Source organism: Podarcis liolepis, assembly GCF_965112155.1.
Source record: "Podarcis liolepis genome assembly, chromosome: 7".
Lineage (NCBI taxonomy): Eukaryota > Metazoa > Chordata > Lepidosauria > Squamata > Lacertidae > Podarcis > Podarcis liolepis.
Genome location: NC_139561.1, coordinates 4,693,739 through 4,837,917, shown reverse-complemented (window position 1 = coordinate 4,837,917; position 144,179 = coordinate 4,693,739). Strand labels below are relative to the sequence as shown.

General features: G+C 45.3%; 1 protein-coding gene across 1 annotated transcript; it reads left to right on the top strand.

The window, feature by feature from the left end:
• Positions 1-55,221: 55,221 nt before the first annotated feature.
• Positions 55,222-121,271, top strand: TACR1 (tachykinin receptor 1). Its single transcript, XM_083514329.1, has 6 exons — positions 55,222-55,988; positions 79,835-80,029; positions 108,901-109,051; positions 111,314-111,510; positions 112,980-115,791; positions 119,510-121,271. Exons 1-5 carry the CDS (start codon positions 55,609-55,611, stop codon positions 113,272-113,274), a joined length of 1,218 nt encoding a protein of 405 aa, XP_083370455.1. The 5' UTR covers positions 55,222-55,608; the 3' UTR covers positions 113,275-115,791; positions 119,510-121,271.
• The last annotated feature ends 22,908 nt before the right edge of the window (positions 121,272-144,179 follow it).

The window sequence follows — 144,179 nt, the reverse complement described above, 5'->3', positions numbered from 1 at the left end:
CCCATCCTCCCCAAATCTTTGAGGTTGGCTTCTATTAAGATCTGTAGCTTTTTGAAGCCAGTGCAAATATTAGCAGAAAAAGCAATCTTCTCCTCTGTGTTGTTCAGCTTGCTTTCCCACTTGCTCTGGATATTTAATAATCTTGATTGCTTCCTTCTAAATAGATTTGGTGCATTTAAACCTTGCCTCTTTAACCATTGCCAAGCTAAAACGATTAAGCAAAGTTAGTTAACAATCTCATTACTGGATACAAAGTTGATGATCTACCGGTAATTAATGTGGGCAAATTAATGAGAAGAGGAAATGGCAAAGGTCAGAGAGAAGGATTTATTATTATTGTTGTTGTTTAAAGACCAGGCAGTGTCATATTGACAGTCCAGTGTGGTCAAATTAGGAATGGGGAGAAATTAGCTTCAGTTCAATTTAGACGTGATTCTAACTCCCTTACACAATACATGAACCCAAATGCAGCTGTCTTTCAAAACACACATTTGTTCAAATTTTGAAGTGCAGTTCTCCCACTAAATAACACATTCAAAAATGCATACTTTAGGAGAAAGTAAGCTAATGCTTCAGAAGGCAATATGAGACTAGGACATGAACCACACCCTCCCCGTCTGGATTTGGGCCTGAGAGGCCAAGGAAAAATGTGGGTGCAAAGAGGGTAAGTCCTAAGCAAGTACAATTAGTGACATTGCGCAAGATCAGCAATGGTTCTTGCTTACAATCAGCCTTAACCTCCAGTTGCCAAATTTGTGGAATGCAAGTCAGTGTGAGATAGCCTTAACTCTTATCTTGAACTAGGTTATTGAATAATAGTGAGGAGCGCCTAGGGCTGTCCAGGACTTTGTGGAAACCAAGAACTATTGCGATTTTTAAATGGATGCATGTTGTGAGTTTGCACCTGTCACACTAAAAATCAGGTGAAGTCAAACCAAGTCAGGTTTCAGCCTGCTATTTTGATTCAGAAGGATGCCCTGCATCCCACTGTTGCCAAAGACTGCTTTCCCCACCTTGGGAACCTCCATGCTGAGTTTGAAATTGATGCAGTTTGGAGTTGTCATGCCCAAAATCGGGTGACGTTATACCAAAGTCACATTGGGGTCTGCCATATTCAAAATGGGAGCCAGCCTCCCAACATTAACCAAAACAGCCAATCCCAGCTCAGGAACCCTCGTGCCAAGCTTGGTGTTCCTAGTTTGAGAGGCAGTCAAGCTTTTCAAGTCCGAAGGGAGAGACTAACCACTTTCCAAAATGTACTGTAATAGATATGTGGGTTTTAAATGTCTGGGTTCAGTAAACATTAGAATTTAATTGGACCTTGTGCATTAAATACACCTGAGTCTAGTTCTTTCCCAGTTCTAAGAGACATCCAGGTGTGTATTTAAGTTGTTGGAGCATAATTCTCATGTGTGAAGGCTTAGTCAGACCCGTGTGCTGGACTGCGTGCCAGATGTCCTTAATCCTGTGAAATCAACACGGGTTCAAAGGTAATGGAGTCAGCCTAATTTCCTTTGAGATGAAAGCCTGGGGGCAATGAGCCATTAGCACAACAAAACATCAAAGAACTAGATGTGAGGATGCAGTTGAATGAGGTCTCTCTCTGTGTTAGAAAAGGGCTTAGGTTAGCAAGGCTAGAACAGGTGGCATGTGACTGTGCTTGGGGAAAGGCAAGCTACAGGGGAAGGATGCTACTGCCTTTGAAAGAAGCTGGCATTGCTTTGGATGTAATACTCGGAAGCCCCTCCACAGCAGGCTCAGGCTGTAAATGTGTGTAAATAAACCATATATCATTTATCATAGATCATAGAAATAAACCACATATCATAACCAGCCCTGAGTGCTCACTGGAAGGACAGATCCTGAAGGCTCCAAGACTTTGGCCACCTCATGAGAAGAGAAGACTCCCTGGAAAAGACCCTGATGTTGGGAAATATGGAGGGCACAAGGAGAAGGGGACGACAGAGGACGAGATGGTTGGATAGTGTTCTTGAAGCTACCAGCATGAGTTTGACTAAACTGCGGGAGGCAGTGGAAGACAGGAGTGCCTGGCGTGCTCTGGTCCAGGGGGTCACGAAGAGTCAGACATGACTCAACGACTAAACAACAATCATAGAGACACCACAGTCTTTGCTGTGCCTCATTTGTTCAAAAGGCATGCCGGCAACTGCTGGAATCTCACACCACTCATGGAGACTGGAGAGGTGTGGAAGGGCTTTGTGTGCAACAAGATAGCAGGCTAATACTGATTTGAGACTTACCACCTGCCCAGTTCCATGGGAACTTGAAACTCATAGGGGAACAGGGTTGTGTGCAAGTCTAGGACCTTGGACAGTTCCAAGAGGGCCCTGTGGACTGAGGCCTTCTCCTCCTAAGGCAGCTGCAGAATATGCTGTCTCCAGAGGGAACCAGAGTCAAGTGAAGCCTTAGTTAGGTGGACAAGACCTGGAGCAGGGTAGGCTCCACCATCCTGGGAGGCCGGCTCACAGGCTAGTTAAAGGTCCTCACCTTCTTTTCTAGTCTTTTTGTTCTGCAATGCTAGGGAAATCATTATTTCAGGGACACATCCTCTGGTGGCAAAGCTGTATCTTCTGGCTGGGAGGAGCTCAAATAAAATACAAATGGTTATCCCCCCAAGGAAGCATTAGAGTCCTCATGATACCACCTATGCCAACAAGAGAGGGGTACACTCAAGTGCAGAAATGTGCAAAGGAAAAGCCTATGGAGTGGAACTCTAAAATGGCCCCATAATATTTCAATAGCATGGAGTGTTAAACAAGTAAATGTGGAGCGTTTGTGACCCTGACAACTGGGTTGTGGAGGGGAATAGGATTGAGTGGTTGGAACTGGAGGACACGTGAATACATTTCAAAAGCAGAAAGAGCCATATGATTGTCTGGATACATCAATTTATGATTCACACCAAGACACTATTTTTTAATGTTCCCACAGATGGAAGAGAGTGTTGTTCATAGACATATGTGTCAAATTAAAGAATTTTAAGCTAGCTAGGAATGGGCACAGGGAGATCCACCCCATCCTCACCCCCACAAAAAACCCAACAACCCCAAAATGAGAGAGGGAAAGCACTACAGCCAACGAAGGACTGAGCATGCTCAGTGCATGCCACATGGTACTGCTTGTAATTCTTTATTTTCATGTTATTCCCCTATACTGAGGTTGAAATGATGATAAAATGTGGGAGGTGTGTGAGCAATCTTCTGATTATTTCCCCCCCACCCTGAAAAACAGAACACAGAGAGCTGTGAATAGGGCTGAATAAGTGGCAATGCTGTGTGTGTGTGCTTAACCCTTACAAGCTTTACACATCAATCTTCTGGCCGCTTATCCCCCTGCAGGGTTTAAATTCAAGAGTATCTCATTTATTTCCACCTCTGTGAAAGCTTGGGAAGTGGCTTTGATCCAAGAAAAACTGCAGGAAAAGGTCAAGCATCCGCTCCCTGCTGCTGCTGCTGTTACTGTGTCAATGAAATTTTCATCTTCTCCCTCCTGCGTCTTCACTCCAATTAAAAGGGGGGGGACTCCCCAGTGGAGATGGATTGTGGTACTCCTGTGCTTAGCTTGGCCCTGTGTCACTTGCTTTCCCTGTTGGAGGTGGAGGCAAGCGGATCCCCATTTTTGACGATTATTCACAAGAGACTCTAAGATTTCTGGCTCCCATCTTACCTTTGCATTCAGTCTAATGAACTGAGGCACCAAGACGAACCATTTCCCGACTCTGAAAAGGAGCTGCAGGTGCTGCGCTCGTTTTGTGCCTTTTGAAGAAGTGACTACCCAGGTGTGTGTTACAATGTCACTTGATTGAAGTATGGCAGCTGAATGGCCAGAAATCAATGTCTTGATTGGGATATAACTGCTTTTCAAGAGCAAAAACTTCCAAGCAACGGTAGAGGCAAAGTGTTCAAAATATATTGCGGGAGATGCCCTGCTCTGTGTGAGGCCCAGGTAGTTTTGTGGACCTTTGCATGAATAAAGATGATTGCTGCTCCATATGCTTGTGAGATGGGGGTGGCGGCTCATTCAGGTCTCATTGCCTGTGTAGCAAAGGCAGAGCCGAGGCAAAGGAAAGGACAGGAAAGGTGGAAGCATCCTAGACATTGTGACCTGCCATGTGATCTTCGGATGAAGGGTGGTATACAAATTTTAATCATCATCATCATCAACAACCCAGGCACATGTCTTTATGTAGGAGATGGATTGAGGATTAAATCTGTAGATTAAAATTCAAGCCTCCTATCCCATGTATCGGGACACGGGTGGCGCTGTGGGTTAAACCACAGAGCCTAGGGCTTGCCAATCAGAAGGTCGGTGGTTCGAATCCCCGTGACAGGGCGAGCTCCCGTTGCTCGGTCCCTGCTCCTGCCAACCTAGCAGTTCGAAAGCACGTCAAAGTGCAGGAAGATAAATAGGTACCGCTCCGGCGGGAAGGTAAACGGTGTTTCCGTGCGCTGCTCTGGCTCGCCAGAAGTGGCTTAGTCATGCTGGCCACATGACCCAGAAGCTGTACGCCGGCTCCCTCGACCAGTAAAGCGAGATGAGCGCCACAACCCCAGAGTCGGTCATGACTGGACCTAATGTCAGGGGTCCCTTTACCTTTATCCCATGTATGTGGAATAAATACAAAAAGTAGTGCCGGAGCTACGGCAGTGGGGGGTGGGTGGGGTGGGGAGGACAGACTAGCCAGACCCAGATGAAGCCTACAGAGGGGCACCATTGAGGCTCCCAGCCTCTCTCTCTCTCTCTCTCTCTCTCTCTCTCTCTCTCTCTCTCTCTCTCTCTCTCTGTGTGTGTGTGTGTGTATGCAAATGTGTGGGGGTCTTTATGTGCCAAACTAAGACTTTGACCCGGGTGAAATAAAGCCTAGTTTCACCCCTGCGAAAAGGAAGTGGGCCGTGAAGCCTTTTTAGAAGAATAAAACACTTATATGTTTTGCAGCTTACTAAAGCTTAGGAATATGGCAATTATACCTTTTTATCCTTTTTATTTGTGGTCTGCTGACTTCTCCTCTTCACACCCATTGCAGAGAATAAACCACAATTTTTAGTAAGCTAAAAAAATAATATAGGTCTATTTACACTTCAATGTAGGCAGCAAATATAATACAGCTGAGAAAACTTCTGAGATACAAAATACGAAAGGTGGCTTCAGAGCAGGCTGCATGTGCCTGGAGAGGCAAGGTTCTGAGGGAGCTGGATTTCATGCCCCTGTCCTGTGCTTGCCTGCTTTTTCTTTAGGGGGATTGCCGTGGGATTGTAGAATCCACCAGTGGCGTAGCGTGGGTTGTCAGCACCCGGGGCAAGGCAAGTAATTTGCGCCCCCTAACCCGTGGATTTGCGCCCCCCAACCCGTGGATTTGCGCCCCCTAACCCTAACCCCCAGATGTTGCGCCTGGTGCGGCCGGTCCCCCCTGCACCCCCTACGCTACGCCACTGGAATCCACACAGACCATGCCCAGCCTAGCATTTGAACAGTCCTACTTCCTATACAGGCCAGGTCTGAGCCTGTAAAATAGCATGATGCAGTGCATTACTAAAGAAAAAACTCATTCTAGCCTTTGATTCATTTGCCATCAGTTATTAAAATGTAATCTCCTATGGGTGTAACCTGGGTGGTCCTCAAACTTGAAAATTGCTCTCTTACCCACTGGCACTTTTAATCCTGCTCATAGCTTCCCAAAGCCCACCCTCCACCAATTGCTGGTCTCCTACTGCAAAGTCTTCTCCCATCCATACTCTGTGGCCTTTGCAGCTACTGCATTTGCAAGCTGGTTGGTAACAGCTGTTCCATCGTTTGCACTATTGCAGGCAAACATTCAGAACTTTAATCAGTGCTTGCCTCTAAAGCTCCAGGCAGCCATCTCAGAACACCAGTATAATTGCCTCTCCAAAGTCTCTTTCATTCAGCTGTGTACTAAATGCCCTAATTCATTCATTAAACTTGCATGGCAAAGAATGTCAGGTTTGGAAAACACTGTGGAAGGGTCTGTGTTGGGGACCTACTTTAAAACACACAGAGTCATGATTTGCAGTATAAGAACCAGTTCATTCATTTGCTTCCATTCCAGTTTGGAATGACTTGGGCAACAAATGGAAGAACATGGTGCTTGGTCAAAAGGAAGATTAGGGGGTGTTAGGTACCAATGAGAAGAATGGCTTAAGGGAGAAAGTACCGTACTTTTCCATGCACAAGACTATGTTTTTTTACTCTAAAATAATGTTCAAAATCTGGGCTCGTCTTATACACGGATAGCATCTCCTCCCATTTTCTTAAATTGGAGTCCCCCAAAACAGGGGGCGTCTTATACATGCAGCCGTCTTATAGACGGAAAAATACGGTACTTCTTCACACAATACATAGTAAAACTGTGGAAATTGCTCCTACAGGACACAGTGGTGGCCACCAACTTGGATGGCGTTAAAAGAGGATTAGAGAAATTCATGGAGGAGAGGCAAAGTTTCCTTTTGTACACAAACATTCCAGGCACAGGGTAGAAGCGAATCCTTATTTGCATCTGATCCCTAAGAACACAGAAGAAGAGCCTACTGGACCAAGATAATAGCCCCTCTTGTCCAACATCCTATTCTCACAGCAGACAACCATCTCTTGCGGGGGCTCAGTTAGTGCCAGCGCCTTCTGTCAAGAGCTTGGGTGTAACCTTCGACACTTCCCTTTCCATGGAGGTGCAGGTTGCAGTCACAGCAAAGGTAGCATTTTTCCATCTCCGCCGTATCAAGCAGTTGGTCCCTTACCTTTCTCGCCCTGATCAGGCCACAGTGATCCACGTGACGGTCACCTCCAGGCTTGATTATTGTAACTCGCTCTACGTGGGGCTGCCCTTGAAGATGACTCAGAAACTCCAACGGGTGCAGAATGCCGCAGCAAGACTTCTTACGGGGTCCTCGCTGTGGGATCACATTCATCCAGTGCTATACCAAGCTGCACTGACTCCTGGTGGAGTACAGCGTCAGGTTTAAGGTGCTGGTTTTGACCTTTAAAGCCCTATGCAGCCTAGGACCCACGTACCTACAGGACCGCCTCTCCTGGTATGCCCCGCGGAGGACCTTAAGGTCCACAAATAACAACACTTTGGAGGTCCCAAGCTGCAAGATGGTTAGATTGGTCTCAACTAGGGCCAGGGCTTTTTCGGCCGTGGCTCCAACTTGGTGGAATGCTCTGTCCCAAGCAACCAGGGCCCTGAGGGACTTGACATCTTTCCGCAGGGCCTGCAAGACAGAGCTGTTCTGCCTGGCCTTTGGTTTGGACTCAGTCTGATCCTTTTGTTTCCCTCCCCTTATGGTCTTGATTTATCAGCTACTTTAAAATGAGGCTGCATTTTAAATTGCATTTTACCCTGTATTTTAAATTGGGTTTTTTTCCTATTATATTTTTACTGTAATTTTATGGTGTTAGCTGCCCTGAGCCCAGCTCTGGCCGGGGAGGGCAGGGTATAATTATTATTATTATTATTATTATTATTATTATTATTATTATGCATGTAGGAAACCTGCAAGCAGAACCAGAACACAAGATCGCTCTTACCTCCTGTGGTTCAACTGGTATTCAACAATATTCCTGCCTCCAATTGCAGAGGCACCAAATACCGTATTTTTTGCACCATAACACTCACTTTTTTCCTCCTAGAAAGTAAGGGGAAATGTCTGTGCGTGTTATGGAGCGAATGCCTGCGGGTGGCGGGGGAGATCTGCTGCAGTCGTGAGCAGAGGATCCATGGTTCCCCTTCCTTCCCTCCTCCGTGGTTACAAAGCATGGATCCACATGGATCCTCAGGATTTTTGCATTGGGCTACTCCAAACTCACTGTCAGATCACATGTCTGTAGCCACAGCATGAACCACAAAAATCATATATCCACTATTTCGTTTAGAATATTTTTTTCTTGTTTTCCTCCTCTAAAAACTATGAGCGTGTTATGGTCTGGTGCGTGTTATAGAGCGAAAAATACGGTAGCTAGTAGCCATCAAGAGCTCACTCCTCTATGAATTCGTCTAATCATCTTTTAAAGCAATTCATGCTGCTGACCCCAGTGCCTTCTGTGGGAGTCCACATTTTAACTATGCACCATGTGAAGAAGCACTTTCTTTTATTTGTCCTAAAGCAGTGATCCATCTTTACAAAAAGACCACTTGCTGTAGTTTATTTTAAACATGATGAATTCATGTATATTTTAAACATGATAAGATTAACAAACAACAACATGCAAGCCTTTTCTCTGTGTGTCTTCCTTCACTTTGCCAGACTAGCTAAGCCTGAATTGCATCGTAAGCCAGGGAGACTATCTCAGAGTCAGGGATCTGATAGCTAAACCACATTTGACACATAGCCAATCTACAACGCAAGAGATAATCAGTTTTGCTCAGATGGCATGTCAAGAGTTGGGAGCTGTAACTGATTTAAAAAATCTTTAGAGAAATAAGGTAATGACTGCTAAATACATGAAGGACTTGATGTTGCTCTTTTGCCATTAGAATTATTGGAGTGTTGAAATAAGCCAGGGCTTCAAATCTGTATCTTAGACACACAGGCATCGCCTCCAGCCAAGCCAACATATTTGATGCCAACGCAGCCTTGATGTTTGAAGTTTACAGACAGATTTAATGCCGCTTTGGATGGGCAAAAGCAAGGGAGAAGTGGCTTGATCTCTATCTATACCATCTTTCCCCTATCGTAGCCAGCAAAAAAACATTTTGTCAGTGCTAGTGGATTAACAAAAGGGTTGCCAAAACTGTGCAAGATAAGGCATGAGTGATGAAGGGGGAAATGCAGATTGGGCAGACTTTGATAATATGGTGCCCTGAGTGAGGACAACATTTGGCACCCTCTCCTAAATATTTCTTATTTTCACAATAATTCATTTTGGTAAAGTTGCTTTTTATGGATCTTATCAGGAGGAACCCATATAAATACAGATATTATTATTATTATTATTATTATTATTATTATTATTATTAGTCTCCTTGGCTCGGCACCCTGTGCAGAGGAATCTAGCACTGATTAGATTGATTCCAAAACTTGGAAATAAACCCAAGCAAGAGCCAGTATGCACATGTGGGTGACAGAAGGCAGATTCTAAGGTAGTGTATGCATTAGGTACATGCTTAGAACACAGCTAGGTCATTCCTTTTTCTCAATTCAGTTCAAATCTGATGGAGGGGGACGCCCCAAACCCAATATTTCATAGGAAATGACAGGGTGGCTATGGATTGTGTGTCACATCATATGCACACTGCTTCCTGAATCTGTGGTGGGAATGCACTGGATGAAGAGAAAGAGTGTGTGTGCAAAGCCCTTCCTGAACTTTTCTCTGTGTTCATTCGTTCTTTCTCTCTCTCTCTCTCTCTCTCTCTCAGTGTACAGGCAATATCTGCTCTCCTGTTAGGACTGAACCACAACGAACCAAAAACAAACCCCTGTGTTGCAATAAGAACCAATCACAACAATACAAACACAACACGTAGGCTAATAGTTAATAGAGAATATATAATAGAATAATAAGGTAAAGGTAAAGGGACCCCTCCCCTTCATGGATCACTGCCTTGCCGTGGCGAAGGGGCTTGAATAACTCAGAGAAGCTATGAGCTATGCCGTGCAGGGCCACCCAAGATGGACAGGTCATAGTGGAGAGTTTGACCAAACGTGATCCACCTGGAGCAGGAACCGGCAAGCCATTCCAGTATCCCTGCCAAGAAAACTCCATGGGCAAAGACAACAGGCATATAAAAGTTATGACACTGGAAGATGAGCCCCTCAGGTCGGAAGGCATCCAACATGCTACTGAGGAAGAGCGGAGGACAAGTACAAGTAGATTCAGAGCTGATGAAGCGGCTGGGCCAAAGCCGAAAGGACGCTCAGTTGCGGATATGCCTGGAAGCGAAAGGAAAGTCCAATGCTGTAAAGGAAAATATTGCATAGGAACCTGGAATGTAAGAACCATGAACCTGGGTAAGTTGGAAATGGTCAAAAATGAGATGGCAAGAATAAATACTGACATCCTGGGCATCAGTGAACTAAAATGGACGGGAATGGGAGAATTCAGTTCGGATGACCATCATATCTACTACTGTAGGCAAGAAACCTGTAAAGGAAATGGAGTGACCCTCATAGTCAACAAAAGAGTGGCGAAAGCTGTACTGGGATGCAATCTCAAAAATGATAGAATGATCTCGATACGAATCCAAGGCAGACCTTTTAACATCACAGTAATCCAAGTTTATGCACCAACCACTGGTGCTGAAGAAACTGAAATTGACCAATTCTATGAAGACTTACAACACCTTCCAGAAATGGCACCAAAGAAGGATGTTCTTCTCATTATAGGGGATTGGAATGCTAAAGTAGGGAATCAAGACATAAAAGGAACAACTGGCAAGTTTGGCCTGGAATTCAAAATGAAGCAGGGCAAAGGCTAATAGAGTTCTGCCAAGAGAACAAGCTGGTCATCACAAACACTCTTTTCTTTTCTTTTCTTTCTTTCTTTTTTTTAATGATATTTATTACTTTTTCAACATTTTCAACACAACACTACAAACAAAAAAGAAAAGAGAAAAAACAATACAAATACAATACAAAAACGCTACATGGACTAACAAAACAAAGCAAAAACCAACAAAGAATTTAAAAACACCTCAAACATTTTCAATATCTTATATTTCATTCACTTATTTCCAGCGACCTCCTCACACCTCCCTTTTTGTATTCTACTTCTATTAATTGTTTCAGCAATTCCTTTCCATCTTACTCTGTTTTCTATCCTATAATTATCTTAACACATTCTTGCCTTATTTTTCCTTTAATTTTCTATTAATCTATTTATACTTAATTCCTTATGCCATTTCTACTAAAGCCATATAACTTCATTCCAACATTTTTCTAACATTCCTTAATTTTACAATATTTCTATAAATAGTATTTAAACTTTTTCCAATCTTCTTCCACCGACTCTTCTCCCTGGTCTCGGATCTTGCCAGTCATTTCTGCCAATTCCATATAGTCCATCAACTTCGTCTGCCATTGTCCAACACTTCAGTGTTTTCAAGAAGCAGCCATTCTCTCAACCAGCAAAAAGCAGATGGTTCACAACGAAATTTAAAGGTCTGGCAGGGCAGGTCCACCTCCTTCTTTGGCATCCATCAGTATCTTAAGTTTTACTCGAGGCTTCCTGCCCTGCCAAACAACTCTAAAAACATCCCTCTGCCACCTCCTGAAACAATCCATCCCATCCAAAGCTTGCAATGTTTGAAACAAAAGCAACATTCCCAGCAACACAGCAGCCCTCATCCCCACCACAGTAACTCGGCCCAACAGTAACAACTTCTGATTTGTCCATATTTCCAAATCCCCCTTCTCTTCAATCTAACATTCTTCACAGTTATCCTTAAACAGATTCACATTTTTGGCGGTCATACTAACCCCCAAATGCCTCTCTTTCTCAACCGATGTTAGTCCTGTCGCCTCCTAAAACTCTGTCAAGCTTTCCTTTTCCAGTTCAGATAGGGCTCTGGTCCTCAAATTCATCTGTTCTTCTTTAAGTTCAATCATAACGAATGTCAGCTTATGTTCATCAGGTTGTCTTTGTATGGATGGGACTCTCCTCTCCAGTTGTATTGCTTTAGATTCAGCAGCAAGGGTTTTTTCCCTGACTTCATCTGCAGTTTGCTGTATCAGAGTAGATTCCTGTGTCAGTTTCTGGGTGGTTTCTGAGTTGGCATTCACCTTTTGTCCCAAGTTATTTAAACTTTCTACGATTAAGCCAATTTCAATATTTGCAGCATCCATTTTCACATTTATCACGTCTGTTTTCTTGTGAAGTTGTTCCAGCGAATTGTTTATTTTCAATAATGCAGCCACTAAGGCCTCTTCTGTCGACATCCCGTCTGTTTTTTCCTTTCCGTTTACCATAACACTTAAGAGATTCAAGGTCAATTCCAAAGTCTCACACTTTTTTATCTTGCAGCTGGAAATTCCCCTAGCCCAGCTCCTGTAAAGTAACCAATTTCAAAAGCTTCCACTAGGGGAAAACAGTTTCTATTTGTATCGGTCAGTATGTCCTCTTTTAAACACAGTTTCAATAATCCAAAGTTAGTTTCAATTTTCAGGTACTTTCCTCCTTTTTTTTTTTGAAAACAACCGGAGACAGTAGAAACAATGTATTCTCTTGTTTAGCTACCTGTCAATGAACGTTCTAAACCCTGTCAATGGACATTCCAAAAAACATAAATCCTGCTAGTAGCCCATTTCCAGGGTCAGAGCGGTGGTATTTTAACTCTCTTAACTCTCTCCTACAGGCATATTCAGTCCACCACTCCCCCCCCCTTCTCCTGTCTCCAAAAGGGGAGGGGGGTTAGTTCTTTACTGATGGAAATTTAGTCTTTTACAAAAGGCTTTCCAAGACTTTAGCTTTCAGCCTCCTTGCTTCAGTTTATCTACAAAAGGGGGAGGCGGACTTCCTGTATTGTACCTCCCCGTTTCGGTGCCAGATTAAACGTTTAAAAATCCAATTCTTCCCAGTTCAGCTCTACTCACGGGTAATTACTTTAGAGTCAAATTGTCCACAGGAAAAAGTCAGTGCTCTCCGACAACAGCTATGTGGCTTCGCTCCGTGGAAGCAGACAATTTGAAGCACCGTGCCACTCACCCCACATCGCTCCGGATCCCCGAAACTGGGTTTCCCCGTGAGTAGGAGAGGCGCAAAAGGTGCCGCCGAATCCCACGTTCACAGGCTTCTCCCACCTGTGATTTTTACAGGTCTCCGCCTTCACCATGGCGGTACAGACCCAAATTCCCACGGGGCAAATTCCTCCCGATCAGAGGAATTCCGCCATTGCCGGAGGCACCAACCCGGAAGTCTCCACAAGCACTCTTTTCCAACAACACAAGAGACACATGGACATCACCAGATGGGCAGCATCAAAGTCAGATTGATTATATTCTCTGCAGCCAAAGATGGAGAAGCTCTATACAATCAGCAAAAACAAGACCTGGAGCTGACTGGCTCAGATCATCAGCTTCTTATAGCAAAAATCAAGCTTGAACTGAAGAAAGTAGGAAAAACCACTGGGCTGGTAAGATACAATCTAAATCAAATCCCTTATGAATACACAGTGGAAGTGAGGAACAGATTTAAGGATTTAGATTTGGTGGACAGAGTACCTGAAAAACTATGGATGGAGGCTCGCAACATTATACAGGAGGCAGCAACTAAAACCATCCCAGTGAAAAGGAAATGCAAGAAAGCAAAGTGGCTGTCCAACGAGGCCTTACAAATAGCGGGGGAGAGAAGGCAAGCAAAGTGCGAGGGAGACAGTGAAAGATACAGGAAATTGAATGATGATTTCCAAAAAATAGCAAGGAGAGACAAGAAGGCCTTCTTAAACGAGCAATGCAAAGAAATAGAGGGAAACAATAGAATGGGAAAAACCAGAGATCTGTTCAAGAAGCCAGACATCCTGGAGAGTGAAGTCAAATGGGCCTTAGAAAGCACTGCTAATAACAAGGCCAGTAGAAGTGATGATATTCCAGCTGAACTATTTAAAATTTTAAAAGATGATGCTGTTAAGGTGCTACACTCAATATGCCAGCAAATTTGGAAAACTCATCAGTGGCCAGAGGATTGGAGAAGATCAGTCTACATCCCAATCCCAAAGAAGGGCAGTGCCAAAGAATGCTCCAACTACCGCACAGTTGCACTCATTTCACACGCTAGGAAGGTTATGCTTAAAATTCTACAAGGCAGTATGTGGACCGAGAACTCCCAGAAGTGCAAGCTGTATTTCGAAGGGGCAGAGGAACCAGAGACCAAATTGCAAACATGCGCTGGATTATGGAGAAAGCTAGAGAGTTCCAGAAAGATATCTACTTCTGCTTCATTGACTATGGGCAGTGACAAGATGACACTGACTTTGCTTCCATCTCCACAGACATGGCATTTGTTGCCAGAGGCTGCCCAACCATCCCCCAGAGGTGCTGCAGTTGCATCCTGCAGAGAAGACCACCAAAGTCTATTTCCAGTTATACAATTTTATGCTTGTATATGTGAAGTTGATGCTTTTAAGTGGTTTATTTGCCATTTTAAAGCCCATTTGCCCGGTTTGAAGAGATCACTTTGGAGCACCTTGCAATCCCTTAAATGATGTGGTGTCTTATCCCCAGGTGCAGATCATTTATGAACAAGCTCCAATGGATTTCGGAAAGGATCCCCATGCAGAACTTCCATGTTCAGAGGCAAACAGGAGGAATGGAAAAGGAGGCTCGACTGGCATTTAAGAATCCAATTGTGGCTTTGTTTGTTCTTTGCTTACACAAGTGATAAAACTGACCCACCTGCTTCTCCATGTTCTTTAAATTTTATTGTGACTGTAGAACAGGGAATTTGAGGGCAGCCTCCAAATTATGAGTTGTTAACTTCTGGATAAATATCCACTCTGTACCTTCAGCCCTAAAGACATTTATGGCATGTTCATTCACATCTCCATCTGCCATTGACCTGCAATCTCCTGCTCTGGGTCCAAGCCAGCTCAGCTCAATTAAATCCTCTTCTATTCATCCTAATGCGTTAATTACATTACTGCAGTAACTTGGGACACAAACGAACATTACTGCGGATATGTGGGATATGGGCCTCCCACCATTTCCTTTCAACACATTAATTGTAGCAGGGAATTGTTGCATACAGCAGAATAAATTTTCAGATTAATTATCTTGCTCATTGTCGAAGAGTAATGAGCTGTGTGTACATCTGTCTTGCTGTTCCTCTGTCATTTACCAAGCCACTGTTATAGCAAAAGGCCGCCTGCCTCTTGCAGAACAGCTCTTCTTAGCTTCCCAGTTTGGGATTGCTGTTGTACAAATCTATGGTACAATAACTGCATTCCAAATAATGTGTACAGTTCTGGTTGCCTCACCTCAAAAAGGATATTGTAGAGTTGGAAAAAGTTCAAAAATGGGCAACCAAAGTGATTAAGGCTGAGGGCCTTCTGGCAGTTCCCTCGCTGTGAGAAGCCAAGTTACAGGGAACCAGGCAGAGGGCCTTCTCGGTAGTGGCACCCGCCCTGTGGAACGCCCTCCCACCAGATGTCAAAGAGAAAAACAACTACCAGACTTTTAGAAGACATCTGAAGGCAGCCCTCTTTAGGGAAGCTTTTAATGTTTAATAGGTTTTTGTATTTTAATATTCTGTTGGAAGCCGCCCAGAGTGGCTGGGGAAACCCAGCCAGATGGGCGGGGTATAAATAATAAATTATTATTATTATTATTATTATTATTATTATTATTATTATTATTATGGTGTGGAGTAAGGGTGCAGAGCTCAGACTTTATAGTTTGGAGAGAAAGGGAGAGGTGACATGATATAAGTTTATAAGATTATGCATGGCATGGATAAAGTGGATAAAGGTTTCTCTCTCTCTCTCTCTCTCTCTCTCTCTCTCATAACCTGAGAAGTCATGGACATGCAAGGAAGCTGAATGTTGTAAGATTCAGAGCAGATAAAGGAAAGGACTTCTTCACACAGAGCCTAGTTAAACTATGGATCTCCATCTCACAGAGGCTGTGGTGGCAACCAGCCTGGATGGGTTTAAAAGAGGACTGGACAAATTCATGGCGGAGGAGGAGGCTCTCACCCAGTCTCTGTTTTGCCCTCACAATTTTCAAAAGTGAGAATTAAGTGTATCTCTAATGTTCCAAATTATCTGTATCTCTCTGTGATTAGATCAAATATTTCAGATTTCAGAGAATGCATGACGGTTTCAGAAGGGAGGCAGTCACACGTTGGCCAAAGTGCAGAAAATATGGTGAGGAGAATCATTAGGCAAGCGTTCCAGCTCCTCCCATAGGCATGATTTAGTTTGCATCCACTTACCACGTACAGGATGTATACGTAACTTGTTTTCCAAGAGAACCCGAAGAAGTGAGAATTGGGCTCTCTGTTTGTAGAGCATTTCAAATAGGCAGTTCACCTACTCAGTCAAGGCAAAACATAATCTTTTTTAGTTCCTTCACAAAAGAATATACTGGTATTTTTACTGAAGTGTTTGTTATTTTGAAAAGAGTTAACAAAAATGAACTTCCTCTTACAAAGAAATACATCTACAGCTGCAGATCAATGCAGTAGACAAGGCGAGTCTCTTTTCTGGAGTGCTACTTAGGATTTCAAAATATCTTAAGGTTGCTAAATAATTAAACTATCAAGTGCTCAAGAGGCTGAGGAGTTTTCAAAAGCCTCATATGACAACTCAAGGAAAAATCAGCCTGTCACGATGCCTTAGACAGAAGAGTGCAAAGAGCTCTCCCTGTGCGGTGGTAACAAAAGCTCAGGTTGGGCGTAATGCTGAACCATTATTTGACACTAATTGGCTGCGCCTGCTCAAGCCTTGGACTTGGGCACTCCTTGTTCTGCTCTCCTCTGTAGCAGCTGCAAGGAAAATATCAGAAATGCCAGGTTCTGTTTTCCAGTGAACCTTGAGCTAATATTATTATTATTATTATTATTATTATTATTATTATTATTATTATTATTATTATTATTATTATTACCTTGAGCTTGTGATTTCATCTACACTGGAAACTGTACTGTACTGGAAACACAGGTTAGTGTTAAAGGGTTAAAAGAAGCCAGGATCAGAAACTAACTATAGTTTGGCTCTGGGTTATTTCATCAAACTATAGCTTACCCCAGAAGTGGGCAACCTGTGGGTCATGGACAGCCTACAGCCCAATTTCAGGCATCACTTAGCTTGATTTCAATAGCTCTCTGCAAGCAAGCAATCCAGCCCTCTCTGTTGGTGGAGAGGGGTGAGAAAGAGAGAGAAGGGCTGTCCTAAAAAGAGAGAAGATTTGGTAACTTAGTGGGGTGGAACAATGGTGTGACTTTACATCATGCATCTTCAGATGTTTGCATAATTCATACCACATTATTAATGGATCTATGAAAGGAAACACCGTATTTGGAACAATGGAATGTGCTGGGAAATGTGGATATTCCCCTATTCAGTTATGCAGTCTTATTTAACATTCTGGTTAAGCAAACAGCAAATAAAATGACCACCTCGCCAGGGCTCTAATGTGCCGTGAAGATGGAGGTTGTTTTGTTTGATCAATGTTTTCTATGCAAGGTTGTTACAGAGACAGAACAAGCCGGGACTCTTCTCCCTGTCTCTGCTGCTTTTATTAAAGCTTCAAGAAGCGAGTTCATTTCCACCCGTGTCTCTGGGGTGAGCACATCCTTTGAGCTTGGATTGCTTTCTTCCTCGGCTGCTAAGGAAGGATTCCTTTTTTCATGTGTGCTTTTTGTATATGTTTCTCTTTCCACATGCATTTCTCTATATTAAATTTTCATTATGTCTTTTATCAGAGGCATCAGTCTCCCAGCTGCTGCTATCAGGATGGCTTTTCATTTCTGAACTAATGGTGGAATGAGCCTTTTTTGTTCTCCTCCTCCTTAGATTTCTCCCCAATTCATTTCTCACTTAGATCAGAGCAAAATATGGCTGAAAGAGGGATGGAGAAAGAGGGTGGCTGCAAGAAGGCATAGAAAGCTTAGGAGTAGAAATTAATGTTACATGCCACTCCGATATCTGGGTGGTGAGACATTACAGGGTTCCAAGAACTCACTCAAGGCTCAGTTTCCTTGGAATGAAGGTCAGCAGAGACTATGGTGTCTTTAAGATATATGGTTTTATTTACACAATATATACAACCTGAGCCTAAGATGGAGGGGCTCGCAGCGTTAACGCCCCAAGAGATCTTGCTTCTCCATTAGTCACAGCTTGGATCTGCACAAATGAAGCATGGATTTCTCTCTCCAGCTTCTCAGCCTGAAGCCTGCTTTTAGCTCAGCTCTTACCCAACTATCAAGCCTATCAGGCAGGATGGTGCTTTCTAAGCCCTAAGGACCACTTCCCTTAAGCTCAGATCTATACATGATCCTTTATAGAAATAAGGGAGCTTTAGATTTACTTTCTCAAAGCACAATGGAGACAGAGTTTAACAAAACCTTGTGGGATATCCTAGAGCACAAGGGTAGCTTAATAAGCATGTAGTATGGCACGTGGAAAACACTTTAGTGACAATTTCTAGAGAAATAACATTTTTAAACTGATTAAACCACCAGTGTATAAATGGGTTTATTTGAGAAAAGAAGGGGAAAGGGAGAACAACAGATCATATACAGATGTTCCAATAAACAATAAAGAGCCAATTAACTTAGGTAGCTATATTTTACCTACTTGAGTTGACTCTAGGGTTTCAGAGCATGTGCAGTGTTCCTTGTAGAAAAGATGTTCAAACAGAGCATCGCAAGGCACCTTGATCACCTGATTTGAATGGTTCCAAGGAGATAAGGGAATGTACATGAGTTTGAAACCAATAAAAGCTGGCCTCATTTCTTAGATGGAATCAAAGGAGAAAGAAGCTCCATCTCTGCTGTCACTGGTCTAAGTAGCCAGTCAGATATTTACTTTTGGAGGCTGATTCAACCTTCTGAACTTCTAGTATGAAGGATAGCCAGTTCCGACCAGCCAAGCTCTTTTTTATTATTATTAAGAATTAAACTGGGGAAATGGATTGGGAATAAAAACTCAGGATGTTTATCAATTCAGGAATGGGGTGCCAAGTCCCAGATGCTCTATATGGCACTGTTGGTCTACAGAGGAATTTTGGGGTGGGGTGATGTCAGGGGTGCGGTCGGCATACCAGCCTAAGCTGGTAAAGGCACTGCACCTAAGCACTACTGCCAACTGTTCTTCCACAGATAGCACCAAATGACCAGAGTTGTTTCTGTCCCATATCCAGATTGAAACGATACAAATACTCAGTTTCCTCCAAGATAACCTGCAGTTGAAGGGCTCCATAACCACATGATCAGATAGTGTTCTAGCTACACCCATCTCTAACTAACAAAACTATACTATCCAAATCAGCATGAATGCAAGCCATTTTACCCACACAGTGCCATGCAAGCGGCTCACACCCAGCCTTTGAGGATGCAAGCGCATCCACATTAAGGAGTCCAGAAGAAGCCTCTGGGCTGCTGAGGAACAACAGAAGCAATGAAAAACAATCATCATCATCCAGTAAATATAAATTAATTTCAGTTTATGATTTCAGCAGCAACACCAAAAAATCCAGCAGTTAAGGGGTAATTATCATAGAGGAAAGGGAAGCATCTTTAAAAGTATACATACAAAGGAATAAAAATTAAGGGGATTCAGACATTCACCGGGCAAATAAAAAAGGGGTTTTGGCTGGCACCAGAGAAGGTGCCGGGCAGCCTTTTTTGGAAGGGCATTGCACCCTCGGAGCAAAGGGTTTCAAGGGCTTTGAGGTGTCGCTCTCCATGGTGCTGCTTTTGGAGGAGTTCATAGTGTGCCCGTTGTTCCCTCAAGAGGTGCAGAGGATTGGTGGGCTTCTGGGGAAATGAAGCAGAGCTTCCAGTCTCCTTTAATGTGATATTGAAAGCCCCAGTCCCAGATATAGCAGTGGACCACTTGTCGTCTTCGTCCTCCTTCAGTAGGATTCATCCTCAGAGTCTGTTTCAGGTGGGCTCCGATCTGTGATCTGGCTCAGTGTCTTTATTAAAGAGATCCAGGCACTGGCGTACGGAGGGGGGGGGGCGGGGGGAGTGCATCGCACCAGGCACCATTTGGGGAAAGGGTGCCATTGTGGCATCCACGCCCCCGCCTGTTCTCCGCTCCGGGGGCTACAGCATGTTGCTCCGCCTCTGGGTCCAGGGACTGAGCCACAAACTTTGCCTTGCTTGGAAGAGGATTGCTGAATGGCTGTGTCTGCCTTCCAGTGAGCGTGAGGCAGAATCATTTCTGGGCCCTGTTTTTCAGCCTAAAACAGGCCCCTCAGGAGCAACATCACTTCGGAGAAATGTGTTGAAAGCATGCAGAGCCAAGAGGGTGCATGAACACCATACGCATTAGCTTATTTGGGAGATAGCTCAGGTCAGCTCTTTACCCAAAGTGTCAAGGCTCCTTTCCAGTCAAGGAGATTTGATTGCACATAGGCTGCATCACACCAAGTGTCTCATTATACTTAACTGCAGTGTGATTTTGTAGCTTGATTTCTTCCTGTTGGTATGTTAAACATTGTTCCAATCTTGGCTCAGAGCCATATGTTCTAAATTATCAAGTGATCTGTGATGCTAAGATAATTTCCTCTGACACTCAGGTAATACGTTTGTTGTTGCCGCCAATGTGTTTGGTGGGTTTCCCACCTAGTAGGCAGCACAAGTTATTTGATTAGACCTTCCTCCCCTCCATCCAGGTGCACTTATCACAATGTTATGTTTCATTTCACTTTTAATCAAAGGGCAGGTGAAGCCAAGAGAGTGAGGTTGCATATTCCTGGGTTTGTAAATACTATTTCTAGAATTCTCTGTATGCACATTCCCATTTACATCCAATGCGTTCCAAGCGCTGGTTTGGAAAGCAGTGAGCACAAGATGTTAGCCACAATCCATATCTATTCTGCATCTACCTATCATATTTCTTAGGAAATATTGTGTTTTGATACATTTCCTCCCAAAGCAGTTTCAATCCAAATGGAGGAAAAGATTGACTAGGCTGTGTTTTAAGTTGGCAATATGTACACAGCTGTTGTTTCCATAACTCAGGGGTGGGGAACAGGATCTAGTGGGAAGGCTGGATCTCTAACCCCCCTCCAAAAAACCCATGGAGCAATTTTCACAGAGGATAGGGCTAACTCCTGCCAATCAATGGACATCATAACAATGTCAGCTGATCAATTGTGTCAGCTGATAATTCACTGTGGATAAGGCAAGTGTCAGGAGCGAGGCAGCAGTAAATCACACCATGCAAGTTGGAGTTAACTTTTTATTAGCAAAAACATGATCCGTGCAGGAGTGTCAGGCCTGATGAGCCCAGCAGCTCATCTCTGCTAGGTCTTGCCCCCATGAAGCAGTTGCTGAGACTGAAGTCCCTGCCTCCCGACAACTGCTGAAGTCCCCTCCTCTCCAGGATTTCCCCCAAGCAATCAGAGGCTGCATCTGCCTAACACTAATCTCTCCTCCGCCCTTTTCATGCTGCTCCTGGTTCTGGTGGGCAGGGGAGCTGGTTGCAGCAAGTAGTCATTGAGAGCCTTCTCCTCAATGAATTTGTCTGGTCCAAGTTGGTGGCCTCCTGTGAGCGAAAGTTCCATCATTTAACTTTGCCCTGCATGAAGAAGGACTTCCTTTTATAGGTCCTGAATTTTCCAGCCTTCATCTTCATTGAATATCCATAAGTTCTGGTGTTATGAGGGTGGGAGAAAAACTTTGCAGATTACCAGTTGCTGGAAACTACAGGAGGGAACAGAGCTCCTGAGCTCAGATTCTGCTTGCAAGCTTCCCAGAGGCACCTGGTTGTCCACTGTGAGAACAGGATGCTGGACTATAAGGGCCATTGGCCTGATCCAGCAGGCTTTAATGTTCTTAATGATGTCAGCTGATTGGTGGTTGCAGTAACCTCCTTTGAAAATGTGCTGGAAGGACACCTTCAAAGTGGCTGAGTATAATTTAAATCTGACTGCCAACCCAGTGCTACCCAGATATTTTGGGCTACAAATTCCATCAGTTCTCACTGGGGCTGATTGAAGCTTTGGCCCAAAATACTGTATCTGGAGAGCACCAAGTTGGTGGAGGCTGATTTAAGTTATATAATACATCTAATTTACCTATTTTTCCCAGTTGGGGATAATTTTTTATTCTGCCCAGAAGATAGATGGGAACTGTAAGCAGGTTGGTAAGCAAATTACAGAACAGAGCTTGGAAGCAATTGTTCCTGCTGTGGCAGAATTATCTACAACTTTTGCACTGTGGAAAGGAAGAGAGTCACCTCCTTACACAAACCCCTGTAGTACAGAAGATGGTGGCTGTTTCCACAGTAAAAGTGTGGAAGAAGAAATGTAATTCCTTCCAGATGCCCCATTTCGCCATAGGATCGGTCTTGTTTCAGCATTCAGAGGCTTTCACTGTGTTCTCAAAATGTTTATTGGCACCAAAATACCAGGCTGTGCTCCCCCCCATTAATCTGGAGTTATCCTTTCTGCAGAAAATTTGATAAGTTATACAAACAAAGCCTGTTGCCAACAATTCATTTGTGATATCTGAATGACTCACTTGCAGTCTTAAGCCTCCCTCTGGAAGCATCCCAAAAGCCAAACTCCAAATCCTCAAGCCTAGTTCTGCTCTCTCACAACTGATTGGTCAATTGGCCAAAATCCTCTGAAGTGTTGACCCAAAGTTGAGCAGGTTCTGTCTGCCTCTGTGACTGTTCGTACAATCATTTATCCTGCGATAACAATTTGAGATATAGATATATATATGTAGAAGGAGATTGGAAAGTGGTGAAAAGGAGTTGCACAACACCCAGAAAGGCTGGAGGAAATCAAGGAAACGAGTTTTTGCTGCCAAACTTGTTTTTATTATCTAAATGCCCAACAACATAGCCAAAAAAAGCACTTGCAAAATCAGAAATGGGCGTCTTTTTAATGAATTGGTCCCCATTGTGTGGTTGTATAAATAGGGAAAGTCATATAAACAGTGCTGGATTTATGTATAAACCAAACAAGCTATAGCTTAGGGCCCCACTCTCTTGGGGCCCTTCCAAAAAATTAAAGGGGAAAAAACCTGGATATACATTTCCAAAGTATAAGAAAAATATAAATAAAATAAAACCCACATACTGTTAGAGCTTAATAATTATTTCACTATTAATATACTTCTTCTTAATTTTATTTCACTATTAATATACTTCTTCTTAATTGTACTTCAATTCAATAATTACTTTGATAAAATACATATTTTGTTATGTGCAAATGGCTTTAGATACCTATTAGGTAAATAAATTACCATATAGCATATATTCAACACAAAAAACAGTGACAATTTGTTTTTGACAAAGGACAGCTGGACATATAAAGGGCCTCATTACCTTCAGTAGCTTAGGGCCTCGTCAAACCTAAATCTGGCCCTGCATATAAGCACTTCTCCCATGACTCTTGTTAGAGGTTGGTTCTATAGACTCCTCTTAAGAATTTTGCTACATGTAACTTCATCTCTGTAATTTGTTTTTTGTGCTGAATATGTTCCATGTATGGTTCTGTTATTGTTTGTATGGTTATGTGTTAGTGTGTTCATAGGAATGGGCATCATTTGAATGACATCTGTGTGCCTTTTGTGAAGCCTTCATTGCTGAGTCCATTGCTTCCTCTGCTGCAGGATATTTGCAGAGCCGTCTTTCCCATAGGGCTTAGTGGTGCGTTGCGCCAGGGCGCCGACCTCTCAGGGGTGCCCCAGTGAGTGGGGGAGCTGCGCGGCTTTGCCGGCGGCCTCCTCTTTTCCTGCACGCCTGCCAGCTGCGCCCCATCAACCATATGGCTGGCAGGTGTGCAGCTTCCTTCCCAAGCCTCTGCCGGGATTGCTCTCCCGCAGCGGCCAAGGGGAGAGTTGCGCCCCCCCCGATGGCTGGCAGTGTGCAGCTTTGCCCCCCCCCCCATCCATGGTAGTTTGGGGGCACAGAGAGGATATTTGCACCCCGGCACCGCATCTGCTAAAGACGTCCCTGGGTATTTGTTACATCTGAGGCATAGTAGCAAACGCCCTGCAGTATCAGCAGGATGCTGGGTTATGGGCCAGTGGCGTGTTCTAGCTGACTCTTATTATGTTCATATCAGTCTGCTGAGATGTACAGAGGAGCCCTCAGCTGCAGGATTCTACCTAAGTGGGAGAACAGAGTCCCCAAAATATAGAGAAATAGGAAGTTAGCCCCGGAAGGGCGGGTTGGGAGCCCTGTAAGCAGGCTGCTCTGAGCTGGGAGCAGGGAGGGTCTGAACCTTGCTGCTATTCCTTCTCCCCACCTGCCAACTTTGGCAGCAGGCATTTATTTCCCTAGCAAGGCATGAATTAAGAATACATTATTGTATCAATCGGAAGGCTTCCCATGACACCAAAAGTATCACTAGAAAATACTTTGGCTGAAATATGTTAGATGGCTATAAAAATGGCACATGGACAGGAACACTGAGCACTTAGCTGAAAATACCTAGAAATATATTGATTAAACAACTGGTAATTACAACACCAGAGACATTTACAGTCTTATCTGAACAGTTTGTCCAGGTTAGTCATGTATGGATAGGGCCCATCTTTTCACCATCATTTACCAGTCTTGTTTCTGGTAATTGTTTCTTTGATGGTCCTTGAACCTTCCTGCCACACCAGACTGGTGCACCCTCGGCTTAGGAAGGGACTTGGAAGCTGAATTTGATATGTTAGTGCTTGTTTGGTTTGTTGCCATGTATTGTTATTTCATTGTTTTTACTACTTTATTTTATATATATATTATAATCTGATGGATTTGATTGCATTTATAGCCCACCTTTTTCTCCAAGGAACTGAAGGTGGTGCACATAGTTTTCCCTATTCTGAGGCAAAGCAGTGTACAATAAGTGAATAATGTTGCTTAGCTTGACACATACCTTCCACATCTTATCTGCCTGGGCTTATTTGTTTTACCAGTGTGTGGTGTGGGAGGGGGTGAGGGTGCAAAGGCAGAACTTCTTAAATTCACTTTTAAAAAATCTAAATATACTCCAGACCAGTACGTTTCACCCAGGTGCCAAAGTGGAGGACCTCTTATTCTCCCATAGTTCAAGTATGAGGTTGTCCAACAGTGTCCTTCTAGTGTAAATGAGGTGAAAGCAGCCCACTGAATATAAAACAACCTGATTACCAAAGGGCTATTAAACTGGAGAAGCTCCAGGAGATTAGGCGATAAATCAAACAGCAAGGCCTACATGAAGGACAAACATGGAGACAAACACTTGAGGCGTGGAAACCGGAAGACAAAGGGGAAATATTTTGCACCACAGCTTAAGAGAACATTTCCGTGCAGACTGTTCAAAAAGAAAAATGGGAGGATGTCACAACTTGGGTGCCAACTTTTAAATTAAAAATCCTGGTGCCATTTGGAGGTGGAGGCAGGGTTGTTGTTGTTTAGTCGTGTCCGACTCTTCGTGACCCCATGGACTAGAGCACGCCAGGCACTCCTGTCTTCCACTGCCTCCCGCAGTTTGGTCAAACTCATGCTGGTAGCTTCGAGAACACTGTCCCACCATCTCGTCCTCTGTCGTGTCCTTCTCCTTGTGCCCTCATCAAGCAAATTCCAGCTGAAGTTGGGGCATAATCCCAACCAATGCCTGGCAGAATCTGGATTTCACAGGCTTCCTGCCACTTGTTTCCTGGTACTTGTTACCCCAGCATTTCCTATTCCTACCAGGGAAACAGAAACAAAGCAATAGGGTTGAGTGGCTTCAGGAACTGGGCAACCTTTAAAGTTGAAGTAAGAAGATGCATTCTACAAGGGAGCAAAACTCAAGCATGCATTGGGGGTTCAGCTTGGTGTTACAATCTGTAACCTATCCCCTTTGAGTATTTATTATCTTGTAGGTCAACAACAGCTAAGGACCTAAGCAACCCAGAATATGGCAGCCTTCACCTTATCTCAAGACAGCAGACTCTCTGGCAAGAGTGTAATCCTATGAAGCTGTCTTATTCAGAGTCAGCTTGACAGAACATATATTCCACTACTGTCTGTGCCAGACTCCCTCAACCTGGTGCCCTCCAGATGTTTTGGACTAATCAGCTCCAGTCAGCTAGGACTCATGGGAGCACAGCCAGGTAGTCCAAAACATCTGGAGAGCACCAGGTTGGAGAAGATTGAGGTGCCAGACAAGAATCTACATTAAAGGAGCAGGCAGAAGTCTGTTGGCTCCTGACCCCTGCTAAGTCAGTATCTGCACCCCAATCTGCAATACCCCCTCTGGCCGCCTTCTGTGGTGGCAATGCAAGCAGCATCCTTCTTCTAGCAAGCTGCCATGTTGAGTCTAATTCAAGTCTGCTGGTGCTTTGTAGCAGGAATAATTGGAGGCAGTAAGAATGCCTAGAAGCAAGAATTTCCCATTCTCTTTCTCCAAGTATTGTAAGCATGATAATTCCAAAAGCAAGGTCCCCCGAGAGGAAGCTCTCGTGTCAGCTGTGTGCCATCTCCCTAATACTTCTCTTATTGCGTCAATTCTTTTCTTCCCCTCCTCTTTGATGAACATGACCTCAATTTCCTCTTCTCACCTCTCCGAGAAATCATTTTTCAAGTGCTCATTTTCATCTTCAGTAGCAAAATTCCACTTGATGTAGTTTTCTTCCTTTCATTTTTTTCCAGAGACAAGGGGGGGGGAGGGTATCTTTATTGTTTTGCCCTGCAGGTGCTCTTTAGCTTTCACATTGCAAATTCAAATATTATTTTGTCTCTCACCTTGCTCTCCATCAGTTGTTGCTTGAATTAATCCATGCCTTGAGTTCTCTCCCCTACAGTCAGGGAGCCAATGGGGGCAGGTTGCTTAAAAATGTGATTGGAATGCATTTCAGAAAGGAGGCTCTGGGGTTGACATGCAAATCTGAAAATTAATTTCACTGGTTGCAACTGGGCAGAGATGCAGCACATTTGTTTATTTGTCAGTTTGGCTTTAGGTGAAGTTAGATACCCCCAAAGGTATCTTTCCATCCCACTTGCCACAGTTGTTCAATTGGATTTTTTTCTGAACTTCACGTTAAAATTAGTGATGGGCAAATTCCCTTCAGAGCAGGATTTTGAAGCGCGTCCACAAATCATGGGTGTCTTTGGAGAACTGCTGGGGGGGGGGAGGAGTTCGGTTCTTTATCATTATGATCACAGATCAGCTTCTAAACTATAGTCAAACAGATACAATTTGAAGGCAACAGAAGACTATTAGAAGCTGATTGACCATTGCTGCAAATACTAGGATACTACAGCCCTGTGCTCACAGTCCTGCTTAGGAGAGATTGCTGAGTGCTGGTATAGTTCCTATTCCCTAGCTAGCAAGGCCAGAGCTCAGGGGTGATGGGAGTTGTAGTCCAACAGCATCTGGGGACCCACAGGTTGAGAACCGCTGGACGTTATTGGGAAGAGCAAAGATTTTCAAGGCATTAAGGAAGGGTTGTTATCTTTTTAAAGAAACTAATAAAAGGAAGTGAAAGGAAAGATCCCTCTGGTAAAATGTACTTGATTTCGTACAGTTGAACAGGGATGCAGGAGAGGATATATTGTCTGATTATATCCTTTTCCAACTTGTGTTAACAAGTTCACAATTTAGCAGAGCAACAGTCCCCTTTTTAAACTTGCAGCGGATGCGTTTGCTCAGGCTCGCTAAAGCCTCTAAAATAACTGTTCTGGTATTTTCCCCTTATTCCCTCATAAAAGATAAGACATGACACAGTCTTCTATAAAAGTATAAAAAAAGGTTTACTCACACATTGTGTTCACAATCGGATCCCAGAAGGCAGACCTAGCTTAGAAAAGTAACATATACTTGGAAACTATTCCATAAGAATACAGTCCCATTATCCTCTCTTGGCTGGAAGCCAAGAGGGCATCTTTGGCTAAGCAGATGTTGCTTCTTCGATGCATATGAAGAAAGAGAGAGAGGTGGCTGCCCTGCCCTGTGCTTTTGTGCTTACCTGCACAGGTGAGGCCACACCCACCTCTAGTCACATGCAGAGGAAGTCTGTCCCAGCCCAGAAGGAAACAGGAAGTTTACCTGCTGGCTGGACAAACATTCCTCCCCATGTGTAAACATGTTCACTCTAGGAATGTTGTACAGTGGTACCTTGGGTTACATACGCTTCAGGTTACACACTCCACTAAGCCAGAAATAGTGCTTCAGGTTAAGAACTTTGCTTCAGGATGAGAACATAAATCGTGCAGCGGTGGCACAGAGGCAGCAGGAGGCCCCATTAGCTAAAGTGGTGCTTCAAGTTAAAAACAGTTTCAGGTTAAGTATGGACCTCCGGAACGAATTAAGTACTTAACCCAAGGTACCACTGTACTTGACTGCTCTTGTGTTTCACATCCCACATGAACATGAACACCAGCTCCACATACCGGTACTTGAGTTCCATCATGCCAGACTGTCAATTAAAATGAAAGGAATTGAAAGCGTTCCTTTCTCTGGGGTGAGTTTTCCTCGGCACGCCCCCCCCCGGCTCCTGCACTGAAAGTGGAAATGACTGATAACCAGAAGAGGGTGGGGGGCTGAGCAGCAGTAGATTTCTTGGGAACAAAGAGCGCTTTGCCTTCCTGAGGCAACTGGAACTCCGAAGCATTACTTCTTCCAGCAATGAGGGCAGAGCACAGCCGCTGTGGCTCCTAGTCTTGCTAGGCCTCTCCTCCATGAATCTGAAGCCATCTTTTGAAGCCATCCACATGGGTGGCCATGACTGCCTCCTGTGGGAGCGAGTTCTGTGGTTTAACTCTGCACTGCGTGAAGATGTCCTTTATTTTATCTGTCCTCAATTGTCTAACATTCTGCTTCTTTGGATGTCCAAAATGATTTGGACTACATCAGCAGGGCTCTGTGTTACTGAGACTGATGGAAGAATGGTCCTGCTGGCTGGCCTTGATGATGATAATAATAATAATAATAATAATAATAATAATAATAATAATAATAATATTTATACCCCGCCCATCTGGCCGGGTTTCTCCAGTCACTCTGGGCGGCTTCCAACAGAATATTAAAATACAATAACCTATTAAACATTAAAAGATTCCCTAAATAGGGCTGCCTTCAGATGTTGTCTAAAAATCTGGTAGTTGTTTTTCTCTTTGACACCTGGTGGGAGGGCGTTCCACAGGGCGGGCGCTACTTGATGGAAGTCCAAACATCTAGGGTCACTAGGTTGGCAAAGACTGTCTTGCTGCATTAGATGTACCAATCCTATATAATAAAAAAGTGAAATAGGCATGCCAGCCCGAATGTTGGAAGATTCCGAACTGATAAAAGGAAGGACTTCTTCACGCTGTGCAGAATTAAACTATCACAGGAGGAAGTGATGACCACCAACATGGATGGCTTTAAAAGAAGACTGGTCAGATTCATGGGGGAGAATCATAGAATTGTAGAGTCGGAAAGGATCCTGGGTGTCATCTAGTCCAACCCCCCCAGAATGGCTTAGGCAGCAATGCTTCTGAATACCTGTTGCTGGAAGCTATAGGAGGGGAGAGTGCTATTGTGCCTGGGTCTTGTGTTTCCCAAAAGAAGGACCTTTGAGAACAGGGTGCTAGACTAGATGCTCCACTGGCCTGATCCAGCAAGCCTGCTCCTATGTCCTTACACTCTACTTTCCAGTGAATTTGTTGCACTCTGAGGGGACTTCAGTGCCCAGAGGTGGTCATTGTGAGTAAATCTGTGAGTCACACAGGACGCAAAAAGCAGCCAGACTAAAGAGTTAATGTTAATTGGCCAGGAACACTGGAGATGTTCTCTTGAAGCCAGAAAATGCTATGCTGCCGCCCACTCACTGTTTTCCAAGGTGTTTATTGCCTTTTAGAGAAAAATCCCTCTGTTCTAATGAACTTGCTCTGTCCCAAGAAGAATTTCCCTTTGCTTACAAAATCAGTGCTCATTCTAAAGAACCAGTCAGAGCTTGATGCTGTATGGGGCAAGGGGAAACAGCAGTGGGCAATTTAGACACTGGTGAACTCACTCAGCAAGGCTCCACCTAACACCAGGCAGCGGCATCAGAGCAGCAAGGTCTTCCCCATTCCGGAGGAGGAAGGTGCTGGAGTTTGGCTGCAAAAGCTGCTGATCATTGAATCATAGAATTGTAAAACTGGAAGGGATTCCAAGAGTCATCTAGTCCAACCCACTGTAGTGCAGGAATCACAGCTGAAGACTTTGGCAGGTGGCCGTCCAACCTTCTGTTAAAAAACCTCCAATAGAGGAGAGTCGGCAAACTTCGAGGATACTCAGTTCCACAGTCAAACACCTCCTGCCATCAGAAAGTTCTTCCTAATGGACAGTGCATTAAGATAATTTTGCATGTGCAATTGTGTGTGTGGGTCCTAGCATAACTTCAAACTCTAATTTGAAAAAAAGATCAAACATATATAATTCTCCCTAATATAGAGATTATTTTCACAAACAGTTCTCAAATCAAAACTTGTAGAATGTTGGAATATTCAGAAGAGACAGAAGAAAGTATGACTTCATGCAAAACATACCATATTTTTTGCTTTATAAGACTCACTTTTTCCCTCCTAAAAAGGAAGGGGAAATGTGTGTGCCTCTTATGGAGCGAATGCAGGCTGCGCAGCTATCCCAGAAGCCAGAACAGCAAGAGGGATTGCTGCTTTCACTGCACAGCGATCCCTCTTGCTGTTCTGGCTTCTGAGATTCAGAATATTTTTTTCCTTGTTTTCCTCCTCCAAAAACTAGGTGCGTCTTGTGGTCTGGTGCGTCTTATAGAGCGAAAAATACGGTATTTAAGATTTGGAATTCACTCCCGCAAGAAGGATTGATGGCCGCCAAATTTAAAAATGGATTAGACAAATTGATGGAGGATAAGGCTGCTGAAAGCCTGCTTGCCATGATGGCTATGTTTTACCTCCCCTGTTAGAAGAGCTTCGATTTGATATCCCTCTTTATCACTCCCCTTCAGGAGTCTCAAAGCGGCTAACAATCTCCTTTCCCTTCCTCCCCCACAACAAACACTCTGTGAGGTGAGTGGGGCTGAGAGACTTCAGAGAAGTGTGACTGGCCCAAGGTCACCCAGCAGCTGCATGTGGAGGAGCGGGGAATCGAACCCAGTTCACCAGATTACGAGTCCACCGCTCTTAACCACTACACTACGCTGGCTCTCCAGCAGTAGGCACCTGAATGCCACTGGCTTGGCACTGCAAATGAGGAGATTGTTATCCCACTCAGGCCCTACATGCTGGTTTCCCACAGGCATCTCGTTGGCCACCATGAGAACAGGAGAAGGGGCTAGACAGACCTTTGGTCTGATCCAGTGGGGCTTTTCTTATATTCTTAAAACATAGCACACGTTTCTTCCATCACTGAAAACGAGAGGGGGCAGGAATGACCTGAAGTCTCCCTATGATCATTTTGGCCATGCAGGAGTGTGTGTGTGTGTGTGTGTGTGTGTGTGTGTTAGTTTAGATCACCAAGTTCAAGAGGTATATAAGTTAATGGAAACATAAAGGACAGCTTAGGTGAGCCAGCTGCTGTTTATTACCCACTTACTGTCAGGTGGATGAGTTGCAATATTGCAACTTGACTAAATAAATAATAACAACAATCAAGGTTCTTGCCAAATGTTGCTGATGTATACAAGAATTTGAGCCACCTTGTTCAATCGTTCTATTTTGCTTATCTATGCCAGTGTTTCCCAACCTTTTTTGGGCAAAGGCACACTTGTTTCATGAAAAAAATCTCGAGGCACACCACCATTACAGCCCCGTGACGTCAGCGCGCAGCGTCACGCCGGGAGGGACATGAATTGCTAGCAAATTACATAATCACCTCCTTGAGGGCTGGCTCATCTTCTCCGAAGGCAGAACCCCATTAATTAACAGCACAGACTCACACCATAGCCAAGACGAGGGGGGAAAACCTCAGTCATGCACAGTCATGCACATGTGGGGGCTAAATGAGGACAAAGACCGGGCAGAGAGCAGGGTTCAAATCACCCCACCTGGCCAGGACAATCCCTGGGTGCTCCCTTGGGCCACTCGCCTGACCCACCTCGCAGGGCTGTTGTTGCGAGGATAACACGGGGAGAACCACGCGCGCCCCCGGGAGCTCCTTGGAGGAGAAAGCGGGCGATGAATGCAATGCACGAAATATATGAGAGGCGACCAGGTTTTGCAGGTGAGGGGCCCCCGCCAGCCTCCGCTTCCAACACCCGGCGCAACGACGCCGAAGTTTCCCCCCGGGCTCGGCTTGGGGAGCAGCGCTGCTCCCCCCCGGCTCCCCTTCGCCCTCCCGGCTCTCTCTGCCGCCCACTGGGGACCCCCCTCACCTGCCAAGTCCGGAGCGCCGGTGGAAGTTGCATGCATGCATGCAGGGCGCCGCGTTGCCATTGCATTGCACTGCACTCCATGCAACGCCTGCACGCATGCATTGCCTTGCACACCTGCCAAGGGGTCTCCCCGCGGTCCAATGCATCCCCTCCGGCGCGGATGCAGCATTGCAAAAATAAACCCCCCCCGACGCAGCCCTACCTGGGGGGCAGCCTCCGCCTCCGCCGCTCTGCCTCCGCGGGGATCCCCGGGCTCCATCCTGCCGCCCGATCTCCGTGGGGGCGCAGGCAGGCTGCGTGGGGTCTGCGCGGAAGAGCCCCTGCCCGCCCGGCCGCCGCTGCGCTCATTCCATGGCCAGGAGAAGAGCGCTTCAAACAAAACGCCCGCCCCGCCAGGCCATGCTGGGAAACGTAGTTCGCGCACCCCGCGTGGGCGCGGAGCCCAAGGGCGAGGGGACTACGGATCCCGGCAGCCCCCGCGCCGGGGACGGAGGGGGAGAGGCCGGGTGCAGGGATGGAGGGACGGGTGGGCGAGCGAGTGAGTGAGTGGCAGCTGCCAAGCCTTGGCTGAGAGCCAGGAAGGGCCTCCCCGGAGGAGGAGGAAGAGGAGGGAGGCGCAGAGCGGGAGGGAGGGAGGGAACCCCAGGGGTCATCTAGTGACGGCGCCCCAATCGAAAATTTGACTTTTAAAAAAAAATTCTTTCGAATTTTTTAATTTTTCCCGCGGCACACCAGGCAACATCTCGCGGCACACTAGTGTGCCGCGGAACAGTGGTTGGGAAACACTGATCTATGCTACCTTTTAACGGAATAAAAACAGAAGCATTAAAAGCTCTTTGCCAGCCTTCCCCACCTGGAGCCCTGTAGGCATTTGGGCCAGCACAGCTCTAGGATTCTGAGGCTGAGACCAGGACCATGTTAGGCAGGCTTTGCTTGTGCTTTCTGCTACCCCCCCACCCTCTCCTCAAAGACCTTCCGTGGGCTACAAAGATGGTCAAAGGTTTGGATGTCAAGCCTTCAAGGAATTGTGGAGGGAGCTGGGCATGTTTAGCCTGGAGAAGAGAAGATTGAGAGGTGATAGGAGAGCCATCTTCAACTATTTGAAGGGCTGTCCCATGGAAGGTGGAGTAAGCCTGTTTTCTGCTGCTCCAGAAGGTAGGGCCCGAACCAATGGATTCAAATGACGAGAAAGGAAATTCCTACCAAACATTAGGAAGAACTTTCAGATCATTAGAGCTGTTTGCCAGTGGAGCAGAAGGTAGGGACTCTCCTTCATTGGAGGTTTTTAAAGCGAGGTTGGATGGCCACCTGTCTGGGATTCTTTAGTTGTGATTCTTGCATTGCAAGGGGTTGTGTGATGGCCTGGGATTCGGATTCTGATGCTGAACCTGAGGAATCCCAGCCTGCACAGGATTCCCTGCCTCCAGAACCAGCTGAGCCAGGGCTGGGGCATGAGCCTGAAGGGTCCTCACCTGTGCTGGATCCTCAGGTGCAGGCACCAGCTGAGTCTGCTCGGGCTCCTGAGGTGATGGAGGACCCATTGCCTGCAGGTGGTCCACTCTCAGCCCCGTCAGAGGAAGCTGAGGATGCCTCTGGGTCCGGTAACCCTCCAGCCTCTCCTGAGTTACAGAAGCTCAGGGCAGAGAGGTGGAGGTGCAGGAGGAGTGCTCACCTCCAGGCCAGGAGGGGTGAGTCACCTGAGGATTGGGGCCGGCCTATGCCTTGGGGCAGATAAAAGCCGGCCAGCCCCGGTCCCAAGTGAGGGAGCAACTTTGTAGGTTGCCAGTTCCTGCCTGAACCCTGTCCTGGTCGCCTGACCTCACCTGGTTTCCTGCCCTGCACCCAGCTTCAGCTGTTACGGACTGCCTCCATATTGCTCCTTTGACCTCGGACTGGACTCGGACTTTGCTACTCATTTGACCCACGGGACCAGCACAGGTTGGGCGAGATGGCAATCCTTTGATTCTATGAAATCAAAGAAGATGGGAAGGAGCACTGTGGCAAACTGCCAAAGGAAGATCCAGCTCCTTTTCTTTCCAACATGTGCGAGGAGGATTGCCAAGTTTTGAACCACTCTCTCTTCCTGGGTTGTGATGAGCAGCTTGATCTGCTGGCATGAGGAGGTGGTGATAATGCTTCTCTCTGTATCTTGCATGGTTCCTGCAGAGCAAGCTGCTTTTAACAGTACACTAACAGTCAGCCAACCATGCCGCTTCCATCCTTCCTTCCTTCCTTCTCCCCTCCCTCCCTCCCTCCCTTCCTGTCAGTTGGCACTGTCAGCCACAAGCAACACAGCTTCCCTGTGTGTCTGTGTAACTGAAGAACCTCTCAGCAGATCGAACTATGGACCATAGCTGTCTGTTGGCTGCTCTGGAATCTTTATTGCTGCCTGAAGTCCATTGCTTGAAGTAGTTATCTCACCTCACCTGGGGTTCCCTGCAAACAATTTCTTCAAAATGGGAGAGGCAGAGAGTGCAGATGTTTAGGAGGATAGAACATGGAAATGGATAATGAATTCCAGCTTGTCAATCAAGTTTTGCACAATGACAAATATTCAGCTCCAGTGTTAGCAGCAAAGTGTTGGTTACTTTAAGGAATTACTTCCATGAGTAATACAAGCTAATGAGAGATTGCAGTATTTAAAATAGGATTTTATTTAAACAGTGGCTGTGTGACTAGAGTGTCAGCCACCATTACTAACCATCAGTGTTTTAGCCAGATATAAAAATTAAACTGCTGCAGAGACTTTGTAAAGGCCCATCACTGATGGACTCAAACTAATGCCTTGAAAAGTTCAAAGCATTCGCAGTTAATATAAGAAGGATCTTGAATCCAGTGGATTGGCTCCAGAATGAAATTTCACTTTAGATGCAATTTGGCAGCAAATGTGTGCCTTCAGGTCTTAACTAGACATGTGGAGTAAGTGAGAAGTGGATAACAAACCCAGAGCATGGCTTAACTCATAAAACTGAGCCAAGTTCAGGACATTCAAGACAACTTGGGACCAGCATGCCTCATAGACTGCCTCTCCTGGGACAGGCAAGGCTGAACTTTGAGCTCTTTTGATGAGAAGTAATTTTATTGACTGTTGTTTGCATTTCATTGCCATTATTGTACTTTTGCTGTAAGCCATTCAAAGTTTTTTATTGTATTAAGTCACAGAAAACGAACAAACATGCACAGACACTTTCTGTGGATTCCCAGACTGCACTACTGTACAGAAATTGTTCTCATTCTTCAAAAATTGGAACCCCCCCCCAACATGTCTTTCAATGTCAATTGTAGTGAGAGAGAAAATTTAGTAGTCGGCTCCTGGTGCATTTTTGCAAGTTGTTAGGAAGACCATTGTCCTGTAGCATCTCCTTCCATCTTCAAAAGTATGTCCTGTTTTGGATAGCCCCCTGTATCTTCTGGGGATAGGCGTCAATGGGAACTCTGTTAACTAATTACCTTTGCTTCCTGTCTTGAATCAACAAAGGTTTGATGTTACCCTTGGCATATAAATGGAATATCTTTGCTTTATCTTCCTGGGGAATACTCTTAGCTGGAAACAGGCAGAGTATGGATGGCCTCCTAGGGCTGCAAGACATCCTCCGTTGGCCCAGAAAGTGGGCTTCCTGTTTGGGAAGGCAATGGGCAGGCAGATCAAAGGTCAGTCCTCAAATGGATGCTGGCTGCTTTCCAATATTTTGCCAGCAGCAAACCTCAAAGTGATTCTTCCTTAGGCCCAACACTTGAGGAAAGTGAAAAATATTCAGATACAACCAGTGTGATTTCTCCAATGGCTTCAACATGTCCCTAGACTTAGGTTTGGGAGGCCTCCTAGGTGCTTTGCATATTGGCACCATGGGTGGTGCTGTGGGTTAAACCACAGAGCCTAGGACTTGCCGATCAGAAGGTTGGCGGTTCGAATCCCTGCAACAGGGTGAGCTCCCGTTGATTGCTCCCTGCTCCTGCCAACCTAGCAGTTTGAAAGCACATCAAAGTGCAAGTAGAGAAATAGGTACCGCTCCAGCGGGAAGGTAAACAGCATTTCCGTACACTGCTCTGGTTCGTCAGAAGCATAGTCATGCTGGCCACATGACCCAGAAGCTGTACGCTGGCTCTCTTGGCCAATAAAGCGAGATGAGCGCCGCAACCTCAAAGTTGGCCACGACTAGACCTAATGGACAGGGGTCCCTTTACCTTTACCTTTACCTTTAAGGCCATGCCAGGGGATAGAACCATATAATTGCAGAATTGGAAGGGATCCCAAGGGTCATCTAGTCCAACTTTCTGTAATGTAGGAATCACAACTGGTGAATCCCTGACAGGTGGCCACCCAACCTCTGTTTAAAGTCCACCACTTTCCCAGGGAGTTTCCTGGACTGACTTAGTGGGATGGGTATTGAAGACACTGTATTGTGACAGTTTTGTTTTTATCTTCAGTTGTGTCCTGAGTGTAGTACTGGTTGAGTGTTACTGGGCCCCCTGCACTTGGGCTATCTGGTATCTATCTGGAGCCATTGGGAGTGGCCATTAGGAGTTTTGGAACAAGGCATTACCACCAGTATAGTGATGGCACACAGTGCCCTCTGTGGCTCAGAATGCCTTTTTAGCAGCTTCATTGGGTTCTCCAGCAATGGCTGTTCCTGGATAGGGATTCCTTGACCAATGGATTCCATGTGTTGGTATTGTAATGCACTCTAGTGGAGCTGTCCTTGGGTCTGGTTTGGAAGCTCCAGCTGGTGCAGAATGCAGTGGCCAGACTGCTGGTGGGGGCATTGGGCCAAAAACATGGGACACCTTTGTTAAACCTTCTGCACTGGTTGCCCATCTGCTACTGAGCCAGTTCAAGGTCCATGTATTAGTTTACAAATCCCTGCAGTGTCTAGGTCCGGAGGACTTCAGGGACCATCTGACCACAGCTTGATCACTGAGATCACCTACAGTCTTCCCCTGAGTGGGTGAGGCTCACTTGGCAGCAGCAAGAAATAGAGCCTTTAGTGTCGTTGGCCAAGTCCTGTGGACCACCCTGCCACTGGAGATTCAGCAGGCACCTTCTGTGCCAACTTTTAAACACCTTCTGAAACTTTTCTATTCCACCAGGCCTCTACAGGCAATTAAGAATGCATCCTTCTACAATAGCTAATAGTTGTCTGTGATTTTTACATGATTTTTATTTTACTGGTTTATGTTTTATTGCTGTAAACCACTTTGATTTTTTATGACACAGCAGTATATACATAGCTATAAACAATAAATCGGTATATAGATATATACATAAATTTATACATTTATTATTAAATGTATTTATAGCCCTCCTTTCTCCCAAGTTGGGATTCAAGGCCACTTCTGACATTTCAAATTATAATTGTATAAAACAAAGTAATAAAAGCCAGCTAATTAAAAACGATAGTTAAAATACATCAGGACACATATAGAGCCTGCAATTAAAACACAGTTTGCCCTGACAGCAGCCGAGTGATCGGCACCCTCTGCACCTTGGTTTCCAAATACTTGTCTGCATAGGAAGGTCATAGTCAGCTGGCAGAAGGAAAATAAAGAGGGAATCAGTCTAATCTCTCTTGGGAAGGAATTCTGCAATGTGGGAGCAGCCACAAAAAGGGTTCCCTCTTTTGTCACCACAAACCATGCTTCTGATGTTGATGGGACCAAGAGTAGGTGCTCACCAGAAAACCTTAGCACCTGGGCAGCTTCATACAGGGAGATACAATCCTTCAGGCGATCCTCTAAGTGTCCCTATCTTCCAGGGACAGCTCTGGATTTACAGAAGCCATCCCGGTTTCTGATTAGATCCCAGAATGTCCCACTTTTCCTTAGGACACCTCTATTTTCATGGAAGAAATGTTGGAGGGTATGGAGTTTGCGACCCCCAAACCAAGGAGATAAGTAAACTATACAACCTTTAGAAGACATCTGAAGGCAGCCCTGTGTAGGGATTTTTTATGTTTAATGTTTTATTATGTTTTTATATATTTTGGAAGCCACCCAGAGTGGCTGGGGCAACCCAGTCAGATGTGCAGGGTATAATAATAACAATAATAATAATAATAATAATAATAATAATAATAATAATAATAATAACAATAATAATAATTACTATTATTACTATTAAATAGTACATCCCTATTTCCATCAGAGAAATGTTGTTGGGTATGTCCAGGTAGCCTTGGCTCAAGCCATACACTAGTATCTTGGCAGAAGTTTTGGGAAGGTGGCTTGTTGCAGAGGAACAATATTTCTGTCCTTTAAAGTTTTTGAGCCTTGGAAAATGTGAGGCCCTCCATACATGCCTCCATACATGACTGGCAAATTCAGCTCTGTTTAGATTTAATCACTCATAGAATCATAGAATCATAGAGTTGGAAGAGACCACAAGGGCCATCGAGTCCAACCCCCTGCCAAGCAGGAAACACCATCAGAGCACTCCTGACATACGGTTGTCAAGCCTCTGCTTAAAGACCTCCAAAGTAGGAGACTCCACCACACTCCTTGGCAGCAAATTCCACTGCCGAACAGCTCTTACTGTCAGGAAGTTCTTCCTAATGTTTAGGTGGAATCTTCTTTCTTGTAGTTTGGATCCATTGCTCCGTGTCCGCTTCTCTGGAGCAGCAGAAAACAACCAAACATAGTCTAGAACAGACTCCAAGTATTTGGGGAGGGGGTTGTTTGTGTTTTGCCATTGTATTTTTTCTCTCCCAGAGATCTATTTCCTCTTCTAGATTAATGGCTCACAGATTTGGTAACCTGCCTGCCTTGAGGAACAAAGCAGGAAACCTACCTCCAAGCACAAAGAGCAGCTTCCAGTAATTTTCTTAGAAAATATCATGCCACACCATAGAGGAGGGAACATGTGGGCACACAGATTGTTGAAAACATACTGTATTCAGTCTGGAAAACTTGATGTTTGTCCTCGGCTTTGTTTTTGATGTGTTGTCCTTGAAAATGCTATCTATTGGAACGTTGGGTGACGCCTTACTCCATATGTGAGAACAAAGGAAGAGAGATTGGCATCACTGCTGGGCATCCCAGAGGACGACAAAGAGGGAGTGTCAGCCGGGTGTGTGGGCTTAGGAACGTCATTCAAGACCTCACAAACAGAAGTGCTGGGGGGGGGGCAAATTGAAAAAAAGAGCAAGCATCAATGGCTTTGTGATGGGCTTCTGGTTGAGTTCAAGACATGAAGGGAGTGGGATCAGGTTCTCCAGTTGCTTTCATTCTTATCTTAAAAGCAGTTATGGAAAGGCCTGAATTGTACCCACCCTGAACACACTCAACCCTAGGGGCTCCCAAACCATCGTTCCCATGTTGTGGTTGATGAGCTTCTTTTAGGTGGTCCACAGTGTGCCTGCATTAAATAGTCATATTTATTTTTAGTTGTACTTTATTGCTTATTTTATTGCATTTATATTACATTTATATTGCTTTTATTGCTTATTTTATTGCATTTATATTATATATATATTATTTTAAATTGTTTATTTTATCATATTTATATTGTATTGTATTGTATTACAACTTGAATTCCATAGAAGAGAAGGAGGGCTGAGCTGCATTTGAGCTGCCAGCCTCCTCCCTTGGGCAACTCGTAGCAGCTGCTGGAGAGTTGGCAAGGAGGAAGAGAAGCTGCTGCTCTGAGGGGCTGGCAAGAGGGGAGGGCCACCCTGGGCAGAAAGAAAGGGGGAGTGAAGCAGAGTCCAAGCATCTGGATTTTTAAAAAATGCTTTGTGCCTCCGTGTCTAATCTTGCCCCTTTCTAAAATCTATTTATTGGTGTGTCTTATTCTTTTTGTAAATCTACCAAAGAATAACATAAAATAAAACTGGGATTAACGGGTTTTCTCAGGATGGTGGAGGCAGTGAATGCTGTGTCCCATTGGTGTACTGGTGATATAATAATAATAATAATTTATTATTTATACTCCGCCCATCTGGCTGGGTTTCCCCAGCCACTCTGGGCAGCTTCCAAAAGAATATTAAAATACTGTGATACATCAAACATTAAAAGCTTCTCTAAACAGGGCTGCCTTCAGATGTCTTCTAAAAGTCTGGTAGTTGTTGTTCTCTTTGACATCTGGTGGGAGGGTGTTCCACAGGGCGGGTGCCACTACCAAGAAGGCCCTCTGCCTGGTTCCCTGTAACTTGGTATGGTACATGTGATGGTACTTGCCCTTGCTCTGGTAGGAAATGCTGTGCATGGCAGCTGGGGGGACCAAAAAAGTGGGGGCTAATGAGGATCAGTTGGGGGGGTGAGAACTCAGCGGGGCAGAAACACAGATGCCAAAGGAGCAGCATACCCTCCAACATTCCTCAAATGAAAATGTTCCTATTTTCATATGAGGAATGTTGGAGGGCATGCTATTGATGGTTACGAGCCAGGGTGGTTCTGCTCTGCCTCTACAGTTGGAGGCAGCAATGTTTCTGAATACCAGTTGCTTGAACCCATGGGAGGGAAGAGCGTCCTTGGCTCCTGCATGTGGACTTCCCATTAGGGCATCTGGTTAGCCACTGTGGGAAAAGGATGCTGGACTAGATTGGCTATTGGCATGAACCAACAGGCTCTCCTTATGAAGCTACTCCATAGTGACGAAGCTTCTGGAACTGGACTTTTCGTGGGACTTTGGGCCAGGGCCACTTGCAGTAGGAATGCCCCACCCCACCCAGCTTTTGCTTCTAGCTCTAAATGAGATAAAGCCTTCCAATGAAGAGGGTCTGCTTTCTACTGAGCATGAGTTTTCCTTTGATCAGCTTAACTCCTCCGCCTTCCTTTCTCTGCCATGCTGCTGCCTGCTGGCAGAAATGTGGTCAGATCCTGAAACAGCAAGAAGCTTGTCTGACATGCGTAGGGTAGGAATGCCAGCCTGGAATACTCCAAGCCACCTTCGTTTTCATGCAACCAAGGCAAGCACTTTCCAACAAAGTCCATCACTTCCATTGACTTGACCACTCCTTTTGCTTGAGCATTAAACACAAAAATGGATTTCAGTGGGACTTACTTCCAGAGAAGCAGGCACATGTATTTTATACTAACATACCTTCATCAGAGGACATATTCCTTTCAGCCACAGTTGCACAAGCTCTTTGGCTTCTCCTCTCCATTTGATCCACTGAGCCTAAGGAGCACCCAGATGGCATGTTCACAACCAGAGACAATAACAAGGGGAAGGGCTGGAGCTTAGTGTTACAACATTCGTGCAGAAGGTCCCAGGTTTGATCTCTGGGTTCTCTAGATAGAGCTGGGGGAAAGCCCTGGTCTGAAATGCTGGAGAGCTGCTGGAGTGTTGACAATCCTAAGCTTCCTAACAAGTCCTAAATATCAGTAAGGTCTGATGCCTAGCTCCTGACAGCATATGTGTGGATCTCCTATTAAAGTGAATTTAGGCTTGCCATATTCGCAAAAAAGGTGATTTTTCTATTGACTTGCCTAAGATCCAGGACAAAGCGCCACACTTCAGAAATTCCTCCCAGACATCAATTCTGCCTTTGATATCCTGGTAATGTCCAGGAAAATCTGTATATATGGCAGCCCTAAGTGAATTGCTTCCTCTGCTTAACAACATGCAAAATTTGCACACACATTTCCCCATACAAACAATGCATTCTAAATTTTATTTCACATTGTTCTTAGTTCATTATATTCTAGGCCCCTGAAGATTATGCCATAATAAACATGTTGTCTTTATGGTGCCAAAAGTCTCCTTATTGCCTTTGCTGCACAGACCAACACAATTCTCTCTCTGGAAATTCTGGGAATTTCCAGACAAAAACAAAAGTGAACAGGATCATTATTTATTGCATTTACAAACCACCTATTAACTCAGTGCTTGGCTTATTTAAAATACAGTAATGACAAAAACTAAACCCTCCTTATTACCGTATGTGAAAAGCTAAACTGTGTACTCACAATTAATCTGTGTTAGTTTTCTCATTGCAGTACTGGGAAGTATTGTTCTCTGACTGATTGCTGCCACATGCATTTTGTTTACAGCAGAAGATCAAAATGGAACAAGCAGAGCTGGTGAGAGGCACGTACAGATGTCCTGAGCCCCAGAGACAACCATTCTGTTCAGATACTCATGCTTGGATACATTCAAGATTTAAATAGTTTACAAGCAGGCACGGTATTCTTTTGTTGTAGTTACCGGTAATTATTAATACTTTACAATAATCACAGCAATTTCCCCCATTTTTTAAAAACAGTATTTTTATTGAATTTTATCCCTGTAACTCAAATAACAAAACTGAACTTCTTGAGACAAACACATAAAAAATAAACTGAACTGAACCAAGTTTGGCTGGCATGGGATGTTACATTCACATGAAGAAATCAGCTGCTTATCCAGATATTTGTGATAAGAGTCAGGCAGGAAGGTGGAGAGTACCGTCATAAGAAATGAAAGAACAGGAGGAGAGGAGCACATGACTTGCAAGATATACAGAAACACAAACCTGTCACTGAAACCATCAGATGCACAAGGCATACCAAAAACAAAGGGCTCTATATTACATCAAGAGAAAAGTCAACCAATTATATGTTGCTTATCCTAAATTTATTGAGAGACGTGTGCAAGAGAGAAATGTAACTTTTCTTTTTATATGTGTTCAGTAAAATCCTGCTTAGCTTATCTGGATCAAAAGCTAACTCTCCCTTCAACAGCCCCGAGGAGCCTGCTCTCCAATGCGATGCCCTGCCCTATACATACGTTAACAGATGCTGGGCCATCATCCAAAGAGAGTTCTCCTGACTGTATCAAAATTTTGAAGCAATTGCTCTCCATTGATTGAGAGGCTCAGATGATGTTTGGAATTGGGAGGGGGTACGAGTAATTTCAGAGACGCAGGTGGCGCTGTGGGTTAAACACTGTGCCGCTTGGGCTTGCCAATTGAAAGGTTGGCGGTTCGAATCCCAGGGACGGGGTGAGCTCCCATTGCTCAGTCGCTGCTCTTGCCCACCTAGCAGTTCAAAAGCACGTCAAAGTGCAAGTAGATAAATAGGTACCGCTCCAGCAGGAAGGTAAATGGCGTTTCCATGTGCTTCTCTGGTTCGTCAGAAGTGACTTAGTCATGCTGGCTACATGACCCAGAAAAACTGTCTGTGGACAAATGTTCGCTCCCTCGGCCTGTAAAGTGAGATGAGCGCCGCAACCCCAGCGTCATTCACAACTGAATTGTCAGGGGTCCCTTTACTTTACTTTAATTACCGTATTTTTTGCTCTATAAGACTCACTTTTTCCCTCCTAAAAAGTAAGGGGAAATGTGTGTGCGTCTTATGGAGCGAATGGAGGCTGCGAAGCTATCCCAGAAGCCAGAACAGCAAGAGGGATCGCTGCTTTCACTGGGCAGCGATCCCTCTTGCTGATCTGGCTTCTGAGATTCAGAATATTTTCTTTATTGTTTTCCTCCTCCAAAAACTAGGTGCGTCTCATGGTCTGGTGCGTCTTATAGAGCGAAAAATACGGTATATCATAGGATTATAAAATTGTAAAGTTGGAAGGGACATTGGGGGACACAAAGATCAACCCCCTGCAAAGCAGGAATCACAGCAAAAGAATCGCAGACAGATTGCCATTCAACCTGTTTTAAAACCCACTGATAAAGGAGAGTCCACCACCTTCTGAAGGGATCCATTTAGTCAGAATCTCATTTGAATACATTGGTTCGGGTCCTATACCCTGGAGCTGCAGAAAGCAAGCTTCCCCCATCTTCCGTGTGACAGAAGATGGGTATCATACCCTCATGTCAGATCACACTTTTCTTGTGTTGAATTCAATTTGTTTATAAAATAAATCGAATTTATTTATAAAATTAATTTATAAAATAAAATTAATTTATAAAATTATTATAGATATGGAGATTTTAGCCCAGTTCCTAGCCCACTTAATATCTCTACATTTTATTCTACATTCTAGGGAAGAAAGATGCAGAAATGAATATGCTGGGGGGACAGGAAATAACATTTTCCCATAGGTCTGCAAATTTATGGAGTCCTTTGTTTAAGGTATGGTACCTTCAAGTCTAACCAATTTTGGCTGTAATCCTGTTCATGTATATTAGGGAGCCGTTTCCATGGATTCAGTGGGACTTGCCTCTGAGTAATGTGGCACACTAGTAATTGTGGCATCCGAGACCCTGAACCAAAATACACCCTGAGGTGCAAAGTATCAATAAACTGCAATGTTTAACTATCCACTGTTTCTTTGCAAAGGAGGAGGATGCAGAGATGACCAGAACAGGTGGGAAAGGACACAACTTTTCTGCCAACAGAGAAGAAAATTGTGAAAGTAGAGATTCCTTCAGATTCAAAGCAAGACATTTATCAGTTCAACTATTTGGAAAATGGCAGTGCTTAAGCGTCCACAGTTGCCAACAAAGGTCCGCATAGTAAAAGCTATGGTTTCCCCAGTAGTGATGTATGCAAGTGAGAGCTAGACCATAAAGAAGGCTGATCGCCGAAGAATGGATGCTTTTGAATTCTGGTGCTGGAGGAGACTCTTGAGAGTCCCATGGACTGCAAGAAGATCAAACCTCTCCATTCTGAAGGAAATCAGCCCTGAGTGCTCACTGGAAGGACAGGTCCTTTTTTTTAAAAAAAATATTTATTAAGATTTTCAAAATATTACAAAATGAAAAAACAAAAAACAAAAATACAAAATAAAAGTAGTTAAAAACAACTCAATCTTTCTGTTACTTATCTTTCATTTGCTTGTTTCCCGGACCTCCTCACACCTCCCTTTTTTGTATTCCAATTCAGTTTGTTAGTTCAGCAAATCCTTCCCCTCTTTGTTTATCCTAATCTTTAATCTTAAAATATTGTGACATTAAATTTTTACCTGTTAATAATCCATTTTTCATATTCCCTTATAATATTACAGCTAAAAACCACTTAATTTCTATCAAACATCATTCTAACATTCATTAATTTTGCAATATTTCTGTAAATAGTCTTTAAACTTTTTCCAGTCTTCTTCCACTGACTCTTCTCCCTTAGACAGATCCTGAAGGCTCCAATACTTTGGCCACCTCATGAGAAGAGAAGACTCCCTGGAAAAGACCCTGATGTTGGGAAAGATGGAGGGCACAAGGAGAAGGGGACAACAGAGGACGAGATGGTTGGACAGTGTTCTCGAAGCTACCAGCATGAGTTTGACCAAACTGTGGGAGGCAGTGGAAGACAGGAGTGCCTGGCGTGCTCTGGTCCAGGGGGTCACGAAGAGTCGGACACAACTAAACAACTAAACAACAACAAGTGTCCACAGTATCTTTGGAAAGAAAGACGACAGAGAGAAAACCCAAACCGGTCTATGCCCCTGCCCTCATGACCTCCATGGACCATGCCCAGCCTAGTGGGTGCCAGCTGCCTCTACGCTAGTCTAAGTGGCTTTATAGGGGTCACCCTCTTTGGATGGTAGCGTGATTGTGGGAAGATTCAGAACAGAGGCAAGGAAGGACTTTTTCATGAAGTACACAGTTGAACTATGGAACTTGCTCCGTCACCGGAGGCAGTGATGGCCACCAACTTAGGAGGCTTTGAAAGAGGATTAAAGAAGGAATCCAATTCTGGTCTTCATCATGGTGATTGATGCCTCTCCTGTTTGCAGGAGAGACTCAAATGGAGGGGGGGGGTTACCTGAGCCTATAACACCCATGAAAACTCCCAAAGGTATTCAGGAGACAAGGGTACCCACGTACGTCTTTGTGCCTGCTCCTGCCACACGGACAGGGTGTGTGTGAAGATGCTGGATCTTGAGCCCTCCACTGTTGAGGCAGTCTCCGTATCTGCCAATGCAAGAGACAGAGCTCTTTCACAATTCAGAATGTTGATTCCAAATTAAAGGCGCCTCCGGAGGAGGCGTGGACAGTAAGCTGCAATCTGAATCAGACTATCAAAACTGAGGTAGGAGATTTGGGTGTCCTGCCATAATTAAATATGTAGAGAAGAGAGGAGTAGATCTTCCTTTTTATTATTACTGTTATTGTTATTATTTAAAGCCTGTGAGGGTTTAATACCTACTGCCTCTGTGAGACCTGGAAGCTGGACTTGATGGGCCATTGGCCTGAGCCTGCAGGGTCTTCATACGTTCCTATTTTTGCAGACATACAGTCTACAGAAGGTGCCCAGAATTCTGTTTTGAATATGTTTTAAAGGGATTGTGTGTATGTAGCCTTAATCTGTCATGATAAGCCAGCAGTTGTGCTAGCTGGGCCTGATGGGAATTGTAGTCTGTAACATCTGGAGGGTACAAGTTTGGGGAAGGCTCCATTATACTGCATAAGCCAAACTTTACAGCTCCATCTGCATGCTATAATGATAAGTCTCAAACTTGGAACAGGTGACTTTCCTGTATGCCTGCAAATACATCTCTCCTGTAACAGGGTCATGTGTAATTGCAGGTTGGAAAATCAGATGTTAACTTGACTTTCTGGTACAAACTGTTTCCCAAAGATCTAGCACCCTTATGTATTATCTCAGCTTGAGTCTGTTTGCACAGAGCACAATAAGTATATACATGAAATTAACTGGCAGGCTTGCTGACCTCAGCATTCTTTGCATCTGAAAAACTGAGTGATCAAAAGCAAAAGCTGTTCAACTTTGGGAGGCCGTATCCAGGCTCTAGTGACGTGTCAGGATTTAGCTCTGCACCAGCAAGCTTGTTTGCTGTGATTATGCTCACCACATGGAGAGAATGTGTATGGAAATGGGATCATAGAGATGGGCTGCAGCTTAATGGGCTAGAACATTATTTTATTTATTGCATCTATATCGCACATTTTTTCCAAAGAGCTCAAGGTGGCACACATGGTTCTCTCCCCTCCCCATTTAATTCCCACAACAACCCTGTGAGGTAGGTTAGGCTGAGAGGCACTGGCTGCTTCAAGGTCACAGTCAGTGAGTTTCTTCATGGCTGAGTGGGGATTTGAACCCTAGTCTCCTAGCACTCTAACCACTACACTATACCACCTTCCTTTGCTGCATTTCACCATTACATGACCATCATTTACCTGTATCCTGCTTCTCCATGGAAAACCAAGCTCAAAATGGCCCACTGTCCTGTCTAGCCCTGACCCGAAGCCAGACATGGAGTCCTCAGACAAAGCAGTCACCCCAGAGGTTGAGGGCCTTGAGGAGCAGGCAGGCCCCCTCAATCTAATGCTGAGGATCCTGGTTGAATCCTGATGGAGACCCCCAGGCACTGTCAGAGGAGCTGGACCTGTTTCTCCCCCTCCCCCCGTCCTCAGGTCCAGGCTGAAGAGCACAGCTTTAACAGAGGGACTCACAATTGCAAAACATATTCCCTCTCCCGCCCCCTTTTCCTGCCATTCTTTTAATCCTATTCTTTTCCTCTGTCTTTTAACACTTTTTAAAATGCCAGCAACTTTGGCAGCTCAGCAGTAGCAGTTTTTCCTGCCCAGAGTGCTTCTGGGGGGGAATATTCTCCAATGTTTGCAGAATGGGGGTGGGCAGACATCTGGATAGCACAGCAACAGGCAGCAAGAGGCCAGCTGTGGCAGTGCAGAGAGAGAGAGGCAGACCAGATTTCATTCACACACACACATATATGTGAGAAACTTTTCAGCATACGATACAATAAAAACCAAACTAATCTAAATAAAAATAAAGAAGACAAGAAGGAACAAAGAAAAGAAAAGAAAAGAAAAACAGCCCTCTACCAGAGGTATATCTTAACCCTTGTCCAACACAAAAAGGGGGTGGACCCTCCCAGCTCTGTGTGGAGATCGTCTTCATTTCATCATCTGCTGCCTCCTACTTTACCATTCCACTCTCATATTCAGCCAAATCTTGATCAATATCCCCTGCCCCCAAGGTCTTGTGTATTCTTTACTCTGATCTTTCTCAGAATCATAGAATCATAGAATCATAGAATCATAGAATCATAGAATCATAGAATCATAGAATCATAGAATAGAATCATAGAATCATAGAATCATAGAATCATAGAATCATAGAATCATAGAATCATAGAATGATTCTATTTTCATTCAATTATAGAATGATTCTATTTTCATTCAATTATAGAATGATTCCTTTTCATTCAATTGCTCATCCAATAATTGCTGCATGATACCAACAATCAGTGGGCTGTTCGACAATATCTTTGCCATATTGGGTTCTGTTAGTCTCCCCCATAACAGTCTCAGGCAGGCCAGATTTCATTGTGGAGACGCATTATTTTTGCTGCTATCTGGATTATGTTTTTGAATCTGTTTTTTCACTGTTAAACCTTATTATGAATCATCAGTGGATTCCATTGCATCTGAAGCTGTTGCTTACAATTTTAAATTCTATTGTGCCTCTCTTATGTAAACTTACGTTGCAAGTGTTGTGCTCCAGGTGATGGCCTTGGGGGGCTGAGGTCCAAGTTCCAGAGGATATCAACCTTGGCTAAAGATCTCACCCATGAGGGCAGGCTTGCAGTTACAGCAGAGTCCAAACAAACCAAAATCAAGGGTGGAGAATCAGTCTAAGTACTAACATGACCCAGAGGCAAAGTCAGGCAGCAGATGAATGTCAATATCACAGAGAGAAAGGGCAAAGTACAACACAGCAAGGTAGGGCAACCAGGATGAGCAACGAGAATGAAGATTACTGTTCAATAAGAGCTTCTGTCCTTGTGTTTTGGAATGGGAGCATGACATTCTGTCCACCTCGGATGCCATCATTTTACAAGTGCCTCTTACCCTTAGCGGAGTAAAGGGAGGAGTTGGGAGTGGTGTCAGTTTCAGCCTCTGGGCTTCATGCCCTTGACTAGTTGTTGTGTTGCAAGTCAGGGCAAATTACTATATTTAGAACTTACATATACTGTAGTTCTGCTTGGTGCCTTAACCACCATGATTCATAATAACACTGAATACCTGTGTTGTTTTCAACAGCTGGAGGGCTCAAGAGGAAGGCCTTAGATCAGGGGTCTGCAACCTTTAAGACAAAAAGAGCCACTTGGACCCGTTTCCGAAGGAAAAAAAACTGGGAGCCGCAAAACCATTGCGACATTTAAAACAAATATATCTCCGGAGCCACGATCTGACAGCGGGCGGGAAGGTGACGTCGGGACGGTGCGTGACTAATGCACGCACCGCCCCCATGCGACGTCACAGCCAGTACAGCGCCCGCCACAGTGGGGAGTGTCGGGGCGCACAATGCGCCTCCTCCCCTCGCTAGTATTCGCCCCGGAGCCGCAGCAAAGGTGTAAAAGAGCCACATGCGGCTCCGGAGCCGCGGGTTGCAGACCCCTGCCTTAGATGCTCTGGCCTCCTAAACCACATCCTTACCATAGCTGCTGGCAGTGAAATACTATCCAGAGTTGCTTGCTCACTAGTTGAGCAAAGCAACCATTCATTGTAAGAACAACTAAAAACTGATGCCCAAATTTCAATTCCCTCTCTCTTAGCTCCCTGTCTCTTTTTCCTTGCATTTCCCAAACTGGAACTAAAGTGGCCAGTCCCAATTTGCCACCCATAAATTGGGCTCCTCCCTCACATTTGCTTTTTCACCCAGAGCTCTCCTCGAAAAGCCCCCCCCTCCCATTTTGGCAAACCTTCACTGGAGACTCTCTCTCAACTTTCTCTCAAGTCCTCTGCTGTCCATCTGCTTTGTTTCCAGACAGCAGGTTCTTAGAATCATAGAAGTATAGAGTTGGAAAGGACCCAAAGGATCATCTAGTCCAATCCCCTGCAATGCAAGAATCACAGCCCATCTTGGCCCTTAAATCCCAGGACTTTTGAGCATGGCAAGCCTCTGTCCCGTTCCTTAGTGGGAGGCTATTTTTAAAACATTTATTTGTTTCTGATGTTTCCCCCTTTGCTTTTAGCTAAAAGACTTCAGAGGCAGCTTACAAAACCCAGTAGGAGTCCCTGCCCTCAAAGTGGACAATCTAAAAGATATGATGCATATGGTGACAGGACCTTGAGGCAGGAGTTCAAGGTCCCACTCAAGAGAATGAGTAGAGGCCCCAAAACATGCCGTCACTCCTAAGAGCATAAGAAGAGCAGGATTCTGGAAGCTGGATATGAACACAAGAGCCCTCCTGTAATTTCCAGCGACTGGTATTCAGAAGTACTGCTGCCTCCAACTGTGGAAGCAAAGCAGAGAACGCCAGGGCAGGGAGACCTCTCTTGTGACTTCTGGGTCTAGCTACCTATTAGAGGGAACTATTATACAGAGGCTTTCCAATCACAGTGTTTTGGGAAAGTAATACATCACCTTGTTCTCCTCTGTTCTGTGCTCCTGGCTACTTCTGCTGGCGATGCTTGCTTGAGAAAAGAACTCTGGAGTCCTTCTGCCTTTGTGCCTCATGCCTACACCCCCACACATCAATTTGGCTTTGCACTTTGGGTGCCAGCTGAGCAGAACAGAAGCCTGAAGCTGTCTTTCCTAGATTTATCCTCTAACTCCCCAGGCCCCTGCCTCGATCCTTCTGAAATTTCACAGCTTACTTTCCTCATGGCACCTCTACATTTTCATAATAAAGTAATTGCCCACAAATCCAGAAGGAGGGAAGCAACCCCCTTTTAGATTCCAGCAGCTGAGCTGTCAAAGTCCCTAACAGAAGAACTTCTGCATCAATGGTCTGTAATTTGGCAGGTTTCTTACCTAAGGGCGCGTCTCTTATGTTTGCTGTTTTCATACAAATTGCACATAAAAAGCAATAGGGCAGAGTCAGTGGTTTCCTTTTGAGCCACACCAAAATGGTAAAGGCTGTCCTTGCAGGGAAACCACTGCAGCTGTTTTTGGAATTAGGCAAGATTTATCCCCTCAGAATATTTATCCCCTTAGTTGAAAAAAAAATCTACTTCTGCCATTTTTTTAAAAAATTATAATTATACACATCTTCTTTTGAATGGAGGACCCCTTTAAAAGTGCCTACCACAAAATGCAAAGGACTTATTCATGGGTGTAGCCGGGATTTTTGTTAGGGGGAGCAGAAGCTCAGATATGTATTGATTTTTATTGATTTGGGGGGCAGCTGACCCTGAGGCGTTCCCAAAGTAAAGGATCCCCTAAAACTTTTTTTAAAGCACGACAAACCAAAATCCATTTTTTAAAAAACAAGGGGTGTTGAGAGTGCCTTTGGGCATGCCTAGAGTGCAGCTGTGCTAGTGTGGGCTTGCTTCATGCAGTCCTTGGCTGCCATCTTGCCTTTCCCTCCCGTCACCTTCTCTCCCCCCTGCCCCCCGCCTGTCACCCCCGAGTGTGATTTCTGATCTGGGGAAAGTGAAGCTCCTGGCACTCTGCACATGCTTGCTCCAACCTTTGTTTTTGTTTTTTTTAATGATATTTATTGGAAGTTTAAGAATTACAGATAAAAGAAGAAAAGAAAACAACAAAAAAATTGACAAGACATACATTACAATACATAAAAAGAAAAGCATAAAAAACAATACAACAATACAGCAAAAAACCCCAATAACATTAAAACACACATGCAATGTTCCATATCTTTATCTTTCATTTACTTGTTTCATCGACCTCCTCACACCTCCCTTTTTGTATTCTAATTTAATTAATTGTTTCAGCAAATTCTTTCCATCTTTCTCGATTTTTGTTATATAATTTATCTTAACGATCTAACCTATTAATTAACTCAGCAAATCCTTTCCATCTTTCACTATATTCTGTCATTCAATTTACCTTAATTTATTTAACCTTATCTTACCATAAAAAAACCTTAAAACTTAAAACTTATTTGTACATGACTCCTTATATCATTTCTACTAAAACCAAATAGTTTCATTCCAACATTTTTCCTAATACTCGTTAATTTTACACTAATTCTCAAAATAATTTTTTAAAAACTTTCTTCCAATCTTCATCCAACGTCTCTTCTTCCTGGTCTCGGGTTTTGTCAGTCCTTCTTGTCCATTCCATCTAGTCCATCAACCTGGTGATCTTACGTCCAAGGCTCTTAAGTCTTTTCCATGTCCCTTCTGCAGATCTTCTTCTTGTTTATACCTGCACTTTACTTTGTCTTTTGTTGATCTTTTTCTTAATTTCCTTCCTTTCTCATTGGGGGGCAGGTCTCGGGAGGACTCCAATCCAAAAATATCTCCATCTCCCCTCAGCAGATCAGCCCATTCTCCACAGTCCCACTCCCCACAGTCAACACTTGTAATCCAGAAAGTATCTAAAAGCATGTTTCAAAGTCCTTCCAAAATTAAGAGCCCTCACAACTCCAGACCCCCAAAACTTCTTCTAAACACATTTTTATTCAAGGTCAGAGTCTGGTCTCACAATCCTAATCTTCACAGCTGTGAAATCCCCAGATCAACTCCAGCAACAATTTAGCAAGCTCCCTCTAGAGGAGACAATTTCTATTTGTATCCATCTTTTGAAAGCAGGACCAACAAAAGAAAATTACTTTCATTTTTCAAATATTTTGTTTCTTTTGAATGCAAAAGGCAACATTGGAATCAATTTGTTTCTCTTTTTTAACTATCTGTCAAAAGACGTTCCATTCACAATCAATGAACTTCCCCATAAATTTCTGTCTCTGACACCCCGTTCCCAGGTTTGAGACGGTGGAAATTTATCTTTCTTTACTCTCTCTCCTGCAGGCTTGAACAGTCAAAAATCCCCCCCCCCTTTTCTCCTGCTTCCAAGAGGGGTTTTGGTGGTAATAACTGAAGGAAATTTAGACCTTTATATACGACTTTCCAGACTTTAGCTTGCAAAGTTTTTGCTTCAATCTATTTACAAAAACAGGAGGCGGACTTCCTGTTTAGAACCTTCCCGCTTCAGTGCCAAATTAAAATGTTTCTTAATCCAATTTTCTGTTCTACTCACGGGTACTTGTTTAGAGTCCAATTGTCCACAGGAAAAAGTCAGCGCTCTCCAGCAACGGCTGTGCGGCTTCACTCTGTAAAAGTAGCGGTTGATTCAAAACACTGCGCCACTCACCCCGCGTCGCTTCGGATCCCCGAAAAAGGGTTTCCCTGCGAGTAGGGGAGGCGCTCCTGGTGTCAGCCGAATCCCACGTTCCCAGGCTTCCTCCGCCTGGGATTTTTAAAGGGTCTCCGCCTTCGCCGCGGCGGCAAGACCCGATTTTCACGGAGCGGGTTCCTCTCGGTCAGAGGAACTCCGCCATTGCCAATGGCGCTAACCCGGAAGTGCTTGCTCCAACCTTTGCAGCAAAGGTGAGGGACCTTTTTAGAGCTCAAATGCATTTCTGAGCTTAAACAAAAAGTTTAAAAGTGGTGGACTCTTCTTCCTTGAAGGTTTTTAAGCAGAGGTTGAACACCCATCTGGCATGGATGCTTGAGCTGAGATTCCTGCCTTGCAGGACGTTGGACTAGATGACCGTGGGACTTCTTTCAACTCTACAACTCTAGGAGTCTATGATTTCTGGACTGGCTTCACAAATGCTTCATTCCTGAGGTGAGACGGTACCTGAAGGAGAAACACTTGTTGCCTAAAATGTTTCTGCTTGTGTGCAATGCTCCTAGGCACCCTGAGGAACTTTGCTTTGCACATGGCAAGGGTGAGGTTGCATCTCTCACCACCAGCCTCTGGATCAAGGTTTGATTCACTGCTTCCAGCTGCTTACACAAAGCTCACTTCCTTCTGGATGATGCATGATGAGCCAGATCTTGATCTCACAGCATTCTGGGAGTCCTTCAGTATTGCTCACTGTATCACTTACATTAAACAGGCAGTGGATCGTAGAATTGTATGCAACCAAGCCTGAAACGGTGGGTGCCTGTTTGGTGGAACCTTTGGAAGGAAAGTGTGCACAATTTCAAGGGATTTCTAAACCCTGACACTGAGGTGGAGTACCTAGTGCACATTACCAGGCATGTGGGCAGTGATGGCTTTGTTGGCCTCATCCAGGAAGAAGTGAAATTGTGGCAGCGCTGGGGAAACTGGTCAGACTGAGTTCAGAATGTGAGGATGAGGGTGGTGAGCAGGAGCCAGAAAGCTGGCAACTGCAGAATTTTCCCCAACTCTTCCAAGTCATAAAGCACATAAATGATCTGATTGCAGAGTTTGAACCCCTTATGGAATACAACTTGAAGATAATCTGTAGTATTACAGACACCAGAAGACCCTACAAGAAAATGTTTGATGAGCTGGAGCTGTAAATGACTATCAGACTTTGCAAAGCTGATCTCACTGGAACAAGTTTGAATTAATTAAACCAAATAGTCTTAATTGGATTTTGAATAAATGTGCCATTGATTATTACTGTTTTGAATTTTAGTGTTATTATCTTCCTTAGGAGGTCAGGCAAACCACAGTTCTGAATAATGCTTTTTATAGGGTAGGAACTCTTTCTGCCCCACACGCCTTCCCAGCCAGACCCACACTCCCCAGGTGACCCTCCCCCCCCGCCCTGCTGTATTTGACAGGTTTTTGCCTGGCTAGAATGAATTCTTGAACTCTGGTTATGCCGCTGGCTAGCCTGGATGGAGGAAAGATGAGGCAGTGGTGAGCGTGTGTCAGGGTTTTTTAAAAGCAGGTTTTCAAACTACACAAATTCCCCAGAAGATGCCCCACAGCAGGAAAACAAACAAGAACCTCAAAGGCCCACAAAGCCTGCTCTGCTCCTTTGGCTTCCAGCCTCTGTCAGTGGTAGTTCTGCTCCACCATGCAGTGAGTATTCATTAATGGACCCGACTTAGTTCAGGAACCGGAACCAGAAGGACTTTAAGGGATTTTAGGAGGCTGCCATGCAACCTGCCCTGCCCAAAGTGCCAACCCCAGAGAAGAAAGTTTGGGCAGTTTGTCTGAAGCATTCTTAATACTGATATAATTTATGCAATCCTTGATTTAATTCTACCCTTATTTCGCTTTTGTGGATACTGCTGCTGACACGTCTGCCTGCCACTGAACCACTTAATAAACACACATGCCTAACCTGTCCAATGTTACCGCTATTTAACTGTGATTCCTACATTGCGGGGGCCCTTTGGGTTCCCTCCAGTTCTCCGATTTTTCAAACTGCACGTTATCAGCTTTTCAGCTGCACCCGCCCCACAACTCCACATTTTGCACGCTAAAAGCAGCGTGGGTCTGCGTGTGTGTCAAACCAGCCAAGTCTAGGAAGGGCAAATGGCTCTGCCTGCCTCTTCCCCCTCTGGCCCCCGGCCCCGCTCACCCTCGGCCCCCGGCAGGTTACCTAGAAAACATGTGGCTCTCCGTTGGCAAAAGATTCCCCATCGCGGGCTTGGACGGAGAGGCACTGCGGGGCGCCGAGAGTTAAGGCTGGACGGTCCTGGTTCCGGGGCCCCCGGGGGCCCTCGCCGAGCAGACGCCTCCACTTTTGCCGCAACTGCATCCCCCGCGCGAGAGCGCGCCCGGCCGCCTGCGCGCCGCCTCCGCTGCCCACCTTCCCTGACGCGCCGCCGCCGCCGCTGCTGCCGGGCTATAAAAAGCCGCTTCGCCGCCGCCACGCAGCCGGGCGCTCCACTCGGGCGGTGCGAGAGCCGAAGCCAGCCTCGACGGGGCGGCTCCCCGCATTGGAGCTCCGTGCTGCCTGGCGCCGCGGAGAGCGAGGCGAGTGACCGGTTGCGGAGAACACCTGGGCCCCCTCCCGCTGCCCGACGGGCGCGACAGCCTCTACGCAAACCCCGCGCAAGTTTCCGCGCGAGGGCCACAGCCGCCACCCCCCGCCCCGTCTGCTGCTGAGGCGGCCCCCATGCTGCTCCCGCTGGCGCTCCCCGAGTTACCCTGAGGGCGATGGAGGGGACCCCCTCGAACGGCTCCAACGCCTCGACGAACGCCTCCCTCGGCGAAAACCAGTTCGTGCAGCCGGGCTGGCAGGTCGCGCTCTGGGCGGTGGCGTACGCGCTGATCGTGCTGGTCTCGGTGGTGGGCAACCTGGTGGTGATGTGGATCATCCTGGCGCACAAGCGGATGCGCACCGTCACCAACTATTTCCTGGTCAACCTGGCCTTCGCCGAAGCCTCCATGGCTGCCTTCAACACCTTGGTCAATTTCACCTACGCCGTCCACAGCGTCTGGTACTACGGCCTCTTCTACTGCCGTTTCCAGAACTTCTTCCCCGTCGCCGCCGTCTTCTCCAGCATCTACTCCATGACGGCCATCGCCGTGGACAGGTGAGGAAGATACACCGGCGCGCGGGGGCTGGACGCTGGAACCTGGGTTCTGAGCGTCGGGATGCGATGGGAAGACGCACGTCGAAGCGGGAAGAGAGCCCGAAGAAACGTGCTAGTAGGGAAAAACAGGGGAGGTGGCTGAAGAGCCTGGAGTGAAAAGTGAGAGGTTGGCCAACTTGGGATCAAGTCCTGACAAAAGTTGGGGAGCTGGTTTGTTTGTTGCGTGCAGGGCACAGCCCTAGTGGAGAGTGCCCCTGAGCAAGTGCAGAGTGTATTTTCCCAGGTTGACTGACTGCCTCTCCCCCTGTTCCTTCCATGTTTAAAAAGGTCACCTGTCAGGACTTGGGAGAGGCCCTTCTGGATCAGAGGGTGCTTTTGGACTAGGGATAAAAAACCTGAGGGTCAAATGTGGCCCTCCATGTCTCTCTGTTGGCCCAGGTGGCCTTTACCAGCCCCGCTATTTAGCTGCCTGGAAAGTGTTCTTGAACTCTGGTTGTGTTTCTTGCATGGCAAGATGGAAGATGGCGAGGCATTTGCATGTGTGTGATATAAGGAGAAAGTGGCTGATCACTGAAAGTGGCTGAAACAGTGCTGGACTAGAATGGAGCTCTGGGCTGACCCAGCAAAGCAGTTCTTGCTGCTGCTGCTGCTGCTGCTGCTGCTGCTGCTGCTGCTGCTTTTTAGGTATTAGAATATATTGGATTTCTTATGCGCCTTCTACAAGCAGTCTCAGCCTGACTTACAAATGGTGCAAAAACACAGAAGGTAAATAAAAACACCATGCTAAACAGCTTGCCTCAGGATGAAATGGATATAGATTGGATATGGATATGATGTTTTCAAATCAACACTGACAAAGATTCAAAAGCCTTACATGCAGCAGAAAGGTAATGTTGGAAGCGCACATAAGACCACCAGAAGAGCCCCACCAGATCAGGCAAAAGCAAACCCGTTTTTAGTCTAGCATCCTCTTCTTACAGTGGACAACCAGATGTCCAGATGTGAAGCCTGCAAGGAGGACATGAGCACAACAGCACACGCTGCCCACTTGCGATTCCCAGCTGCTGTTATTCAGAGGCATATTCATCTCTGAGAGTGAAGGTAGAACCTAGTTATCATGGCTAGTTGCTGTTGAGAGCCTTGCCCTCCATGTATTTGTCTAAAGTCCACTCTTTGGGGTTCCATTCCTTTTATAATAATAATAATTTTATTATTTATACCTACCCATCTGGCTGGGTTTCCCCAGCCACTTTTGGGTCCTGCTGTAGCACGGAGATATGGCTTCAAATCCCTCCCTGGTCTCACACATGCCTGGGGCAAACTAGAACCTCCCACATTCAGTTCCACACCTGTGAAATGGAAATGTTTGCACCAGCAGGCTTTGTGTCATTGCCCTGAAATGAAGAAACCAAAGGCTGATCACATCATTTTGTACTCTTATGAGACTCAACTGAGTCATTAAGAGTGACCAGAACATCTCTAGTTGGAATTTCACCTCAACCAAGAGCACACTTGGTGACTCTAGCTTCCTCTTTCAACCTCATCCCCCTGCCCCAATCTATAAGACTGATTTATACTATAGGATTGAAATAGTACAAGGAAAGTACGTCAAACACTTTAAAAAGCATTGCAAAAATGTGAGGTGTCTTTTAACCTTTCATCCGAGGAGCTCCAAGAGCCACATACATTATGATTCCATTTTATGATTCCATTTTACCTTACAAAGTAGGCTAGACTAACAAATAGTGACTTGCGCAATGCAAGCAAGGTGTCTATCCTGTGGCCCTCCATAAGTTATTGGACGCCAGCTCCCACCAGCCCTAGCCAGCATGGCCAGTGGGCATGGCTGATGTGAGCTGGAGTCCAACAACATCTGGACCAGTCACCAGCTGGACCACTCTGGCCACATCCAAGAATATCACTGTGTTCAGTATACCCCACTGATTCTTGAAAATAACTCATCTTTTTGTTGTGGTGGTATTACTGTTTTAGTTTATGACTGCCCTTCACTTTGCAGACCCAGGGTGGGCTACAATGATTTAAAACACGGTATTAAAAAAAGGCACACCACACATTCCTATGGCAGTTTACTCGGAAGGAAGTCCCACTAGGCTCAATGGTTCTTTTAGATGTGGTTCTTGCACTGCAGAGTGCTGGATTAGATGCATGGGTGTAGCCAAGGGGTGGGGGAGGGCAATCAAAATCAATGCAAATCAATACAAATATGAGGTTCTCTCCCCCCCCCCACAAAAATCCTGGCTAGGCCCAGGATTAGATGACCCTTTGGACTATCCTCACCTTCCATCTGTTTCAGAAGAACCTGAGAGAAAGAATCATAGAACTGTAGAGTTGAAGTGGTGGTGGCAGAATAGTACCTGCTGCCTTAATGAAAGGAATCCTCTTTAATAGTTCCTATGGGAAGAGAGTTGTTAGCCACCCATACATTGTAAACATCTGTCTGTAACCTGGTGGAATTCAAAGCTTTCTGTTTATCATGGTGAGGCTCTTCTTGGCTTTAGCATTCTTCTTCTTTTTAATTTAAAAAAGGTCTCCACTTTCCAATATTCCTCGTGTAAGAGGTTCTTGTGTACATGCATATGTGCATTTTGAAGCACAATATCATTTTGTGAAATGAAAACCATTTGTTCTTGCAGAGCAGTAGCAGAATAGAATACACACTGCCCTTCACAATTGGAGCTAAATTGGAAAACAGTGTGGTTTTCCCGTTGACGACTATAAAACATTCCCAAGGTATAAAGTAAGGAATTCTCGTTATCTCTGGAAAAGATTCGTTTCTAGAGTGTTGCTCATTCCATTCTCCAAGTTAACTAGTTTTCACTTGGAGAGTTAATTGAAAAGGAGGCATGTTGTGTTGGAAAAGGCTCACCTGCAGTGTCATCAGAATGAGACAACAGAATTAGTCCTGATATACGGATCCTATGTGGGATGTGTAAGAGAGTGGGTTGCCTTGGGACACCAGATAGAAGCATTTAGATGGTTTCTGCATATGCCATAATTCTATGAAGATTCAGCAAATATGCAAAATATGGCCATTTTGGCTCCAGAAACTTGTATCCATGAACACGAGTCATATTCCTCCATGGATTGTGACTAACGTTAAACCTGCCCAGTTACAGATAAATAGTTCCCAATGAGATCTTTCCTTGGGCTGGTTTACTCATCCATATGCATATCTTGCTGTTCTGACACTTGCATCTGAAATACACATGAGCATGTGAAAAGTTTTGTTTTGTTTTAAGTCACTTTGGAGGGTATGAAAGTTCCTATTTGTGAGAACAGATCTGCAACATTTGCATGTGCCAAGTCACTCCTTGATGGTAAAAGGGTAAAGGGGACCCCTGACAGTTAAGTCCAGTCGTGAATGACTCTGGGGATGTGGCGCTTATCTCGCTTCACAGACCGAGGGAGGGAGCCAGTGTTTGTCCACAGACAGTTTTTCTGGGTCATGTGGCCAGCATGACTAAGCTGCTTCTGGTGCAACGGAACACCAAAACCAGAGCAGTGCACAGAAATGCCGTTTACCTTCTCACCGGAGCGGTACCTATTAATCTACTTGCACTTTTTGGTGTGCTTTCGAGCTGCTAGGTGGGCAGGAGCTGGGACCGAGCAATGGGAGCTCACCCCATCGTGGGGATTCGAACTGCTGATGTTTTGATCGGCAAGCCCAAGGCTCAGTGGTTTAGACCACAGTGCCACCCGCGTCCCTCCACTTGATGGTAATAGGCATCAAATAATGATTATGCAGATGCAAGGCAGGTTTTTGTCACACACCGAGGTCTCATACTCGGGCATAAGGTGGCAACCGATAGCAAGGCGTCTGTTGCAGATCTTGGTGTGCTGGCTGAGAGAGGGGAGAAGAGTGGGGTGTGGAGGAGCAGAATGCAGAATAAGGGATAAAACAAGGGGGGAAGGAGGTGAAGAGCTGTCTCCCTTCTCATACCCTTCTGATGAGATTTCATAGAAGTGTCAACTGATGGAATGCTGCATCCATGTCTAATTCTTTCTCCTCAAAGACTCCTTGCATTTCCCCTCCCCTCCCTTTCATAGTCCTTCAGCTTGCTAATTTAGCCAATAGAGAGTCCCAAATTATATTGTGTGGCTTGGAATAATTGTCTGAACGTTGTAATGATGGGCTGTGCTGGACTCAGCCTGATCTTTGTGTGTGTTGTGGAAACAAAGAACTTGCCAGGATGAGAAAGAAGAAGCCGACAGTGTGGTGCAGGGGAGATTTGGGCAATGACAACACATCACACGGCCTTCCCCAGCCTGGTGCCCTCCAGATGTTTGGGAGTACAGCTCTCACCAGTCCCAGCCAGCACAACTGTGCAAAATGCACATTAGAGCAGAATTTACTGTTGGAGTAGCAGATGTACTTGTCAGCAGCAGTCAGCAAAGGCTTTGCTCCCAGATCTGGAAGGAAGACATGGAACAGGCCTGGCATTAGCTGAGGAATAAAACAAGCAAGATATGGGAGGTTCCTGATAGGAACTTCTGATCTCTCTCCCTCTCCCTCTCCCTCTCCCTCTCCTTTTCTTTCTGTGTCTCTCTTTAGAGCAGCCATGGGGGATTCTGATCAAAGCAGCAGTGCTGGGAAGGAGACTTTTAACCCATTCCCTCCTGCACCATTTCCCCAATCTAAATCATTTCCCCACCTCCCAAGCTGCTATCAGTCCTGCAACAGAAGAAAAAAAAAATGCAGGCATGTTACAAGAACATGTATTCCTCCCCACCCCTGTGTAAATAACAAGGAATGGCAGAGGGGAGCAGGATTAAACACCCCCTTTATAAGAGCACAAGAACATCAGAAGAATTCTGCTGGGTCAGGCCAAAAGTAATAATAATAATTTATTATTTATACCCTGCCCATCTGGCTGGGTTTCCCCAGCCACTCTGGGCAGCTTCCAACAAAACATTAAAAATACAATAAAACATCAGACATTAAAAACTTCCCTAAACAGGGATGCCTTCAGTTCATATAGGTTGGCATTCTGTTCTTACACTGGCCAACCAGAGGCATAGGAAAAGCCCCAGAGCAGGAGCTGAGTGCAGTTGCCTTCTGCCTTTGCCCTGGGAGGTAGGACAGGAAGATGCTCTGATGAAAACCGGAGCCTCTCCCCAGCTTTGCTTCTGTATTAAGATAAAAGGGGAGGAACGTGGGGCAATCTACTCTGCCATGGTTGCTTTGGTCTTCTTGAGGACACAACTTTTTATTGACAAACTGCAAGAGAGAAGATCTGATGGGCTTAATGTGAAATCCCCCTTGGCCCTGAACTGTCCGTCTGCATCTCACCCACAAGCCCTGATGTCGTAATGCTTAAGGCCTAGATCCAAAGAACTGCAAAAAGGGGGACGTGGGCTGATGGGGGTCTCCTGTTTCTCAGGCAACCATCCCTCATGGCAAACTTTTATTGAAACCAAGGGGAGTTTCTACACTGACTTTAGAAGGGGAGGGGGAGGCTGCTGTTTGTGGAAAGGAAACAAATATGTGACAAAAATCTATTCATAATGCCCAGGCCCTCAAAATGTGCCAAAAATAGTTCTTTGGATGCCAGCCACAGCATTTGCATGGGGCTTGAGAGTGTTGGAATTGTTTCACGTTCTCTTCGTGATCTTTTTGAAAGGCCAGTGGGTTAGCTCAGTATTATTCTCCCCACATTGCAGAGGGAAGAGGAAAAAGCCGCGAGGAGAGTGACTTGCTTATTTGAGTTTGCAGCACAGGTGAGATTGGAAAGGAAGACTTAGCAGAGCATTCCTTCCGCTGCTCTGTTTCTCCACTGCCTGTCAAATCATATGCAACTTCTTATTTTGATCAGCTTTAAGCAGATAATATCTCTGAGCAGCCTTCACCAACTGAGACTCTCCAGAGGCTTTAGAGTAGACTATACTCCCTTTGGAGCTGTGTTACTCGCACAAAGCAGCAACGCATGTGCAAAGGGGCTGTGTGTTTAGCCCTGTCTGTGAGGTTGTGAAGGGATAAACTCTGCCTCCACAGTCAGAGGTGTGGGAAGAAAAACATATGAATCTCTGTGCTGGGTAAATAACAAAAGAATTGGCAGGGTCAGTCTAGATTTAAAACATGCGGCTAAACTTCTGGGGACTAGTAGTAGAGTTTAATTTCAAAGTCAAGCTGCAGTATAGCATGGGAATTTAGGCTGTTAAACCTTTTCCATTTCCTGTCTCGTCCACTAGCAAAGTGCTTCTCCCTTTTTACTCCTCCTGCAATGAACAGACCACACACTCTTAAGCCAAAGGTCAGAGTCATGAATTTATCCAAGCAGCAGCAAGGAGAACACAGGCAGAATACCCTTGGGTAGAAAATACAGAAAGATAGCTTCAAACAGGTGTTCTAAGCTTGGAGCTTAGCTTGGACACACCTTCCTCGGTCAGTTACATGGTGCAGAGAGAAACAGAGCAGAACCTCCAAGTGTCCCTATTTTCCAGGGACATCGCTGATTTAGAGAAGCCATCTCGGTTTCTGATTTGATCCCGGAATGTCCCGTTTTTCTTTTGGACGTCCCTATTTTCACTGGAGGGTATGGAGTTATCTGACCCCCTCGAGCTATATAGGGAAGTTTTTAAAAATGTTTAATGTTTTATTATGTTTTATATATGTTAGAAGCTACCCAGAATGCTGGGGCGACCCAGTAAGATGTGTGGGGTATAAATAGTAAAATTATCATTAAGGAATGAGATGTCCCTATTTTCATTGGAGAAATGTTGGAGGATATATGAGACAGGGAACAGGAAGTGAAGGCTTGACTTCCTCCCTCATTGGAAAAAGAGGGGGTGTGACATAGCCAACTCTAGGAATCTAACTCTGTGGTCTTAACCCTTTCGTGCACTAACTAACACTCACGCATAGTTATGTTTGAATGCAATTTCAAACAAGAGGCAGGAATGCTTCTGAACACCAGTTTCAGGGAACCACAGGTTGGGAAAGAGCTGCTGTATTCAGGTCCTGCTTGCAGGTTCCCCACATGTTGGCAATGGTGAGAACAGGATGCTGGACTAGATGGGCCATTGGCCTGATCCAGTAGGCTCTACTTCTTAAGCTGGGAGACTCTTCTATCTCTTTAGGTTCCTTCATGTGCTTTAAAACCATAGAAGAATAGAGCTCTAAATTGCACAGGGGGTGTATCCTGAGATTTGTTTTTATGTATCTCTTTAAAAGATTTTTAGCCCACCTTCCTGGACATGCTGCCCTCAAGATGAGTCTTGCAAGTCTCAAAATGCATGGAAAGACAATTAGAAAATAAGACATACACACTCACTCACACACACACGCACACGTATGCTAACAGCACAATTCAGCCAAAGATTCCCCACTTTAGAAGGGGGACTTGCACTGCCCAAGGGCAGGGCTAAATGTGCAGCCACTGTGTGTCTTCCCCCGCCTGAGAGCTCTTCTGATGTTTGAACTACATCAGTTCCCATGTCATTTAGACATGCTGGCTGGGGCTGATGGGGACTGTAGTCCAAAACTTCTAGAGGTCACTGGGTTGCAGAAAGTTCCTCTAAGGTCATGCTTAGAGGTTCTGTCATTGGTCGTGGGAAACATTTGCTGTTCCAGTTAGTAACTTAATTTTCTGGACAAACGCACCATGCACATAAATATGCTCAGCGTACAAGACAACAAGCTCAAAGCTCACAACACTGACACATCCCAGCAAATGCAAGGATCAGAGGTTGCAAACTGCAAATCTGAAATTAGCGCTTGCATCAAAGGGAGAAGAGTGTTTCCAATTTTGATGTGCCCTAGAAGATTAACACCTCTCCCAATGACTCAGATGGGCAGACACACAACAGCTGTGTAAAAGCTGCTATGAAAATACCGAACCAGTATCAAAGACAACTGCATTTGCTACTCATCCACAGCAGGAAAAATGGCAAAGAAACACAGAATATCACATCACCGATGCTCTCCTAGTGCAAGTGATTAATCTCTGTCAATAGCAGCCGTGTTTGTATTCTGAAAGCTTCTTGAAGTTTGAGCCAGGCAGTTGTTCTCTGGAATAATACTCCATCGCAGGGGGCTGGGTGATTTTGAGCTTTCAAAATGTACTCTTTCAAAATGGTTTCCTATAATTCATGTCCCAAATAATGATGACGACAAGGTGAACAAATCCCCTGATGAGGACCAAAATTTTTCATTGAATTACTCCAACTTGTGAGAAGCATTTTCAAAGTAATTCTCTAAACAATGCTCTCTGATGCTCTACAAAAATGGCAATAGCATTGTTTTAAAAAATATCTTGATTTGCTTTAGGGATTATTGTGGTGCTGAGAGAGTAGCAGCTGCAAGTAGTGACGGCCTCTGGTGCTTCCAAATTTTCTTTTAAGCATACAAGCAGAGCCAGAAATTTATTAATGTTTCTTGGAACAAAAGTTCCTTGGTCAACCTTTCACAGGAACAAAATCAGGATCCGTCTGAGGAGAGACTCACCATCGGATGTTGTTTTTTAGGGGTGGGGAGGAATATGTGTTTATTTAGAAGATCGGGCAAAGCTGATCTTTAAAGCAACATTGGATCCCTCCCAAGCAATCATCAGCTCCTCCTTTTGTCTCCTTTGTGAGCCATATTAAAATTCCCAAATTGTTTCTGTCTTCCCCTGAGGAAGTAGGGTTTGTGCCCAGGCTAGCAGCTACCAGCCATCAAAGCCACCAAGCAGATGGACCTGTGATCATCTTGTGAGGCCCTTCTTTGTGTGCTTCCTCCACAAGAGGTCCAAAGGGTGGCAGCACAAGAACTGGCCTCTTATGTGGTGAGCCCCAAGGAGATTTGCACATTTCTCTATCCGTGGGGGTAAAGGTGGGGTTCCCCAGACTGGCAGAGCAAAAAGCCCCTGTGATTTCCCCTTCAGCTCCTCGTAAGCATCCCTTGTGCTACAACCCCGTCCTTCATCCCAGAAATGCAGGAGGTGTGCACCTTAGGAACTCGCAATGGTACTGTGTGTGTGTTGTGATAAATAGGTGGAAATACAGTATGCTGTTCATGTGCTTGAACTGATATGTTCTAGTGAGTGTCTGAATCACTTCTCAACAAGATGTTTGGTCTGCCATGAACATCTGTAAGGTCTCAGCTGGCTGCACACAAGAGCTCCTCTGAATATCAAGTAAAGAATGAAGGTTTTCCATACCCAAATGGCAAACGCTTTGCAAAACAAGGCAGTACAGTACAGGCTAACACTGCAGTTTAACTCTGGCAATTTCATAGGTCCGTTTCCTTTTGGCTTTGCTTTTTGGGATTAGCTGCCTGTCCTTCTGGGTTTCATGGTGCTCTGAAACCCGGTGGTATCCCAACCTAATGCCCTCCAGTGCTTTGTGGACTGCAACTCCCATCAGCCCCCAGCCAGCACAACCATATGACCTTGGTGCTGATGGGAGCATGGTCATGCTGGGGGGAGATGCCAGGTTCAGCCCCAGCATTTCCAGGTAGAGCTGGAAGAGACACTCACCTGAAATGCTGGAGAACAGCTGCGAGCCATTGTGCACAAGGGTGGTGGATTGTGCTGGATTAGTGGGCTGATGGTATAAGGCAGCTTAATTCTGCTAAGCAACTGTCCACAGTGCAAAGAAGTTGTTCCTTTTGTCTGACCAGAATCTCATGAAAATCAGTTTCATCTGATGACCTGCACTGCAGGGGGTTGGATGTCTTGTAATTTTTTTAATAGACCTCTATCATGCTCCTCCAATTGTCTTTTTGAGCCCCTCCCTGACCAAAAAGTTGCAAACGCTTTATCTTTTCCTTATACAGAAGGTTTACCAACCCCTATCTTGTTTTGGTGGCCCATTTCTGAACACCCCAAAGCTCTAGGGCATCATTTTGGAGATAGATGGAGCACTGTGTAGGGAAAACTGGGCTTCCGAAGGGTATGTACTAAGGACCAAGGAAAGCAAAATGATGAGCTTTGGTGCCTTTTCCAAGGTCTCATGCCTTAGAAGGGCAACTAAGGATCACAGCTCCCAAGTTGTCTCACAACATATAAAAAAGATAAAGCAGATTCATTACAGAACTGCAAACCATAAAACCACAATCAACAAAATGCTAAAACATCTAAAAACATTATAATGGCAGCAATAAAGCAGTATAAGCAGAAAGCCCATATAAATATAAATGCTACCAATAAATCCAATAAGTTTACAAACTGCAGCAGGAAAATGCAAACTAACTAAAATATCAAGTTGAAGGCACTTTGGGGTTTTTTTGCAAAGTCTCTGGAGTCCATTTAAAAAACCATCAGTGTAGGGTCCACACATACCTGCCATGGGAAGGGGCTCCATAAACATGGGGACATGGCTGAAAATGAGCCAGTCTTTATGCCTGCCAATGCAATACTTCTGATAGAATCACAGAATTGTAGAGTTGAAAGGGCTACCAAGGGCCATCTAGTCCAGCCCCCTGCAATGCAGGAATCACAGCTAAATCACCCCTATCTGACCTCCCTGGTTGTGGGCTCTTGAGGAGTCGCAGGGGGCAATCCTAAGGAGCAGGCAGGTTTGTTCAGGTACAGGCAGTCCTTTCAAATAATTTGTTTTGAGCTTAAAATTTTAAAAGCTTTTAAATTGGGCCCAGAAACAAACTGGCAACTAGTTCAACTCATGCCCAATAAATGTTATATACTCCAATTGCCTTCAAATGAACAGCTTCAGGTAGTCAGCCCCACGTAGAGACATAACACCAGTCTAATCTGGACATAATCAAGATTGTGGCAAGCTCTGCTTTTTCTCGATAAGGTTGCAACTGGCAAATCAGCCTAAGCAGATAAAAGGTCCTCCCAGCCCCTCCTGCACTTCTACTGACAGTGCCAAGCGTAGGAATTGCTTGTCATATTGATGTTGCTGAGATTTTTAGCCCTCTGCTCAGCTAAAAAAGGCTCACAGTGAAGATTTAGACCCTTCAGAAGCCTTTGTTTGAACTCGCCTCCTTAGGAATCTTGACTTTGCAGCAATCTCCTCACAACAGCATCTTTGACATCATGGGCTCAGTTTCAGCTGATGCAGCCTGAGGATGCAGACAAGGCTACTCCCTCAAACTTAGCCCCCCTTGGTTTATTAAGGCATGTCTTCAGGGGGTTGGCGGTCTGGGTCCAGGATCAACACATTCTTTTTTAAAAGTATCTTTATATTGCTTTGTCACATGCAATAAACCACAACAATAGCAAGTAAGTAGTCTTATTTCTTAGGAAACAAGCATAACAGCAGCTTAAAGGTGGAACCAAGTTTATGATAAATATTAAAGTCTCTAATGCAATAAGTGTCTCTCTAAGGTGTGACTGATTGTTGTGTCTCATATGGGAGATAAATGGATGCCAAGTGTTGCAAAAGAATAAAGTCAGGGCAGCCCCGTGGGATTCTTCTGCCTGAAGTGTGCTGCTTCACCTGGTCTCATGGGTGGGCTGGCCCTGGATCTTGCCTCTGACTGCCTTGACTGGACAGGTCAATTTCTCAGCCAGAGCAGCAGGCTACACCTGAGCAGAACATAAGTCTGTCAACAGGCCTGTTATAGAAAAACATTTAATGAGCAGTGACCAGCAAAAATGTCAGTATATCCTGATGAGTTACACGTTGGCATCTTAGAAGACGTGTTGATTCAACCACCTTGAATCAACATTCAACCACCTTGGACTTACTGGTTTGTGACAACTACCGGTAATGCCCAGTCACAGGCTCCCCCCTTTTGGAGAAGGTGACTGAGAGGGTTGCGCCAGCACAGTTGCAAGCATTCTTGGCTGAAATTGATTACCTCAGGGTTCAGAGCAGATTATATTCAGAGCAGAAATATTGACCACTCTGCAGAGCTGTTGTGAGATACCATCTGTGAATCTCACACTAAACACACTAAAGCATAATGTCATTGCCACCTGATTATTACTGCATTTTTACACACAAAAAGGGGAGGTGACTATTTTCCTTAGACAAATGCAGGAAGCAGGAGCCTTCCCCCAGCTTTTGTTGAAGGAAACCAAGAGCGCTGTGTATGCCATCCTGCTGGGTCTCTTTGGCCTTGAAGGGCCAGTGACAGATTGGTTTATTGCTCCCACTGGGTTAGGGATCAGGGTATTTTGGGATCTTTCCTCTGTACTGCTGCTTGGAAATAAGGAAGGACAAGGAAACATGCTAGTTTTGAGAAACAGTTTCCCCTCTTCATCTCTGGGGGTTCCAAGTGTCTCCAGAGCACTGGCATAGAATCATAGAATCATAGAAGAGTTGGAAGAGACCACAAGAGCCATCGAGTCCAACCCCCTGCCAAGCAGGAAACACCATCAGAGCACTCCTGACATATGGTTGTCAAGCCTCTGCTTAAAGACCTCCAAAGTAGGAGACTCCACCACACTCCTTGGCAGCAAATTCCACTGTCGAACAGCTCTTACTGTCAGGAAGTTCTTCCTAATGTTTAGGTGGAATCTTCTTTCTTGTAGTTTGGATCCATTGCTCCGTGTCCGCTTCTCTGGAGCAGCAGAAAACAACCTTTCTCCCTCCTCTATGTGACATCCTTTTATATATTTGAACATGGCTATCATATCACCCCTTAACCTCCTCTTCTCCAGGCTAAACATGCCCTTAGCCGTTCCTCATAAGGCATCGTTTCCAGGCCTTTGACCATTTTGGTTGCCCTCCTCTGGACACGTTCCAGTTTGTCAGTGTCCTTCTTGAACTGTGGTGCCCAGAACTGGACACAGTACTCCAGGTGAGGTCTGGCCAGAGCAGAATACAGTGGCACTATTACTTCCCTTGATCTAGATGCTATACTCCTATTGATGCAGCCCAGAATTGCATTGGCTTTTTTAGCTGCCGCGTCACACTGTTGGCTCATGTCAAGTTTGTGGTCAACCAAGACTCCTAGATCCTTTTCACATGTACTGCTCTCAAGCCAGGTGTCACCCATCTTGTATTTGTGCCTCTCATTTTTTTTGCCCAAGTGCAATACTTTACATTTCTCCCTGTTAAAATTCATCTTGTTTGTTTTTGCCCCGTTCTCTAATCTGTCAAGGTCGTCTCTTCTATGCCAGGGACAACTAGTGACCCTCTCACTGTGATGAGATCAAGGCTCTTCTCATCACAGGCACCAGAGACATGCTCTTACATGCCACCCCAATCTCTGAGTAGTGAGAGATTCCAGCTACTTACCCAGTTCTGGTTTCCTTGGAAAGAGGAAACTGTGGTTGTTTTTAGGATATATTGTTTTATTTACACACACATAAGGTGGAGGGACTCACAGCAATAACACCCCAAAAAATCTTGCCTCTCCAGTGGTCACAACTTTGGATCCAGCACACAGCAAGCAGGTCTCTGTGTCTCCAGCTCCCAGCCTTCTTCCAGCTCATCCCCTTATACACAAACACCCCAACTATTTTTCTCCTAGGTAGCAGCTGGAGGAGGAGGGTGGAGAAAAGGCCCATCACTTAGCCTTTAGGGCACCATCACTGACTCCTTTTGGAAATGAAGCATTGTCCAGACCCGTTAGATATTACTGAAATCTCCAAAACAAAACAGAAACATCAAATGATACATCCAACATATTCATACAATGTATTGTGCTGTCCAGCACAGGCCCAGAATCTTAGAAATAAAATACAACTCCAATAATTAGAAGGTGTCTCTCTCTCTCCCCTATTCCAGCCTGCCTTCCCCTGCTTAAGGCTAGGCAGCTCTTGGAGAGCTATTGACATCCTTTTGTTCTGTGTGGGATTCAGAGAAAGAAAAGCCACCACCCTTTCAAGATGGCGGATTTGCAAGACAACAGCCTCATCACATGATCAAAAGTTGCATTCAGGTTAGAGCTAGAAAACAACCAACACATAACCAGTAACCCTTTAAGGAGCTTAGCAATCACCTAGAAAGCTACTGTGGAAAGACCCAAATGGTAGCAATATACATTTAGTTATTCTTCATGTTAAACCTTCATTAATACACATAAGCATTTTCCCATTTCTGTGTGAATTAAATTGTGTGAGATCGATACAGGATCTCAAAGCAGCTATCTTATTACAAAAGAATTTCAGAAACAGACTTGAAAGGGAAGTTGCTGAATTACGGTACAACTTATCACTAAACTGAAAACTATGGAGAGACCTGGTCTTAACAGAGATATTGGATTCCTGTCTCATTATATATGCTAATCATCTGCATACTATCCCTTGTTTTTTCCTGTAGGACAAATTGCAATTGTTAACAGTCATCAACAGGTTTACCATACCCACTGAATCAATCACCCATCTCCTACTACCCTCCTGAGAAAAACCCCACCCCACCCTCCCACCTATATATAAGAGTCTGTTGACTTCTGTTGCAGTGTATCTGAAGAAGTGTACATGCACACGAAAGCTTATACCAAGAACAAACTTAGTTGGTCTCTAAGGTGCTACTGGACATTTACACACACACACACACCACACACACACACACACACACACACACAGACTACATCAGACCAACACAGCTACCTACCTGAATTAAACCAATTATACTTAACTGACCCTGTGGAAATGGCCCTCAGACGCATCAATGTTCCCTTAGGACTCTTCTCTCCTAGTCAGAGCTTGCCAAATGACTCCTCTGACAGCTCCTCCATCAGTCACAGTTCTTTCACTGCCACCACCTGATTTCCATTCTTTTCACTCAAGTGTTTATAGCACCTCGACACTTTTTTACTCACCTCCAGGACATTTCCATCACCCCCTTTCTCTCCCACATATTCACCCTCCTCCACCTTCTCCCAGTAAAAGAAAGCACTTCTTCATGCTGCACAGACTATGGAACTCCCTCCCACAGGAGGCGGTGAGGGCCACCAACTTGGATGGCTTTAGAAGAGGATGAGACAAATTCCTGGAGGAGAGGGCCATCAATGGCTCCTAGCTAGGATGGCTTTGCTCTGCCTCCACAGCTTCAGTTCCCCCTGCAGGAGGCGAGAGTACTTGCATGCTCAGCTTCTCTTCTGCTTGGCCCCTGTGAGAACAAGATACTGGGCTAGATGGCCCATTGGCCTGATCCAGCAGGCTCTTCTTATGTTCTGAACCATTTCTTCATAGCACACACTCTTCCCTTTCTCCTCTCTATCACTCTTAATGCCCTTGTGTTCAGCCCCCACAACCCGCAGTCTTCCAGACGCTTCCTATCCACTCTGTGACCTTTTGTCCATCTCTCCTCCCGACTAGCTTGCTCATTGCACTCTTGCTTGATTTCTGACTCCTGACTTTCCAAGTGTTTCTGCTATGTTGTTTTAGCTTGTCAGCTCCTCAGGCCTCTTGGCTCTCCTTTGGTTCCCTGCTTGGGGACGCCCCCACACCCCACACCTCTGTGGCTTTTTCTCCCTGCCAGTTGGGCATAGATCCTTTGTCGCCATTGAGTCCGCCCCCACATTTCTGGGATGTGCAGTGCTCCACTTGGAGATGCTCTGCCCGCCCACTGGAGCTCTGAGGAGGCAGCAGCAGAAGAGAAGGATGTGAGTCATCATGGACCTTTTGGATGGAAGAAAAGGGAGCCGAGGAAAGAGAGGGTGCCCTTTTATTTCTCAAGCACCTACCATGAAAACATCTTGGGGGGATTAAAATAAGCCCCATTCACAAGACAATAACAATACAATAATTCCAGCTGCATTAACTGTCAGGACGAAAAGTAGCCTAAACGGTCAAAACAAATGGCTCACATCTGAAGCCTTGGATGGGTTTAAAAGAGGATTGGACAGACTCATGGAGGAGAAGGCTATCAGTGTCTACTAGCCATGAGGCCTGTGTTCTGCCTCCATGGCCAGAGACAGTGAGGCTTCTGAATGCCAGTGGCTGGAAGCTGTGGGCTTCCCAGTGGGGCATATGGTTGGCCCCTGAGAGATCAGGGTGCTGGGTGAGGTGGGCCATTGGCCTGATCCAGCAGGTGTTCTTATTTTATTAAAGGCCTCGGTAAACAATAAAAATATGTAAATGAAAGACAAATATGAAGGAGGAAAAACCAGAGGGGAGAAGTTAAGTCTTGAAGAACATTTCAAAAGGTGCAAGAGGAAACCTGAGGTTGAGAATCCCAGCAGGAGAGGCGGAAGAGGGCAGCAGAGGAGAAGGAGGGGTTGAAACTCAGAGTACATGTGAAAAGGGTCTAGGGGTCTTGGTGGACCACAAGCTTAACATGAGTCAACAGGTTGATGCAGCAGCAAAAAAAGCTAATGTGATTTTAGGCTGCAACAACAGAAGTCTAGTGTCCAGATTCAGGGAAGTAATAGTCCCACTCTATTCTGCCTGGTCAAACCACACCTGGGATACTGTGTCCAGTTCTGGGCACCACAATTTAAGAAGGACATTGACAAGCTTGAAGGTGTGCAGAGGAGGGCAACCAAGAAGATCAAGGGTCTGGAAACTAAGCCTTATGAGGACCTTTTGAAGGAGCTGGGTGTGTTTAGCCTGGAAAAGAGGAGACCGAGAGGAGATATGATGGCCATCTTCAAATATCTTAAGGGCTGTCACATGGAGGAGGAAGCAAGCTTGTTTTCTCCTGCTCTTGAGGGTAGGACTCAAACCAATGGCTTCAAGTTACAAGAAAGGAGATCCCAACTAAACATTCAGAAAAACTTTCTGACAGTAAGAGCCGTTCAGCAGTGGAACAGACTCCCACGAGAGGTGGTGGACTCCCCTTCCTTGGAGGTTTTCAAACAGAGGTTGGATAGCCCTCTGTCATGGATGCTTTAGCTGAGATGCCAGCATTGCAGAGGGTTGGACTAGATGACCCTAGGGGTCCCTTCCAACTACAGTATATGATTCTATGAAAGCAGCATTCAGGACCTAGGCACGTCTGGATTGTGAGGTCTCTTGGCCTAGTGGAGTCTGAGCTTGTTGTGAGAGGTTTTTTCTTCTTTTGCAAGGCCCTGGCAAGGGAGTGAAAAATGCTTCAGGGTTCAGCTGTGTGCTGTGACTTCTCTCCCCAAATATTCAGAGAACATTTCAAACGGCAGACATACCGGTAATTAAATGATGCACAGCTGGTGTGGAATATGCCTCGGGAGTGTTTGACTGCGATTCCCAGTGCACTTCCTCTTGAGTCAACACCATGGAAATCAAGGGGACTTACGACTAAGTCCATTTAGGGCTGGGCTTTCATAATTTAATTGGATGGCTGCTGCGCGAGGCTGTTCCCCAGCTTGATAGCCTATAAATCTGACATGGGAGTCAGGCTGTAAAAATTCTCCCAGTGGCTTAAAAAGGCTGTTTATCACAGCTGACTTTCAATTGTTTCCTTTTCTGTAGTTTGCACACAAGCGATGGCCCATTCCACAACTCGTAACTTTCATGAGAAACTGATTGCATGACAAGGGAAAAGGGACTTGCTCCATTTGTGCTCTCCCTCTCCTGACATTTCAGCAATAACCTCTAATGAAGCATCACACGGTTTCCTCGTGAAGATTTTATTCTCCTAATGTTTTATATTTTCAAGACTCCTCTGGGTGTGTGCATCCAGCACCACAGGCATAGAAAACCATAGGTCAGCCTTTGGCAACCTGGTGCCCTCCAGATGTTTTTCGACATCAACTCCCATGAGCCCCAGCCAGCACAACCATAAGAAGAGCCAATGGGAGCACAGCCATGCTGCCTGGGGCTGATGGGAACTGGAAGCAGAAACACCTGGAGGGCACCAGGTTGGGGAAGGCTGCTTCAAATACTTGCTAAATTTCTCACACAATCTCAGGCCTCTCCTTTTGCAGCTGGAGGCAGAAATGCTTCTGAATACCAGCTGCCAGAAACCACAGGAGGGGACGGGGCTCTTGTGAATCCTCCTTGAGATTTCCCATAGGCATCTGACTGGCCACTGTGAGAACAGGATGCTGGTCTAGATGGGTCATTGGCCTGATCCAGCTCTTATGATGGGTGTGGTGGAGTTTAGTCTGCTCATTCCTGTTCACCCTTGTGGACAAATAGCCTTTACATGTCTGTGAACATTTCAGGACCCTTTGGGATGGATGGCATCTCATAAAAATGTCAGATGTGCTTATTGCGCCCCTCTCCTTGCCTTCATTGAGGCTGGAATGAGGCCTTCGCTTAGCTCTACAGTCACCCTTCGGAAAACAACAAACAACTCAGTTCTTTCCAATTGTTTTCCTCTTGTGCTAAGGACCATCTGGGTGCCATGTTGAACTTGAGAAATGCTTTGTTGTCATGGAAATATCTGAAAAGCCACAATGTAATAGTAAAATAAGAAAAAGTGGTGTCGCTTTATGTGTCGTTCCTCTTTTACTTGAGGTGGAAGTATCTGGAGTGTTAAGTTTTTGTGCTTGGCAGTGGGCCCATTCTGTTTCAGTCCTGCTGATAAATACAGCTCTATTCACTCATCGCTCAGGATCTGGAGTCCTCTGGAAGGTGGGGCCCTGCCTGTTCCCATCACTGAGCAGGTGCAGGTCACTGCTGAGGAGGGCGGACTGGGAACGGTCACCACAACTGTGTGTTCCAAACCATCACTCAACATGAGCCTGACACCTAAGCTCCCACCAACTATTAAGGTCCAATGGAAGATTCTTGCTCAGAGTTACTTTGTTTAGTGGGTTTGCTAACCTGTGATTGTGTTTAGAATGTTATAACTGCTTTTAGAATGCTTAAAAAAAAAGTTTTATTGTGGATGTGTTCGCCACTCTGGGCAGATTGCAGAGGAACAGCTGTGTATGCTGGAAGACAGGACAAATAATAAAAATGTACTTCTTCACACAACACATAGTTAAACTATGGGACTCACTCTCACAGGAGGCAATGATGGTGACCAAATAGAGGGCTGGACAAATTTATGGAGGAGGATACAGCAAACAGTGGCTACTAGCCCTGATGGCTCTGCTCTGTCTCCATGGTCAGATGCAGGAATGCTTCTGAATACCAGTTGCTGGAAGCCAGAGGAAGGGAGAGGGCTGCTCTTGTGATCAGGTCTTGCTTTCCAGTTTCCAAAAAGGCATCTGGTTGGGCACTATGAGGGCAGGATGCTGGACCAATGGGCTGTTGGCTTGATCCAGCCAGCTCCTCTGATGTTCTTGGTGCTGACCTTTAAAGCCCTAAATGGCCTCAGCTTTGTATACCTGGTCTCCACCTCCACCGTTCAGCCTGGAGACCGAGGTCCGGCTCTGAAGGTCTTCCCCCACTGCGAGATGTGAAGTTACAGGGAACCAGGCAGAGGGCCTTCTTAGCAGTGGCCCCTGCCTTTCTTTGACATCTCACTCATGTGACTCTTTGGCCTTTGCTTGGGTATCACACGAGCTGCCAAGGCAAGGAGAGCAACAACTGGCTAAGCTGACACATTGCCAAGGAGGATTCGGAAGGTTATACCACTGCACAGCACATCAGCTCAGAAAAGCTTTGTTTCCTATAATGCAGTCAGCAACACAGTGCCCACAAATCCTCATGCTCTGCTTTGGTCTGCTGAGCTGCACAGCTGGCCATTGGTTAGGGTGAGTCAGTTGGCTCAGGTGGTATCTGCTGGGGGTCAGCTGCCCCCTGCTTGCTCCTCCTGAGCTCCCCTCAGCTCTGTTGGATGGGAGACCTGGGAATGCTGCATGGACTGTGCTGACCACCCTGAACTCACCTGCTGCCTCAGGTGAGGTAGCAGATGCTCCTTGTTCAACAGTGTTGAAGTTAGAGTCAGCTGCCGGTCTGCTTGACTCCTCTGCATGGAGCGGAGAGAGGTGCGTTGGGCTGGCCCTGCTGAGCTGTGGCTCACCTGTCCTTTTTATGTGGGGACCCAGAGGCATCTGGCTCACTCCTCTCAAAAAGCACACACTAGACTTCAACTAGATACAAATTAAGTATAGTGGTACCTCAGGTTACAGACGCTTCAGGTTAGATGCTTCAGGTTACAGACTCCGCTAACCCAGAAATAATACCTTGGGTTAAGAACTTTGCTTCAGGATGAGAACAGAAATCGTGTGGTGGTGGCGCGGCGGCAGCAGGAGGCCCCATTAGCTAAAGTGGTACCTCAGGTTAAGAACAGTTTCAGATCCCAAGGAAATAAGGAAGGCCTTTTTGGATTTCTACAGAGGACTCTACAAAAATAGTGAAAGGAACAATTTGAGAAAAATAGAAAGATTTTTAAAATGGAAGAACATAAAAAAGATTTCGACAGTGGAGAAAGAAAAATTGAGTGCCTTAATTGAGGTAGAAGAAATAAAAGAAGCAATAAAGGAATTTAAAAAAGGGAAAGCCCCAGGTCCAGATGGGTTCACTCGTAGTTATTACAAAGAAATGGAGTCAGTTTTGCTGACTCCATTGCAAGAAGTAATGAATAATATTCTTAAAGAAAGAGAAATACCAGAGACATGGAAGGAGGCACTAATCACATTAATCCCCAAACAAGATTCAGATTTATTCAGATTTATTACAGATCAAAAATTACAGACAGATCTCCCTATTAAACATAGATTACAAGATCTTCGCGGGAATTTTGGCAAGGAGACTGAAAAATATATTGGTAGAAAGCATACACAAAGACCAAGCGGGCTTTTTGCCGGGTAGGCAAATGAAGGACAACATAAGAAATATAGTAAATATTATAGAATACTTATCTGACAGGTGTGATAAACAAGGTTTGTTGTTGTTCGTGGATGCAGAGAAAGCATTCGATAATATAATCTGGGATTTCCTGCTGAAACAATTGGAATATATGGAGGTTGGCACCGAATTCTTTAATGGGGTAAAGGCAATCTACACGGAACAAAAGGCAAAACTGATAATAAATAATGTGGAGACAGCAGAAATAAGAATAGCAAAAGGAACAAGACAGGGATGCCCACTGTCCCCATTGTTATTTATAATGGTGCTAGAAGTCCTCCTAAATTCAATAAGAGAAAACAAGGGGATAAAAGGAGTAACAGTTGGGCAGAATGAATACAAAATTAAGGCATTCGCAGACGATCTGGTTGTAACAATGGAGGATCCAAGAGATTCAATAAAAGAGGTACTCGAAGAATTTGACCAATTCGGAAAAGTAGCCGGCTTCAAATTAAATAAAAGGTAAACAAAAATCATAGTAAAGAATATGGATACAGATAAAATCGAAGAACTACAAAAAGAAATGGCGATAGAGGTGGCCAGAAAGGTAAAATATTTAGGAATATGGGTAACGCCAAAAAACATAGACTTATTCAAAAATAATTATGAGACAGTATGGAAAGGAGTTAAGAAAGATATTGAAACGTGGGGTAAGCTGAAACTGTCATTCTGGGGTAGAATAGCCACAATCAAGATGAGTGTGCTCCCAAAAGTGTTGTTTCTGTTTCAGAACATTCCTGTAATCAAGGGTATAAAGATATTTAAAGACTGGCAGAGAGTGATCTCAAAATTCGTCTGGCAGGGCAAGAAACCAAGAATAAAATTTAAACTGTTGACAGATGTGAAGGAAAGGGGGGGCTTTGCCCTGCCAGATTTGAAATTATATTATGAGGCGTCGTGCCTATGCTGGGTCAAAACATGGATAAAATTGGAAGATAAGGAAGTGCTAGACTTAGAGGGATTTAACAACAGATTTGGGTGGCACGCCTATCTATGGCATGAAAAGAGAAAAGTACACAGGGGTTTTGAAAATCATATCTTTAGAGGTCCATTGATTGAGGTATGGGAGAGGAATAGAGACATGTTAGAACCCAAAACACCCCATTGGCTATCGCCACTAGAAGTCACGAGCGTTAAAAAGATTAACATGAGAGATAATTGGGCTACCTATGAACAACTGTTAATAAAAGAAGAAGGAAAGTGGAAAATGAAGCCGTATGATCAGGTCAAAGAGAAAGTCTATGATTGGCTGCACTATTTCCAGATAAATGGAATGTTTAGGAAAGATATTACAGACAAAGGATATGCTGACAAAGATTCTAGATTCCAGATTGAGATATTGAATAACAATTATAAAATTCTATCCAAAATGTACAACCAGTTACTGGAATGGAATTTAATAGATGAGGAAGTAAAGTCGGTAATGACACATTGGGCTAGAGATATCGGTCACAATATATATTTCGAAGCATGGGAGAAACTTTGGAAAAAACATCTCAAGTTTACAGCTTGTGTGACACTAAAGGAGAACCTAATGAAAATGTTTTACCGATGGTATATGACTCCTGCAAAATTAGCCAAAATGTATGGAACTTGTAATAAATGCTGGAAGTGCAAGGAAAGGGAGGGGTCCTTCTACCATATGTGGTGGGAATGCCAAAAAGTTAAAGGGTTTTGGGAGAGTGTATATAATGAAATGAAGAAAATTTTAAGATATACTTTTGTTAAAAGACCCGAGGCTTTTCTGTTGGGAATGGTAGGAAGGGAGATAAAAAAGAAAGATCACAAGTTGTTCCAGTATGCAACAACGGAAGCAAGAGTTATTAGCTCAAAATTGGAAATCTGAGGGCTTACCGACAATTGAGGAATGGAGAGCAAAACTGTTAGATTATGCGGAGATGGGTAAGATGACAGGGAAAATTAGATACTCAAAAGACCAGAGGTTCATTAAGGATTGGGAAAGTTTTACGAAATATCTGGAAAATCTAAGTGACGGACAGATAACACTAGTGGGCTTTAAAGGAGCTCTGTAAAAGGAAAAGGGTATTGTCTAAAGAGAAATGGAAGAACTAGGATGATAATGGCAATACAAACTAAGAAATGCGAACTTTTACAAAAGATTATTACGGATGATTTGTGGAAAGGTTGAAGGAAGTCATACTAAAAACCTGTGAAAATGAGAATTGAATTTTTGTATTTTGTATTTTGTATTATGCAAACTAATAAAAATTATGCATGAAAAAAAAAAGAACAGTTTCAGATTAAGAACAGACCTCCGGAACGAATTAAGTTCTTAACCCAAGGTACCACTGTAGATGGTTTTGGTTTTTTCTTTTGGGGGGGTATGAAAGCTGCTGCTGCTCCTTCTAAAGAGACCTTTGGGCAGATACAGATGATGCACAACCAGTCATTTTTGTCTCTTTACTCCTGCTCCTTACTTCCTTTCATGTAGCCTGATGAAGAGTTCTGGGGAACTGAAAAGCTTGCACACAATTCTAGGACATTTTGGTTGTTCTTGGAAAGGTATTGGCTTCATAAAGATTTTGGAACATTTTAAAAACAGGTAACCTTTCCAATCTGACAGCATAGGTGGAATTGGTGCGCTAACTTTCTGCTGCCTCTATCAGGATCAGGAAACGCTGATATTGGGGGCCAATACAGAAAAGATCCTACTCCATGTTCCCTTGGATTTCCCCTCAGGAAATAGAGGGTGACTGAGGAAGGCTGCATCATAACCACACTATGAGCCTGCTGGATCAGGCCAGCATCCTGCTCTCACAGGGACCAACTAGGAGCTCCAGTGGGAAACCTGCTTCAGGACGTGAGTCCTCTCCCCTCCTATGGTTTTCAGAAACTGATATTCAGAAGCATAGTTGCCTCCAGCTGTGGAGGCAGAGCAGAGCCACTTGCTAGTAGCCATGGAAAGCCTTCTCCTCCCTGAATTTGTTCAGTCCTCTTTTGAAGCCATCCAGGTTGGCAACCATCACTGCCTCCTGTGGGAACAAGTGCCATAGTTTAACTATGTGCTGTGTGAAGAAGGACTTTCTTCTATCTGTTGTGAATCTTCCAACATCGCCATTCCTTAGGTCAGCCTTCCACAACCTGGTGCCCTCCAGGTGCTTTAGACTACAGCTCCCATCAATCCCAACTTCATATGGCCATGCTGTCCTGGAGTGGAGAGCAGTTGTAGTGCGACACATCTGGGGGGCACCTGGTTGGCAAAGTTGGCTTTAAAGAATTGGGGGAAACATATGGGGTGGGGGTGGGGAGCCCCTTCTCCTTTTTTACTTTCGGCTCCTACATTTTAATTTCTCCCTCTTCCAGGTATATGGCCATTATCCGCCCACTGCAACCAAGGCTATCTGCCTCAGCCACCAAGGTCGTCATCTGTGTCATCTGGTTCCTGGCTTTATTGCTGTCATTCCCACAAGGCTACTACGCAACAACAGCCGAGCTCCCTGGTCGAGTGGTGTGTCTGGTGGACTGGCCAGAAAATACAACTCAGACCTATCAAATAACGTGAGTTCTTGTGTTTTCTTTGCAATAGAATCATCCTTGGGTTGTGGAGGGAACTCATGACATTGTCCCAATCCAGCAGAGTCCTGATTATCCTAGAAGATGCAAAGAACATGACATAAGAGCATGAGAAGACTTTGCTGGATCAGACCAATGGCCCATCTGGTGCAGTATCCTGTACTCACAGTGGGACCAGATGCCCCAAAGGGAAACCACCAAGCAGGATCCAGGTACAAGAGCACACTCCCCTCTTGTGGTTTCCAGCAGCTGGTATTCAGGAGCATTACGGCCTCCAGCCAAGAAGGCAGAGCAGAGCCATCTTGACTTATAGCCATTGATGGTCTTGTCCTCCATGAATTTGTCTCATCCTCTTTTAAAGACATCCAAGTTGGGGGCTGTCAGGGAACTGCCATCAGAGGCTAGAGGAGAGGTAAGACGCTCCAATGATGCAGGGGAGGGAACCAGCAAGGAGAGAGAGAGAGCTTCCGCTGGGGAAGGAAATCCAGGGGACACCAGGGAGGAAGGAGAGGCGGAGAGTACTGCGGAGAGGAGGCTCCGAGACTCTTCCAGTGAAATCAGCGGAGAGAGCACAGGACCTCCGCTTGGCACGCCCACGCTGCGCAGAAGGCTTCCGTGCAGAGAATCTAGGGGGAGACTGGGCGTCAAAGAATTTCTATGTTGGAAGAAGTTTAGGAGACGCCCACTCACGGATTCTGCCAGTGACTAAGACAGTCGCGTTGTAAGGGCTGTCAAACCAGGGAAAGGTTTAGCTATACAACTAGCTTGGAGCAGTTTGCAGTGTACGCACAAGCAACCCCAATTCCCATTACAGGGGCCATCACTGCTTCCTGTAGGAGGGAGTTCCATAGTTTAACTGTGTGCTGCATGAAGAAGTCCTAGGGTAGAATCATGCTCAGGTTCCCAATGTCAACTGGAGGAAGGCTCCAATCCACACAATTCTACAGTCACTTTACCTTTTTTGGGGGGGGAGCCCTCAGCACCTCCTCCTGCACTTCCTGGCCTGAGGATGTGATTCTCCAATCACCTCCAAAGTCTGAAGATGCTACCCCAGAAGCTGCATTTGTTCTGCAGTCATGAAGAAGCATGTGGCTGCAGAACTGACCACAGGCCCTTTAAAGACAGCACACAGTTTTTCTCAGGGGTGGGGAGCCCTCAGATGAGTCTGGGAAAGCAGCATCTTCCATACCACAGCCAAGAGGGCCTAGCAGAATTGTGGTCCCTTCCCCTGTGCCCATCAGAGCAGCATAGCCATAGAATGACAGAACTGTAGAGCTGGAAGGGACCCCAAGGATCATTTAGTCCAGTGTTGGCCAAACCTGGCCCTCCAGCTGTTTTGGGACTACAATTCCCATCATCCCTGACCAATGGGCCTGTTAGCTTGGGATGATGGGAGTTGTAGTCCAAAACAGCTGGAGGGCCAACACTGATTTAGTCCAACCCCCTGCAATGTTGGATCACAGCTAAAGAATCCCTGACAGATGGCCATCAAAACTCTGTTTAAAAACCTCCAGTGAAAAAGGGTCCACCACCTTCTGAGATGGTCAGAAAGTTCTTAATTTTTAGTGAGAATCTCCTTTCTTGTCATTTGATTCCATTGGTTCAGGCCTTGCCCTCTGGAGCAGCAGAAAACGAGCTCGCTCCATCTTCCATGAGACAGCCCTTCAGGTATTTGAAGATGGCTCTCATATTTCTTCTCAGTCTTTTCTTCTCCTGTCTAAACATGCTCAGTTCCCTCAACTGTTTCTCAGAAGGCTTGGTTTTCAGACCCTTTATCGCCTTGGTCACCCTCCAGTCATGTTGCAGTGCCTCAGTTTCCCCTGAGTAATGAATATTGCTACATCTAGTTCAGCCCTTTGTTTCCTTCCGTTACTCTGGGGATATCCAGCAGCTTCTCTGAAATCCCAAATCTTATCTGAAATCCATTGGGTTCAAACAGTACTGTCACTCTCCACAAAGAGGTCTGTTCCCATTTGGATCCAAAGTCTGTTTAGCAGTGTTGCATATTCTCTGTGACTGCTTTACCTGACCTGATTGGGAATCTGTGGGAGCATCACTTTTTCTGACATGCAGTTCCATGTAAATACGATGCCATCTTAGACACTGAGGTCATCCTTGCAACAATAACACTTGCTGGGGGTTTGGCTGTCCTGCTAAAATGGCAGATATCAGGATTTGTAGCTCATTGTCCAGTTATGTAGCTTTATAAATCTTGTCCTGGTAAGAGACTTTGGGGTGTTTTGATTAATGCCTTCTTTCTCCTCTGGAACTTCCTTTGCTTCATGTCAGCTGAATATTTCACAGTCTCGTTTGTCTGTCTATATTTCCTGCAGCCAGTGTGACTTGTACAGCAAATTCTCTATAAACATCTGATTTCTTTCTTTTCTTCTTCTTTAAGATGGGGCTTCTAAGCCTAAGGGATAGTGTTGCATGTGCTGGGATCATTTTGGACTGGACAATAATAGCTTCTTTAAAATGGCTCTCAGTGGTTTATGAGCATTGTGTCAACTGAGATAGAAATTTGGCCTCTTTTATGCTGGTTGATTCCAAGGAAAATACGATTGCTAGACATTCTTTTCCCCATTTGGACACACTGCTGCTAATTCAGTGATAAATTTCTTGACACAAACATGGCAAGCTGTGCATTTTGCAAAAGGAGGTTCACCAGGGCCACTTTCACTGGCAGTGGATATGTCATAATATTTTGAAGCAGGGTGATGGATAAGTAAAGCACATGGTTGCAGAGAGCTGGTGAAAGGCTTGCATTTATTTATTTATTTATTTATTTATTTATTTATTTATTTGAGATATTTTCTTGGTTTACAAAAGTACATGCCTTCTCTCTCTTTTTTCCAGGTTGTGCAGTCTTTCTTACACGTCAGTTACATTTGTTGTGAGATAATAGTGTTGAGTACAGTCTAAGGTTGGGGAAGAAGAGGGGAGAGAGGAGAGGTGGGGTGGTGAAGCTTTGTATAGTGTATGTGTGGGGTTTTGTGTCAGCATGAACTGGGTAGCTTCTCTTTCTATTTGCTTATTACATTTCCCTGGTAGTGAGAGGGATTGGGGGAGTCCAGGGTGTGGCTGGTTGTCTGTCGTTGGCTGCATTTGTGAGTGGGGGGAGGGCTTGTTGGGTCAGGGAAGCCAGATTGATTCATATGCTATCGGTGGATTCTTGTTGTTGTCTTGTTGGGCTGTGTATGTGATAAAGGGGAGCCATACTGGGGTGAAGGAGTCCTCTTCTATTTGTCTCAGTGTCAGTTTCAGTTTATTGGTTAGCTTTTCTAGTAAGGCCATTTCCCATACAATTTGAGACCATTGGTCCATGTTTACTCCTGACAGGTCTCTCCAGTGTCTGGCTATGAGGCTTCTGGCTGCTGAGAGTAGGTGGGTTATAAGCTCTGTATAATGTGAGTGGTCATTATGATCTTGGAAGATGTTCAGTAGGGCCAGTTCTGGGGTGAGTTCTAATACCTGTTTAGTTATTTTGCATATCTCTTGTAGGACCACTCTCCAGAAAGGTTGGATTTTAGGCCATTCCCACCATTGCATGTTTTATCCTTGCTCCCAAACTGCAGGTTTATTTGAATGTCTGTATACCAACTTTTCAAAGTCTGCTAGTCATTTGTACGTCCAGCACCTTCTTGCTGCCTCCTTGCCTCTTAACACTCCCTAGGTGAATTCCACTGGTCCCCAGGGGGCAGCACTGTCCACCTAGGGAATCAGTGGGTTTAGAGTGTTGGACTATGACCTGGAAGACCAGGGTTCAAATTCAGCCATGAAGCTTGCTGGGTGACCTTGAGGCTGTCACTGTCTGTTGGGTATCTGAGGATAAAATAAATAATAAAATTATGATTATTAGTTTGATGTTTTATTATGTTAAGAGTGGCTGGGGAAACCCAGCCAGATGGGCAGGTTGTTGTTGTTTGTTTGTTATTAAACAGGAAAAGAGAGAGCCATTTATACGATCTTGAGCTTCTCAGTGGTAAGATGCAATGGAATGAATGTATGTATGAATGAATAAATGAATACTATTAAAAATAAATTTAGATGCCCCATTAAATCAACATAAGATCATGCTTGGGATCCCTGGCTACTTCTCAGAGGACCTGCTCCACCACCCATAACTTGTGGCGCACTGGTTTGGATGTCCAAACAACTCTCCTCTTGCCTTGGAGACAAGTGCCCCCTGACACCCGCCCCCAGAAATGGAGATATTACCAGTTTTCATTACCAGAAGGTCATTTGCTTTGACATCATATTTTCATTCAGCTCAGAGAAATTGGCTCGTTTCCTCGGCAGCCAATTTATTACCGTCATGATCCATCTTTCTGTGCTTAGCAAACATTGTTCCCATAACCAATCTGATTATCTGCCTTAGTTGAAGCATTTTAGTGAGTCCGCAGCTTGCATTTTAGATGTTGGTTTTTATAACTGGATTTCAGATGTCACTGTGGATATTGCAATGCTTTCCAGCATTCTATTTCCTGCCTCTCTGATTTGCTGGAGTGAAATATGAGGCACATAAATCAACTGGTCGGTGGGGACAGGGAATGTCGGGAGATGGTTGTTAAATGTGAAGCCTGCTGCTCTCATTCAGGGGCCCCTTCTCTCTTGTCTTCATGGAGCCCCGAGCCCCCATTTACAAGAGCTTCCCATGCATTATAATGGAGAGAACCTCTTGGGATGTGCAAGCTGCCGCGTCCCAATACTGAAGGCTAGTTTAACAGCTGATCTATGTGTGCTCCCAGAAGCATGCAGAGGTCTGGACTGAAGCCATGTACTCTTCTTTTGCAGGCTGAGCTTTATAATGTGATCTTTATTAGGGGTAGGTGAAACCTGTCTCATTATTCCCAGGAGTAGCTTCATCTTGCCATCTCCGGGCACTGCATGTTCAGGACACACAGCCACAGAAGTAGTTATGCGCCTTATGTTAAGTGAATCCAGGTAAGTTTGCATGGGGGTCAGACGAGATGACCCTTTGGTTCCCTTCCAACTCTACAATTCTAAGTTTCTAACCTGTAAGGCACCACAATGGTAGCATTGGAAGCAATAATCATTCTTCTTCTTCTTCTTCTTCTTCTTCTTCTTCTTCTTCTTCTTCTTCTTCTTCTTCTTCTTCTTCTTCTTCTTCTTGTGATTCACTGTGAGGAAAGACAACCTAATGTGTTCCCTGGAAATTGTTCCTTGGGTCAAGTGTTCATATAACGAGTTGATTATTTCCATTGATTCCTATGGGAAATTTTCTAATACATTTCCGACCATGAAATTTTGACTCCCAAAAGCAAAACAAACAAACAAACAAACAGGAAAACCCAGAAAAATCCTCTTTGATTTGTCCAAAGACTCACCTTCCCTCCCTCCTTTCCTCGGCTAACCAGGAAATGGTCTCTGCATTTCTGAATTTACAGTGCATTTAACAAGGTTTGGGTACTAATTTCTTGTGTTCAGATTAAGTGAATTTTCACATAGCAAATGTTCGTAAAGCAGGACTTGAGTGAGCTAGTTGTTTTTTCTTAGATTTATACCCTGCCCATTCCCCCAAAGGAGTCCTCCTTTGCCAGCTTCCTGGTTAGACTGCTGCAATGTGTTATACACTAGGCCAGCGTTTCCCAACCGCTGTTCCGCGGCACAGTAGTGTGCCGTGGAACTTTGCCTTGTGTTCCGCGTGGAGGCGGCCAAGTCGGGCGGTGAGAGGCGGGGCGGCGGCAGCGAGCACATGCGGGGCTGCGAGCGAGCGAGCTCCCACCATCGCCGCTCGCTACCGGGCCTGCGCATCCGCTCGCTAGTGAGCGGGGAATCCCATCCGCCCCCACGTGAGGGGGAATCCCATCCCAGCCCCCGCGAGAGCAGGGGAATCCCATCCGGCCACGCCTCCTGGCCAGCCAATCGGCTGGCTGGAGGGGGCGTGGCTTACCCTTTTTAGGGCCGGAGCAGAGGGGGCTCGCCCTCTCTTCTCCGGCTAGCCCCATCGCCGCTCGCTATTGCCCGGCAACCGCGCCGCCACCCCTGGCTCCCCGCGGCGGGTGATCGTGCAGGCTTCGACGGGCGAGCTGCTCCGCTGCCTGGGGGACTTCGTGTGCCGCCGCTGCTACCACATCCCATCGCCGCTCAGCCTGCGCGTGCGCGATCGCTGCGCGCTGACGTCATGGGGCGGGGCTTTAATGGTGGTGTGCCGCGAGATTTTTTTTTTGTAAACAGGTGTGCCGTTGCCCAAAAAAGTTTGGGAAACACTGCACTAGGCTGCCTTTGGAGGCAGTTTGGCAGCTGCAGATTATTCCCAGTGCAGCACCCAGGCCACTAACTGGGACTAAGCATTTTGGTGCAATGCTTATGTGACTTTCACTCAGGGCTCAGGCTCCATTTCCAGGTCCAGCTCAAGGTGAGGATGGGGGAGAAAGTAGTTCAGTTTGCACACCTTCTGAACCATTATGCAGACTGAAACAGAGCTATCCTGTGAAATTGGTACTTCTTAAATTGTTATGACGTAGTTATCCAACCAGAAATGCATCTTTAAAAACGTATATTAGGGGGAAAGTTCATATATTAGTGTAAATAACATACAGAGATATATTAAATTTGAAGAAATAGCTTATAAAACTGTTTAGAGGGGAAGATGCACACAAAAATGAGTATATTAAGAGAAATATATTCTTGCTAGAGTACTGCTGTTGGGAGTAACTGTTAGGGATCTAGGCAGAAAAGTGTGAGTCATGTACTCAGGTTCCCATTGTGAGTTTTGGAGACTGGCTGTTCTGTGCAAAGCACTCCTCTGTTGTACAACATATCCTTTCCTCAGGTTCCCTCTTCTGAGCTCTAAGTGTGCAGGACACAGAGCCAAAGAGATAGAGCCCCGTCATCTGAAACTGTGTACAAACCATACCTTTAAAGCACATTCAGAACACATCCTTTCCCTCAAAGAATCCTAGGAATTGTAAGTTGTTAAGGGTGCTGAGAGTCATTAGAAAAACCACCACCCTATTCCCCTCACAGAGCTACAATTCCCAGAGTGGTTTAATAATATGCTTTTCCATGGAACTCTGAGAATTGTAGCTCAGTACAACTCCCAGGATTCTTTGGGTGAATCCATGGCTGTTAAAGTGGTATGAGAGCACTTCCAATGTAGGAGGCAGCTGCTGGATGGTTGCTGCTCCAGAGATAAGCCAACTCACTGAACTCACTGTTCAGTCCCCAAAACAGCATCATTTCAGCAGGGGCCGTTCCAGGCCAGGGGCTGGAGGCAGGGGATAGTGCCAAAGAGACAAGATCAAGTTCCAAAGAAAGACCACTCAGGTTGACTGACTGACTGACTGACTGGCTGGCTGACTGACCGAACCCAAAGGGTGCTCATCAATGGTTCCTCTTCATCCTGGAGAAGAGTGACTAGTGAACAAGGGTCTTATTCAACATCTTTATCAACGACTTGGATGATGGACTCAAGGGCATCCTGATCAAATTTGCAGATGACACCAAACTGGGAGGGGTGGCTAACACCCCAGAGGACAGGATCACACTTCAAAAGGACCTTGACAGATTAGAGAACTGGGCCAAAACAAACAAGATGAATTTTAACAGGGAGAAATGTAAAGTATTGCACTTGGGCAAAAAAAATGAGAGGCACAAATACAAGATGGGGGACACCTGGCTTGAGAGCAGTACATGTGAGAGCTGACAGTAAGAGCTGTTTGACAGTGGCATTTGCTGCCAAGGAGTGTGGTGGAGTCTCCTTCTTTGGAGGTCTTTAAGCAGAGGCTTGACAACCATATGTCAGGAGTGCTCTGATGGTGTTTCCTGCTTGGCAGGGGGTTGGACTCGATGGCCCTTGTGGTCTCTTCCAACTCTATGATTCTATGATTCTATGATTCTATGATTCTATGATTCTATGATTCTATGATTCTATGATTCTATGATTCTATGATTCTCAGGGCCTGGGGCACATGCATTGCAGGCGGTTGGACTAGATGGCCCTTGGGACCCATTTGAGCTGTACAGTTGTATCACTTACATAGTGAGAGCCGGGAACAAGGTCAAGATGTGAGGCAGCAGGAGTGTGTCCGTTATCAACTAAATATATGGCACGTAGGAGAAACCGCTATAACCCAGGAGGGCACCTCTTGCAAGTCAGCTCTTCAGGAGACGTCTGTTGCCCTGCTATGGAGGCTCCCAGATCTCAGCAGAAATCACATTTGCGTTAACCATCAGCTCTGATTGTAGCGAGTGTCTACACTTATTTATTTCATTTATACCCCACCATCTTTCTCCTAAGGAGCTCAAAGTGGCGCACAGGGTTCTCGCCTTCCTTATTCAATCCCCAGAACATCCCTGTAAGTTAGGTTAGACTAAGAGGCAGTGATTTGCCTAACGTCACCCACCCAGGGAACTTCATGGCCAAGTGGGGATTCGAACCCTGATCTCTCCCAGGTCCTAATCTATCTGCTACACCACACTGGCTCTCATAAACAGCACAGCAGCAGTAGAGGTCTGGGAGCCCAGGAGCAGAGCTGAGCTCAAAGTATGAGGTGGGTCCCAATTCAAGGCAACAGTCAGGGAAAGGAGGCAGGTGTAGACAGGGTCCATGCATTGGCAATTGTGGGAATGTTCAGGGATGCAGGAGAGGATATATTGTTTGATTATATCCTTTTCCAACTTGTGTTAACACGTTCACAATTTAGCAGAGTAACATTCCCCCTTTTTAAAACTCACAGCGGATGTGTTTGCTCAGGCTCGCTAAAGCCTCTATAATAACTGTTCTGGTATTTTCCCCTTATTCCCTCATAAAAGATAAGACACGGCACAGTCTTCTATAAAAGTATAAAAAGAGTTTACTCACTCACATTCTGTTCACAATCAGATCCCAGAAGGCAGACTTAGTTTCCAGGTGTATGTTACTTTTCTAAGCTATCTCATAAGGAGACAGTCCCTTTGTCCTCTCTTGGCTGGAGAGCATCTTTGGCTAAGCAGATGTTGCTTCTTTGATGAAAGTAGTCACAGAGAGAGAGATGGCTGTCTTGGCCTGTGCTTTTGTCGTTACCTGCACAGGTGAGGCCACGCCCACCTCTAGTCACATGCAAAGGAAGTCTGTCCCAGCCCAGAAGGAAACAGGAAGTTTACCTGCTGGCTGGACAAACATTCCTCCCCATGTGTAAACATGTTCACTCTAGGAATGTTGAACTTGACTGCTCTTGTGTTTCACATCCCACAGCAATATGTTGTTTAGCTTGAAGGGCAGGTTCTGAGGCCCTGGATTTCTAGAGCCAGGTTCCTGGAGACTGGCCCTTGGGGTCAGCTGATTGAATGCTGAGGCTGACAGATATGGCAGGACCCAGACCAGGCATCCTCTCGGGCTTGTAGGTGAACAGAGCAGTGGGGTTGCAGGAGGCAAGGTGTGGGTCTGTCTGCTGGAAATCCTGGTTTGAGAGACACCCTCTCCCTCCCACAATTCGACTGCAGAGAGAGAGAGAGAGATGCCGTCACAACAAACAGGTTCCATTCAGGCAAGAAGTATGCATTGAGATAGAGCTTGGCACTCATTTCATAGAAACATGATCAAGAACTTGTAGGATTTTGATTGCGGGATCATTTCAGGCAAAGGCGGCTCTGAAAGGAAGGCTGGTTTTAAAAAGAAGAAAAATCTACATCTCATTTGAATCACATTTGGTTTTTTAAAAAAATCTCTGCTTGTTTAGCATGGCAGCCAAGAAGAATAGAAATAGGAAGGTACCTTGAAGTACCTGAAGACAGGTGTTCAGGGCTATTCAAGCTCATTTCATGAGGAGCTTGAATCATGACATGGGTATGAAACACTTCTTCACAGATGAGATTCAGCCCATGCTACAAGCTGTATGTCTGAACCTACATGTGTGTCTTGGAACTCAAAGACTAGATGACCCTACAATTCTATGCTTCTGTCTGTACTTCTACACACACTTCTGAGAGGTTGGGATCTTTTTGCTGGAGTTAGAGTGTGTGTCTGTTATGAATACGTGTTTGCCCTTAACCTTATGCCCCAAGAGGTTCATGCACAAGAGGAAAGGAGAGAGGCTGGTTTATTGCATGAAATGAAAGTGACAGAGTATGTGGATGGTGCTTTTGTTTGAGAGATGATAATAAAAATTTGCTGATAACACAAGATTAGTATGCTGATCTTTGCATTAAGTGTTAAGAAGTCAGAATATTTACCTATCCCTTCCAGAACACATTTATGATCAAGACTTGTACCAGAGCTAAAATAGTTTAACAACTGGGGGGATATTATATATCATGCCAACTTTGCTGATATGATGATGTGCAGAAATAAGCCCCATGGAGGTCTAGGCTGGCACACCATTGCATCCATTCCTCCTGTGCTCTCTATAAAATATTATTTGCACAAACACAAATAAATATGAAATTTGGTGTAACTTTTGGAAGTGACATAGGATCAAAAAACTCTTGGCTTCACAGTTTCCTGTCATGTCATCCTAACTCCTGTACAGTGGTAACTCGGGTTAAAAACTTAATTCGTTTCAGAGGTCTGTTCTTAATCTGAAACTGTTCTTAACCTGAGGTACCACTTTAGCTAATGGGGCCTCCCGCTGCTGCCGCGCAATTTCTGTTCTCATCCTGAAGAAAAGTTCTTAACCTGAGGTACTATTTCTGGGTTAGCGGAGTCTGTAACCAGAAGCGTCTGTAACCAGAAGCGTCTGTAGCCAGAAGTGTCAGTAACCTGAGGTACGACTGTACAAGAAAACCTTCTATTGAAGTGAATTGGCACAGTTATTTACTCAACTCAAAGGGGATTTTGTCTCAACATGCATAGATCTAGTACATTCCTCATGCCACATACATCACTTACTTCAGGAAATTCTCTCATCGCTTGCTGATTCTGAGTTGGATGTGTGACCAGACTGTAGTTAAAGTCCTGTATCTGAAAGCAATGTCAAATGATTTGAAATTTCCATCTGTGGTCCTTGATTTTAGATGCAGGTCACCAGGAAGGCCAGTGCAGTGTAGGAGCCCTTCAGACAGACACAGATGAGGACATTCTGGGGTTGAAATTCATGACATGCCCCCAGCTGTGACCTGCACATACTCATTACTTCTTCCTCAGTTTGATCAGAGGACAAGATGAAGAACATCTCTGCCATGTGGAGGAGGCTGAAGTCATTGCAGTGTCCTTTCATTACATATTTATGAATGCAAAGCATAATCTGTTCGTTGATGTGACGATGAAGGCTTCCAGCTTGATAACAGGCATTAGATTCGCACTCTGCCTCCAAGCAGAGACTGAGGCTAATAACTTGCTGAAATCTAAAAAACCCATTGGTTTAATTAAGGTATCGCATTCTCTCACGCAGAAAGCTGGCTGCACTGGATGCCATGTCAATAAGGTGGTCAATGAAAGCATAAAACTTGTTGATTTAGAGCACAGCAACCCGTCCCTGGAAATTGATATGTTTCCTTTTGGCAATCTCCATTCTCCCCCAAGGGAGCGTATTAGAATCAGGAGCGGAGGTGGAATCTAGTACAAAAAATGAATTATGTAGGTTAGAATTTGAATAAAGTTTTTTGGTTTTTTTTAATCCTCCTTTACTTCAGTAGCTTTTTACTGTTGCTCAGATGAGAGTCCAGGTCTTGCTTTTCTGAACCCCAAAGTAGCATTCTTCACTCCTCTGTGTCCTCCTTTATTTTTGCCTGTGCTGATAATTGATACTGTGCTAGGGAAGCCTCTGACATGGACTGGCTGAGCTCGTATGACAGTCTGGAGGGCTTGTTTCCAGGGAACAAAGCTGTCAGAATGCTTGTAGTCAGATTTGTGTGAGGGAAGGGAAAGTTGTCTGACTGGCTAAGAGCCAAACTTTACATGGGTCCTTGAGAAAGAAAGGTTTGCAACATGCCAAGGACAGGTAAGATGTCTTGGGCAGTAGGGTCCCAGAATCAAGGTGGCTGAAAGAATTTCAGATACAGATTGGAGGGGGGAGGGGGGGAGGCTGCAGAAATTATACATTACTCCAAGAACTGACAGCTCTAAGTTACACAATATAAGGTAGCATTCATATTCACTCTGTAGCATCTTCCATGGTCATATTTTACTAGCTTTTAGCTGCTGGTTCTCTTTGGGTACATCTACATTATGGAATCGTAGAGTCGGAAGGGACCCAAAAGGGTCTTTTATTCCCTGCAACGCATTCTGAATAGCAAACCCTTCCCTTTAATCCAATGTTTCTCAAACTTGGGTAGCCAGCTGTTGTTGGACTTCAACTCCCAACATCCCTGACCACTGGTCCTGCTAACTAGGGATGATGGGAGTTGTAGTCCAACAACAGCTGGCTACCCAAGTTTGTTGAGCTTTTTTAAAAGATTTAACACCAAGATTGTTGACTTTTTTAGGATTGAAGTTATGCAGCTTTTAAAAAAAATTATACACCAGGAAATAAATTGCCACACGGGCTGGATTAAATCGACAAGTGGGCCGGATTAGGCCCCCAGGCTGGACTTTGGACATGCCTGGTCTATAGGAAGATAAATGGGATCTGAAATGCTTATGGATGTACCTTGAAGACCAGCTGACCAGGAGGAGGAAATCTGATCAGTTCAGTGACTGCCCTGGCACTTGGAGGCAGGACGTAAGGTAGGCAGAATACAGACCTTCTTGGCTTCCACCTGGAATGCCAGAGTTGCCCCCTTAACCACAGCTGGAAAGGCTTTGCAAGCAGAAGTTCCCAGGTTCCAGGATCTCCAAGAGACACAGCCTGAAATCCTGGTGAGCTGCTGCAAGTTTGGGTAGACAGTGCTGAGCTCGATGGGCCAGTGGTCTGACTCTGTATAAGGCAGCTTCCTGTGTTCCACAGCTGGGTTATTGTGGCTGCTAAATTTTCGTCTCAGTGCAGATCCTTGCCAGCCGGAGCAGGTCATGGTTTCTGTGAAACCCATCAGGATCTCTCCTGCCTTCCTTCCAGGCTCTGTGGACAAAGCAAACTTCCAAGCCTGGAGGCCTTTTCTTTGTATTTAAACCTTTCCATGCCATCTGTGAGAACCTGTGTGGTGTAGTTCCTGTGCTTTCCAGGACTGGGAAATCTGCTTTGTGGACATTAAAATGAGAACTGTCATGCTTAATTAGTGCAATTCATTTTCAATCAACAAAACAGGCATCTGCAATTAATGGTAGCAGATTTTATTTTATTGTCTACCATTACTTATAAAAAGTGCAAATGGCAAGAAGCTGTCTCTCTCCACCTCTGAAGAAAAACAAGTATTTTCTTTTGTTAGATTTGTCATCATCTTAGCAGAGGGCAAGCTTTGCTCTCATCTTCCAAGGTGACAGCAAATCTAGAAAAACAATTTTTCCTCCCTTCAGACTATTTTACACATATGCAAATTCAATAATTCATACAATCAAGAGACCACTATTTCTTTAATTGGATGACAGCCATAATTTTTGAAATGTTCTGAGTAAAGCAGGGTTTATTCATGCAGTCATTTTTAATGGAACAAGGTGTTATATTTCCAATAAAATAGAACAAGTTACACAAAGCGCTGTGTTCGCACGTCATAGTGTGGGGCATGAGCAAATTGTGCCCGCTTCACTGTGGGCATCCAGTGATGCACAGGGTGGGAGTATGAAGGCTGCATTCAGAAGCCAGCTGATTCAGAGTGGTGGATCTGCAGCCTTGGAGGAGCCCATGCCTTGTCCATCCACTCAGTCTACCTTATATTTTGGAAAGTTGTTCATCTGTTCGCTTTGCATTCGGACACCTCTTGAGATATTGTTCCATGCCACCCCACTCTCCAAGCAGAGACAGAATCCAGCTGTTTCAGGCACTTACGTATTTTTTGCTCTATAAGACTCACTTTTTCCCTCCTAAAAAGGAAGGGGAAATGTGTGTGGGTCTTATGGCGCGAATGCCGGCTGCGCAGCTATCCCAGAAGCCAGAACAGCAAGAGGAATAGCTGCTTTCGCTGCGCAGCAATCCCTCTTGCTGTTCTGGCTTCTGGGATTCAGAATATTTTTTTCTTGTTTTCCTCCTCCAAAAACTAGGTGCGTCTTATGGTCTGGTGCGTCTTATAGAGCGAAAAATACGGTACTCAAGTTCAGCTTCCTTGGACTGAAGGTCAGCGGAGACTGCGGTGTCTTTAGGATGTATGATTTCATTTACAAATATCTATAACCTGAGCATCAGGTGGAGGACTCACAGCATTAACACCCCAAAAGATGTTGCTTCTCCATTAGTCGCAGCTTTGGATCCAGCACAGAGCAAGCAGGTATCTGTTTCTCCATCACCAGCCTGCTTCCAGCTTGGCCCCACATGCTATGCATGCCATTGTTCTCCTAGTTAGCAGCTAGGTGGTGCAGGATGGAGGAAAGGCCCACCCATTAGCCTGGAGGGCTAGTTGTAGCTCTTGCAACTGAGCTCCTTTTGGGTGCTGATGAGGGCATATAAGTGGCCAGATAAGGTAATTGTCTTACTAGAAAACTTAGCTGACTAGCTCAGCAACCTCCTCTGTTAGATTCTAACCCTCCCTGGGTGAAGGACTCCAAGAATTGGAAGGATTGGGCATCATCCAGACCCCAGAAACCCACATCATTGTAAGTATCTTTTGCATGATGGTTCCTGAGAACAAGGAGCTGGTTTTATGCCTGTGTTTGGATACAATTGGATCCCATTTTGAATTGCGATGATGGACTGACCATTTCAAAATGGCACTGATTTGTTTTGTTTTGTATCTTAGAATTACTGAGCAATGTTGGGTATGAGGCTGAGGCTATTTGTAAATAAAGGGACTATTACTCCCCTCTAAAGAAATATTCCTAATAAATATTGCAAAAATGCCACGAGGATAACCGACAGCAGCAAAAGAACAAATGTCCCCCCCCATCCCTTCTAACCAGTGCTACTTTCATGACCTCCTTCCAAAGTCCCCTCCAACTCCCAGCCCTGTCATTCAGCATCATATCAGCTAAGGACGATTCTGGGGGCATGGAGTCCGAAGCCTCTGGCTTTTTCAACGAGGGTGAGTTTTGCATCCAGCCTGTTGTTTTCATTGTGATAGCCAGACACTTCTGTGTCTAAACTTTAACCTCTAAAACAATATACGCCAACCCACCAAACAACCCAAAGGGGAAGGGGGGGGTGTTATGACAGCACAATCATGTAACAATGCAGATAGAAAAGCTCTCATTATCGTATGCATTCATTTATTCTTTTTTATTATTTTCATCCTGCTTTTCTACAAATGCTTGCAAAACAGCATAGCAATATATTAAAAGAAGCAGGAAAGAAAACCCACTGAAAAACTACCAGTTGTCAAGCAAGGCAGTGCTAAAATAGCACAAAAGCAATAAAATGTCAAACCCAGTTGCAAGTCGGGTGGTGAGTGCCACTGGCTATGTAGTCAAAACAGAGCAACCAAGAAATAAGATGGTGGTATTGGCATGGTCAGAGCAGGTGCAGATTTTGGTAATATGATGTCCTGAGCCAGGACAACTTTTGGCACTCCTACTAAATATTTCTTATTTTCACAATATTCATTCATTCATTCATTCATTCATTCATTCATTCATTCATTCATTCATTCTCCCTTGGCTTGGCACCCTGTGCAGGGAAACTGTCCACATTCTCCTAAATCCAGCACTGGCGAGAGGAACCCTGAAGTTTGCAAAAGTACAAATAAACACCTACAAAGAGTGTGTATGGGGGGGGGGGGACACAGCCCGATGAAGGTAAAGCATGTTCAGCAGCTGATATGGAAAACCCATGGTGCTGGTGGAATAGATAACATGGAGGAGGGCATGGCTGGCTGGCTGGCTGGCTGGCATTCCACTAGAAGGTGGGGATATACAGAAACTTTTTGTTCCAAGGTTGCATTTGGATACATTATGCATCTATTATGAAAATGCAGTATAGTACACACGCAATCAATTTCCCTTCTCAAAAACTGGACAACTTTAAAAGAAGATAGGACAGATTCATAGAAGATAAGTGTGATGGGTTTTCTTCAATTAACCACACCAGTTGTGATGTTCCAGTCAGCTTTATATTGTCAAAGCAGCAGTCGCTGGGGAACCACCCAAAGTAGAGTCCCCAGGCCTATAAATCCCACAGGCTTACATACCATCCAACATTTCTCTGATGAAAACAGGGACATCCTATTCTACATCATGAAGCTTCTCGCGTGTTTGATCTCATCACATATTAAGACATCATATATACATCTGTTGCCTTGACCCAATTACAACCTCTGTTCATCTTCCTTGCCCTGTCACCAGCTTCTTCCCTCTCTCCATCTCAGAAGATGTTGCTGCTGCCGACTCTCTCCCTGCTTCCACTGGTCCTGCAATTCATGTGCCCCGTGCACAGGTCCAGTCCTTAAGATGAACAGCTTCTTGGGCACAGGGGACCTTCGACTCACCACCACCACTGTGGTTAGTTTTGCTGTGTTGCCAAGTCTATGTCTTATGCAGGATTGCAAACCCTGGCATGTGTAGCCAGTCCTACAGCTCCTAGGCTTTCCTAGCAATCTCTATTAAAAGAGCTAACCACCCACTCATTTTGCCCTTGTACTGCATACAGAATGTGGGTTTCTGGACACCATACTCCTGTTGATGCAGTCTAGAATTGATTTAGTGGTTTTTTGCTGCTGCATCACACTGTTGACTCATGTTAGGCTTGTGGTCTACTAAGACCCCTAGATCCTTTTCACAATGTACTGCTGGCAAGCCTGGTGTCCCCCATCCTATATTTGTGCATCTGGTTCTTCCTGCCTAACCTTACATTTGTCCCCACGAAAATTCATTTTGTTAGCTTACGTCCAGTTCTCCAATCTGTTACGGTCATCTTGAATCCTGATTCTATTTACTGAGCTATCAGCTACCCCTCCAGTTTGGTGTCACCTGCAAATTTGATAAACATCAAGTACCAACTGAACTTCAGCCAACTGTCTTGAGCCAAAGGATTATGGTGAATGTTTTGGTCGAAGTAGGTATTGGGTGACCTAGATGGCCTCTGCAATAAATGGTGTCTAATCACTGTGCTCCTGTGCGATCTAAAATGCTGACATAGGTTATGAAACAGAGAAGTTTGTGAAAATTTTCAAGCACAGAGACTTTAGATTAGAGCAGCATCTGTGAACTGTGTTCACCAGTCTTCCTGGTTATTATGGCCTTTGACTTCGTGATGTTTCTCCATCGCCTTGACATTTGATGAGCGACGTCTCACCAAGTAAACAAGCAAAACAAAACAGGCCACTGCCTGTATATCTAAAAGGTCAGGGCATTTGATAAAGGTGTCTATTGAGCAGGTCTGTGGGTGAAAATGTCTCGGACAACCTCTCTTTCCCCTCCCCTAGTAGAAGAGAGGCAGAGTTGCATCCTTTTTCTCTTTAAAGGGCATTCTCTTTAAAACTCTTTTCCAACACATGCAATGAAACGCCTGTGGATGTCACTACAAATTAGCTCCATTTTGCCATCCCCTGATGATCTTGGTTATTTAGTGCCACTGCCTTTTAACATTTATCCCCCCATTTTTCAAACTGAAGTCTAATCTGTCCCAATTTTATTAGCTGATCAAATGGTTTCAGCCTGGGAAGAGAGAGCTTCCACCGTTTGCAGCTTGCTGCAATTAAGTTGTCCTCCTCCCTTTTCATTTGCAAAATGAAAAAGAACACATCTAGACTAATCTGTAGTGTGCTATTTTCTGATTGCCAAACAACTTGATTAAGTTATGCTGTGGCATTTTCCTCTCACTCTGCAGCTTTGCAGGCTTAATAGATAGCCTAAAATAATAACAAAGCATGACACAGTATCACCTTTCACCTTTGGTAGACTGAATTACTAGGGTATAATTCAGTGGATTTTTGTTTGTGACAATTCCTAATTTAGAACCATTTCAGGGCGGAGAACCTGGTTTATTACCACGGCTACTCATGGGGTTTTGTATGAAAGTGCAATCAGTTTTTGTGAGGTGACTGGTTGATTGCATGGCGGCTTTTTAAGTTTTCTGTGGAGGTGAAAAGACACCCATGGCAAGCTTATTCATCACACCAGTACTTTGGCCTCAGGGATTCCTGTTAAGTTGTGGGCGAACATATCAGAGGACACAGTGATTTCTCCAGAGCAGCTCTTTATTTGTAAGCTGGACAGAACTCAACAGCAAAGAGCTCAGCCGGCCTGCTTTTATAGGCAGCCGGCTGTCAACATTGTAGCAACAACAACCCAGGGTTTCCCGCCTAAAATAACTGACGTGGACCTGAGTGAAAACTATCTACAGTATCCCCCTGCTGGCCCAGGGTGAGAACTTCAGTAAATAACAATTCCTGTTTTCTAGGAAGAGCTATCTTGCATTTCTGACACTTGGGGATCATCTACACTCCCATTTGTCCTGCGATTTCTAGGCATGGATCCAGGAAGTTTTTCTTTAATCCTGCCACTTTCCCTGGGAAAACAATCATCAACCACATTTTCTGCAGATTGATGTTTGTTCCGATTCAGCTATAAAGAGCTGATTTTCCCAGGGAAAGTGGCAGGACAAAAGAAAAACCTGCCTAGAAATCTCAGAGCAATAGCAGAATAAAGGGAAGTGGGGATCAGTGGCGTAGTGTGGGCACGGCCATGGAGGCAGTTGCCCTGGACGCAAAGTTCTTAGGGATGCAAAATTTCAAAAGAAAAGGAAGTAGTAATAACCAATAAAAAATAGTGTGCTTTCTCCTTCACACAGAAAATCTCCCGAAGTTCATGCGGGCAAACTGAGGAGCAGATGTTGGCAATGCCCAGTTGCTAGGGAACCCTCCACTTTAGAAACCCTCTGTCCTGCTCTCCGCCATGCTCAACGCTCACGTGGCAACGCGACTGCCACTTGGGGAGGTTGCTGAGCTATTGCCCCTTCTTCCTAGCTTATCAGCAGATGGGGCCGAGGAGCTCCACCCCACACCACTCCCCCCCCTTGCCAGCTGGTCTGCTGGTGGTGCCAGAGGCAACATGGAATAAGACGACAAGTGGGTTATCAGCCGCAGACCAATCAGAAGAGAGAGGTGGGGTAAGGGAGCAGTGCCAAGGAGAATGAGAGTCGTCGTCGTCGTCCTGTTCTCTCCCGCCCCCCCAAGTATCTCTGTAAAGGGAAACTGATCCTGGCTCTGTAGAGGAAGCTGCTGCCCCCTAACATGGGTTAGGGGTGCAATACTTGCCTTGCCCCAGATGCTTACAACCCACACTACGTCACTGGCGTGAATGAGCCCTTATACTCAATAAATCTTTGTTCCTATAACTTTTCAGAATGGTTTCTTGTGGTGTTCCAGTGTGATGTAGTGGTTAGAATGTTGGACTAAGACCTGAGATACCAGGATTCAAATCCCCACCATGAAGCTCGCTGGGTCACCCTGGGCCAATCACTTCCTCTCAGCCTAACGTACCTGGATAGGAGAAGGGGGGGGACTGTGTACACACCTTGAGCTGCTTAACGAAAAAGGTGGGATATAAATGCAATGAATGAATGAATGTTGCTGTAAATTAAATATTCTGCAGATTGTGGGGGGAGCGGGAGAGACGATTTGGATAATATATTTACAAAATGACTTGCTAACTGGGCATATATTTCTATTTTGGTGACAACTTGCTATCAGAGTGTCAGCAGCTTCCTTCCTGCATGTGTTTGAATGGCTTTTAGCACCAACCATTCAAAGATGCAGAGCAGCAGCTGTGAGAAGTGGTCATGGCTCATGTAACTCAGTACTTCTCTTGACCCAGGAGAGCTCCAAGGAAGACTTGGCTTCTCTTCTGCAGAAAGGTGGTTAATTGGAAGTCAGCTGCCGAGAAGGAAAGCAGCAGGCGGGGGATTCCTAATAGCATCAACTCTACTCCTATGCCTATATAAATGTTTCTGTCAGGCACATATGGAAGCTCTCTAAGTGCATTAAGTTCTTAATCACAATGAAAAGCATGATCCAGACCAGGGTGAGAGGAAATGGATCCAGCCAGCAGGCCAGAGCCAGACCTTCTCCACCCTTCTGCTCTTGCTCGGTTCCTCTGCTTGCACCAGTGGTCACAGTGAAGCTTTCAAAGGCCTAGCGCTTTGCTGCCGAAATATTGGGAAATACTAGAAAAAGATGGAGATACTTGGAGATTGCAGAGTTTGGAGAAATTAAAGGATAAAGTGCGAGATTGGCTACATTATGCTCAGATTAAGGAGGTTTTTAATTCGGATAAAAAGATAGGATTCCAGGTGGAAAAATCGAAACTAGAAACAGAACTGTTAGAACCTAAGACTAAGGTACTTTCAAAAATGTACAACTTGCTGTTAAAATGGAATACACAAGAAAGAAAGATGCAGGACTGGAAACAACACGGCACCAGCAACTTAGTTGAAAGAAGTATGAGAATAAGTGAGATCTGAGAAATAAGATAAACTTTGGAATAACATTATGTCTAAATTAAGTATTTAACTATTTGATAACAATGCTTAAAGTCGGGGACATAATATTGGAAAATTACAAAATAAGTGTTGAAATAAGGTGATAAATTGCTGTTTATAATTCTATAACTGGGAACGCAGAAATGGGAGATGTGAGGAAGTCCAAAAGCTTAAGAAAAGATGGATGTTGGACATTTGATTTTGTGGTGTGTTTGTTATTATACGTTACCCTTGTTGTTGTTTTTTCTTTTTTGTTTTTTGTGTGTTGTATTTGGGTGAGGGCGTTATATGTGAATTTAATGTTTAAAATCTTTAATAAATATTTAAAAAAACAAAAACAAAGGCCTAGCGCTTTGCAGTGACACTGCTCAGCTGTTGGCTCGTTTTCCTTTCATCTGTGGATGGGAGCAAAGTGTTCTTTCCCCCTTTCTTCTTCAGCAAGCCATTTGCAAATTACTCACAGTCAGTGATGGTTGACCTGCATATGGGTCCACACATCTGGGCTGTTCCAAAGGTTTCAGCTCTCAGGAACTCTTGACACGGATGCTGGTGGCTGCCAGAATCTCAGTTGCCTCCAAATGGAAAACCTTACAGAATTTGCAACTTTTGCTTTGGTATATAAATATGTGGAGCTTAGCAATAACTACAAGAAATGGCTCATAAATTATGTGTTGCCAAAGGCTTGGGAGACCCTGAAAAATTATATGTTGTTTGGTGGGATTTTATATACAGCAAATACCAACACACAGGACTTCCTTTCCACAATACAATGTCAAATTTGGCTTTCCTGACTTGTTTTATTTGCTTCAATAAAATCTTTTTATAAGTATATGATAGGGCATAAATTGAACATGAAAGTAAGCTAGCACTTTGCCCCTGCTTGCTCTCTTTCCAATCCCAGGAGTGGAGAGAGAAGCAAACAGGACAAGCTCAGGGGCACTTTCTTTCTTGCTCCTTATTTTGCATGTCTGAAGGCTGAATCTGGGTGCTGAAAATCCCATTCTGTGGCTGCACACTGTGGAGACGTAGTTCAGATTCATTCCTGGCAGAGTCTGACATTTGATGAGTCCAAGCAATTGTCAGCTGCTGCACAGCTCAGTCCGCTCCCAACCGCATGGCTCCAGGGAGTTCCTAAGTTCAGAATAACATCCGCTGAGCGTGACTTCAGGTTGGCCCCAAAATAACTTTTGGCACACTCCAATCCCACAGGGAGCTATTGTCTGAGCTCTGAGTGATGCCACCGTTTATTTATTCTTAACTTGATGCTAGTCAGTCTCACATTACTGCATTTGCCGTACTCAAGGAGCTGCGGGTCCCAGGTAAAACGTGTTGCTGTATATTGTTCATGAATTCCCCATCGCCAGATGAATCAGTTCAAGCCAAATTGATGCGGAGCGTACTCTGGTTGTTTGGAGAGATAACTTTTAGAATTGAATTAGGCATATATTTTTCAGTTAGAAAACATGAGAGCATTCTATTTAGGGGTGCGATCAATTCTTGCAAGAGTTATATGGCTGACATGCTAAGCAGCTACCCATTTTACAGATGGCAACAGAGACTGAGTCAGGACTATGTGTTGCGTTTCCACCAGCTCTGACTCAACGGCACCAGTGAGGCTAGGGAGCTGTTTAGTCCAGCAACAGATAAAGGAGCAAATAAGAAAAATCCTGCAGATGGATGAGGCCAATGGCCCATCAAGTCCAGCATCCTGTTCTCACAGCGGCCAGCCAGGTGCCTATGGGAAGCCCACAAGAAGGACCTGCGTGCAAGAGTATTCTCCTTCTCTTGTGGCTGAATCGGCAGGGGAGCTGCTGCCCAGCTAAGGAAATGATGAAAAGAACAAGGAGATGGGCAGAAAGAGGTGTTGCAGCAGCAGCCTGGCAGCAACCTAGCAATTTCAGAGTACTGAACCACCCTGAGATCTTCTGATGAAGATATAAATCATCATCATCATCATCATCATCACCACCACCACCACCACGGCCTCCTTGTAGCTTCTGCCTCTCATTGCTTCTTTTTTCAGCATGGTCAATGAATTGTATCTTCCTGTTCCAGCCTAACAAGTTGGAGGAAGTGACTTGTCAGTTTCCACAGTTGTAAAACACCCCCCCCCCCAAATGGCTGGGATTTGCAGAAGATGCTGATCAGCAGAAGTGCCTTATTTTCCTATCTCAGCCCTAAGAATGGGAGATAAGATCTCCCTGCCTGCTTTTGAGCAATCCTTTCTGAACAGCAGCCAGAGGGATTTTTTCTTTAGATCTTGGTGCTAAGCACCACAGCTGTGAGGCTGGAGATAAAGGTGGTCTGCTGTGTATGTGTCAGGCAGAGAGTGTTGTGTGACTGCTTGTAGTGTGTGTGTGTGCGGGGGGGAATGTGCATAAGTGGTACACATGTGGCTGGTCTGTAGGTGTAGGGGGGGGCTCAGAGGGATGCTGACCATCAGTGTGACCTTTCAGCTGACAAAGTTTGCCCACCCCTGCCATACATCTCTCTCACAAACACAAAGCACAAACACTTCCTGTCCTGTGGACCTTGGTGGGCTGGGCTAAGGCAAAATCTCTTCTGGTTTAACTTTATAGGCGTCTTAGGATTGGCTTTCATTGCTCAATGACAAGGGAATCATGTTCTGCACATGCTCAGAAGTACTCTTTTAAGAATTAATTCACATCCCCCCTCATCTCAATCCTGGCACTGGAAACAGGATCTGAGCTTGAGCCCTGATGTGCCTTAATTATCGAAGCTTCTCTTGTTCTAATGGTATGTAACAGTGCCTTTGATCTATGCGCTGGTCAGGTGCTGGTTTTGACCTTTAAAGCCCTTCATGGCCTAGGACCCTCGTACCTACGGGACTGCCTCTCCTGGTATGCCCCACGGAGGACCTTAAGGTCTGTATATAGCAACACCCTAGAGGTCCCAGGCCCTAAGGAAGTCAGATTAGCCTCAACCAGAGCCAGGGCTTTTTCTTTTTCTTTCCTTTTTTTTTTGACATTTCATTATATTTGGTTTGTCAAAAGAATTACAGTGTTTTAAATAGGAAGATTGTTCCAAAAATGTTTAACTTTATAATGCCCTGAATTAAAGTACATATTGGTGAATCTTGGGTTAAAAAAGGTGAATCTCTTAAAATACACAACAAGCCATGTGCACTTCCAAAATATTCTAATGTTTCAAGCAAACAAGACTTAACAGAACGTATGGCTTTGCAGTAACATCAATTTGTCAACTAAATTGTAGCAATAGATACTTAACATCTCTACCCATAGACTTACATTTTGATCTGGTTTAAACAATACAGAAAACAAATAATTGAAAATCTGCTGTAAAATGTTGAACACTCAAAAATCTTTTAAAACCATTTTTCAGAATCTAAAACCACAACATTTAAAGGGCATTGCAGATGAACAATTCTTCGTCAAACTGAAAGAAACATGGACTTCATATATATTTAGTGTGGTAGGGGTTGGCGGTGGGGGGGGGGCAAATTATCGGGGGGGGGGGCAGGAAGGAAAGGACATAACCGGAGTGGAAGGAGGAGGAGAGGTATCTTCATAGAATCATAGAATCATAGAGTTGGAAGAGACCACAAGGGCCATCGAGTCCAACCCCCTGCCAAGCAGGAAACACCACCAGAGCACTCCTGACATATGGTTGTCAAGCCTCTGCTTAAAGACCTCCAAAGCAGGAGACTCCACCACACTCCTTGGCAGCAAATTCCACTGTCAAACAGCTTTTACTGTCAGGAAGTTCTTCCTAATGTTTAGGTGGAATCTTCTTTCTTGTAGTTTGGATCCATTGCTCCGTGTCCGCTTCTCTGGAGCAGCAGAAAAAAAAAATTCTCCCTCCTCTATGTGACATCCTTTTATATATTTGAACATGGCTATCATATCACCCCTTAACCTCCTCTTCTCCAGGCTAAACATGCCCAGCTCCCTTAGCCGTTCCTCATAAGGCATCGTTTCCAGGCCTTTGACCATTTTGGTTGCCCTCCTCTGGACACGTTCCAGTTTGTCAGTGTCCTTCTTGAATTGTGGTGCCCAGAACTGGACACAGTACTCCAGGTGAGGTCTGACCAGAGCAGAATACAGTGGCACTATTACTTCCCTTGATCTAGATGCTATACTCCTATTGATGCAGCCCAGAATTGCATTGGCTTTTTTAGCTGCCGCGTCACACTGTTGGCTCATGTCAAGTTTGTGGTCAACCAAGACTCCTAGATCCTTTTCACATGTACTGCTCTCAAGCCAGGTGTCACCCATCTTGTATTTGTGCCTCTCATTTTTTTTGCCCAAGTGCAATACTTTACATTTCTCCCTGTTAAAATTCATCTTGTTTGTTTTGGCCCAGTTCTCTAATCTGTCAAGGTCGTTTTGAAGTGTGATCCTGTCCTCTGGGGTGTTAGCCACCCCTCCCAGTTTGGTGTCATCTGCAAATTTGATCAGGATGCCCTTGAGTCCATCATCCAAGTCGTTGATAAAGATGTTGAATAAGACCGGGCCCAAGACAGAACCCTGTGGCACCCCACTAGTCACTCTTCTCCAGGATGAAGAGGAACCATTGATGAGCACCCTTTGGGTTCGGTCAGTCAGCCAGTTACAAATCCACTGAGTGGTAGCATAGTCAAGACCGCATTTTACCAGCTTCTTTACAAGAATATCATGGGGCACCTTGTCAAATGCCTTGCTGAAATCAAGGTAGGCTACATCCACTGCGTTCCCTTCATCTACCAGGCTTGTAATTCTGTCAAAAAACGAGATCAGGTTAGTCTGACATGACTTATTTTTCAGAAATCCATGCTGACTATTGGTGATCACAGCATTCTTGTTTTTGTGTGTGTGCTGGCGGCTTCTTGGGCTTCTCTTCTTTTGGTAGAAATCTTCTCTTGGGTCATAGAATCATAGAGTTGGAATAGACCACAAGGGCCATCGAGTCCAACCCCCTGCCAAGCAGGAAAGGGTCTTGACAATCTTTCCCACACGGAGGGGGAGGGATCTTCTTTTTGAGTTGGTGGGGGAGCTGGAGAGTCTTTCTTGGGCTCTTTTCCATCTGGTTTCATTTTCCGCTGTTCCATCAGCGCCCTTTCCCAAAGCAAGTCTTCCTTCCTTCCACCTCTAAGACTTCCGCCAAAGTCACAATTAGTGGGAATCTGAATTTTCTTTCTTTCTGGCAAGCGCTGGTTTCTCCAGTGGTGGAGGACTGGCAGGTTTGGGAGGGGGATTTGGTCTCCCAATGGCTTTTTCCAATTCTGCCTCGCTTGCGAGACTCTTCCCCACCACCTACTGTATTTTTCGCTCTATTGGACGCAGTTTTTCCTCTCCAAAAATTGAGGGGAAATGTGTGTGCGTCCTATGGAGCGAATGCAGGCTTGTGCCATAGCCACGCGCAACCCCTCCGGCAGGGAGAGGCTGCACGGGGCTATGGCTTCTTTAGCCCTGCGCAGCGTCTCCCGGCAAGGAGAGGTTGCACGGGGCTAAAGGGGAAGCCAAAACAGTGAGCGGGATCCATCCTGCTCGCTGCCTTGCCTGCTTCCATAGCTGCTCACAACCCCTCTGGCAGGGAGAGGTTGTGTGCAGCCTGTACGCTGCTCTTTGGGGCTGGGAGGGGATTTTTTTTCCCTTGATTCCCCCCCCCCTAAAAACTGGGTGCGCCCTATGGTCTGGTGCACCCTATGGTGCGAAAAATGTGGTATATGTGTGGCAAGTGGGGGAATCTGGCCGGGGACAGCTGGCGTTTGACTTGCTCCATATTTTCCCTTTTCATTTCTTTGCGGAGGCTAGACTGCTAGAATCTCTCCTGGGCCATTTCTTCAGGTGCTGAGGAGAGTGGGCTCAAGAGGAAAAACTGCCTCTTTTGATGGCATCTGATGTCATCGCATTCCACAGGTGCCCAGTGTTCCTTGTGTTCTAGATGCGGCCATAGCTGTCAACCTCACCCCGATATGGCTTCCCTTTATCACATACACAGCCCAACAAGACAAAGACAAGAATCCACCAACAGCATATGCTTTTTCAACACTGGCTCTGCCTCATGAGACCAGGGCCCTGTGGGATCTGATTTCTAAGACAGGGATGTTCTGCCTGGCCTTTGGCTTGGAGTCAATTTGATTCCCTCCCCTTTTTCTTACCTTCCTCCTCCTGTGATGAGGCTGCATTTTAATGTTTTAATAATTTTAATCTTGTTTTTTAAGTTGTATTTCAATCAACTTGTTTTTATTATTGGTTGTTAGCCGCCCTGAGCCCGGTCTTGGCTGGGGAGGGCGGGGTATAAATAAAAATTTATTATTATAATTTATTATTATGAGTCCCACTTTTGGTTCAAGGGCAATATTTCCTTTAGCCGCTGTTTAAAAGTGAATTATTGATGGTTTTAGGAACTGGTTTTCCTTGGAGAGATCATTTGTCCAGAAAGAGTCCAGGGATATGTGGACTTTCCGCAAAGCGGGGGCATAGCTCAGCAGCCGGGCCCCTACCCTGAATTCCCCTGTGGCTGCTGCCGTCTCCAGCTGAAAGGATTATAACTGGAACACAGAGAGCTGGAAGGGTAATTGACAGCGCTGGCCTTGATAGGCCTGTGTGACTGAGTGCAAATCTGATTCATTTGTTATCATAAATCAGTATCGCAGCAATATGATGCCAGGGCTTTTGGAAGACCTCAGCATAACAAACAACATTCATGTAAAGGGAAACCAGCATTACCAGGGAGAAAGAGCTGTTAAGAAAACATGCCAGAAACCAAGCATTAGGACTGATTACAGTTTGGGGATTTATATTTGTGAATGAATTTGTAGTGAGCAAGAGATTGTAGGTGAGCGTGTGGTGTTCAGTTCCAGAGGCATTTCCTAAGAACAAGCTGGATTACAGCAGAGCGCTTTGCAAAGTAGGTTTTGCAAGCTAATTCAAAGATGACCTTCAAAATCCTTCAAAGCTCTTCTTGGGAGACTTCAGGGAGACTCTTTGCACATCAGGGTACAGTTTGTTTAAACCTGAGCTGCTCAGTAGCTCCAGTCTAAACTTTTGTCAGCAGAGACTCGCTAGGCTTTAGTAGTGTCTTTGTCAAGAAGCTAATGAGGGGGTTGAGGGTCAAAAACACCCCATGCTTTAAGCCTGAAGATGACCTGAGAACTTGCAAACATTAAAATGACAATGGTCCTTTTACTTGGTTACTTATACTGGTGGGGGACTAGCATGTGTCCCACTTTAAAGAAGACAGTCCTCTGTTTGAATGACTGCCCAACCCAAGTTTGGTTTAAAGTTGAGAGCCCTGAGAAGGGAGAGCTGGAGGGGAAGGCTTGGGATAGGGCCACAGCTGAGTGTGAGAGCCTCAGGCTTGCATGCAGAAGGTCCTGGGTTCAATGGGATTCCAGGCAGGGCTAGGGGACAGGGCCAGCCCACCCGTGAGGCAGACTGAGGCAGCAGAATCCAACGGGCATGCCTCCCTGCCTCTCTCGTGCAACCCAGAAGGTGCACTGGTGCAACCCCCGCAAGCAAGGCTTTGGCAGGGGTGGCGTGTGCAGCAGGCATGCAGGGCAACACCTTCTCATTTCATCTCCTGCTAGGGGATGTTCCTGCCTGGAACGCTACTGCCAGACAGTGTGGGCAATATCAAGCTACTTGGGCCAATGGTCTGACTTGGTGTAAAGCAGGTTCCTATGATCCCATCCACAGCCACCCTTGGTCACATGATTCCCCACAATGGTGAGGTGTGTTTTTATTTAAATTATAGCAATTTGTTTCTAAATGTGCACCTATACATAAAAATTAGCAAATGCAAATTGGTATCCTCTTCTGTCCTCTTATTTGGTACTGCATTTCCCCCCTTCCCCCCCTTTTTTTTTGAGTGGGGGTAGCATGATGCATTAAGTGGCCACCCTATGAGGAATGGAACAACAACAACAATTTTATTATTTGTACCCCGTCCATCTGATTGGGTTGCCCCAGCCACTCTTAGTAGCTTCCAGCATATACAGAAACATAATAAAACATCAAACATTAAAAACTTCTCTGTACAGGGCTGCCTTCAGATGTCTTCTAAAGCTTCTATAGTTACTTATCTCCTTAACATCTGGTGGGAGGGCGTTCCACAGGGTGGGTGCCGCTACTGAGAAGGCCTTCTGCCTGGTTCCCTGTAACCTCACTTCTCACAATGAGGGAACCACCAGAAGGTCCTCAGAGCTGGATCTCAGTGTCTGGGTAGAATGACAGGGGTGCAGACGCTCCTTCAAGTGGAAGTGACTTGCAAACCTTTCTCCGGGTTCCTAGGTGTGTTGCCAAAAACTGTATGATGGTTGCTTTTGCTTTGCAGAAGGTGGGCTAAGCCTGGGTAGACCCATCCTAAACCATGCCCATGCAGTCCTGCCTTCTCTATGAAAGCACTGTAGCTGATCCACAGGCTTTTGGGCTTAGGAGAAGGTAGCCCCAGGACACCCAGGCCCTCAAACAGCCACTTGTAGTATGATTCTTAAAGCTCTTCAACTCATTCCAGGTACCACTTTTGTGTGACGGTGCTAAGCTACGTCCTGCCACTCCTAGTGATAGGCTACGCCTATACCATGGTCGGTATTACACTATGGGCCAGTGAGATCCCAGGGGACACTTCGGACCGCTACCAGGAGCAGGTGTCTGCCAAGCGCAAGGTAAGTGGCTCTGAAGAATCAAAACAGAGTTTGAACAGATCGGGAAGAAAAAGTCCAGGATACCTCAGATGAACCAATCCCAGTCTAGGTTAGATCCCCAAATGTTGGCAAGACAAGTGGATGGTGGAGCCCATGTGGTGCAGTTGTAAAGTCTCACAGGAGGGCCTCACAGACCTGGGTTTAAATCCCCTCTCAGCCGTGAAACTCGCTGGGTGATCTTGGGTTCGTCAACGACTCTTAGCCAAGAGGTTGGTTCACTGACACAGATCTCAAGAAGTGGTCTAATGCTTTTCTCCACTGCCTGGTTGTTGGCATCCATCTGTCTCGAGAGACAATGGAGTGCGCCTCCATCCTCGCTGGTGTAGTCCAATGGAAAGCAGAGCAAGACATTTGGCACCAGCTTGGCTGCAGGAGATATGGGAAGGAGGCATATAAAGCACCATCAAACTGTCTTATGGACCCCACTCTGAATTCATGCATTATTTACTCCTTAGCCTTTTCTTCTCCTGAAGATATTTTGCAAGGCACACAGGATTGCCAGATCTCATTTGCCACAAGGGTCATTTCATTTCAGAAGTTCCAGAATGATGCCAGGCACATCTTCCGTTTGCTCTGGGCACTTCTAAACATGAGGAAAGGAGAGCCCAGGATTTGCAAGAAGTTGTGGCCCACACCTTTAGCAAGGAAGATGGTCACTCTGTGGCCAAGGGCATGCCACTCCCCTGGAGACAGAGAACAGGGGCTGGCTGGCAAATCCTCTGAGGAGATTGTAACAGGAAGAGAATGGGCAAAGCTAGTTGGGAAACCAGTGCTTGGAGGTGTTGATGTTTCCAATGGAGTGGGAACAGGGAGATCCCAGAAAGGAGCACGGGTGGCCAGAATTATCCACAGTGCTTCTTGAAAAAAGGCCAGTCTAAGAAAAGGGCATGAGAAACTCAAAAGAAAATGGAGTTGGTTGGGTTAGCGTTGACCAGACCTTAAAGTCACATCAATGTGGGCAACATTCATTCATCACAGGACACATGCTGACACAGAGATAAGGCTCTGGAAAGACCACATTGTTTGTGGGTCACCTCTGAAAGAGCAAATAGCCCCAGGACAATTACACATACTTCTGACTCTTCCCGCTGAGATTTCCCTGTAGTACTTACCCAAAGCCCCTGCTGGCTGGTATGAATGGACCAGTCACGTCTTCGTTTTGACTGCCTCTAAATGCTACCGTATTTTTCTCTCTATAACACGCTCCCAACCATAACATGCACATTGTTTTTAGAGGAGGAAAACAAGAAAAAAAAATATTCTAAACGAAACAGTGGATGTATGATTTTTGTGGTTCATGCTGTGGCCACAGACATGTGATCTGACGGTGAGTTTGGAGTAGCCCAATGCAAAAATCCTGAGGATCCATGTGGATCCATGCTTTGTAACCACGTTTTTGCACCATTGCAGCCCAAGGCAACCGTGGGTGCGTGATTTTTTTGGTGCAAGCTGTAGCCATAGACATGCTATGTGATCTGATGGTGAATTTGGGGTGACCCAGTGCAAAAATCCTGAGGATCCGTGTGGATCCGTGCTTTGTAACCATGTTTTAAGTGGGGAGGGAAGGAAAAGCACTCAAGGGACAAGGAACACGCGTGGGGTGGGTGGAGAAGGATGCTGTTAATAATGCAGAAGAGGGGTATAAGAGGAGAAGGCTCTTATAAGAGGAGCTGGGAGGAGAGAGAGACAGAGAGCCTGCTTGCGAAAAACTTTGCTGCTATTTAGCGAGTGGGGAGGAGAGAGACAGAGAGCCTGCTTGAAAAATCTTTGCTGCTATTTAGCGAGTGGGGAGGAGAGAGAGACAGAGAGCCTGCTTGAAAAAATCTTTGCTGTTAATTAGCGCGTGGGGGGGGGGGAGAGACGGACAGAGAGCCTGCTTGCTTTAAAGGAGCCAACCGGACAGGAGCCGCTTACACGAGGAACCGCTCTCCTCTCCCGCTTTGCTCCTTTAAAGCAAGCAGGCTCTCTGTCTCTCTCTCCTCCTCACTCAGCGGCTCTTCTCCCGCTTTGCTGTTTCAAAGCGAGCCACGAAGGAGGGAAGGAAGGGGAACCATGGATCCTCTGCTCACGACTGCAGCAGATCCCCCCACCATCCGTAGGCATTCGCTCCATAACACGCACAGACCTTTCCCCTTACTTTCTAGGAGGAAAAAAGTGAGTGTTATGGTGCGAAAAATACGGTAGTTGATGCTGTGGCTGTAAGAGGCTGTCCTTCTCTGACAGGTTGTCAAGATGATGATCATTGTGGTGTGCACCTTTGCCATCTGCTGGCTGCCCTTCCACATCTACTTCCTCCTCCAGCATTTCAAGGCAGAATGGTACGAGCAAAAGTACACCCAGCAGGTCTACTTAGCTATCTTGTGGCTGGCCATGAGCTCCACCATGTACAACCCTATTATTTACTGCTGCCTCAATGACAGGTAAGATCCATGTCCCTGTGATGTATTGCGACGGGTTCAGCTAATGCTCAGGTTTGAGTTGCAAAAGCAGATTTGTACATAGCAAAACATCATCACCCCTTTTGGAGATTGGCTTTTTGGTGTCAGTGGTGCAGAATACAGTGGTGCCTCGCAAGACGAAAAGAATCCGTTCTGTGATTCTCTTCGTCTAGCGGTTTTTTCGTCTTGCGAAGCAAGCCCATTGACGGATTAGTGGATTAGCGCTATTAGCGGCTATTAGCGGCTTATCTGCTGATCGGATCAGCTGATAAGCGGCTTAGCGTCTTAGAAAAGGGGGGGGGGAGGGAAAAAACCCTGCAGGAACTCGCAAGGCATTGTCGTTTTGCGAAGCAAGCCCATAGGAAATTCGTTTTGCGAAGCACCTCCAAAACAGAAAACTCTTTCGTCTAGCGAGTTTTCCGTCTTGCGAGGCATTCGTCTTGCGGGGCACCACTGTATTGTTCATTTCTCTGTAAATAACTGTACAGGGATCAAGAGTATGCAATCCAGAATTTCATAATATTATATACTGTAATAAAACCTCAAAATGATTTGCAAAAAGAATGAAAAAATAAAATTATCAGTGAAAACAACTAAAACATTTTAAGCAATTAAAATCAATAAGCTAAAAACAAGATTAAACCACATGTCAACATTCTACATGTCAGGTTTGTCCAAACAAAAATGTTCTTAGCAGGTGCCCAAAAGATACAGCAAAGATGCCTGTCTGGTGTCAATAGGCAAGGAGTTCCAAAGTGTAAGTGCTGCCACACTAAAAGTTCTGTTTCTTACAAATGCAGAACTTTCTTTCTTTCCTTCCTTCCTCCCCAGCCAGGATAAATTATATCAAATAGCAGAAATGACAGAATCACTCATGAAAGTTAAGATCAATTTTCCATTTGGCCCTCTGGGGAGCTTGTGTGAACTTGTATGTTTAATTCCAGATTCATGTACCTAGGGTCACTGTTTCTACAATGTGAATGGACACATTTCTATTATTTGTATATTACTGTCATACTCAGTCATGAGTATTTTATATTCTCTTAATTTTTATTTCATCTTTTTCTCTTTTCCCTTTCTTGTCAAATTCTTCAATAAATCTTTGATATTTTAAAGAAAAAATATCAGTTATGCAAATTTTCTTAATTTATGCAGTTTATACAGAGCTCAGGGAACTCAGATTCTTTTCTTTTCTTTTTTTCTTTGGTACAGTATTTGGCCCAGAAAATTTAAATGTTTCAGCGCAAAGGTTATAAAGAGGAAGAAAACGGGTGTACAAAATGGATCTGGTGTGCCTGTACCATATATAAAATCCTGGCCAGGACCCATGTCTTAAATGCCACAGGTTGGGTTCTAGCACAGCTGACCCCATTTGCAGGGGGTTGGACTAGATGGCCCTTTGAGTCGCTTCCAACTCTGCAATTCTGTGATTCTACTATTTGTCTTCCCAGGTTCCGGATTGGCTTCAAGCATGCCTTCCGGTGGTGCCCTTTCATCAGAGCCAGCAAATACGAAGGGCTGGAGATGAAGTCAGCCAGGTACCTCCAGACACAGAGCAGCATGTACAAGGTCAGCCGGATGGAAACGACGGTCTCCTCCATCGCTGGCAACCCAGAGGAGGAGCTTGATGCCAGCAGCAAAACCAAGCGCCTCTCTGTGGATCTGACCTCCAACGGCTCCTCCCGCAGTGACTCCAAAACCGTGTCGGAGAGTTTGAGCTACTATTCCAACACACTGCCTCCCTAAGCAACCTGAACCTCCGTGCAACGCATCTCCATCAAAAGTGTGGCTCAGTTTCCAATCTCCCTAATGAAGGAGCTGTTCCTCATTTGTAGTCACCTCTTTCCTCTCTGACTTTGTTCCTGAATTGAGTTTTCCTTCTTTGTGTAGCCTCTGCTGTGATGCCCTGTTGGATGTTCAGACGATCTGTATATCAGAATGGATTCTCATTTTGGGGCCCGCATTGCGATAGGTTCATTAGCCAATTCTCAGGCTGTGCTGGCTAACAGCCAAGCACCTTCCGCTTGACTTTGTTTTTCCATCCCCAAATCTCACCTTCTCTTCCCACAACATGCTCAGGTCTTCTTGGGGTCTCTCCCTTCCAGCTTCCATACATAGAACCATAAGATCATGGAACTGTGGAGTTGGAAGGGAGACCACATGTCGCTGCTATTGCGAAAGGAGTGGAGGGAACTGAAAAGCTCCTTGAAGAAAAAAGGAGGAGCAAAAATGTCATGTTTGTAGTATGTGTGCCATTTTGGAAAAGTTGAATTTCAAAAAAACAAGTTTTAAGAATGTAAGAGTCCTGCTGGATCAGGTGAAAGTGGTCAGGGGGACTGAGTGGCTCCCCTATGAGAAAAAGTTGCAGAGTTCGGGACTTTTTAGTTTAGAGAAAAGTTAAGCGGCAATATGATGGAAGTTCCTAATGTTATGTCTGGCGTGGAGGAAGTGGATAGAGAAAAGTTTGTCTGCCTCTCTCACAACACTACAGCTCATGGACATCCCATGAAGATGGACATTGAAAGATTCAAGACAGACAGGAGAAAGGGCTTATTCACGCAGTGCAAAGTTAACCTATGGAACTCCCTCCCACAGGAACTTGGGGAAACTGCAGAAGGCGAGAGGGCTCTTATGCTCAAATCCTGCTTGCAAGTTTCCCACAGGAATCTGGTTGACCACTGTGAGAACAGGATGCTGGACAAATGGGCTATTGGCCTGATCCAGCAGGCTCTTATTGTGTTCTCATGAAAGGCTTGTCTGGTCCAGCTTCCTGCTCTCACTGTGGCCAAGCAGACCCCTAAGGAAAGACCACAAGCCTGACGTGAGGGGAGCAGCATTGTCCCCACTTTGTTTGAGAGTTAAAGTCCAGGCAGTATCTGAAATCCTTAATGGAAAAGTTAGGAATTTCCATATACAAATCTGAGGATTCTCAATTTGCAGTTTTTGATCCAACAGCACAGCGTTCCAAATTGCCTCCCTACAAACTTTGTGTATCTGATGTACTTCCAAGATCACTTCTCTTCCACTTCATTTATGTTGGGTTAGGGAAAAAACCCTCAACTCCTCATATTGGTTTGTGCCTATACCAGGGGTGGATAACCCCAAGTCCGGGGGCCTGATCCAGCTCCAGAAGCAAAAGACCCTACAGATTTTGGTGGTGGCAAAAGCAGGGGAGGAATATAGTCCGTATGGAGGCTGGGGTGGTGGCAGAAAAGTTTAAACCTCTCTGTTCAGCACAGCCTCCTGATGAGAAAACAATCCCCCATCTGATAAATTCGTGGAATCGTGGAGTTGGAAGAGTATCTAATGAATCTCTGACAGAGGCCTCCAACCTCCTGCTACATGGGAGACGGGTTGAAGAAAAAGAAATGCAAATTGGCCCTGCCCTGTAGCTTGAGCAATCATGTTAAGGAGCGGCTAGGAGCTAGGCAGAGTCATAGATCTAAAAAAAAGACATGCACACGCTGGCCAGCTTCCATTTTGACTTGAAATGTTTGTTTGGGGCTTCTCAAAAATATGTGAAGGCAAGAAGCAGATGGGAGGAGTGTTGACCCGCCATAGCACCCACCTGAGAGGTGCTGGAACTGCACTCTGGTGCACTCTAGCTGAGAAAAAAGCACTGCAAACAGCTCATACCATCAGAAAGTTCTCCCTGATGTTGAGTTGGTATCTCCTTCCTTGTCATTTGAATCCACTGGTTCAGGTCCTCCTCTCTGGAACAGCAGAAAACAAGCTGGCTCCGTCTTCCATGAGACAGCCCTTCAGGTATTGGAAGATGGCTGTTGTCTCACCTCTCAGTCCTCTCTTCCCAAGGGATGATAACTCCCCCTCTTCAACTGACCTGCATGAATCGGCTGTGGGGAGTGGCCTCTGAGTGCGAATGCATGTGGCCTCTGTAGGGTTGGCTGAGGGTCCAAAGGCCCATCACCTAATTTATGGAGGTACGCCAAATTCCTATTAAAGGCCCCAAAGGTTGCACTGAAACCCTACAGCTATCTAGGTTCCTATGCTCAGGGCATGTTTTTACATATGCACCAGTTTAGGGGATAGAGAACCGAACCATGAAAAAATGTACTGTTTCATTGCCCCATTCATCTCGTGAGAAATCTGGAATTCCTACAGATAGGATAGGAAACTAGTTTGATGGGGAGAAAAACAATTCATCCTAGGCTTCCCAATTATATGGTCCTTTTTCTATAGAAAGAGAAGATTCAACCCCATCCCCCAAATGGCAAAACATTAAAATACCATATGCAGACACAAGCCACACTCCCCTTTTTTTTTTTTTTTTTTTTTTTTTTGCATTTTAAAATTTTTTATTAATCTTTCCATATATATACATTAAATCCGTGTTTCATACATCTCATTCTTTTGGACTTCCTTCAACGTCCTTGACATTCATTCGTATTTATCTCTTTATAACGCATTCCAATCTTTCGTACTGCCATTAGTACCATCTTTCAGACATTGTTTTCCATAAGCAATACTTCTTAGTGTTTTACAGTGCCTCTTTAAATCCTACTAGCGTTGTGTTTACTAAACATTTGTTCTCCAGATAATCCGCAAATTTTCCCCAGTCATCTATAAATTTTTGGTCCTTCATATATCTAATTTTCCCTGTCAATTTATCTAACTCCGCATATTCCGTCAATTTTAATCTCCACTCTGTTAACGTTGGGCTTTCTTCCTGCTTCCACTTCTGCGCCACCACGATTCTAGCTGCTGTTACCGCATATTGGAAGATTTTACAATCCTTTCTTTTAATATCTTTTCCGACCATACCTAATAAAAAAGCTTCGGGTTTCTTTACAAATGTGTAACTTAATATCTTTTTGATTTCATTATAGACTTCATCCCAGAAGCTTTTAACCTTCCCACATTCCCACCATTGGTGATAGAACGTCCCTTCTTTTTGTCTACATTTCCAACATTTGTTATCTGTTTTATACATCTTGGCTAGTTTAACGGGTGTTATATACCACCTATATAACATTTTTAACATATTCTCCCTTAACAGTACACATGCTGTAAATTTTATATTCACTCTCCACAATTTTTCCCAATTCTCCAATTGAATATCATAACCGAGGTCCTTTGCCCACTGAGTCATCACTTTTTTGACTTTCTCATCTTTCATGTTCCATTCTAACAGTATTTTATACATACTTGACAGATTTTTCCGATCACAGTTTATTATCTCTCTCTGAAATTTCGATGTCTTTTCATCGTAGCCCCTCTCTTTCACTTCTTTTTTAAATATCTCATTTATCTGATAGTAACTCAGCCAATCGTATGTATATCTTTTTACCTGGTCGTATGGTTTAATTTTCCACTTCCCTCCTTCCTTCAATACCATTTCTTCGTACCTACCCCATTTTTTCCCCATATTGACTTTCTTTACACTTATTAACTCCACTGGTGATAACCAGTGTGGGGTTTTTGGTTCTAGTATGTTCTTATATCTATTCCAAACTTCTATCAAAGGTCCCTTAAAGATATGGCTGCAAAATCCCTTATGTACTTTTATCTTATCTCTCCACAAATAGGCATGCCATCCAAATTTGTTCTTATACCCTTCTAAATCCAATAACTCTGTATCTTCCAACTTTATCCACTCTTTAATCCAGCAAAGGCATGCCGCCTCGTAGTACAGTCTCATGTCTGGCAGGGCGAAGCCCCCTCTTTCAGTGGTATCTGTTAATATCTTAAACTTAATTCTGGGCTTCTTTCCTTCCCAGACAAATCTAGAAATCACCCTTTGCCATTCTTTAAAGTTTTTTGTGCCCTTTATTATCGGGATTGTTTGAAATAGAAAAAGCATTTTGGGGAGTACCATCATATTGACCATGGACACTCTACCCCAGAGTGATAATTTCATCCTTGCCCAAATCTCCAGATTTTTCTTAATTTCATTCCACACTGGGATATAATTATTTTGGTATAGGTCAATATTTTTATTGGTAAGCCAGAGTCCTAAGTATTTAACTTTTTTAACTACTTCAATTCCTGTTTGTTCCTGTAATAATTCTATCTTGTCTTGGTCTAAGTTTTTAACGATCATCTTTGTCTTATTCTTATTTAGTTTGAATCCAGCTAACTTCCCGAATTCCTCCATCTCCTCCAGAATTCCCTTTAAGCTGTTTATAGGATCTTCTACCGTTAATACCACGTCATCAGCATATGCTTTAACTTTGTATTCGTTTGAACCTAATGATATTCCCTTAATTTGTTTGTTTTGCCTTATTGCGTTTAGCAGAACCTCCAACACCACTATAAAGAGCAGCGGAGAGAGCGGGCAGCCCTGTCTTGTCCCTTTAGATATTTTTATATCTTCTGTTATGGCATTATTTATTATCAGCTTCGCTTTCTGTTCGGTGTATATTGCTTTTATCCCATTCCAAAATTCTTGACCCACTTCCATAATTTCTAAATTTCTCAGCATGAAGTCCCAGGTGACGTTATCGAAGGCTTTCTCCGCGTCAATAAAAATCAGACTAGCTGGCTTATCAATTCTGTCCGATAAATATTCTATTATATTAATTATGCCTCTTGTGTTGTTTTTTATTTGCCTTCCCGGTAGAAAACCCGCTTGGTCCTCATGCATTATCTTCACTAATATTTTTTTAAACCTTTTTGCTAAAATTCCCGCAAAAATCTTATAATCTGTATTTAATAAGGAAATGGGTCTATAATTTTTTACTTGGGTTGGGTCAGTATCTTGTTTTGGAATTATTGTGATAAATGCCTCCTTCCAGGTGCTTGGGATCTCTTTTTCCTTTAGGGTCTTATTCATCACCTCAACTAACGGAACCGTCAATATATCTTTCATTTCTTTATAGTAGCTCGCAGTAAACCCATCTGGGCCCGGGGCTTTACCTCTTTTCAGTTCCTTTATCACTTCCTCTGCTTCCTCTCTGGAAATGGGGGCATTTAACATTTCTCTTTGCTCTATCGAAATCTTCCTTACCATTTTCTCTTTTAAATATCTCTCTATTTTCCTATTGTTGTTTCTATCCTTATTCCTGTATAGTTGCTCGTAAAACTCCGCAAATCCTCTTCTAATCCCTTTTGGTTCAGTTATCTCTTCTCCGTTTATTTGTATTTTGTTTATTGTGTTTTGTTCCTTTCTTTTTTTGACTTGCCACGCAAGCCATTTTCCTGGCTTATTAGCAAATTCAAAATTTCTCTGTCTTAATCTTTTGATGTTCCACTCAACCTCCTTATTTATCAACATTGCAAATTGGGTTTGGAGGGATTTTATTTCCTGCAATATCCTTTCATTATTTGGTTTTTTAATTAGTTTTTGTTCACAATCCATAATCTGTCTCAAAATCTCCTTAGTTCTTTTTTCTTTATTTTTCTTTTTCCATGCATTTTGTTGGATGAGCAGGCCCCTCATGACTGCCTTACTCGCGTCCCATACCACGTTTATTTTAACCCCTTTATCTTGGTTATCTATGAAGTACTCCAATAATTTCGTCCGAATCTTTTCCACAAATTTTTGGTCATCCCATAAGTTATCATTTAATCTCCATCTGAAAGTTCGTCCTTCAACCCCCTTCATCTCCATTATTATGGGGTTGTGGTCGGAGATAATTTTGGCCTGTATTTCAATTTTTGTAGTTCTTACTGTTAGTTCATTTGATATCCAAATTTGGTCTAATCTTGACAGTGATTCATTCGGTCCTGAATGAAATGTAAATTGTTTCTCCATGGGGTGTCTCAATCTCCATATATCTACCAAGTTATAGTTCTTCACCATTTCAAAAAATATCTTAGGTAGTTTCCCTCCTTCTGTCTTAGTTTTCCTTAATCTATCTATTTCTGTTGAGACCACCCCGTTCATATCTCCCATTATTATGATTTTTTGGTCCATGTAGTCAAATAATCTCTCTTCCAATGATCTGAAAAATTCTGTTTTATTGCCATTTGGTGCATAGACTCCCACTATTATCATCATTTCCCCTTGCCATTTAACAAGCCACACTCCCCTGTTGCATCCTTGGAACCCTTCCAGCAAAGCTCTTCCTCCCACCAGTTGTCAAAACTGTCTCTGACATGCAGGTGTCTTCCGTGGAGTTCTGCCATTTGCAAGAGACAGCTCAGGCGGAGAGCATCCCTGCTGTGAGTCCCAGATGCGCATCGTTAAGGATGCCTTTTTGCAGCAAATATCCCTTGTGATTATTGCCAACTGGCAAAGGACCAAAACGAGCCTGCCATTGTCGTGCACACCCAGCGCTGGCATCATAGGACAGAGATGCATAGCCTCAGCCCATAATAAGATGAAGGCAAGAAGAATCTGTGGAAAGCAGGAGTGTAAGTAAAGATGGGATTAGATAATGGCACAAGGTGGAATGTATTGTATAGCCCAGAGGGTGTGGGGGGAAATGCAGGCGGGACAATTTAAAAAATGTATGGAGAGCAACACATCTCCAGTGAAGTCATGGAAAATCCAGCAACCTGATGTGAAGAGACAGGAAGTGCATATGGATATTGATTTCCCATAATGGCCCCAGGGGCTGTAATGCACACATGCTCAAAGGGATCCCTCCACTATTATGTAGATCCTTGCACAGATGTAGTGGATCACTTCCCTATGACAGCACTCTCCAGTTTGGAGCCCTCCAGATGTTTGGGCTTACATCTGCCATTAGCCCCAGCCAACACAGCTGTGCTGGCTGGGGTTGGTTGGTGACATCATTTTTATTACTACAGTTGTCCAAAACATCTGGATGGCATCAGGTTGGAGAAGGCTGCCTTAGGTACTGTGAGGACAGTCCCTTAAACTGACAACAATTGACTGAGCTAAGGGATTGCTTGCTGGTGCTGAAACTTTCTGCAGCCCAGTTCTGTTCAAGGCAAAAAGCAGGGTAAAGAAAGGTTCTTGAACCCGGGCCACATAGCCTGATGTCAGGCGCAAGTATCTCCCTCACTTTGACGCAGCAAAGAAAGATGAGGATGGAGTCCCAAGAATGGTGTGAAAAGCTCATTGCGGACCACAGAATTGCTGAACTGCCGCCAGGGTGAGTGTCAGAAGAGCTCTGCTGGGTCACATCAAAGGTCCATCTAATTCTCTTTCCCACCCAAGTGGACAAAGAGATGCCTCTGGTGAGCCCACAAGCAAGGCAGAGGGAAAGAGCCCTCTCTGGCTATCATTCCCTCACAACTGATCTCTGCACTGCCTCTGTGAAGACACCCTGAGAGCTGGTTCATGTGATCATCACCTCCAAACGCCACAGAGAGAGCCTCAATCTATTGTGTCCACCCATCCATGCTTTTTATTCTTCAGCAAAAGCAAAGTAATGTGCATGTGCAAAATCCCTCCGAAGAAGTGAGATGTCTTTTGAGAGAAGATCATTATTTTTAACACTGAGGCAGAGACGATAAATCTGCCATCTCTCTCAACACACTGTAATTTCTTGTGCATATTGTACAAATTTCTGGGCCACTTTGTTCGTGCCTAAGTGTTTCTACTTAAATTCGCAACAATTGTTGTAGCTTTTTTTTGCTGTGAAATGAAGAAGTGATGGGATAACTGACCTGTGTGCTCTTCCTGTTTTGGAGTATATCTGTATGATGTTCTTGTTTACAAAGTGTTGACAAACCCATATGAGGAATTCCAATATGATCAACTCAACTGCAAATTGTGTTATATTTGATGGGTCAGAACTTCAATGATATTGTTTCTGGAGAAGCTTTGAGTGGATCATATCAAAGTAATAAAAAAATTATGTCTCTTAAAAGAGTGAAAATAGATCTTCCACTGATATAACTAGGGGGGCGAGGGCGGGAGAGAGAATGAGAATGGGTGGGTAGGGAGGTGGGGTAGGCTTTTGCCGTTTTGTGTTTCTGTCCCTCTTTCTGCTCTGTGAGATGTGGCAGCCATTTTGTCTTATGCCACGGGGCCCATTTCAGCCATTTTGCGATTGGTGCCTGTGGCACTTTCTCAGGATTCCAAATGTGCCCACCAGCCCAGAAAGGCACCCCCTCAGCTAATATAGATATTAGACAAGTGTTGATAGAGTTATTCCAAGAACATTATAATGGAGGGGGGAGAGAAAAGGCATGTTTGGGAAGCATCAGGGGCTCAGGCGAGGGGCAGAGACATTGGACATGTTGGTAGCTTTCAGTGGGATACGGAAGAAGGTAGAAAGTGGCTGAGCATAATCAGAGTTGAAAAGGGATATGGGGTAGGGTTACCAGACGTCCCTGTTTCCCGGGGACAGTCCCCAGATTTGCGAATAAGTCCGCAGACAAATTCCATGCTCGGAATGTCCCCGGATTTCATCTGATGTCCCCGGTAAACGCAGCAGCGGCAGTCTCAGCAGCCCAGAGCAGTTGACTCTGGCTGGCTTCAGGAGCTGCTCAGAAGTCCCCATGTGATGGTGGTGCAGGGGCTCAGAGTTGCAGCTTCCGGGCTGCCTCCACCTACCCTGACCCCAGCAACTCAGCTGTGAAGGGAGGCTTCATGCTGCCTATTGGAGCAGCCTCCCAATACCCTACTTGCGTGCAAGCAGGAGCGGGGCGGGGAGATCTCAGCTGTGAATGGTGGTTTCACGCTGCCTATCAGAGCTTGCGTGCAAGCAGGAGGGTGCAGGGATCTCTCAGTTAGGCAACAGGAAGCCTCCCTTCCCAACTGAGGGATCTCTGCGTCCTCCTGCTTGCATGCAAATAGGAATGGGATTGGGGCTGCTCCAATGGGAAGGGAGGCTTAGCGCTGCCCAAGCCTCGGCCGCCAACGCTCCCAGCCCTCCTCCACCTTCCATGCCTGACCCACTGCGCACCGCTTCCCCACCACCACCGAAGAACCAACAACTCAGGGGCTGCCCAGGCTCATGGAGAGAAGAGATAGAAGCCTCGAAGGAAGGGGAAACGTGGCAGTTGTGGTCAAGACGGCAGCCGCCCCTCTGCCACCGCCACTGCTGCAGCATCAACGTCACAAACTTGTAGTTAGTATGTATGTATGTGGGTAGGTTTGTATGTATTTAAAGTGTCTCTGGATTCATTGAAAAAAATCTGGTAACCTTAATATGGGGAAATGAGACAGAAAGGAGGTGCACAGAAATTATTTCTTAAATTTGTATACTGCCCTTTATCTGAAGATCCCAAGGCGGTTCACAATAGAAAGCCCAGGATCTTCCATGTGAAGAAGTACCGTACTTGAAATATTTTATTGGCCTGGCAATATACGCTGGCAAACACCTTATCTCTTTGGCCTCATGCATAAAGATAGGATTTACTCGTAATTAGGAACAGTTTATTCCCCTCCTACAAAGTGTCCTGCAATCTTCACTAGCTGATTATCAATTAAGCCTTTTCATTAGCCACCACGGGTCTGCCAAAGCTTTTTTTTTTTTAAAGGGTTTGGATCTCTGTTGAGCTTCAACACACACATCACTGCAATGCTGCTAGAAGCCCCTTTGATTTTCCAGGTGAGCCCATGGGCCCCTAAACAGCTTCCAGACTGTTTTGGAGCAAATTGACAGGCTGGAGGAGATGGATGGATGGGACTTACCTAGGTTGAGGTGGTGGAGGTGCAAGGACCAATGCTCATCCCTTCCCTCTGTCCTCATCTAGAAACGCACAAGCAGTAGTTTTATCCTATAAAACCTTGCAATCCTGTACTCGCTTTACTTACTTGGAAGTTAAATCCATTGGACTCAATGGACTTCCCTTCAGAGGAAACATGCATAGGATTGTGCAGCACATGATGGAATAACAGAACTTGTAGAACCCAACACTCCCCATGCTAAGCAATTGGCCATTTTTGCCCATTTTGTGCATGCTCAGCAGATTTGGAGGCTCATTTCCATATCCCTGGACTGCAGGCAGGATTTGCTGTCAAGCATGCACTCTGCGTGTCTCACAGAGGAATCACTTTTCTCCATTGCCCGCCACCCACAGGGAAGCTTGGGTTTCCATCTGCTCTTCATTAATTCTACATCGAGAAAAATACTACCTGCTTTGAAGTACCCAAGCTCATTAATCGCCCTTTGCATAGATGCTAACACTTAGAAATTAATTTTGGTTTCTGAACTCCATGTAGAGTTTTTCTTGCTATTTTAGCTTGTTATTTTATTTTGTAGGAAATGGAGTTAATTCCTAAATTTGACTTGCAAATTATCCTTCTGGGAGCATTTTCCCTTGCATGCCGTCTAGGGAGACACTGTGCAGTTTATTAACAGTGCAGTACTCCTATGGAGGTTTATCGAGAAGTAAATTCCAATTGAGTTCAATGGGACTTACTCCCAGAGGGTTGCAGTCTAAGTGCCTGACAGATGATACTTCTGCAATGATGCAGTGGATTCAGATCAGAAATTTACCAGAAGAAGACTTCTAATTTTTGCGCTGGAGCTGAAGGATGGAGGCTGATTTATTTTTTATTTTATTAATTTGATATACCCTTACTTGCCAGAAAGACTTCTAAGCTGTTTACAAGTGTAAAACCAAAAAATATATCCACACATCCTTAAAATAAACAACCTACAAATATTATTTATTGAAACTTTAAAAGAAAAATGTCATTGTTGCCAAGATAACCAAATTCAGATAACGATCATCTGTAGTTGAAACAGTATTTAAAAACCATTAGAATATGATATTGTCATAAGAGTCTTTGATGAGCCGCTAATCCAACTGCAATGAACATTTCTGAGACCCTCATTGTTCCTGTTCTTGTTTTCAGTGAATTGCAGCATTTCAGCCACTAACGCATGTAACAATAGCAAAGAAATACAGTCTTCTTGGTATGACTGCTTACCTTTCTATATAATTAAAGAGACACACTGGAGACTTTAATATGACCTCTATATTAAAAAAAACACCACCTTGCTGACAACAGCAATTAGCATTTTAATACATCACTACTACAGGTAGTAATTATCTCCCTTTATAACTTCCACCATATGGGAACTCCCATTAATTTAACTAATCTTATAACGAGGCTTCCACAGAGATCTTTGCCACTGTATTATTGTCTGATAACAGGTCTCTGTAATATGAAGGGCTACTTTTCAAGATTTCCTGTAAGAGCTTCCCTCCTTGCCTCTGCAGCTGGAGAAAGAGCAGGAGGAGGTCACTGCTTTATTTGCTTCATTTTGTCTTGACTTTACTCGTGGTCCTTCAGTGCTGAACAAACTTCATTTCAGTACATGCGCATAGTGTCATGCCCTCAGTGTAGCTGCTTTTTTATATACCGAGGGGAGTGCAAGGTAACTTTTACTTATTAAACTGTCTGTTATTACTGCTTGCTGGGTTTTTATGCTGCCCTTCCTCCAAGGACATCAGGATTCTCACCAGCACATAAAATTGCCCTAACACCCCTGTGGAATAGGCTGCACCATGGACCACCTAGCAAGCCAAGTCTCTGTGGCTTCTTTTCATGCTTCACTCTCCAGCCACCCTCAGTGAAGGAGCCATGTGGATAGGCGAGCGGCAAGCCAGGAAGGTCAGTGAGAATAAGGCACTGGGAAACAAGAATCAGATCCTGCTTAGCCTGTGCATTTTTTACACACCAATGATACTGAAATCGAAACAAACTATTGCTGGGGAATGAAACACAGCAGGATACAAGGCTGCCATTTCTTTGCACAAAACCCAGAAATTCTGCAGTTAAAACCACCAATTCTACCTAGGAACTGAAGGATGGTTTCCTATTATGTAAGAGAGAGAGGGTTGGAAGAGATTCTTACTCGGCAATTGCTCCTAAGACATTAAAACTTAGATTTACACCAGCCCGCATCCACCTTTAAACAAAATCCCTCCCCAAATACTTAGGCTAGAATAAATCACAGGCACTTAGCTTTCCAAATAAGTGAAAATTTTACTTGCAGTGTTTCCAGAAGTTACATCCAACAGGTCTCCACCTGCTGGCCATAAGACAAAGAAAGGCACACCCACTTGTACCTGAGCTCTGGGCTCAGGTTAACTCTTTCATGCACACAAGTGTACGTCAGTGACTATATTACAACAGTAAGGGCCTGAAGCACAGGTACTTCCCTAATGATGACACCCAAATTACAATTGGGGTAGCCAACAGGGTGTCCTCCAAATGTTGTTGGGCAGCCAGTGTGGAGTAGTAGTAAGAGTGTCAGACTAGGACCTGGGAGACCAGGGTTCAAATCCCCCACTCAGCCATGAAGCTCCCTGGGTGATCATGAGCCAATCACTGTCTCTTAGCCTAACACAGGGGTTGTTGTGAGGATTAAATGAGGAAGAGGGGGAGGAGAACCATGTCTGCCACTTTGAGCTCATTGGAGGAATAGGTGGGATATAAATGCAATGAATAATTAAATACAACTCCTTTCTGCCCCAGCCAAGAATGATGCGGATTCCTGTTCACATTGCCTACCTCTGTGTTATAGGGTTGTTGTAAGAAATACAGCTATAATGGACAACAAGTACTTATGGTGCAATGCTAAAGATATACTGAGCATTCATATTTTGAGAAACATTTCAGAAATGGTTGGCAAGTGTCTACTACAGGTTTGTAACAAATGTCAAATCCATCCAACATTCATCGCAAAAGGTTTCAGAACTCATTGCTTGTTTGTCCATTAAAAACAGCAAAAAACAAAAACCACCCACCCACCTTTGTCTGTTACTAAAGAATATTTCCACCCAAGGAGTAGGATTATTGAAATATGCCTTCTGGAAAGGATTTCAAAATGAAATCAGGTATGTGCAAATAATAGCAACCCAAGATCATGTAAGTTAAATCAAGTATGCTAGTTAGAATGTGGGTCATGGTGGTCCTTTGTAGTCTCAGAGAATGGAAATGTGCAATTCAGTTAAACATTATAATCATGAATAGACTTTGTGAGCTCTCCTGAGAGCAAACTGACATTCAGGAAAATATTAGAATTAATTTAACGCATCAGAACACAAGATTTGATTCCCCCCACACCCTGCCTTCCAAGGCTGACATGTCATTTGCTGTATGCTGTAGCCAATTATCAGAATAAGCCATCCTGGCAGTGGAAGAGATTTAATTGTGGATGGAATAAATCTTCTCTGTAAAGGCTTAAAACATCTGCAAGTGGAATGAAACACAGATCAAGAAAATAAATGCTAAGGACTAGAGTTTCACAGATCCCAAAGTGTCTTCTAGTTTAACCTCCTGCAATGTCAGAATCACAGCTAAGAAGACTCCAAGTAAGCTAGCAACGGGCAAATTCTTTGCTGTTGTCTAAATTGGAATTCCCTTTTGCTGTGACATCACCCATCCCCAAGAACAAGAGCGAAAACGACTCACTTCCCATGTGAAGCCCACTCTGGGCACACACATGGGCTTAAGTGGCCCAGATATTCTACACATATTCCTGATGAACTCTTGATGGGAATCAGAGGTGTAAAACACTCGTCTGCAACAAAATGTTGCAGTGTAGCCTTCCTCCTCTAAGGGGCATTTTTGCCCCTGAGGTAGACCCCAAAATGCACCCCCTTCTCACCAGGAAGGAAGGGGTCCGGGAAGATCTACATCAGGAAAAATGGAGGGGGAGGGGGAAATAAAGGCTGACATTGGGATCTACTGCCCCGGGTAAATAGGTGGGAAAATTACTGTTTTGCTTATTTGCTTTCTGCATCCACCATTCAGTGGTTTCAGGCAATGAATGAAGTCCTGGCAATGACTGAGCGATGGATAACATTTTAATATTGCGCTGGTGCTGCTTTAATACTGATGCCTTGCCTTCCTCCATCCCAGCAAATGCAGGGTTTCTGCAGTCGCTACAGATTCCTCTTAAGCCTGGGGAAACAAGACATGGAAATAAATGCACATACTGTACGCTGAAGTCGTTACAATTAATTAATTAATTGAATTTCTATACCACCCTTCCTCTGAAGATCACAGGGTGGTTTACAATACAAAAGCACAATGACCCCATCACCCAGTTTAAAAGGCCATAGATTGTTTCATCTTTCCGCAGGGCCTGCAAGACAGAGCTGTTCCGCCTGGCCTTTGGTTTGGACTCGGTCTGACCCTTATGTTTCCCTCCCCTTATGGTCTTGATTTATCAGCTACTTTAAAATGAGGCTGCATTTTAAATTGCATTTTAACTTGTATTTTAAATTGGGGTACCCCCCCCTTTTCCCCTATTATGTTTTTACTGTGATTTTATTGGTGTTAGCTGCCCTGAGTCCGGCTCTGGCCAGGGAGGGTGGGGTATAAATAAAATTTATTATTATTATTATTCATTAGCCAAAGGCCAAAGTTATCTCTGTGCTGAAGGGAGTCAATGCTCAACTCAGCTAAGAGAAAAACAAAGCCGTCTCGAAGCAGCTTCTCTTTCTTTCTTCAAGAAGAAACAAACATCTTTGCTTCACAACAGGGGAGGCTTCCTCATCCCCAACCAGAGAGCAACAAATGACCCTGAGACTCCTTCCCATCTTCCGTTTGGCAGGGGGTCCCACCCCCTCCTGCATCACAAAAATGAAAGGGAGGCCAAGTACTTGGAGGCAGCAGCAGCATCTTGCGTCTCTTCTCAGCGCTGGGATGTGGGTGGCCAGGAGCAGAAGGTGCATTATTCCCCCGCGGAAGCCTCTTGTCTTGACCTTTCATGATACAAACACCCCTTTCTTTGCTCTTCTGTAGCCTGCGGCACAAGGGAGGAGCAACCCAGAGTCCCCCCATCTTCATTACAGAATCATAGAATTGTAGAATTGGGAGGGAACCCAAGGGCCATCTAGTCCAACATTCATTAATTTTGCAATACTTCTGTAAATAGTCTTTAAATTTCTTCCAATCTTCTTCCACCGACTCTTCTCCCTGGTCTCGGATTCTACCAGTCATTTCCGCCAATTCCATGTAGTCCATCACTTTCATCTGCCATTCTTCCAGAGTGGGTAAATCTTGTGTCTTCCAATACTTTGCGATGAGTATTCTTGCTGCTGTTGTAGCATACATAAAGAAAGTTCTGTCCTTCTTTAACACCAATTGGCCGACTATGCCCAGGAGAAAGGCCTCTCGTTTCTTCAAGAAGGTATATTTAAATACCATTTTCAGTTCATTATATATCATTTCCCAGAAAGCCTTAATCCTTGGGCACGTCCACCAAAGGTGAAAGAATGTACCTTCAGTTTCTTTACATTTCCAACATTTACTATAGATCATTTTCATTAGATTCTCTCTTAAGGCATTACGTGCCGTAAACTTCATACCTGTGGTCCATAACTGTTCCCAGTCAGCCATCATTATGTTATGTCCAATGTCTTGTGCCCATTTAATCATTGCAGATTTCACCGTTTCATCCTGAGTATTCCATTTCAACAGCAAGTTATACATCTTTGACAAAGTCTTAGTTTTAGGTTCTAACAATTCTGTTTCCAATTTTGATTTTTCCACCTGGAAGGCGATTTTTTTGTCCAAATTGTATGCCTCCATTATCTGATAATAATGAAACCAATCACACACTTTGTTTTTTAGTTTTTCAAAACTCTGCAATTTCAATCTATCTCCATCTTGTTCCAAAATTTCCCAATATTTCGGCCATTTGACCTCCATATTGAGCTTTTTCAGAGCTTTCGCTTCAATCGGTGACGGTACTGAGATATTTCTTGGGCAAAAATGATATATTGGCAGGGGCATCTGCAGGCACGATATTGGCCAGCCCTTTGGTATTAGAATTTGCATTTCATACGAATGTAAAAGGAACCTTCTGGAACCAATGGCTCGTCTGGTCTAGCATCCTGGTCTCACAGTGGCCAACCAATGGCCTGTGGAAAAACCCACAAGCAGGAACTGAGCATGAGAGCTCTCCCCCCCCCCCTCCTACGACTTCCAGCACCTGGCTTTCAGACACATTGCTGCCTCTGTCGGGTGTGCGTGCAGGAGTCAAGCCCTGTGACCAGTAGGACTTTGCAGGACTGGGGCCTTCCTAAGTTTGTTCTGAAGAGGCAAAGTGCAGCCTCACAGGTGAGGCCGATTGGTAACTCACAGCACCTGGTGGTAAGAGCTGGGAAGGGATATAAGGTCAGCTTTTCCCTTCAGCTTTTTGCCACAGCAACACGTTCCCTGCCTTGCTGCGTTTGACTCCTTGCTTCTTGATCCTCGGACCCTTGGCTTCCTGGCTTCTGGACTCCCATTCCTGCTCCCACCCTGCCATCTTGCCCCCAGTCCCGATGTCCCCAGCCCTTGAACCGGCCCGTGACAGCCTCCAACTCTGGAGTCAAAACACAGCCATCATGGCTACTGGCCTTTGATAGCCCTCTCCTCCATGAACTTGTCTAATCCTCTTTCAAAGCCATCTAGGTTGGTGGGCATCACTGCCTCCTGTGCCTCCTGAGTTCCATAGTTTAACTATGATCTGTGTGAAGAAGGACTTCCTTTTTCCTGTCCTGAATCTTCTCATGTTCAGCTTCATTGGATGCCCATGAGTTCTAGTGTTACGAGAAAGAGAGAGAACCTTTTCTCTCTCCACTTTCTCCCTGCCATGCATAATTTTATAAGCTTCTATCATGTCACCCCTTACTCGGTTTTTCTCTACACTAAAAAGTCCCAAATGCCGCAACCTTTCTTCATAGAGACGTCATTCCACCCCTTCAACCATTTTGGTTGCCCTTTTCTGAACGTTGAAATCCTTATGGTAGCAGAAAGGGCCTTTGGTGCCCTGTACACTGCCTTGCCCATTTATTGTGGACCAGCAAAGTCCAAAATTATGCAAATTTGTGAAGGGTGAATTAATTATGCAAATGAAGAGAAATTGTGCAACTGTGCCCAATGTACATAATTTATACGCATCCACAGGGTTTTCGCTTTTCTCCCACTGTCTCATTCAGAGTACACAAGCCCCATGTTGAGCAGCGTAAGGCAGGCAGGGTTGGCATGGCAATGGGTAAACTAGAGTGAAATTCCTCTCAGTGGGTAAAATTGAGTAAAGACTGAGAAAGGATTGCGATTCCTCTCAATCTCAATCTTACAAGGTAGGATTGAGGTGCTGGACAGACTCAGCACTGACTAGCTATCGTTCTGAAAGAAGAGGGCAATTCATTTCTGCTTGCAAATGAAGAATCAAGTGCTTTCTGTTACCAGGCGCTGCTAAGGGGTTAAGGCCATTTGCAGTTCATGGCTTTGACCATGTTATTTGAATGAACGGGAATAATAACAAGTGGATGAGGATGCTGATAAAGAGGGATTTCGTGAATCTCAGATCATCAGCAGAGCCAACTCTTGAGCATGAGCATAGCCAGGGGGCAGGGGGCAGCTGCCCCCTTAAATCAATACAAATCAATACAAATCGGAGGTTTTGCTGCCCCCTAACAAAAATTGTGGCTATGCCCATGCTCTTGAGAAAGTTCCTGTCTTTAAACGTGCCAGCAACATTTCTTGAAGCAAGGTGACGGCAAAAGAGAATCATGTTTCAATTTGTTGGTGAGTAATTTATAGCCAAAAAGAATATGAGAGGCATTTTGAGAAATTAGGAAGAGTGATTTAAAGAATAATGGAACAGGGAAAGGAAATTATTCTGGGACTCAAACCATCAATTATTAGCTCTAGGAGGTGAAAATCGAAAAACTAGACATCATTTGAGGCAGATGCAAAGTCATTTCAGTGCCAATAAATAGTTCAGCTGGAATATCATCACTTCCACTGGCCTCGTTATTAGCAGTGCTTTCTAAGGCCCATTTGACTTCACTCTCCAGGATGTCTGGCTCAAGGTCAGCAACCACACTACCTGGGGTGTACGAGACATCCATATCTTTCTGGTATAATTCCTCTGCATATCTTCTTGATGTCTTCTGCTTCTGTTAGGTCCTTACCACTTCTGTCCTTTATTATGGTAATCTTTGTACGAAAAGTTCCTTTCATATCTCCAATTTTCTTGAACAGATCTCTGGTTCTTCCCATTCTGTTGTTTTCCTCTATTTCTTTGCATTGCTTGTTTAAGAAGGCCTTCTTGTCTCTCCTTGCTATTTTTTGGAAATCTACATTCAGTTTCCTGTATCTTTCACTATCTCCCTCACATTTTGCTAGCCTTCTCTCCTCCGCTATTTACAAGTCCTCGTTGGACAGCCACTTTGCTTTCTTGCATTTCCTTTTCATTGGGATGGTTTTCGTTGTAAGCAGTGATATTCTGCCATCTCAGGTATTGTGCTCCTTTAAAAACTCAAGCCTCCGTGCATACACACTCTACCTTGGTTTTTCAGCCCCAGTCTTCTCTTCAAGGGCAAGGCAGTCTGGTGTAGCGGTTAGAGTGTCGGACTAGGACTTGGTAGACCAGGGTTCAAATCCCCACTTGGCTATGAAGCTCACTGAATGTTCTTGGGGGCAGGTCACTGGCTCTCAGCCACATCTCTCTCACAGGGTTCTTGTGGGGATTAAATGAGGAGAAGAACTATTCACACCGCCTTGAGCTCTTTGGAGGAAAGCATGAGATACAAATAAAATAAATAAAATAAAATAATTTGAAGGGAAACGTCAGTGCCAGCTCAGACTTCAGGGTCTTTGGTTTTAGGCTCCTAATGTCATAAGAGGGCATTTTCTGAGCTCTCCTCTCCCAGTGGTTTAACAGTTGGCGATGATGGTCCCTTTGCAGTGTCTCTGCTGGGCTCATTTGGACATAATGCCAGCCAGTGGCGTAGCGTGGGGGGTGCAGGGGGGGCCGGCCGCACTGGGCGCAACATCTGGGGGTTAGGGTTAGGGGGCACAAATCCACGGGTTAGGGGGCGCAAATTACTTGCCTTGCCCCGGGTGCTGACAACCCACGCTACGCCACTGATGCCAGCATCCCAAATTAGGAATTCCGGAAGCTGCCACTGAATTAGGCCCTTGGTCCATATAGGTCAGTTTCATCTACACTGGCTAGCAGTGGCTCTCTGGGGTTTAAGGCAGGGGATATTCCCAGACACTACCAAGAGATTTCTAGGGGGTTGAGCCTGAGACCTTCTGCGTGCAAACTGGGTCTCTTCCAGTGAGCTCCAGTCCTCCCCTTTTCATCAGTCCTAAATAACACATCAAACTCCATCTTTCAAGTTCAGAATCATGAATAACCCACTTATGTCATTTTTGTGACTTCTTATCCCCCAGACTTCAGAGCAGTTCAAAGCTGGTAGGTTTTCTCTCTTTCTCTCTTTCGTCTGTGTTGCTTAGTTGCTGTCTTTACTGACTCATCCTTGGAGACATTTCTCCTTTGAGGATGAAAGGCTTCCCTTGGCAGGCATCCAAGACGTGTGCTCCAGTTAGTCAAACTTCGTGCTTGCTCTGGATCATTTGTGGCATCTCTGGGAGAGTGCCAAAGGCTAACTCAGGTGCAGGAAATGTTTAATGAGCCCCAGCAGGTGTGAAATGCTTCCATTTTTGCTGGAAATAAATGTTTCATCTCCCCCAGTAATGTAGCTTTTTTAAAAAGCACCACCAAACTTCTCAAAGGCACCTGTGGAACTTTTATCACACTCGTAGACTTGTATGTGCAAACTCACCAAACGTCTTCTTCCCTGCTGCATTAATCCATCCCATGGCACAGACTTCGCTTACCTGGACCATAATTCATGATGCTGTTTATCTGCATCTCTGTCTGGGACCAATGGGTTGGCCCAGAGCCCGCTCTACCATGAGGCTGGCTGAGGTGGGACAGTTCAGTGGCAGATTTCAGAGGGACAGCAGATCATGGTCCTAGAGCTATCTATCTGAAAAAGGAGGCACACACAGTCAGGCAGAGTCTGGAAGGGGGGAAGGTGGAGGCAGTGGTGGAAGGAAGAAACAGAGAAGAGCATCACTGGGCTGAAATCCTATGCTTCTGAGTAAACATGCATAGGATCGAGCTGCGCTCCCTTTGAACTCAGTAGGACTTGCAGCTACCAATTCATAAGATTGGGCTGTAAGGCACACTGAGCTCTACAGCAGTGCTTTTAAAAGCAAGAAGCCGAAAAAGACCAAAAAATGTTTAAGAGGTTGTGTCTAGTATGGTAATGGGTAGTGACTTTCAAACAAAGCATGGTGAATGCTCAATAACTGTGTCATCTGCAAGTGCCTTGAGTTGGCACTGCAGTAGTTTCGGGGGGGGGGTCTGCTCACCTTCTCCCCCCCCTTCTCTTGTCTCCTTGAAGCCAGATTACATCATCTTCTGCAACATTCACAACCATCTGACTTTGTCATCCACAAAAGGAGGAAATTAATCCAGCTACCGACACCTGCAATAATTCATTCCAATCCTGCTTGCAGCAACTTCCTTTTGCCAGGCTTCTAAATATCCTACACAAATAACAAAATAAATATCCTACACAAATAACAAAATAAGTATCCTACATAAATAAATAAATAAATAAAATAAAAAATAAATAAATATAACAGATGGCTAATACGCATTACTTTTTAAAAGGCCTGTTCATGAGAATGGTACTGACCCGGCTTTTTGCCGCCCATGGTTTACATTAGGCTGATGAAAGTTCTTAAAGTTCCCAGACCAGCTGTGGACGCAGGGCAGAGCCACCCAAGAGCCCTCTCCTCCTCCATAAATTTGTCTAATCCTCTTTCAAAGCCTGTTTTTAAAGGCCATCCCTGCCTCCTGTGGGAGTGAGTTCCATAGTTCGTTTATGTACTGTGTGAGGAAGTGTGAAACTGAGGGGCTGGAAACTGGTGTGTGGACTTAGGGCTTATCCACAGTTCCTCTTACCCATGTGTCTGTGTCTTCGCCTTCTTACATAATCTTGTATTTCCTCTCAGGACACTGACAAAATTTGCATTGCCAGTGCTTTCAGATAGTTAGGTTTGTGATTATCACAGTGGCCTGCCTCCTCTCTCCTGCTCCCCCCCCCCCTTGATGCAACCTACGCTTTCCCTAAAATGGGCTTCCTTTTCAATCAAGCGTTAATGAGCCAAAAGCCCCTGAGCGCCTTGCTGTGATCAAAACCTACAAGGGCAAATTGCTACTGTTTTCATCGGCTACTGGCTCTGCAGTTTTAGCTATTGATATTCATTTGCCCACATCTAAGAAAGAATAAAAGTATCTGCTGGGAGCCGTAATGGTTTAAAGCAGTGAATGGCCCCAGCTGAGAAAGATGACTCAAAAAAATCATCTGCCTTACTGAGTTTAAAAGATTGCTTTGATTGGGCTGGCAACTGGAGAGCTGTTTTGCTGAGTAAGGAACAAAGATATCAAAAGTGTGGCTTGCATGAGAGAATAATCTAGAAGAAGACAAGGAAGCTGACTTCCTAAATAGTATTGAGATGAGGAGACAGTTATATAATTTCTCTCCCAGGAAACTCTTGAGCCAATCTCGGGTTATCACAAGGGCACCTTCCCTCTGCTTCCAACATTCAGGAGTCAGTTCTGCTGATGCTTACAGAGCCAACGGTGGTTCCATTTGGAGGTCCATCTGGTGTCAACGTCAGCTCAGTTTCAGCACCTGGTGAAGACCGGGCTATTTTCTCAGGGATTTATGATGCCCTTCCACGGCAGAATCATAGAGCTGTAGGGTTGGAAGCGACCAAAACAGCCATCTAGTCCAGCCCCCTGGAATGCAGGAATCACAGCTCAAGAATCCATGACAGATGACCACCCGACATCTGCTTAAAAGCCTCCGGTGAAGAAGAGTCCACCACCTTCCAAGGGAGTCCATTCCACTGCCAAACAGTTCTTAAAACTCAGCAAGTTCTTCCTGGTGTTGAGTCAGAATCTTTTCCTGTAATTTGAATCTATTGGTTCAGATCCAACTCTGTGTAATAATAATAATAATAATAATAATAATAATAATAATAATAATAATACCAGATGCTATCTGTTTAAATATTGTTTGTATTTATTTTATCTGTTTTGTTATTTAAATTTTAAAATAGTTAACTGCTTATTTTAAATCTGTTTATTTCTTAAATAAATTTTAATGTAAGAAAGAGATATAGCTATACACACACCACAATCAATCAATTTTTGTATATAGCCAGAGGCCTTTACAATGGACGACAGAGAATAAAAGGAAATTTTCATCCAAAATCATACACATAACCTGTAGCAGTTTACAACTTAAAAAGAAATTTGCAACATTAAGACTTGAGATTGGAGTGCATTCACACAGCTGGAACGGAGCTTCTTGGCTACCTGGTGTGTAATATATAGACGTTTATCTGCCAGGATACACACATACCTGTATTCTTTTTGCACATTATTGGGAGTCCTGATTCCATGCAGGAACCCCACTAGTCCAGACAGCCCTCCTCCAGAACTGGGCTCAAGGACATGTGCGGAAGAACGAGACAATGGAATCCTAGAGTTGGAAGGGAAAACCCCACAATGTAGGAATTGGCAGGGATCCAAGCTGCAACCTTGGCATTATCAGAGCCATGCTCTAACCAGCTGAGCTTATGTGCAAGACTTTCTTTTTGACGTTCCAAAGAATCTTCATGGCAAAAGCTTTAAGAAAATGTATAAAGAAGTACCGGTAAATAAAAAACCCTCCAGCTCATACTGTTCTCAAGCTCGAGAAAAGGGGTAAAATATATGGTGTAAATGATTTAGCTCAAATGAATAACCACACCCTAGGCCAACCCCAACCTCTCTCACCACCAAAGGAACACATGTGAACAGCAAAGAACCTGCACAAGCAACGCTGACACCAAGCCCCACATATATTAAGTAAAATAGAAACATTGCCACCCCGCCCCACCCCCACCCATCTTTCCCCCCTCCACCTCTTTCCCCCTTTTTTCCCTAATGTCTCAACAAATGAAACTGATTTGTAAAAATGTTACATGGGGGGGGGGAATACGAGAGAGAGAGACATTGCACACACTTTTGTAAACAACAAAATCTTTAATAAATAATAATAAAAATAATAATGATTTAGCTCTAGGGTCCTTCCACTGTCCTCGAAGAGGCTCAGCAGGAAACTTTAAAGGACAGTGCCCATTCCAAAGAGCAGCCTTTCATCTCCTTCCCAATGCATTAAAAAAACAAGTGGGTCTTTGTTACTAGGAACCAAGCTAGTAGGAAGATGTGTAATTTATGGTGCGTAATTGGAAGACAGAAGCTAAGAGGCCTGGTCTTTTGTTGGATATGCAGTGCCTGGCTTATATAGGCACTAAATGAATTCATTCATATATATAATATCCAAATGTGTGGAGAAGGGAGTCAGGAAGCAAACAGAGCGAGAGGCAGGGAGGGAGAGAGAGAGAGAGAGAGAGAGAGAGAGAGAGAGAGGGAATGGAAAACTAAATTTCAGAAGCCCCAAATCTCGGGACAGGGTGGGGAGCAGACTCTGTCCCCTTTCATAAAAAGTTCATACTGGCTTTTTAAAAAATCATAAGTTTAAACTGCTTGATTGTATAAAAATGAAAAATAAAATACCACACACACAAACCTCAAAGCAGTGCTATTTTTCTAGGGAAAGGGGTGCTGGAACTCACCTTCAGCACCTCCCTCGTTCTCTTAGAATGGCAACGGCGCCCACCTGAGAGGTGCTGGAATTGAGTTCTGGCGAGTTCCAGCTGGAAAAAAAGCCCTGCCTCAATGGGGCTTACAAAGAAGATAAAACAATGAATGTATCAATATGAAAAAATAACAATTTAAGACTTTCAAAAAGTTAAAATAACGACAGACTAAAGACAGATCAAAACTTGTATCAGCTTTCTAAACATCTACACTGACTTGTCTCAACACAAATGTTTTTAGCAGGCAGTGAAAAGAGCAGAGCGAAGCCGCTTGCCTGATATCAATAGCAAGTGAGTTCCAAAGTGAAGGTGCAGCCACCCTAAAATATTGAGTTCTTACAAATGTGGAATGGGTATGATGTGGCACTGTAAGAGTGCCAGTTCTGCTGATCAACATGGTCGAGTGGGTGTGGAAAATGTAAGGCGTTCTCGCAGGTAAATTGGTCCCAATTTGTTAAGGGCTTTCGTTTTATTAATTCCACTCCCCCCTTTTATTTTATATTGTGATAACCATATAGTTTTATTGCATAAAACTGAGTTGATTGGCCTTTTTTTTTTTTTACTCTTATGACTCAAAACTTGATGGTACGGTTTGGAGGATTAAAGAGACTGGTTCCCGTGACTCTTGCTTCCACCACGAAATTACTGTCTAAGGCAGCGTCCGGCACTCGACGCAAATAAGAAGATTGGCTGTGTGTTCCTCATCTTGCTCTCCATGCGTGGCATCTGTGCTAAATATACGATCTCACCTGGAGCGCTTTCAGAAGGGCTGCAGCAGATGGAAACATTCCTAATGAGGTGACCCGCAGTGAGGTCTCGCTGCCATTAGCAGGGACTGTGGGTTACGGAAGCACCCTGTGAAAAGGTGGTAAAAGGATGCTCATTCCCATCCTGCCCAGAGCTTCTTGGCTACAAAGGGAATGCACACACATCTGTACCACAGAAAAACAGCTGCCACTGTGCTACAGTTAAGGCCGAATCAGCCCTAAGACCAGGCGTAATTAATATTGCGTGGACAGGCGGAGTCCCCCCAAAACCCCGGGCGGCCCCCATGTGAAATAACGACTCAAGACAACCTGCTATGGGATTAAAATTGGCCACAACTTTATTATGTTTCAGATGTGGGTAGACATTGGCTCAGGCATTGGGCGTTTATCCCTCCCAGCCCCCCGCTGGGGATCTGGGGAACATCAGGGTTATCCAGAGTGTGGGGGCAGGGGGCTGGCTCTGGAGAACATATGTTCAAGCAGAGAGAGCCCACCCCCATTACGCCGCTGTCGCAGGGGAGAGCAATGACAACCTCTTGGTGTACAGCCAAAGCCTCCCCTCAAAACAACCCCTTTAATGGGGAACCCTAGTATCACTGCTGCAAAAAGAAGGGGGCATGAGGCACTACATGCCCACCCCAAATTAGGGAAGACAGACTAAAGGATTCCGCCCAAGGCCTGAAACCGCCAAAGTTGTGCTGTTTTGCAATGGAAAAGGCAAACCTGCCAATGCAGGAGAATTCCTTCCTGGCCCTTCAACAGAGACCCTGACGTAGCAGCGCCCGTGTACCTGTGGAGAAAAGGTTAACCTGCAAAAGAAGTCTTAAGTGAGGGTGGGAAGGGTGGGAGACGCTCTGGAGCCAACTGACGATTCCCAGGTAAGATCCTCCCCATATTGTGTCCCTCCCCCTACCTGTGCTGATCACCTTGGCAACGCCTCCCCAGGCGGGATTGGGCAACTGGCTGAGGCTGGCAGAGACCTCCAGGTATCCCACCTGGGGAAGGCAAAGCCAAGCCTGTGTTAATGGTGCCGCATAGGGTCCAGGGGGCTGCGCATGACCACGCAGAGGGTGCCCCCATTTAATGTGGGGAGTGGTCATTCTGCCTTTCCTTCAAGGAGCTCAAGCGCATGCATGTTTCTGCTCTCCACCTTTTATCCTCACGGCAACAACTTTGGGAGGCTGGCTGAGCTGTGAGATACTGGCTGAGCCCAAGTGAGCTATGTGGCTGAGCAAGGATTTGAAGCAGAGTCTTTGCCGTCCTGCTTTAACCGCTACGCCATACTGCACCTGCCGGTCCAGGGACATGAGGAATAAAGGGCTCAGGGTCCGTTTGAGCACAGCAAATGTAGATCTGGCTCAACCACCAGGCCAAGTGAAGAGGTTGCCGTAAGCAGCAGGATTTTGAAACGGCGTTTCCGTGCGCTGCTCTGGTTCGCCAGAAGTGGCTTAGTCATGCTGGCCACATGACCCGGAAGCTGTATGCTGGCTCCCTCGGCCAGTAAAGCAAGATGAGCGCTGCAACCCCAGAGTCGGTCACGACTGGACTTAATGGTCAGGGGTCCCTTTACCTTTACCTTAAAGAGGGGCTGACTCAGAAAGAGATTTGATCTATGGGGCACAATCTACTGGGGTCTGGAAAGGTAAGGTCTGTTTGATGCCACCTTCCTTCCTAATCAGCCTTTCCTGCAAAGCCTTAATTCCCACAACCCCCTGAAAGCAAGTCTACATAAGCCTTTCCCAACCTGGTGCCCTCCAGATGTTTTGGACTGCAACGTGCATCAGCCCCCGACACAGCCAGGCTGGCTGGGGACAGTGGCAGTTGTGGTCCAACAACATCTGGAGGGCACCAAGTTGGGGAAGGCTGCCCTCAATGCATACAATGGAATTAAAAGGATATTGTTAAGTCGTGGGTTGACATAGCAGCCGGCACAGCGATTTCTTCAAGTAGCTCTTTATTCTGGTAAGCTGGAGTAGAACTGAACTGCGAACAGCTCAGCCGGCCTGTATTTATAGGCAGCCGGCTGTCAACATTGTAACTACAACAGCCCAGAGTTCCCGCCTAAAATAACTGCCGCGGACCTGAGTGAAAACTATCTACAGACCTGAGTGAAAACTATATACAGTATCCCCCTGTTGGCCCAGGGGGAAACTACACTACATAACACCCCTCCCCACCGAGATAAGGCGTTAGTTACAATCGTAATGGTTTCCTTATATACAGCACTACGCGTAATGGTTCAATTAGGCACAAGAGCATATCGGTTACATTTCCCCTACTTAGACCAACAGTGATACCTGTCCAACAACATAGTCCTTTAAATAAGTTGGGCGCTTGGAAACTCTGCCAGACCGCCGGGGACTGGTAGCCAAGTCCGGAGGGCCACACAGTTCTCGCTGAGGCTGTGGTGCGACCCTAGGTGGCGTTGGAACCAACTCCCCTGGATCCGCTGCTGTGGGTGGAGCCTCCGCAAGTGGAGTGGTCTGAGTCTGTTCTGAAAGGGCTTGGTTCGGCTCCACGCTGGCAGTTTGCGAGGGAGGTGTAGGTGGGGCCTCGCCATCTGTACGTGTCTCTTCTGGAGCCGCAAGCGCAGTTGGGGGCACCTCGGTAGTGTCCAAGTCCCCAACCCTGCGCCTAAGCTGGTCTATGTGCCGTCGCCACAAGCGTCCGTCTTCGAGTGCCACCTGGTACGAGCGAGGTCCAGTGACTCCCACTACTGTGGCTGGCACCCAAGGGATGTCCCCCACATAGTTCCGGGCAAAGACCTGGTTTCCTGGGACAAATGACCGTGGTGCGTTGGCACAGCCTGGGGGTTCAGCCATGGCAAAGTCTGGGTGTAGCCGGTCGAGCGGTGACCTGAGGCGGCGGCCCATAAGCAGTTCAGCAGGACTCCTCCCTGTGGCCGCATGAGGGGTGATGTGTTGCACGAACAAGTATTCGGCGACCCGCTCATGCCAGTCTCCCCGGTCCAGGCGCGCCAGTGCCTCTTTTGTCGAGCGCACCATTCTTTCCGCTTGCCCGTTGCTGGATGGATGAAAGGGTGCCGTTAGGGCATGGCGGATGCCCAGTCCCAAAAGATACCGCTCAAACGTGCCTGACGTGAACTGCGGTCCGTTGTCAGAGACAAGGACATCAGGACACCCATGCGTTGCAAACAGGCCCCGCAGCACCCGGATGACAGCTTCGGTAGTGGTGGAGGGCATCAGGGCGACCTCCAGCCATTTGGAATAGGCGTCCACCACTACCATAAAGGTCCGGCCGTGAAAGGGGCCAGCCAGATCGATGTGCACCCTCGACCAGGGTGTCTTTGGCGTCTCCCAGGTGTGTCCCTTAGCTGCCGGTGGTGCAGGCCTCGACTCCTGGCACGCTTGACAGGCGGACACCCAGGCAGTGATGGCATCGTCCATATTAGGCCACCAGACGTAACACCGAGCCAACGCCTTCATTTTGACAATTCCCGGGTGGCCAACGTGCAGAGCCTCCAGGACGCGCTGACGGAGTCCCTGGGGAATCACGACGCGGTCTCCCCACAGCAGGCAGCCGCGATGAGCTGAGAGTTCATGTTGTCTGGTTGCGAAGGGCTGGAACTCCGATGCAAAAGGCCCTTGTGGCCACCCCCTCCACACCCAGTTGAGCACCCGGCTGATGGTGCAATCCTGGGCAGATGCGGAGGCCACAGTGGCAGCCGATACAGGCGCTGCCGGAAGATCCTCAATCAGAAGGAGCGATGAAGCTGGAGCCGGGTCTTCCACAAATGCTGGAAGAGGGCAACGGCTGAGGGCGTCGGCATGGCCCATCGATTTCCCCGGGCGATGGATGAGCCGGTAGTGGTAGGCAGCCAGGAAAACAGTCCATCGCAGCATGCGTGGTGAGAGGACCGGTGGAGTTGGACGATCACCGGCGAGGAGGCCCAGGAGTGGCTTGTGGTCAGTGATGAGGTCAAAAGTCCTGCCATAGAGGTATTCATGGAACCTCTTCACTCCAGCCACAAGTGCCAATGCCTCCTTGTTGAGCTGGCTGTAATTCCGTTCCGTCGGAGATAGTGTCCTGGAAAAGTAGGCGAGCGGTGCTTCTCTTCCATCTGGAAAACGGTGACTAAGGACAGCACCGATGCCAAAAGGTGAGGCGTCGCAGGCAAGGACCAGCGGCCTGGATTCACTGTACTGTACCAGCACACTGTCTGAAGAAAGGAGAGCCTTGACCGCGTTGAAGGCCGCCGTCTCCCGATGACCCCAGGCCCAAGGCGTCTTAGTGCTAAGGAGTCGGTGAAGAGGCTCAGCCACTGTGGCTTTGTGGGGCAGGAACATGTTATAAAAGTTCAGCAGCCCCAGGAATGCCTGCAACTCCGTTTTGTTCTTTGGGGTGGGGGCCTGCTGGATAGCGCGGATCTTGGATGTGGTTGGATGAAGACCGGAGGCATCGATAAGATAGCCCAGGAACTCTACCTGTGGAACGGCGATCTGGCACTTCTCCCTCTTTACCTTGAGCCCGGCCTCCTGGAACCTGGTCAGCACGGCACGGAGGCGCTCGAACAGCTGCTGGTGTGAGTCTGCAGACACCAAGACGTCATCAAAATATGGCACCACGCCCGTAAGCCCTTGCAGGAGACGCTCCATAAGGCTTTGGAAGATGCCAGGAGCCACACTCACCCCGAACTGCAACCGGCGGCAACGGAATGCCCCCCGGTGGGTGACGATTGTCTGGGCTTCAGCATTGGCATCATCGACTGGCAGTTGTTGATAGGCTTGGGCAAGGTCCAGCTTAGCGAAGACCTTACCCTCACCCAGGGAATGCAGCAGGTGTTGGACAACAGGAACCGGATAAGCGTGCTGCTGAAGTGCCTTGTTGATCGTGCACTTGTAGTCAGCGCAGATTCTCACCGACCCATCTGGCTTGACAGGTGTGACGATGGGGGTTTCCCACTTTGCGTGGTCAACCGGCTCCAAAACTCCTTGGGCGATCAGTTTGTCCAGTTGTTCGTCCACCTTAGCCTTGAGAGCAAAGGGAACCCGGCGTGGCTTTAGCTTGATGGGGGCGACTTGTGGATCAAGGCTAAAGGAGATGGGCGTACCTGTATATTGGCCCAAGGTGCCGTCAAAAACCTCGGCAAAGTCTTTGACCAGACCCTCAGTCTCTGCGTTAGAGATGCAGTTGATGCCGGTGACTTCCAGGCCGAGGGCATCAAACCAGTCTAGCCCTAGGAGGCTTGGCCGCTGACCTTCGACCACCACCAACCGGAGCAGGCCCGAAAAATCCTTGAAGGCGATCCGGAACCGGCCAACGCCTACCACGGGAATGTCGTTTCCCTGGTAGTCTCTCAGGTGTACACGGTGAGAGTCGAGTTGCCTTTTGGACACTCTGGGTACCAGTCTTTTGATGGTGCTCCATGACACGATGGACAGGGCAGACCCGGTGTCGATCTCCATGTCACATGGAGCTCCTTCAATGAGCACCGTGACGTTCAGCTTGCGTCGCGTAGGCGAGTCGGTTTGGCCAATCGTGGTTCCAGACGGGCAGCGGCAGTTGGTGAGAGCGAAACAACTTTCCTTGGCAGACTGGAGTGAAGACTTGGACTTGCGAGTCGATGAAGGGGGGTGTCAGACGGAGCCGATCGGCAGACCTTAGCGATGTGGCCCCTTCTGGAACACTTCCTACAGATGGCGTCTCTGAATCGACACTTGGCACGGGAATGGTTGCCTCCGCAGCCAGCACATTCCGGTTGGCCCTTGGACTTCTGTTGGAACATCCTGTGCTCCCGCTTTGTCTGGTGCACGTCATCGTCTTCACTGGAGGATGCCTCCTCACTGCTGGCCTCTTCATGATGCACCGGAACTGGCTCCCTAGCAAGACGCGGGCTGCTGGACTTGCGGATCTCCTGGGCGGAGCGTTCAGCAGCTTCTGAGGCCACAGCCTCCTCAATGGCTTTCTGTAGCGTGAGGTCTGGCTTGGCTAGGAGACGCCGTTGCAGATGGATGTCCCGGACCCCGCAGACGATTCGATCCATCAGGGCATCGTCTAAGTCTCGGAACTCACAGTGCATTGCAGCCTGTCGCAGGGCGGTGGTGTAGTTGTTGATTGACTCCCCCTCTGTCTGGTTCCGGTGGTAGAACGCATGGCGGGCAGCAATCTTGGATGGCTTTGGTGCGTAGTGGTTGCGGAGCTTCTCTTGGATCGTGTCCCATGGTGTTGCCTGGACTGCTTCAGGCGCAACCAACGCTCGGGCCGTCTCAAACACCTCAGGCCCACAGAGGCTGAGGAATAAGCCCCGCTTCCGATCCTTTGATACTGCTGTCAGCTCGTTGGCTTGGAGGTAGCAGTCGAACCGAGCGAGGTAGGAGTCCCATGATTCAGAGGCTGGCGCAAACGGCGGTAGAGGCACAAGTGAAGCCATGATTCCGATGCCGGCGTGAAGGGCGATGGATGGAACACAGTGCTCTAGCCAGAACAGTCAGCTCTGAATTGGTTCTGCCCAGTGATTTCGCTCAGTGATTTCGCTCTGTGATTCAGCTCAGTGATTCAGCTCAGTT

What these genes read in the sequence shown, in the direction of transcription:
- TACR1 (XM_083514329.1), top strand. Translation starts at nt 55,609, where the DNA reads ATGGAGGGGACCCCCTCGAACGGCTCCAACGCCTCGACGAACGCCTCC. An exon ending in ACGGCCATCGCCGTGGACAG is followed by an intron (nt 55,989 to 79,834) that starts GTGAGGAAGATA and finishes TCCCTCTTCCAG; the next exon opens with GTATATGGCCATTATCCGCC. An exon ending in TACTGCTGCCTCAATGACAG is followed by an intron (nt 111,511 to 112,979) that starts GTAAGATCCATG and finishes TTGTCTTCCCAG; the next exon opens with GTTCCGGATTGGCTTCAAGC.